Source organism: Magnolia sinica, chromosome 3 (genome assembly GCF_029962835.1).
Source record: "Magnolia sinica isolate HGM2019 chromosome 3, MsV1, whole genome shotgun sequence".
Lineage (NCBI taxonomy): Eukaryota > Viridiplantae > Streptophyta > Magnoliopsida > Magnoliales > Magnoliaceae > Magnolia > Magnolia sinica.
In genome coordinates, this window is record NC_080575.1 from 97,830,493 (window position 1) to 97,974,671 (window position 144,179).

Genomic DNA, 144,179 nt, shown 5'->3' on the forward strand with positions numbered 1-144,179 from the left:
TGACGTCACTAAGTTTTGTGGGTTCCATCATGATGAGCTATGAATTATATCCAAACCGTTCGTCCACTCTGTGAGCTTGTCCTATGACTTGAACTGAAAAATAAAACAGATCATCAAATGGACTACACTGTAAAAAGCGGTGGAGGATTGAACGGCTGCCAATGAAACCATTTTAGGGTTCACAGAAATTTTGAATCAATATCATATTGGTTTTTTCTTTTCTTTTCTTTTTTCCTTTCATATAGGTCCGTGTGACCTTATGAACAGATTTAATGGAAAGTAAACGTTGTAGTGGGCCTACGAATCACTGTTATTTGTCGTGTGGTCCACCTAAGACTTAGAAATTACTCATTTTTGGGATGAAGATCTAAAATGATCTCTCCAAATAGATGAACCGGGTAGATATGATTAATACATCATTGTGGGGCAATGTAACTTTGATCTCCTTTGTACCGTTGGCGCTCGTCTTGGCACGACAGGTACCCACGTTAGCTAGGTTGCTGATGTGTGGTACACCAGCCAATCCGCTTCCGATTTTAAGGGGGAGTTTTAAAAGTGCCAGCTATCCAGCTATCAAAATGCAAATCTAGCCAGGTTGTGTGAAGATCTCTACTCCATTTTAGCAATGAAGAGTTTTTGATCCACCAGCTGTATATGGCACTGGATACTCCCCCGCAAAAAACTGGGACATAAATGAACTCTAATTAAATCAATTAAATCGTGGACTTCACAAATTCTTAAGTCAAAATCCCAAAATCGGATTCATTAGACATTTCCACCCTATAATTCGTGGACACTTATTTGTTGAAATAGGATCATCATATATTTTTCATTTTAAGTGTCCAATAAATGTCACCCAATCCCATAGTTATATAATCAAATAAATGTAATTTTTTAATCATCATACATCTAAATTTAGGCCTATAATTTAGACTGGTTTATTTGAATTATTTGCATTCCAAGTATACAATTTGTAAGTATTTCTAAGCGGCTGAGTATCATCCATCACACTCTGCTACAGTATCAAAGCTTTTCTTATAAACAAATAAAAAATAATAATAACATTAATGAAGATTATGCTTTTAATATTAATGAAGGCTCCTTCATACATAAATATCAGTAACATTAAGGACGGTCAGGTGCCTCCATTAATTGGGACGTGGATCCCCGGATCCACTAAGGTCGGTGGATCCCTGACTGTGGGGCCCACTGTGATGAATTTTTCTTATATCCACATGATGTCCGTCCGTTTCGCCAGCTTATTTTAGGGTCCGTTTCGCCAGAAAATGGTGGTGATTGAACGCCCACTATTAAAAAACTTCGTGGGGCCACAAAAGTTTTTGGATCAATCTGATATTTGTGTCATGCCTTCGTTCAGGTATTTGTGACCTTATTAACAGGATGGATGGCAAATAAACATTCAGTGGCCCCCAAGAAATTTTTAATAGTGGGCGTTCAATAACCACCATTTTCTGTGGTGTGGCCCAACTGAGTATTAGCTCTGCTGCGTTTTTTGGGATGCCCTAAAATGATCTCGGAAAGCGAATGAACCGTGAGGATATAAGAAAAATTCATCACGGTGGGCTCCACAGTCAGGGATCCACCAAAGCCGCGTCCCATTAATTGCTCTAGTCATCAATAAACAAAGGGAGAAGACGAAAGAGAAAAACTTTGATACTCTGACTGAGTGTGATGGATGATACGCAGGCACTTCTATATGTGGCATATAGGTAAGTTAAACGAATCTGCAAATTGTGGTCTCAGTTTAGATATATCATGGTAAAAAGAAAAAAGACAAAAAAAAAAAAAAAAAAAAGTTTTTTTTTGGAACATCTGAGCAGCTGATTGGTGAACATTTACTGGAAGGGTAAAAATCAAAATACCCAATGGTCTATTTCAGCTAGTGTCCAGGAATCAAGGGTTAGGATTGTTCAATTTTGGTTTAAGTTGAGTTAACGTATGTCTCATGTACAGTATCTAAGTGCTTGCGTATCAAGCATGATACTCAGCCAGAGTATCAAATAACTCCCCAATGTGAAAACCACACTACCACAGTACACGGACTCGGCTTCGGTAGTGACCCCTCCAGTACCAAGTTCGGTACTGGTCGGTGCTTAAAAGCTCTGTGGGGCCCGCCATGATGTATGTATATTATCCACGCCGTCCATCCATTTTTCCAGCTCAGTTTAGGGTATAATCTCAAAAACGAGGCAGATCCAAATCTCATGTGGACCACACCACAGGAAAAAGTGGTGATTGAATGCCTACCATTAAAAATATTAGGGCCCACTGTAATGTTTATTTTCCATCCAACCTGTTGACCAGGTCACACAGACCTGGATGAAGAGAAAACATGGATATCAGCTTGATCCAAACCCTTTGTGTCCTCAATAAGTTTTTAATGGTGGTTGTTCAATCACCACACAATCTTATGGTGTGGTCCACCTGAGGTTTGGATCTGCCTCATTTTTGGACTAGCACCCTAAAATGATCTTGAAAATTGGACCGACAGCATGGATAAAAAAAACATACATCATGGTGGGGCCCACAACTTTTTCCAGCACCAATCTGTACCTGTACTGTAGGGGTCACTACCGAATCCGAGTCCACGGTACACACAGGCATAGCTGCGCTCCGATCCAGACCGTCCTAAATGCGGGCCCTTGATGTGAACGGAGAGTCACCCGAAAATCAAGTAGTTGAGCAATATCAACCATCCAATTGGTGTGACCATCAAAGGATGGATAGAAGGAAATCGTCAGAAGGTCATGGTGATACATGGGCACCCCAAAATTGTACATGTTAGAGATTTTAACTCAAATTACTTTCGGACCCAAATGATTATAAATGGGCCTATTGGCCTTGCCCTGCTGGTCCAAGCCCGGCCATTGACAGTCCTGTGTAAACCAGGGTTCACCAAATCAACAGTCCTGATCCTGTCGATATCTTCCCATGTGACAAAACATGAGTTTAGAGGGTGAAGATGGGGACCCAGGGCCAATGATATATGGCCTGACGCGGGCCGTTGGCTCGTTTGGGGTTTGGTCAGACCGTGCTTGGGCTCAAGTCACATATTTCCATGTGTTATATCCTATGAATGGAGAGTCACCTCATGAAACCATAAAGCTCAAAAATTAGCCTTCTCTAACAATCTGATGGGCCATGGTAAAGTAAGAGGAAATTCTCACTTTTAATTTTCACAAGGAGCCACCAGAGTTACAAAATAATTTGGTTTTTTTGCTGAATCCTTTTTTTTTAAAAGTTAGATGAAGGACGTGTGGGATAGATTGAATATACCAACGAGCTCTTAAAAATGTACTCACGAATTCCCATGAGATCCGGTTTTTGTGCATTAGGCTTAGACTGACCATCTTCTGACCCATAACTAGGCCTATTGTGCTCCTCACTTCCTTGTTGTGTGGGGTACGGCCATCAATACTAGGGCAATCAACCACCATACATATGGCATATATAAACATATATAAACATCAATTCCAACCGTCGAAATCTGCCGCTATTTATGTCCTTAATCTTGAATATTAGATTGGTTGGACATATAGGGCTCCAATTCGGACTTGCAACCATACATGTAGCGAATGGCTTGACTTTAGTTGTGTGCGCGCAAATAAGTTTATGCTGGGCATTCTAGAGTTGTATTTGACTCGAATTGAACTAAACATCATGTGATCTTTAGGTGCTGAAATAGCTTAATATGAACCAGATTTGTAAATATTGGCTTAACTATTCGGCCACCAATTGACAAGAAATCAATCAACTCGTGAAGCAGAGAGTCATTTATACGAGTTCTTTTAATTACCTTAGGACAAACTTTTTATCACAACGATAAAGACTTTTTACTACAAAGATGATAGTTTAGTCATGTTTGTTAGCAAAATAAAAAATTAAAAAGAAAATAAGAAATATAAGACTAGGTACCATTTTTTTTTATTCGAACATAGATACAATATAATTGGAAAAAAAAAAGAAGTATATGAAATTATCAAGGACGATTTGAGTGGGTGAAACAGCTGTGGACGATCGACAATCTTTTGAATTTGGACAACTGTGAGATAGTCGTTAAACTTGAACAGTTATGATTTGGCTAGTAAATGAAAGAATCATTAAAAGTAAGAACTTAGAGATTTGAAAATTCCTATGATAAGGTCATAGATGAAATTAAACTAAATTTGATTTCTTGCAGTGATGTGCTACACAAAAGTGAAGAAGCTAAACTAAGCTACGTTAGTCAATCTAAACTTGCTGTAACATGATGCCGAATAGAAGTGGAGAAGCTAAATTAAGCTAAGCTAAGATAAGATATGCATATATATGGGATAAAATATTCGATAGGCAACATTAAGCTGAAAAGAGAATTATTGTGTTTGGATTGGTAATTACCCAAAGCTCTTCATTGTTGCTTTTATAAACTTGAGTTATGCAATGGCCTTGCATATGATTCTTTAGCTTTCAAGGTTGACGTTTAGATTGTTTAGTAGCCTTGAGTTGATATGCTTCTATTTCCAGGAGCCAACAAACCATTATGTTCTCATGTATGGTTTTGTTTCTTTTTTAGACGACTTTCTTATTTTAGTTTGCTACTTGAAGTTTATAATCAAGTGTAGCCAATTACATCTGGCCATGTGTCAGCAGATGTCACTGCTCTAGTATGGTGTTGAGTTATGCGTGCTCTTTATTTTGTGTATGTGAAATATGTGTATTCCTATCACAACTCATCTGAGGAATGCGTGTCTAGAGTTTCGATCTTGCGTATGTTTTTTGGGTGCTATGGTATTCTCATGTGTCACATGTTTTTTGCTTAAGTCAGATTTGAATTCTCACGATTTCTCTTCTTACGTTGTATCTATTTATTTCGACTTATGCAAGATTGTGTTGACATGTAATGGTATTCTAATTAACTGGATTTAGCCAAGAAAAGTGGGGTGTAAATAGGACGATCCTGACCTCTAATTTACTGACACCCCTTCATTGGGCATGCAGTTCCACTGATTGATTATGACGGTCCATATGGCTGGCGATTTGACAATTAGAATCTTCCACATGGTGTCATATTCAGCTATGGTCCATCTAAGTGGGCCCAACAATTTCGACCGTTCAGATTGGAGTAGATCAATGCCGTGCATACAGTGGCTGTGTTTCACTGATCTTGGTACTCAGACAACCATGGTATTTTTTATTTTTTTTTAAATCCTTTTTAAATTAGCCAATGGCTTCTCCCTGGAGTTATTGGTCAGTGTATACGGTTTTTCAATTCTCAAAAGTGTAGCCAATCCTTCGACAATACAAACCATTGATCTGTAGTGAATGGCCATATCGGAAGATCCTTGCCACAAATATCTGGATGACATTTCCAGTTGAATGTGGACCATTTCTACATTTCCCCTTCCAACTGTCAGTTTGTAGGCCACAATAGAAAGGTTATGACTGCCCCAAGGAGATTTTTATGCAATGATCCATCATCAGTTGGGCACGATACTCCAACACTACTCAGAATTCAAAACCAAGTGTCAGGGAGTTCTCTGATACTCTGGCAGCGTATGACATTTGATACGCAGACACTCAAATAATGCACATGGCCACATTAGCTCAAATTAGAGTTTAAAATGACTGATTGTGAAAATCACTTCCTCTAAGTGGGTTAAACAAATCTAACCCCTGATTCGTGGACACTTGCTCGTTGAAACAGGACCATTGAGTTTTTTTCATTTTTAACCATGTCGACTAATCTGATAGTCAGATAATGATTAGTATTATTAGTTTTAGTTCAACGAAACATCTAAAATGGTAGCCATAATTTGAACGATTTGATTTGAATTACTTATATTATCATCCGTCACTCTCCCGAGTATCAAAGCTATTCTTAAAAAATAAAAAAGAAAAAAAAAGATAAAAAGGTTTCCGGTTAGTAGTGCGGCACGAACACGCGCAATCATTGTTTGCTCACAAACGCGTGCAAAGATAATTGCATTTTGCCCGAGTATACTCCCTAGCTGTAGTCACCTCACACATGGAAAAGAGGCACGGACGTGCCAGATCAGAGCTGCTCATCTGGCAATCCTCGTTGTTTCCATTCTATCTCTTAAAAATCAAACCATAATGATATTTTTATGGGCCAAAGATGCAGATAAAATTTGGAGCGTTGGTAGGATTTTAACTGTTTAATAAATTTGCACACATGTAAACTAGGGGTAAACATCGAACCGGTAGAACTGTGGAACCGGACCGAAACCGATCTAACGGTCCGGTTCTGGATTGCACCGGTTCTAGTTCTGATTCTAAATTTCTAAGAACCATTGGATAAAGTTCGATTTTGGTTTAGGGCCATGTGGAATCGAAGTGAACCATTGATCCAAACTATGGCCCGAACCGTGGATCCGAATCGTTGATCCAAACTTAGGTTTTTTTTTTTTTTTTTATAAAAAAACTAATCTCTCTCGCCCCTACCCCTGCCCTCACTCTCGCCCCTACCCCTGCCCTCTCTCTCTCTCTCTCTCTCTCTCTCTGAATGCTGCTGCCGGCTGCCCGGTACCGTAGAACCGATCCAGAACCAAACCGTTTTTCATGATCCGGTTCCGGTTCGATTTTAGGGTGCTAATGGTCCGGTTCCGGTTCTGAAAATCGTAGAACCGTTAGAAATGGTTCGGTTCTGGTTTCACCCTAGAACCGGACTGAACAGACCTGTGTGTACCCCTAATGTGAACCACATGATAACCGTTCTTGGAGACCTGATTTTCAACACATGGGATCTGTACGGTGAGGATGGAAGGATGAATACTCGGATGAGAGAATCACATGGCATTACCGAAAACCGAATACCCCATCATAAATAAAACTTGCGCATGCATACACCAACTCATTCGCACACACAAGCGCATAAGAGCTCGTGCGTGCACACACACTTATAAGAAGCCACACGTGTGCACAACCACAAAGGAAGAAAAAATCTTCCATATAAAAAATGGAGTAGACTGTGGTGGATGTTTGTCCATGTGTGTCTATCGGTGATGATTCCTCCGACAAGGGGTTCATGTACATTAATCCAAACGGTCCAAATAATGGGTCCCATGTCAGTTTCGAAAATAACTCTCCTCAAACGATCATAACTAGTCAAGCGCTGAACAACAAATAAATGGATACGAAAAATGGTTAATGGTACTTCATGGACGGTTATTCATATTATAATCAGATATTCACCGTGGAAGATGACATCTCCGTAATAGTGTTTTGGTGTTCAGGAGTGACTAGAATCTATTATTGGGTCACGATGCCTTTCGAATCAATCAGTAGAGGCGTTATCTATGAAAGGGTGACGAAGGTTATCTTTCATAATATAATTGATAAAATCATTTAAGTGTACATAGATGATATTAGGGTAATGCTAGTCGATCTGGGAGACCACTTTACTAGTTTGAAAAGATCTCATCTCTTCAAACGCATGAGGGGACATAAATTAAAGATGAATCTCTTAAAGTGCATTTGGAGTTTCTGCTTAAGATTTCTTAGAGTTTTTTTTTTTTTTTTTGTCTATCAATGATATATAAAAGTTAACCAGAATAAGATACAAGTAATCTTGAAGGTAACACCTCCTAAAAACAAGAAAAAATTGCAGAGGTTCATTAGCCAAATAAATTTTCAGCGTCACTTCATCTCAAATTTGGCGGGAAAAATCAGCCCATTTTTTATGTTAATTAAACTAAAGGCCAGCCAAGAATTTATCTGGAAACTAGAAAATCAGGCTACTTTATCTCATGAAGTCTCCTGTATTGATTCCCCTGAGAAAGATAGGTTGTTTTGTTTGTATATATCAACCATGAAAGAATCGGTTGGAGCTTTGCTCGTGCATGAAAATGATGGCAAGAAAAAACAAGCCATTTACTACTTTTTCAGGACGACGCATGATGCTAAATGGAAATATTTGGCCATAGAAAAGCTCCATCTAGTTTTTTACTTTATTGCTACCAAGTTCTGTCATTAGCTGATGATTGATACAGTCTATGTCATTTCATCAACGGATTTGATTAAATACATGGTCACCCAATCGATTTTGCCACGTAGAATCAGAAAGTGAATCCTTGCTTTGTCAAAGTTCTCATTCCAATATGTCTCTAAAGAGGTAGTAAAAGGTCAGGTCTTAGCAGATTTCTTGGTTGACCACCCTAAGCAGGTGGATGATCAGATCACAATATAATAATTAGAGATCTATGCCATCCACTTTGTTCTATGGAGGCTTATATTCGATGGATCACGGACAAAGCGTTCTTCTAGTGCAGGAATAATCATATTTTTCCCTACAGAGAAGAGGAAAGATTATAAAATTCAGCCGGATTTTGATTGTACAAACAATCAGGCCAAATACGAAGCACTGATAATCTGCCTGGAAATCCTATTAGGATTGGGGGCTAGACATATTGAGGTCATTGGTGATTATATGTTGGTCCTGAATCAGCTTGCAAGAAAGTACAAGTGCACAAGTTGGGCATTATTGCCTTACTACGGGACAACCGTGCAGTTGTTGGAGGACTTTGACAATGTTGTGTTAAAGTGTGTTCCTCGAAAGTTCAACGAAGATGTTACTGAGATGGCATATATCGCAGCATATTGCAGAAGGTTTGAAGCTCTTAGAAGGATTCACCAAGAGGTTTCTTAGAGTTTAGAAACACTTATTGCCCGTGACATAACAAAGATCTTTGCTTGTTGAGGTAGCATTGTTGGAGCTCTTAGTAAATGATTAGCGGTTCCCGATTATTCGATATTTGATGAGGTTAAGCACAAGAACAAATATTTTTGTGATGAATCTTCATGCATTATTTAATCATAGACAACAACTTGTATAGGAACATGACTAATGGTCTTTTTCTTAAATGTCTAAGACAAAATTAAGCCATGGCGGTCATGGGCGAGGTGCATGAAGGCATCTGTGGAGCCCACCAGGTAGGTCAGAAGATACGGTGACTAAGTGGAAGGCATAGTTACAACTAACTGATTATCTAGAAAGATTGCATGAAGTAGCAAAGAGATGCCAAGCATGTTAGAGGCATTGGTCTGTTGCAGGATCTCCTGACATCAGAGTTTCACCCGATTGTGATGCCTTAGCCTTTTAGAGGATGGATTATTGACATCATAGGACAGATATATCTGTCCTCCTCGAAGCAGCAAAACTTTATCATCATTGCAATTGATTACTTTACCAAATAGGTGGAAGTGCAACCAACAAAATGGACTGGGTGGGTAAAGATTATGAACTTCATCAAAGAGCATATCATCCACTGGTTTGGCATTTCTGAGACGATTACAATATATAGGGGAGCAACCTTCTCATGGGCAAAAATGCAAGCATTTGTGGTAGCGTATAAGTTCAAGTTTGGATACTCTATATCGTACTATATGCTCAAGCCAACGGTTAGGCCTAATCAACTAATAAGATATTGAAAAAAAATCATTAAACAGATGGTAGAAGATAATACACGATTGTGACACACAATGCTATTTAAAGTACTATGGGCCTACAGAACGTCACAAAGGATGAGTACTGGGATGACACAATTCGCACTAACGTATAGACACAATGTAGTATTACCCATGGAGGTCAATATTTCCTCCTTAAGGGTCTCATATCAATACAAGCTAACTCTATAAGAATTCAATGAGTCCATGCTTATGAAACTGGAAGAGTTGGATAATGTATGATTGTAGGTGTTGGACAATCGCAAAGTGCATAATAAACTCAAGGTAGTTAGAACTTGCAATAAAAAGGTGAAGGAAAAAAAAAAAGCTTTGTCGAAGGAGAGATAGTGTGGAAGATTAAACTTTCGATTGATGCAAAGGATGAAGTGTATGAGAAGTGGTTAGCAACATGGGAAGGACCATTAAAATTCAGGAGAATCCTATGCGGAGGAGCTTATCTGCTGGAAGATATGAACATCGGGAAAGAAAAAAAATCATGTAAGAAGTACTACCAAACATTGTGGGTGTCCATGCAAACTGTAGAAAGGATGGTCGTTGAACAAGCCGACTAGATCCAAGAATGAAGCAGTAAAGGAAATGGTACAAGATTGTCCATTAAAGAAACCTAGCATGAAATTCATGTCATGCCCTGAAATTTGGCACCCAAGTATGGAGACTCTGATCCCGAGTTCTTGGGTGTGAATATAACAAAAACGTATGTGGGCGAGTTCCCACATGCTAGTACAGTTCGGTTAACATTAACCCATGATCAATAATCATACTAGTTCTAAATCAGCGGCATCAAAGTTAAGTAGGAATAACTAAACTCAAAAATGTATGTATAATATTCAAAATGTATAATTTCAAAAGTGGTGTCCACCCAGATGATGACTGCACATCACAATACACATTCAACAAAACCAAACTACATATTCCACCTAGCTAGCGACTCCAATATATATGTCCAAAATGAATAAAATGTAAAGTTTTCTGCTTTCGTCCAATACTCCTAAAACATCATCGCGATGGTGCAAGCTGGTTTAAGCCTGCCCATCTGAGATCTCGGTGGAACCTGCATCAACAATATCATTTAGTTTGTGTTTTAAAACATCATCCCAAGTGAGAGTGAGTAGATAACTCAATGGAATCATTTTTCTAAGTTACACATGTTATCAAAATAATCAAGTGCAAGTAATGATAGTATAACAAAACAACAATTTCCTAATCTAGTTATCAAATTCATGAATGTCATAAAATGCGGATGCATGTTTTGCACAATTCTAACACTCCCTCATTAAAGCGACTTCAACGTCTTTTCACACTAATGCCAACACTCCTTCATCACGTGACTCTAACGCATTTTGCAAAAACGCATATCCTATTATAACATGTCTCATCACTAGCATTACCACAAGTGTCATGATGTGTATGATTAGACAAATGTTTATTAGTCCTTATTCAAATAACATATTAGTGAAGTTAGAGTACCACAAATTTATCACGAGTCTAACTAGACCACGAGACTCGTTACAACTGTAGCGGCTCATCACCCGTGTCCCTTGATTCATTTTAGGGTTTGTCACCCAATAGTCCAACTTTACACAATCAAAAAACGGTAAGGGCTCATCGCTTAAGGACGATAACAAATAATGTAAGTGTCGTTACTCCAATATAAATGTGGTGAAGGCCTGTCACCAAAATCTATCAACGATGCGTTAGGCCTCTATTAGTTCTCAATGTATACAACATGGAAACTCGTCAACTAATATTTTATTGACATGGTGGGTTCGACACCCGCTATTTTACCAATGTTGTAGGCATGTCACCCCAGCATAGGCCGACAACTTAGACACAATATCTCATACCACAATGCCTGGCTCATGAGTCTTTATACGATCGTAATACACTAACGGTTATGAATGAGCTTAAATCAATGGTAACAGTGGTATCTCAGATTATATTGGATATTATATAATCACCAAGCATAAAATGATCAGCTTTGCATTAGACTGATCCAATCGACTATGGAGAACCCTGAGCAAATTCGGCATTGGATGTAAGCATCCTGCATAGTTTCAATTACTGTGAGTCGTCTGCGTTTAACACCGATCAATCGAATAAACCTAGGGTGGTCGAACCAATGCGGGCCACCCTTTAACTTAGACGTTTTACGGAGCTGACTTCGCGACCATATCAATTCTAATCATAAGGTTGTATTTAATATTTTATATAATAACATGGTAAACCAATCATAATTACTTACCAACCAAAGCAATCTAAGTAATCATTAAACAACTTATTAATGCAACATACAAGCCCTAAAATTAAGAATTTTAGTCATTCAAGCATTTCATCAAGTATATTGACCATTAAAAGTAAGTAACATCAAGATTTAAAATAACAAAGTATAGCAATGATAGCACACAAAATCCTAATTACAACATAGATTCATTAACTAAGACCCTCAAGAGTTGATAAAAGGAAACCTAGAAAGAATGGTTCGCACCTTCGAATAAGGTTATGCAATCTTATCGCACTAGGGTTATGATTTTTGGGGAAAAGTACCAATTCCTAATGCAAAATAAAGAAATACCATCAATAATGAAGAAAAACTATGATTAGGTTGTAGAATCGAAGGATTGGATGCAAATCTTTCATCCAATTGCATGTAGGGATGGATTCGACGGCGGATTAGGAAGCTTTAGGGTTGGATTGAAGAAATTTCGATAAGGACAACCACCAAGATCAACCTCTCTCTTTCTCTCTATCTCTCTCTCTCTCTCTCCCTCATCTCTTTCTCTCATCCTTTCTTCCTTTCTTTCTCTTTCTCTCCTTTGCTAAGAAAAAATCATATAGAATGGATGGGCTACCCATGTATGGGTTTTTATAATGTCAGATGTGGTTTGGTTGGCCCCAAAGACTAGGTATTCGATATTATAACCTTATGTGAGATTGTTTATAGCTATTGGGGGTCCAGTGAGAGGTGTATGGGTCGATATACACTATAGGATAGTTGTCCCTAGTGGTGATTTATGTATGCTTTAATCGTCTCGCCATTCAGATGAATCGATCAGTGGTTATGACCAAAAGTTAGTTCGACAATCACCGATCATCGATTGGAGTTGCAATGAATAGGTGTAAGGTACTAACTTAGATTGATGCCCTAAATTTAGTCACGATTTAACAGTCCGAAGGCTACAACTTTGGTAAAGATCGGATGAGGACAGTCAAGTTCCTGACAGTTTCTACAGGAATTTGCACATCTCATGTGATCGTCTTACGAGCCCAAGTTAAACAATTCTTTATGCAATTTGGTTTTGATGTCGGACGTCAAGCCTGTTAAGAGAACGTCTTTTTATAGTTTCAGGTTTATCGGGCCACTAACAAGCGACTTATAGCTTATTTGGTTAATCCAAGTATTTTTGAAATATATTAGGTAATGAGATTTTTCATATGAGATAGGTAGGATTTGGATTAACTAAGTTTATAATATGAACTATTTGCAATTAGCGAAAATGGTGATTCGGTCCTGATCATCCTAAATCGTTGATTTTTTGTTAAAATAATAATTAGGTCAATTTAATTTAGGTGTGTGGGATAATCAAGATCTAATCCATTAGTTGTCTTAGTTTTAGGTGAATCTTTATTAAATTGTAGTGATTCTGATTAATCAAAGGCGAGTCACCTAGATTTTGCCATCGACTAGTAGATCGTAAGGTTAGGCCTAAGATTTTTGTGATCAGAGGTATTTGTCAAATTCGTAGGATTAATTAATCAAATTTGTGTGATTCCTTACTGATAACAACCGCGTATTGGCTAGGATTGAGTATTAAAGATCACTAAATGATAAAATAAAATAATTCTATTGATTTTTTTAAAGAATTTTTGAAATCCAGGTCAGAGAAAATCTGGGACATTACAATTTGGTCGATCAACTTTGTAAGCATCATCCTCACTTTTAAAATAGTAGCCAAGCTGTCAAGCTTAGGTCATCACCCATTGAGAACACCATTTTAGCGTTTCATTTAAAAATTGAAAATCATGTCAAGTGAGTTCTGACACTCGCATTAATTCTCATGATGCTCAAGCGTGGAACCCATGCTATCATACATCACATGTTGGAACTGCTGCCAAAATCCAAACATCAAACGTCCCATCATATCTCCTGATATGAGGGGACGTGGGGAACATTGTTTACACCCATTTTCAACACCCTGACATGGACAAATAAAAGGTCGCCCCATGTGGACACCAATGAGTTAGTGCTTGAAAAAATTATACTCACATCTGGGAGTATCCTCAGTTGATCTTCTTTTGGCATTATGTATTCCGTTATTAATGTGAAAGCATAAACCCATGCACATTTCTTTAGGAAGACCAATCGAAAGATGCCACATAGCCAATTTATCGTGCTAATTAATGAGGTAGCGTGCTTAGCACACCGTTAAGAGACCTCCCGCCCTGAGAGAACAGATCCTATCACATATCCAGCTATGATTTCTCTCCTTTGCACTGAATGAAGCCACATCTCGTAGTCCTTCCAAAATGGAAGATCTTCCCAAAGAACGGATCCAATCACATATCTAACATTCGTGAAGTTTCTAAATATCTAAAGATTTGACTGATATCGAAGCCAACCCAGTTATGGATTGGTTTTAAGTTAGGAGAAATAGACACATCAGCTAGATGATCTGGTCCCAAGCCATGGTTTAATTGGGATCAAGAGAATGGGAGAACCATATCTGATTTGGTTTGATAACAGATTAATATTAGGTGTTAAATCCATTTAGCACTTCAGACCTTCAAGGAGCAATGTTAAATGTGGGAGGTGGTTCGATCTAGACCATCCAACACCTCGACTGGAAGTGGAGGAGTTAGGTTATCATATGAGCGGCCATGATTGATTTGAGATTTAAGATTGGCTTATGATTTCCTTGACGAGTCCCTGATCTTGGCATTGTTGTCTTCATCAGAGGAATCTTGACGTTCCCAGGTTTAATGACCAAATCTGATTAGTGGGCCATGAACATCTCTCATCGAAAGGATCAGCTACGAGAAAAAGATTCGAGAAGCCAACAGTTTTGGATCTAGCTGGAGTTATTCTTTTCCATTACAAGCCAAATACACAAAGGATCTAGGACCAACTAAGAAACCTAATGAGAATTTTGCCACCTCGACGAGCTATAAAAGGAGCAATCAAAGAAGAGTTCGATGCCCTATGCCGAACACATCTATCTACTTTTCAATTTATCTTAGCATATCTCAGTTTACTTCTAACATAAATTGTTATTGACTAGTGGCTTCCGCTATAGTATTTTAGAAGTAGATTAAATATCTGTAATCTTAAGTTGTATATTCATGATGAACTAAGTTTCAATTTAGCTTATCATACCCATTCAGTCGCATCCTGTTGACCACCCACTCCTATCCTCTGTTCCAATAGATGAATAAGGTATTTGCTTCTTTTTTTTTTTTTCTCATTTATTTCTTTGGTTGTTTAATACTTTGTTGATTTTAATGGACCATGTATTTAATTATTAATAAAATCGATATTATTTAGCCTTCTTTTGAAAGATATTGAGCTGAAAGTATTGGTGAAATGATTAATCCTTAAGTTCATATACTCATGTTTATTGTCACCAGATAAAAAGAATCCATTTGAAAGGGCTAACCCCTATCTTTCATAAATGGCATGAATACTAAGTAGAGCTAGTAGAAAAAATCTATTCTTTCATAAATGGCATGAATACTAAGTAGAGCTAGTAGAAAAAATCTGTTCTAAAGGGGTAATCCCTATCCTTCATAAATCGCCAAAACACTGAGTAGAGCTGGTAATTGAGAGGATAATTGAATCATGTGTCCCATCTCCAATTTATCCATCGAAACTTCAGTGTAAGAACCCCTAAATTAAACCGTGATTCCAGTAAAATATGGTACGCTTTCGCATCATACCAACACACGAAAGGCCCTCTTCCACAAGTATGACCTTGTTTAATTAAATGGGCAACAACATAAATTTTATAACAGACGGGTTAGGTGAGGCCCATATCACCAACCGTAGCAGAGATGTGGCGAAATTTTATTGGTGGGCTGTATGCAGTCTCAGATGGTACACATTCGAAAACCAAAAAATAAAAATAAAAAATGAGAGGGGATTAAGTGCAGCCCTGGCCTCACCAAACACAATAGGCCCTGATGTGGGGCCACCTTGATGTATTTATTATATATCCATGCCCTCCATCTACTTGGACAGCTCATTTTATAGCACGATCCCAAAATTAAAGTAAATCCAACATCAGGTGGACCACATTATAAGAAACAGTCGTGACTGACCATTAAAACCTTCTCATGGGCCACTGAAGTTTTCAATCAAGCTAATAATCTCAGGGTGGGCATTAAGGTGGACCCTCAGAAGTTTTAACGGTGGACATTCAATCACTGCTGTTTCTCATAAGGTCCACCTGAGATTTGGATCTGCTTCAGTTTTTAGGTCCTGCTATAAAATGAGCTAGAGAAACAGATGGACGGGGTAGATATACAATACATACATCAAGGTGGACCCCAAGGTCAAGCCTCACCGTGGCAGGTGAGGCCGGGTAAGCACGTAATCCGCTCTTAAAAAAAAAACAAAATTAAAAAGTCCCCATCTCTGACAATATACGGCCCCACCTATCAAACCTGGCCACATCACCACACGGCCACCGAGTGTGGTCCGTGTCCTTCATGGGCTACCGTGTGATCTGATTGAATCCATCTGTCAGTCGGGCTTCTTTTTTTTATAACCGTCCATTTTTCAAGTAACGGCGGCCATGGTTAGGATTGTCATGTTAAAGTGATTCATTGGAATATATGCAATCCATGATGGGTCCCAACAAATAGACAGCTTAGATTACCGATTAGACCTATTTTCTGTAAAATATCTAAACCGTACATTTTATACTATTTATCAGATGGTTAGAACCATCCAAATAACGTGATTTTTGCATGGTAGCTCATGAAACCAGTGATGAACCTAATGGACAGCCTAGATCGATAGATCCGGGCGTCCATGTGTCCCATTGAAACTAGGATATCATTTCTCAGTAAAAAAGAAAAAAGCTAATTGGACTCTTGAGGTTTTGCTGATTATACGCGTGTGGAGCCTTGCCCATTACACGCAGTCGCGCATGCTAATATAAAGAATTTTTACAAGATCTGAGCTTTCCATCTGGTTGGAAATAATGTCCAGTTATTCTCCTAAAAAATCAGATAGTTTGAATGGTAATCTGGCCCACAATGTAATGCTGGTTTAAAAAAAACCTATCTCAGATATATATTTGTTTTGTTATTCTGTGGCCCACCTGAGGTTTGAAATCACTTGATTTTTACGTTAGAATATATAAACAAGGAATTATAATTAATGGAAAGCTCAGATCTCACATACGTGTCAGAATTGTTTCACGTGCCTGCGTGTGGCTGTGGAAGCAAACGTCTAGAACCCCGTAAGAGTAAAAATCTAGCCGAAGAGGATTTTCAGGGTACAGGTTGCTTTCGTGTCTCTCACAGCACAGCATCCCAACAGCTTTCTCGGAGCCGATTAGATGCGACCCCGGCCTCACCCAAGACGGTCCGGCCCTTAATGTAGGCCCATCTTGATGTATATATTATATATCCAAGCCGTCCATCAGATTTTTGAGATTATTTTATGATATGGATACGCAAATGAATTAGATCCAAACCTCATGTGGATCATACTATAAGAAAAAAGCATTGATTGAATGCTTCACCATTAAAAAATTTCAAAGCCCACCGTAATGTTTATTTTCCATCCAACCTATTGATAAGATTTTCAAAAATACTATTAAAGGAAGAAGAAAATATCAGCTCGATCCAATGCTTTTGTGATACACAAGAAGTTTTTAATTGTCAATCAACACTATTTCCTAATGGATGGTACACCTGAGATTTCGATCTTCTTATTTTCTGGGTTTCTCACCTAAAATTATCTTAAAAAGCAGAGGAACGGAATGGATATACAATAAATAGATCAAGGTAGGTCCCACAATAAGGTCCGCACCTTCTTTGGTAAGGCCAGGGCCACACCTAATCCGCTCCCCCGCTTTATACTCTTCTTTCCTTTGGACCCGGACCCACCCCAACCAAAGAACTAACCCTTATTATTAATAAAATTATAATTACAGTGGAGAATGAGAAAAATATTTAATACTCTGGCAGACTATTACCATCCATACACTGCACCATGGCAATATACTCGCAGGGGCCCACTTCAAATGGTCACTTCCCCAAACTAAAATTCATCTAAAAAATTCATCTAAAATTACTAACACCCAGTAGATAGACATTTGGTTGAAGAGTTTATTCCAATGGGCTTGCTTTCATCTTGACCATTGATTCGTTGGCCACCAACTAAATGGTTAGTAACATTTGTTTGATACGATTTTTGGCCTATAAACAATCAACAATGGCCACTAGATTTGATGGTATGGATTTTTTTGATTTGGACTACTTGTATAGAAAATGTGCGCATGTGCATGGGTCATTGTACTCCGCCAACTATCAAATAACAATAAATCTCTCTCTGTTTCGCTCTCTCTCTCTCTCTCTCTCTCTCTCTCTCTCTCTGTTTCTTCTTCCTCTTCCTCATGCATGGGAAGCTGAAGAAAACAGTCGAGCTCTCTTCATATCAAAGAAGATAAGAAAATTAATTTTTAAAAAAAAAGAAAAAGAAAAAGAAAAAGGATGGCATGCATGAACCTGGGCTCCAAAGCAGAAGCATTCTCACGTGAGGGCCAGACCTGGTATACGCATACGTATCCCGTACATTCATACGCTTCGTTGGGTATTCTCTTTCGTATTTAGCCACATTCTCGAATAGCATTTTTCTTTTCTCTTTCTTTCCGTACTTCTTTTTGTTGGTCTATGGAAAATTGATAATTTTCTTTATTTCTTTCTCTTTTTTGTGATATGAATTTCAAAATACAAGTGGGTATGTATATTTATGTAATGTACTTTGTTACTGAAATGGGTAGAATCACTCCATATGTATGCATGCATGCATGCATGCCCTGTAATGCAAGGAACAAACTGGTATCTTGGTTATGGATGTTTTTATTAATGAATGGAATCTTTTGTATGTATCAATGTGCATGTGAACATGTGGGCTTATATGTATGCAATGACTCAATCCCAGTTATTATTATTAGTATTATTATAAATCTACAAGAGATGTATGCATGCCTGTTTGTTTACATGAATGTATGCATTTGGTATATATACGTCTGCGACTGTGTATACTGCAAAGAAAAACCCAATGGCTTATTGATGTGTGTATTTTATGTAGATGGTGTATATGTATTTGTTAGCTTGTCTGGAATTGAATGCTAGAGGCCTTAACTTCTTGCAAGGTTTCCCTTTCTGGAAAATGTGCAATTTTTAGGTTTGTGCAGTGTTGAGGATGTAAGTGGCGTTTAGCAAACATGTATGGGTGGGCTGTCAGTTATTCCATCCAGCCAAACCCCAAAATGTAGGGAGAAAGGGTATTTGAGTTGGAGGTCTGGATTGGGTGGGACCAGGTTGGCATGTGAGTGGTGTCAAAGTGAGGCTTTGGAATGCCTGGCTCCAAGAACCCAAGTCATGGAAGAAGGTTGATGTCAGCTTTTGCCAATCTACCGTTTAAAAGCCAACCCCAAAATGCCGGAAACAGTGTTTTTGAGTTAAGATGTCAGTACTGGGTGGAACCAAGCTGGCATTTGAATGGTATCAATGTGAGCCTTTGTGGCATTTCCAGTTCTAAGAACCCAAGTCATGGAGGAAGGTTAATGTTTGGTGGCTTCCAATGATAAATGCTTTTGTCAATCCACCATTTAAAAGCCAACCCCAAAATGCTGGGAGGAATGGTACTTGAGTTAGAGGTCAGTATTGGGTGCGACCATGCCGGCATGTGAGTGGTGTCAATGTTGCCTATGGAATGTCCAATTCGAAGAGCCTAAGTCATGGAGGAAGGTTGATTTTTGGTGGCCTTTGATGGTAAAAACTTTTGTCAGTCTACCATTTAAAACCCAACCCCAAAATGGTGGGAGAAAGGGTTTGACGATGATGACGAGATAATGAATATGTTTGTAGGGGCACTATTCCAGATGACTAAAAACTTAAAGTGTATATTTATATGTGCATATACAAATGTATATATGTATTGATATATTTGTACACTGCAATTGAAAAACTACATTCCAATGTTACATGTCTTAGTGTGGGTATACTTCATCAACCAACTAACCCTTGTGTTTGCTTGGCGATGTATGTATAATGTATTGTATGTTACTTTTATGTATTTGTGTGTGTAGCAAACCTATCATTTATGCACACATACTCATATCGAATTTTTCATTTGTTAGATCTACATGTTTTTAACTTTGCTCGATGAGGATTGAAAAGCTAATATCGGGTGTGTTTTTCACTTTTCGTTGTTAGCACTTGATTGAGTTTCAACAGCATTCGAATGTGTTTTCGATTGTCCCATTGAGTTCTCCAGGCATTGGATTGGATTTTTCCCAGCACTTTTGAGTCTTCTCGTGTTCTATAGAAACAGAGTTGCCCCTTGGCTGAATCTGTCTCTGTATATGGATTGGAATGTACTGGGTAGACTTGCCTTTTTGTTTTTCTTTTTTTAGTAATTCTCATTGTCAAACAGATATAAGAAGCCCCACTAATCTTCTTATTGTCTGCTTCCTGCTAAACAGAGCACGTGAATGTATCCCTCTGAAATCCAAGATGAAAATTGCTTCTTATAATATAATTACATCTAAATGAAGATTTACAAACATCAAGGGTGCATTTGGATGACACTTGAGTTGAATTGTAGTTATTAGTCTAATGAAGTGGAAACAACCAAATTGTAATCTCCTTCTTTGGTTTTCATACTTGGAACTAGGCTAAAAATTGCATTTGTGTCCGTTCAGGTTGGACTTGAAAGAAATCTAACTGCAATTTGGGGGTCACTTTCTCATCATTATTATTCCATTAATTTCCATAATTTCCTCTTAATTCAAGTGAATGCTCGCAATTCAATTCACCACGCATCCATACAACTTAAAATCTAGTTAGTTTCATTGATGACCAAGCCCCAATCAACTTGATTTTGGCCACTTCTTTTTCCAGTTCAAAAAGCTTATGCATAGTCAGGTTTCTTCTTTTATTTTTTATTTTTATTTTTCCAGTACTTGATTGTAAGAGTACCTAAGCAACCATTTTGAGTGTTTGATTGAGTTCTTTTGGATTATAGATAGGCAGAGCTGTCTTCGTCGAGTGTTTCTAGAACAACTGAGTTCTCCAAAAAAGATGTAAAAATTGATGTGTTGTGTTTCTAGAACAATTGAGTTCTTGAAAGAAAGATATAAAATCAACATGTTTGTCACTATGATCTATCCATGGCACATCTTGATCGAGGTTCAAAATATTGAGACCAATGCCTACTGGATTCATTTTCTAAAGAAAAATGACACCTACACTTATTCTTTTCTACTTCTTCTTTGTGTCAGTTTTGGGACAGCTGATACATGCTACAATACTGATATTTGGAACCTTTGTCTTGATTCCTTGTCAGCCCAGAACTAGTTCAACAGACCTTATATGTGATAATTGGTTACTCCATGTTTTAATGAGCATTTACAATTGAAATTATGTTAAGTTTTTTCCCCATATGCAAAAGATTCTCTCTTTTTTCAGGGTTTGTACGACTGGACTTCCGAGTGATGTTGTCATTGAAGTCGGTGAAATGTCCTTCCATCTACACAAGGTGATTTTCGCTCTATCAAGTTTGAACCTTCTTCTTTCAATTTGCTTGGATTTCTTTTTAGCCGTTCATGTGTGTATGTGAGACCTACCAAAGAAATGTATTGTGTGATTGTACAACAGATGAACACATGGGGAAAAAAGAAAGAAGGAATAGAAGTTCATTTTTCCTAAGGTTTTCAATACAATTTCCGTTTCAAGATGAGCTTTTAAAGTTGAAGGACTTGATCAAGTAAACTGAGTTTCAAGTCCATTTGGGCTCCACCCATGTTGTGTCCTAGTTGAGTTTGGATTTTTGACTGTATGTACATATATGTTTGCATGTGTGTATGTACTGGTATTCGTGATTCACTCACACTTCCCAACATGCGCTACGCTGGCCAGGTGATGGTTGGGCGCGGCTTCGGTGGATCCACCAAGGAGGGTGGGACCCCTGACTGTGGGGGCTTACAGTGATGTATGTGCCTTGAATCCACACCGTCCAACCATTTTGAAAGCTCATGTTAGGGCGTGACTCCAAAAATGAAGCTGACCCAAATATTAGATGGACAACACCACAGGAAACAGTCATGATTGAATCCCCAACATTAACAATTTCATGGATTCTACCGGAATGTTTATTTGTCATCCAACCTGTTGATAAGGTCACAAAGATCTAAATGAAGATACCGCACAAATATGATCTTGATCCAAAGCTTTTGTGGGCCAAATAAGTTTTTAATGGTCAATTACCACTGTTTCCTGTACTATGGTCCATCTGAGATTTGGATCTGCTTCATTTTTTGGATCATGCCCTAAAATGAGCTTTCAATACCAATGGACAGAGTGGATGTAGTCACATACATCAAAGTGGTTCCTACAGTCAGGGTTCCCACCCACCTCAGTGGATCCAGGGATCCACCGAAGCCGCGCCCATGATGGTTGTGAGTTGTGTACTTCTATTGTTTCATGCTTGAATCTAACTGGGATTTGTGGTGATGGAGCAACTGGATTGGAAAACAAGCAGGGTTCTAGTTGTAAGATATCTAATGAAACCGTAGCTTGAATTGAGATCTCATTCAGAAAGAAAGATATCCGATATCTAGAGTTTCTTTTGTATACTATACAGATGATCTGATACATAGTATTATATCCTGATAGTTACTGGCATGTTCTTGCAGTTTCCATTGCTTTCAAGGAGTGGGATGCTTGAGAAAATTATTGCAGATGACTCTGGCGTGCAGGGAACGACTTGCATTTTGCAGCTCCATGACATCCCTGGTGGCGCCAAAGCTTTTGAGCTGGTAGCTAAATTCTGTTATGGTATTAAACTAGAACTCACTGCTCTGAATGTGGTCTGCCTCCGATGTGCTGCCGAGCACCTTCGCATGACAGAAGACTATGGAGAAGGAAATCTCATCATGCAGACGGAAGTTTTCCTAAATGAAGTTTTCAGCAGCTGGAGAGACTCAATCAAGGCACTTGAGACATGTGAGGATGTCCTCCCGCAGGCAGAAGAGCTCCACATTGTCTCAAGATGCATCAATTCCTTGGCGATGAAAGCTTGTACGGACCCTGCCTTGTTTGGGTGGCCCATACCAGGGCACACTTCTATTCAAAGCCCTAGTGGCATCGCCTTATGGAACGGGATTGGCGCAGGGTCTAAGCCAAGAACCATGAGTGAAGATTGGTGGTATGAGGATGTTTCTTATCTCAGTTTAAATCTGTATAAACGGCTCATTTTGGATGTGGAAGCGAGAGGCATGAAACCGGAGATCATCTCAGGGTCTCTCATGTTCTACTCGAAGCAGTATCTGCCAGGGTTGAGTCGGCATTCGAGCTTCCGTGACAATACCATCCGTGTCATGCCCGGCGCTTCTATTTCAGCACCATCCGAGAGCGACCAGAGAGCTCTGCTTGAAGAGATTGTGGGATTGCTTCCCATGAAGAAGGGCGTCACATCGACTAAGTTCTTGCTTGGTCTGCTTCGGACTGCGATGATTTTGCATGCAAGCTCGTTGTGTAGAGAGAATTTGGAGAAGAGGGTCGGGACCCAGCTGGACCAAGCTGCATTAGAAGATCTTCTTATACCGAACTTGGGCTACTCGGTGGAGACCCTTTATGATATCGACTGTGTCCAACGGGTCCTTGATCACTTCATGTCAGTGGACCACGCTATGGCCGGGTCTTCTCCATGCATTGTCGATGAGGGGCAGCTGATTGGATCCCCCTCATTGACGCCAATGACCATGGTGGCCAAGCTAGTGGATGGTTATCTTGCAGAAGTCGCACCAGATGTTAATTTGAAGTTCCCCAAATTTCAGTCACTAGCGGCTGTCATCCCTGATTATGCCAGGCCGCTTGATGATGGCATCTACCGTGCAATTGACATATACTTGAAGGTGATGAAATTTTCTGTGCACATTCGAATCTCACAGCTTCTTCTACTTAGAACATTGCATTCATGACTAGAACAGTGAACTAGAATTTATCAACAGAACTTGTGATTTAACAGCAGTGACTCCGAATCATGCATATAACACAATTTCCACATTCAAGTTTCATCCTAATACATTTGTACATGAGAACTGATCACCAACAGGCACTTGCAGTGCTCCTCGTGCAACATGGCTTTTTAGCCATTGGATATTTTCATTATTGAGTGCATCCAATGGCTAAAAATGCTATGTATCACAAGTAGTGGAGGTGTTTGTTGGTGATCAGCTCTCTTTGCACATACATGTATAGAATGAGATCTCTACACTCCTTTGAATCCCATCTCTCTCTCTCTCTCTCTCTCTCTCTCTCTCATTGGTAAATCTGTAATTTCTCCCTGTAGGAAATCACATTCATGAACTTGTTTTTGTGCACACATACACAAAAAATACATTCATATGTAATTATACATGTACATACATATAGAACAAGGTACATGATTATGTTGTATAATACGTTTACATGGATATACGCATTACAGACATACATGTGACATGCATTACTGCATGATTCCTGTTTCTTTCTTGTAAAATACTGTAGAGATGGTCATTTGGAACAACATGCAACTGCATGTATACACATAAGAAGATTTCTCCATTTGTACATATGCACCTTTCCTACTTCAAATCCAAAATCTGTTTCTAAGGACAAAAAAAGGAGGAAATCTGTCAATGCGTTCGACTTCCATAGCTTCTCCCACTTGGGAGTTCGAATGTTGTTCGCATATGTTCATACATGAATACAAACATATATTGTTGCATGACATGGTTCATGGTTTTGGCATCCATTTATCTACAGGAGTACCCACATCACATCGAATTTCATACATGGGAACATTTGATTTTGGATCCTTAATGCAGTTTCTCAATTTCAGGCACACCCATGGCTCACAGACTCGGAACGAGAACAACTCTGCAGGCTCATGAATTGCCAGAAGCTCTCACTAGAGGCGTGCACCCATGCAGCCCAGAACGAGAGGCTACCTCTCAGAGTTGTTGTCCAAGTCCTCTTCTTTGAACAGCTGCGCCTGCGGACATCAATCGCTGGCTGGTTCTTCGTCTCTGACAACCTCGAGAACAGGCAGGGCCCGCATGGGGACCTCACGCTCCCGAAGAATGACGAATCTGCCCAAGTGGAACCCGGGTGCGACCCAAAGGAATTCCAGGCCATCAGCATGGACGACATGAAATTGCGTGTTTCAGAGCTCGAGAAGGAGTGCTCAAGCATGAGGAAAGAGATTGAGAAGCTGGGAAAGACAAAGGGTGGTTGGAACATCTTCGCTAGAAGGTTTGGATTTAAGCAAAAAACACAGAGTTGCCAAGGCAAAGGAGCGTCTGTGGCTGGCCAGAATCACAGAAACAGTGATGTGGCTGATTAAGTCCAATATCTTGGCTGACAGAAATTCCTTCCATACATACATGCTTGCACATGCTTGTCTGTTTTTATGTGTATGATGCTGTGTCCATTTTCCCCCCTCACTTGAGAACTGATTAGTCTTGTTAAGCTTCATTAGTGATTAGCATATCATTTTTATTCATTGTAATTATGATTAGAAGGTAGCTTGTAATTCAATGTTACTTCATCACAAATTGCTATAATCTTCATTGTTTTTGTTTACTTAGCAATTCAGATCGACTCATTCAGTTCTGAGTCGACCTGCAACTCACCCACTTCACGGGGTGACTTGTCCGAGTCGGTACTATTTGCACTACTAATTGACTTGCGGTGTCAAATCAGATCAGATTCAAAGTCTGAGTTGAATCCAACGAGTCATCAATACACGTTTAGTTACAAGTGGACTCATCACCAGTCAGCCATACGGCGGTGAATTCGTTCTGGGGCCTTGTACAGGGCTTATTTATTGAAGGGGGAGGGGAAGACTATAAGACGAGAATTCTATCTTCAATTCATCTTCTCTTTCCTGTCTTTAACTGTTACAACGGATTCTCCAAGTCGACCTGTCATAGTTCTCAATCAGAGTCATCTTTTCCTCTCTTTTTTTCATCTTCTTTTTTCCTTCATGCATTTTTGATAGTATTAGGCATCTCTATGATGCTCCTATATGTAAACAGGGATCATGAATGCGAATTCAAATTCTGAAACTATAGAACTCAGACAGAGATATGGTACCACATCTGAAAATTCAATAACACGTGGAAATTGGAACTTTTATTTATTTTATAAATAAAAAACCTAATATAATAGGATGTTATACTGCATTTTTCAGGTATCTGGTACTTGTGTATAAATCCAAAAGCATGACATTAGTACCCTAAATACATACTAGTACTTGCATATCATAGAAACCTGTTTTTTAACTGAAGATGGATTTGTTGCCTACAAGAATGTATTTATCTTTTGGAAGGAACCTTGAAGAAAATGCCAAGCGATTTTCTTATCTAAATGTATATTTTACGGAAGTTTTGGACAGGCAGCTCCAATCAAATTGGATAGGATAGCCCCTCTCAACGTTTCCCTTTCAACATCAACGCCCTTTGCTGACCATGATGTTTTTGGATAAACCATAAACTCTAATATTTTGGTTTTTTAACAAAAAATAAAAATAAAATAAAGAAAGATGTAAAAGACACCATCCAAAGAATCCGTCAGTGTGTTTGCATGATCACTATCAAATTGAATTGCGATTATTAGTTAGCATTTGTATTGAGCCCAATTGCATCTGTACTTGGAAGGAAAGGTAACTCAGGTTTGAAGAATATGTATGAATTTTGGGAAAGAAAAATGAGCATATCCTTTCAAAACCATTCAAAACATCGTTCCTCAGTTTAAGGATACGATGAAAGAAAACAGGCCTCCTAGAATTAAGGTAGCCCTACATGCCTTGACATGCATGCATGAACCTGGAATTTGTTGGACATCTAACCCACACATAAAGTGGACCCACTGCGATAATCTTGGGAAATATAAAGAGGGAGGTTCACTTATCTGGAGGGCCATCACTATGAAAACAATGAACAGTTTAAAATTGGAAAGAAATTGCAAAGTCTGTATTCAACTTCCATATGGCCCCACCTAATGAGTGACCCTGCCTGATCTATCCAGATCATCTTCACAGTGAGGTGCACCTATCTCAGACATCTCAAAGATGTTGTGAATCCAACACGAGCCACATGTAAAGGTGCATGTGGCCCAAATAGACCTCTCATTAGCAGCAGCAGCAACAACAACAATGATAAATCCACTTCAATAGGGTGCAAAAGAGAATGCCAACAGCAGAGATAAAGATAAAAGCTTCTCCAACCCTAGAAAAAATAACAAAAGAATAATGGAATTTTTTTATTTTTCTTCAGCCATGGTGGCAAAATATAATCTCAACAGAGTTGCAAAAGGCAAGAAGAAGACTTGAGAAAGGTCATCCCATCATTACACATTTACAACAAAAGCAACATAAGCTTTCTCAACAACCTGAAGATTCAGAAGAGAAGCAGTATGTATAGAGAGAGGGAGAGGGATTACCCAAAGAATGAAACGAACCTAAGGAATGACTAAACAGATCTGTCTACACCATTCTCCAGTAGGCTACTAGCAGTAAAAAGGGAACAGCAATGAATTGCAAGATGAAAGCCAGAAGTTAGAAAAAGAATTTTAAAAAAGAAAAGAAAAGAAAAGATAAAGAAAGAAGGGAATAAATTCCCTTATATGATAACAACATGGGGCAGATGGAATGAGCATGTTGTTTACCCCTCCAGCAAAACCAAAGGCTCGGGTATCAGGTACACCTTTTTACTTCTCCAACGAGGAATTGAGCTCATCTGTAACCCCCATATGGCTGTTGAGGCGCATAACCACCGATGCCCATCATGGGGTTGTACCCACCTTGCATGCTTGGAGCTGGGGGGATGCCTGCAGCAGGCTGCATTTGTGCTCCTTGACCCATACCCATGTTCATCCCCATGCCCATCCCCATGCCAGGGGCTCCCATGTTCATGCCCATGGGTTGATTCATTCCTCCATAACCCCCCATGCCCATGCCCATGCCGGCACCACCGCCCATACCCATCCCCATGCCGGCGCCACCCCCCATGCCCATGCCGGCACCACCGCCCATGCCCATCCCCATCCCCATGCCAGCACCACCGCCCATGCCCATCCCCATGCCCATACCCATACCAGCACCACCACCCATGCCCATCATTCCCATGCCCATGCTGGTACCCATCATAGGGTTTGGAGGGGGCAGAAGACCAGTTGCACCTGCGCGGCCAATTCCGGAACCAGATCCCATAGCTTTACCCATGGTGATGGTAGATGTTACAGGAGTTGCAGAGCTTTTCTCCTCTCTTCTTTTCTCCTTCCGGTTAATGGAGTCAAAGTCAATGCCAATATCTGCCAATGGATTGGTTTTGGCTGCAAATGCAGAAAATAAAAGCCAAGTAATTAAGAGAAATGGAAGATGTTATTTAAGGCTATATTAGCAGTTTGAAAACCAAGTAGACACAACCAATCGGTAGCAAAGATCAATAAACAAAAACATTAAGAGGGCAGACAAGGGCCCACTACACAATTCATGGTTCTCTAGAGTATAAAAGCCTAGTAAATCATTTGGAAATAAGTACCAAGAAAAATGTAAGCACAGGCATGTTTATTCACCAAGGGAAAACAAAACCGCAAGCACTTACGTCCCGATATATTAAAATCGACTAGACCTCGGCTCAATGTGTCGGCCCAGACTGTTGACTTGGGCTCAAACTTCTGCTTTGGCAGCTGACCCATAGCAGGTGGTCCAGTTGGAGATGGAAGAGATGCCTGAGAAGCAACTGGAACTGGAAGAGATTTCTGAGAAATGATTGGGGCCAGAGGAGATGCCTGAGAATCGAGTCGGGCTGGAAGAGATGCCTGAGAAGCAGGTGGGGCTGTGGATCCTGATGGAGGAAGGAGGCCACCAAGAATATCGATGCCTGGCTGTGCAGCAGTTGGCAGCTGTGGATGCAAAAACTCGGGGGCTGCATTAGGAAGTGGGACATTTTGTGCAGTTGGCTGCTGTGGGGGCGAAAACTCTGGGGTAGCAGAAGTAAGCGGAACATTGGTGACATTGGAAGAAACAGGGGTTGTGTGTCCCGATGGAGGAAAGAGTTCGTCGAGAATATCAATGACTGGCTGTGCAGCAGTTGGCAGAGCTGGAGGCAAGAACTCTGGAGTTGAAGGAGGAACATGGGCGACATCAGAAGGGGCATAAGTCATACCTTGAAATGTGTCCCCAAAATCAAAGTTAGGGACTGATTCAACACTTGGGGTGGCAGGTTGGAGAGGTAAGGTGCCTTGACTTGTTGCTGGAGTCTGGAACGAAGACATGGGTGCAAAATTCTGTGGTTGAGGCACAAAGTTGTCTTCGGAAGGCGTGGCAATAAAAGGAGAATCCCCAAATGGATTTTCATAAGGCTGCATTTGAGGTTGAGCAGAAGAGATCTTAAAGTCCAGTGCAAGAGGCAGCTACACGTAGTAGACGAGAGAGGTAAAAAAAAAAGAAAAAAAAGAAAAAAAGAGATGAAAGAACAGAATAATAAAAAAAAAAAGGTTCTTAAAATGAAAGAAGACTGAACTGGAAAGAAATCATGTGCTTATAACATACTCAAAAGAAAAGGCAGGATCATATAATGGTTAAAACGAAAAAAAAGAAGAAGAAGATCCCATGGAAAAAGAAAACAGAGATGAGTTGCCTAAAATGTAGTTTGCTCATTTCAAATTTTTTTTTTTTTCCCACCATGAAATGTAAGTTAATTACATCTTGGAAAATTCTGGAGAGTCCTAGTCATTCAAAAAATAGGGCAACATCCCCAAATCATTTGAACAACATGTGCGGCACCCAATCATCAATCGGACAGTTAATTCAATAGTACCATCGGGAGCAAGCCATGGTGCAAGAATCACACCGATCAGACGATCCTAACTCTTTGAATGGGCCCAATTTGTTACAACCGTCTGGGATTTATTGAATGTATGTGTCAGGATGATGATTGGACCTATTTTGTTTCTCTACTCAATCTTGACTCTCCATTTTCCATGCTATTGATCAGATGTTTAGGATCATCCGATTGGTTTGATTTTTTTGTCATGCCTTGCTCCAAATTGTATGAATGAATGAACGGTTCAAACCATCCTATGTTTCATTAAAAAGCTTTGGGGATGTAGCTAATGACCCCATGAAGGTGGGGACATTAGCAAAACCCAATTTATAATGGCTCTTTCTTCCTTGAGAAATAATGGATACTTTAATTTTGAACCTTTTGGTGCTCTTTTGTAAACTCAAGGAACTCAGGGAATGGTGATTTTCCTACAGTAGAAGCCTGTAAAACATACCTGGTTTAGTACAGTGGAAGCTGATGATGGAGGCACACAGTCTGGTCCTAGACTAGAATTTACAGGTGCAGTAGGTTCAGCAGCTGTGGCTGTTAATGTTGCTAGCACGGGCACCAATGCATTTGAGGGAACTGGATCGGAGAAGGCATGGAGGAGGTCCATTTCTGCAGCACTTTGAGCTGGTGTGGAAGCTTAACGGGGAGAAGACAATCCTATTATTAGTTACTACCATAGCTGTGAAATCATAGAACATAAAATACAATAACGCAACTGGATCATCCACTTAACAGTATGAAAATTGCATATTTCATATGCTCCATCCACCTCACAATCACCCTCCAAATATACCATTGACATGCAGAGCTATCCACAGTCTCAGTAATTACTGAAAATAAAAATTAGATAAAGAGGTCATCATTGTTCAGAGTATCTCTGATATTATTAAAAAAATCCCGGATATTATCTATATCTCCAGCTCGGTGATACCGATAACACTGGTAGTATTAGAAATTACTGGTATCAGAGATGCATCTCTATATTTGTGACCATGTAAATTTCAGGTGTCACTTGTATCACCAATGTATCGATATCGCCAATATTTTTTACTATGTAAATTCTAGGTGCTGCTTGTATCGCTAGTGTATCGGCAATATTTCAATAACATCACCAATGTATTGGCATTGCCAAAAATCTGTTTATTTCAATTTTTTTAAAATGGACGCATGGTTGTATGCATTGTTCAACTTGTCGATGATAATATAGCGATATTATCATTATTGCAACATGGGCGATATCCAGACCTCTTTCGTTTCCTTCTAGATGTCTATGATTTCTCTACAAAATATCGTGTGTTGTCGATATTCTGGAATATCGGTCGATGTTTGGATGGAAGGTTGGATGGGTAGATGAATAGATGGGAATGATGGGATGGTTGGACTGATTTATTAAGACAACACATGTTTTTTTTTTTTTTCTCTTTTATGGCGTAAGTGTCCCCGCCCCATTTTGAGGTGAGACTATTCCCTGCGGATGCAGACAATCACCTGCGAACCACATGCTTTTGGGCCCCCATTAAATGGAAACTTATTATGTATGCATTCTTTTTGCTTTATTTATTTAAATTTTAATTTTAAATATGCAAATGTATATTTTAGCGTCTCCTAAAGTTTCACTAAAAATTTCCAATGTTTCCCTGCATTTCTGGTTATTGGCGATGTTATCGACAATATCAATATTGTTTCTATAACCCCAGCTAGTGAAACTTGTAGTGATACTGATACTTCGAACTATGAAAATTACTGAAGGATTTTCCATGGACCCACTTGGGCTCCACGTGATGCAAGGAAGTGTGAGTTATAAAAGAAGGGTCAAAATTTAGCCTCATTTAGGACCATTATTTAAGTAAAGACATATTAGTCAATTTTTGTAGCTGTGTAAAAGCCTATGTAAAGGAGTCTTTGGGCATTTGAATGCTCATGCATATGTAAAGGAGTCTTTGGGCATCCAAATGCTCATGCCTATGTAAAGGAATCTTTGGGCATCTGAATGCTCATGCCTATGTAAAAATTGAGAATGAACTTTCTTGAGAGCTTATGCTTTGTGTTGCAGGTATTAATTGGTGAATCTTAGCATGTGTTGCTAAGAATTTATCTTTTCCATTTGTTTCTTTCCCAAAATTAATGTTTCTTGATCTTTGATCCACTTCACATCTCAGGCTATGCTAAAAGTGGTATCAAAGCAAGTTGCTCTCAAGGTCCAAGTTTTCCACTCCTTTCTTTATCTATTTGTAATTCTTTCTTTCCATTAAGTACTCCCAACCCAAAACTCACCATCCCCAAAGCCCTTTCCCCAAACTCTATCCATACCTCTTCACATCGCTAAAATTCATCCGTAAAACCCCATCCCTAAGTCCATCCCCCCCAAACCCCAAACCCATCAAACACTATCCCTCTCATTCTCATATGAGAATCCATTTCCAAAACCTTCCCAAAATATCAATTGTTGCTACGGCTATCGATGGTCAAGTTCAGATCAAGTCCTATAGTACCCATACTCAAGTTAACTGGGTTTGCATCTTTTTGTGTCCAGATCCTTTCAGGTCTAGGTCTCATTCTTGAAGAACTGGACCCGGTTTCTATCAGGTTCAAGCAGCCATTGGGTCTTTGGATCTAGGTGCGAGTTGGGTTTGGTTCAAATAAGAGTATTTACATGGTTGAGCTTGGTGTTGCTTTTAACACTGTTAAACTGAAAAACTTCAAGGTTATGGTGGAAGTAATAAGTCAATTTGGACTTGTGCTTAAGCTTCATTCATATCACGAAGTGAGGAAAACATGCTTCAAAACTATGATTGATTTTAATACAAGCTTCATTGTTGAATATAAAAAAGTATGGAAAACACATGGTTGTACTCTTATGGTCGACGGATGGAGTAGTAAATCTGGTTGGACACTAATAAACTTTCTAGTGAATTATTCAACTGGGACATGTTTTTTAAGTCCATGGATGCATCGACCCACTCCCACACAGCCAACTAGTTGTTCAAATTGTTAGAGTGTAGTTGAGAAAGTAGGAGAGGAATACGTTGTCTAAGTTATCATGGACAAAGCAACCTCATATATAGTCGTTGGTCACCTTCTTGTGGAGAGAAGAGGCATTGTTTATTTTAGACCTCTTAATCAACACATTGTCTAGATCTAATGTTAAAAGATATAGGCAGGTTGTACATTAAAGTGATTGTTAGGGCGAGAAGTAAAAGTCTTCATGTATAAACATGCCCTTCTCCATCAAATGAGAAAACATATTGGGTGTAACTTGCTTCGTCCAATTTTCACCCAATTCACAACAACCTTCTTAACACTACAAAGGTTATATACAAAGAAAGTCGAGCTTAGAAGCTTTATAGTATCGGTTGATTAGAATAATGGGTCTTGGTCAAAGAAGGCCAGAGGAAATCTAGTGCCACAAACCATTCTTTCATAATCTTTTTGGACATAAGTGTTAAAGACACTAAAATCATTAAAACACTTAGTGGATGTGTTGTGATTGGTGGACAGAGATGAAAAGCCATTAATGGGTTACATCTATGATGTGATGGAGAGGGATAAAAATAAAAACATGGATGACTAATTATAAAGAGCGTGATTACAGGCCCATCTTAGATATCATAGATAAGAGATGGAGCAATTAAATATCATCTTCATTGTATTCGACTGCTTGCATCCTTAATTTGGCCATATTCTTCAATTTGGCAATCGGACAGAAGCAGAAGTGATGCATATAGTTGGCTTTCTTAATGTCTTGAAAAGAATGGTTCCAGATAAAGAAGAATACCCGGCCTTACTGGACTTCTACACAAAGAGTGTGGGTATTTTCTCAAGAGAAATAGTCATCGGGCATAAGACTATGAATTTGCCAAGTATGAACGTCTTAGTGAGTTGATCTAAGTAACTTGAAAAAATTTCTTACAATGTAGGAAGTCTAAACTACTTAAACTGTTATTTATAGCTGATTGGTGGGCTGCATATGGAGTGGATCCGAATGAAAATGATTTAGCAGTAAAGAAGCTAGCTATGAAGATTCTTGGACTCACATGTTTTGCTAACAGTTGTGTGCACAACTGGAGTACATTTAAATCGATAAGTTTAATAATTCACTCTTTAGTGTTGATTTTAGTTTTAAATTTTAGGGAGTTAAAAGTAATGGCCATTGCTAATATACTTTCTTAATGCAAATTCAAACAAAAAAATAATCATCTTGAACAAAAGAAACTCAATGACTTGGTCTTTGTCCAATACAACTAAAAGTTGTGAGAGCGATTCCAAGGCAAGAAAAGCATGGTTTGTATGATCCTATTTGCCTAGATGATTTGGATGCAATAGTGACTTGTAGAGGCAAAAGACCCGGTCTTTGCAGGCGATGACCTAACATGGGCTCAAGTCAAATATGTTGCATTCGGATTGGCACCTAGAGAAAGTTCTTCTTCCACTCAAAAGTGGAGAAGATGGGTGTGTAGTAGCAGTCAAGGCCAAGCAGTGGAAGAGATTAAGGAGACAAAAAGAAGATGATCAAGATCAACCATTAGATGTTGATAAAGTACTAATGTGAACCAATGATGAAGAAACCGATGAAAATGAAGTATACATCGAAGAAGAAGACGACTCTAAAGACGACAATGATGATGACAAAGTGGTGATCAGATGCCACAATGGCAATTAGATCAATGTATATAGTAGACTGTGTTAGTATGTTTATTTTTAATATTTTATAAATTGTTCAAGTTATCAAGTTATCAATAAAATTTGTATGTTCAAAGTTTTTAATAATCAGTTCTCTCTTAATGCAAGTTGTTGATTGTTTTGTTAAAATTTATATAAATATAATACGTTAAATATATATCTTAATTTGTATATGGTCTAATAGTCTGAAACACTTAAACTACAATGAAATAGGTAAAAGAACCTAATCCAATCACTTGTGCTAATTAGGCATAGTTTTTCTTCTTCTTATTTTTTAGAATTTTTCAAAAAAAAAATCAAATTTTTTATTTTTTTTTCCAATTTCCTTCTTTACATAAAAAAAAAAAAAGAAGAGTGTGTCCTTTATGTTTTAATAATTAGTTCTCTCTTAATGCAAGTTGTTGATTGTTTTGTTAAAATTTATATAAATATAATACATTAAATATATATCTTAATTTGTATATGGTCTCATAGTCTGAAACACTTAAACTACAATGAAATAGGTAAAAGAACCTAATCCAATCATTTGTGCTAATTAGGCATAGTTTTTCTTATTTTCTTATTTTTTTTAGATTTTTCCAAAAAAAAAATCTTTTTTTTTTTTTTTTCAATTTCCATCTTTACATTTAAAAAAAAAAAAAAGAAGAAAAAAGAAAAGAAAAAAAGAGTGTGATCTCATATGCAATCAAGATATATAGCTGGTCACAACACGTGTTTTGACAACAGTGATCCATCGTGAGGTGGTGACTGTTTAACCAAACATTGTGGAAGCAGCGTACCAAAATGCATGAAAAGAATAGGAGTATAACAAAAACCTGATGACTGGACAATACTTTTCTAGCTAGAGAATACACAATGTGCCATCTTCTTGTGATTAGCTCTACCCCTTGACAGAATCTCAACAATCACTTGCAATCACGATCGGAGCAATCCACAATGCTATATAAACTACTAGCCCAAGAGCAGTCATGATGAAGGGGGACCTCAAAGATTATAGTTATTTTCTTACTGCAAGTGTGGAGGTAGAGGATATCTTGCAGCAATGTGCCCTACCAAGAACCTCAACTACTGTGATGAACCTCTCAAAGAAGACTGAACATTTGACAAATGAGGTCACTAAAGAAACTGAAAACAGAGGTGAAGAGATCAATGACAAAGGAGTCTATTGGTCACTCATGACTAAACACATGGTGACAATACTTGAGGTGGACAGATGAGAACTAGCTACACACCATTGTTTTTCAGACCCAAGGTACAGGTGAAGGAAAGTCCATCGAAGTCATCATTGACAATACATCAACCTTAACATTATTTAGCAAAAAGCAGTTAATCAGTTGTGATTCCAAGTGGATTAGTGCCACACAGGTTCACAGAATAAGTGATGAGAGAATATGGACAACCCATCAATATTTGGTATTTTATTAATTTGGGTAGGTAGCATACACTGAGTCATTATTGTGGGATGTCATCCCAGTGAGAGTTTGTCACATTTTAATTGGCTAATGTGACCATCCCGTAAAGTATTGTGGTTTAACAAAACCTACAACCTTGTGCATGACAGTAAAGAGATCACTATCCACCCAATGAAGGAAGATCTTCCACAAAAGGATGCCTGTCATTATCACAATAACCAGGGATTTCACAGACCTTGGCATGATGACACAAAACCAGAGAGCAGAAAGTGTGATAGACAAGAAGAAATCAGCTACACACCACAAACAAGAACGTCCAATAGAAAGGAGAGTACTACTGTTTGAAAGAAGATATGGAACTATCAAGAGGCAAATCATGTCCAGGAATGCAAATGGAATCATATACAGGCTTCAGATTTATGAGTTATCTGCCAAGTAAGAAGTACCCACCGACAATGGCCAATGATAAGGAGCCCTATGAGAATGCAACGTATTGGAAACTCTCCACTAAGACTACAACTCAAGGTCGAGATCTTTCAAAGATGGGGGAAATCGATGCAAGCAACTCCGTGGCTCATAAGTGGATCAGCTTGATAACGCATGTGGGGCCCACATGCCCACACTGTGGTGTCAACATGGGGTCCGTGTATTTTAGGAAGAAATGTTACTTTGTTTTATGTTAGTTTGATGCAAGATAGATGGTCTAGCCTAAGATTAAGCAATAAAATCAAATAACGGATTAATTAGAGAAATCAAAGCACGAAATAAAACTAATCCATTACAAATTTAAAGAATTCAAGTATTAAATACGCTTAAGATCGAACCACAATGAGAACTTAGAAGATATGAATCAATTAGGACCTATGGAAGGTAGAACTTCCATCTAGCATAGGGATTAATCTTAATTGAAGGGAATCACTTGACTTTGTTAGGGTTTTGGTAGGTTAGAATTAATTTTAGGAACTAGGAAATTGGGGAATTGGATTAGGGTTTTAGGATTAGGGAAGCTAGGATTTGGGAATCTAGATTCTAAGGTTAGGGTTAAGTCTTATGCATAGGGTTATAGGATTTAGGGGGAAGGATCAATGATCAAAAGAGGGAAAGAAATGGGGGATGGGCTGGGGGTCCATACGATTGTACAACATGGGTACGGTCTAGGTTTAGATGGTTTTGAGATGATGGTGATGGGATTTGGGTGGAAACAAAAGGAAAATGAAGAAAGAGAGAGAGAGAGAGAGAGAGAGAGAGAGAGAGAGAGAGAGAGAGAGAGAGGAGGAGGAGGAGGAGGAGGAGGAGGAGGAGGAGAAGAAGATAATACCTTGAAGGAAGAGAATAAGAGAGAGAGAAGTTGGAATTACTCCATGGCTTCACACGCACCAACTCCAATCACAGGAGGTTTTTCTTTGTTCAAAGTAAAAAGAGAGAATTTTATTTCAATGCATCACAACCCCTAGGGCTTCACATGCCCACAAGAAGAAGAAGAAGAAGAAGAAGATAATACCTTGAAGGAAGAGAATAAGTGAGAGAGAAGTTGGAATCACTCCATGGCTTCACACGCACCAACTCCAATCACAGGAGGTTTTTCTTTGTTCAAAGTAAAAAAAAAAAAAGAGAATTTTATTTCAATGCATCACAACCCCTAGGGCTTCACATGCACACCCTTAATAGTCTCTTGGGGTTTTTTTTTTTACAAAAATACCCCTTTTTTCAATTAAAACATAAAATAACTCAAAAGAAACAAAATAAACTAAAAAGAAAAGCTATAAAGTAGAAAGAAAAGCTATCCACTAGTGTCCAACATCCAAAACAATCAACATGTCCACAATGTATACATCATCCCATGGTCCAAAGTGATCCAATGGTCCGATAAGTGTATCAAATGAATCCAACGGTCTACGTGTGTCCAATAAGCTCCTATATGCAGCGTACATGCATCTTCCTAGTGTGGGGCCTTCAAAGATGCATAAACATGCATGTGGGGTCATCCAACACGACTATGTACTCGATCCGGGCCCAGTATAATGATCATCCAATCATAGAGATGCTGGAACTGAGGCCAAAGATCTCCTCCTCTGGCATACTCTGAACGGTGCTCGGATGTCCTCATCATAGTTGCTTTGGAAGTGTCAAAATTACGTTCATCTAGAACCATTAGGTGTAGTGATTAAGTAGGCATATTAGACATTAACATCACTATATAGGTTTTTTTTTTTTTTTTTTGTAGAAGCCTATATGAAGGCCTGTTTGGACGTGTGAATGCTCATGGTTGAATTTTAAGAAGTCAAAAATTAGCTTTGTTGAGAGCTTGTGTTTTGTGTGACATGTTGGTTGGTGAATCTTATGGTATGTGTCACTAAGAATTTCTCTTTCCCTTTTCTCCTTTCCCTATGCGTTGGTAAACCACCTGTATTTCTTTGGGATAAGATATTAGAGAGAATTCAGAAAAGATTATAAGGTTGGAAAGGTAAATCAATGTCCCTTGGCGGCAGATTAACCCTCCTTAAAGCTTGCCTATCTAATCTTCCTATTTATTTTGTCTCTTTTCAAATGTCTGAATTCAGTGTTGGAAAAGATAGATAGAATGCACAGAGATTTCCTTTGGCAGGGTGGATTGGACTCTAGGAAATTTCATCTTTTAAATTGGAAAGATGTTTGTTCTCTGACATCCCATGGAGGAGCAGGCATTAAGAGGCTTGATTTGGTTAACACTTCGCTTTTGGGCAAATGGGTCTGGCGTTTCTCCTATGAAGATGGGGGGGTCATGGAAAGCTATTTTGCCAGCCAAATATGGGACATCTCCTATGAGTTGGTGGATTAAGCAATCCTTGACGTATCGAATGTCCAATGTTTGTAGAAACATAAATAGTATAGCTCCCCTTGTTTTTTACAGATCTAAATTCTCTGTTGGTGAATGATGCGGGACAATTAGCCACTTGCTGTAAAAGCTCGAATTGATAGAGCTTCACGAATTAATCCCTTTATCTCATAGCCCAGGCTCCACATTGCATGGGTTATGACTTCGGCCGAACCCCCCACGTGGGCCCCACATCACATGGGTACCACCTCACATGAGCCACCCGCCTCACATGGGCTGCCCACCCCGAGTGTGTCCCCGTATCCCACAAGCTACCCCACTCGAGCCCGGTGTGAAAATGCCCCTGCATTAATCACCCCGGGTGAGGAGTCTCGAAAACGAGACCTCCCGCTCTGATATGACTTTGAGGCAGAACAATTAGCCACTTAATCTAAAAGCTCGAACTGATAAAGCATGGTGAATTAATCCCTTTATCTCATAGCCCAGGCCCCACATTGCATGGGTTAAGACCTCAACTGAAACCCCCTCGTGGGCCCCACATCACATGGGTACTGCCTCACATGGGTGGGGCCCACCTCACACGGGCTGCCCACCCTGAGTGTGTCCCCGCATCCCACAGGCTATCCCACTTGAGTTCGGTGTGAAAATGCCCCTGCATTAGTAAAGGTAATCGAATCAGATTCTAGTCAGATCCTTGGGTTTCCAATCAACCGCTGAGTTGTTAGTATTCGGAGCTTGCGGCTCTTTCTCTGGATAAGGATATTTTAGTTGCTTCTTGTTTTTCTTGGAATGTAGATGAAAGGATTTGGTCTCCCCCAATGAGAAGAAATTTGAGAGATAACGAAATTGAATCTCTTACTTCCCTCCTTTCACTTTTGTAGGAACTTAAGATTCCAAGGGAGACTTAAGATTCAATTGTTTGGAAGTTGGCAACATCCGGATCCTTTTTAGTTCGATCTTTCTATACAGATCTCATGTAGGTTGGAGATTCAGAAACTCAGCGTTCAACAGCGAAAGTGTGGAAGTATGGAGCCCCTCCCAAAGTAGTTGTCTTCGCTTGGTTAGCTAGAAGGATTAGAACTCTAACCGTTGACAATTTGCAAAAATGAGGTCTAATTCTCCAGAACGTCTGCCTCCTATGTTACAAGCAAGCTGAGTTCGTTGATCGTTTATTCCTCCACTGCACTCTCTTCGGGCGTGTGGAACAGGATTCTAGCTCTTGCTTTGGTCTTGTGGGTTATGCCGCATTCTATCGACAACTTCCTTTTGGTTTGGCATGCTTCGAATGGGGGAAATTTGGGGAAGAAAAGATGGTGCATAGCCTTACTAGCAGTCGTCTGGGCTATATGGGATGAAAGGAACGATCGATGCTTCCGTAACAAGAGAAGAGCAGAGGCAGGGGTCTTGTTGAGGGTTCTTCAATTTATGTGGGACTAGGCCCGTAATGTTCTTCCGAGGATTGTCCCAGCTTTGGAGCTGGTTGTTGTTGTATCTTTAGTCCTCAGGATTTCTCTAGCTTTTTCTAGGATTCTTTCTATTTTTTCTTGGTGTCTCTTTTTTGTTTTTTGCAGTTGCTTTTAGGTCTGTGTTTCCTTGTTCTTCCTTTGCCTTTTGCTTAATAAAATTTTACCTTTCAAAAAACAAAAACAATTATTTCTTCTTCATCTTTGATCCATTTCGCATCTCAAGCAGTGCAAATACGGTACTAGTACCAATACTCTAGGATACTTGCAAGAAACATTTTAACTGAATCATATTGAATTGGATTCATGATTTCCAAAATTTTGACAATTCTCTTGCATTCTTGTCATAATACATGTGCATACATGTACTACAGGCATTAATTTTTTATTATTAATTTTATCATGTTAGAAAGATTGATAAAAGTTACATTGTTTAATAAAATTAAAAGTTTCTCCCTCCCCCTCCTCTCTCTTCAAGGCAAAAGAAAGGAAAAACAAATAATTATCCAATGATCTACATGAGAACTATTGAAACAAGGATTCCAATTTTGAGTTCGTGTTTGAGTAGCAAGTGGAAATCTGATATTCCTCTTACAATAGTCACCTAGTTTCTTGTTTCAAGACTCGAAATGATGGGAAAGTGTAATGATTACTTGGTGGAATCCACTGTTTTCTTTGCTATCAAACAACACAAATCATCACATCAAAGGGAGACCCTTTTCCTTTTCTGCTGTTTGGCATGGAATCCATGGTTTCCAAACATGGCATATGTTCAACAAGGGAGATGAATTCAGCAGCAGTAGGTTCTGAACAAGCAGACAATTTAATTTCTTTGCAGCATAGAAATAAACTGCATCACCACTAAGGCACTAACCACAGCACTCTCCAAGAAATCCATCCGACATATCAACTTTTGCCTCATGTTTCCAACTCCTTGGGTTTCAGTTTGCAGCCCCCAACTTCAATAATAAAGTATGCTTTTTTTATCATCCAACGCAGAGCTTCCCACTTAGAAATAAACTGAACATTCGGTAAACTTTCATTAGGATGACCTTTTTGCTTTTGGTATCACCAAATACTCTCCTATTTCCATAATTCCAGATATGCCATACGGCATCTAAAGGAAATTTCCTCACCATCAAAGATCCACCTCTCTCAAATAACTGAGAAATCATCTCAATTTACTCAATTACCTCATAGGTGCAATTATTCACTGATCTAATCCCAATATATGCTTCTGAACACATTGAATTTCTGCACGTGATGCAAAAAGAAAACAAACAGGTGTCTTGTCTGAGAACACCAAATTATCTTATGCAGACCGATACGAATCCTCTCTGATTCCAATATTTTAATATCCTTTGCGCACCACTTCTATTACTATGATAGAATGAACAACTCTGGTATGCAACATGTTAATTCAACAAGGAGCAATGAGACAGCATAGAACCTGCAGTACCTGATAAAGAAGCACGCGGATCAAATTCCCCAAATGCACCAACCTCCTTGTTGGGGGAAGAAGCAGCTACATCAGCTACAGTTGTGTCCTGATCTTGACTTGTACTTCCAGGTGGAGAGGATGCTTTGGGTGGTGGTGATGTGGTTACAGGATCCCCATCCCTTCCATTGAACAATGTGTCAGCTACAACTATACAAGATCCTAAAAGTACAATGCACATGCATGGACAGAAACATGTACCTCTCATCCTCAGCAGAGCTATGAGCTTGGCCTACTGCTTCTTCATAACTGGGAGGTGGATCATTATTCTGTTCAGAAAGGTTGTGCTCAAACCGCCTGATGAAAAAAAAAAAGAGTCACTGTCAGCGCATCTAAGGCTTCTAAAAAAAATTATGGAACAAAGAATTGGAAAAATGATTTCCACAAAAAACAAAGTGTTGTGCAAAATAGTGAGAATCCTTATTTCTTGAGAGTTCACCCTTCATCTGGAGACTGATCATCAGCTCTTCCACAGCCACTTCTGCAGCAAAAAAGTTATAAATAACCAACTTCAAGACCAAGAAACTAGCAAGTAGCAAGAGCTTTATTTCCTATGGTGCTTTAACTGAACCCACAAAATTAGCAATCTCATACAGTAATGTCATTAAGAAACCAAGCAGAAAAGAGAAATTGGCACATCAAGAAATGCAATTAAAAGCGCCAAAGGTATTTATGTATTTGCAAATGTATAATGCAAAGAAGGCTGATGAAGAGACCACATCATAATTAAAAGTTGAGAGGTATTAACATCACAGTAAGCAATGTTGTAGGAAGAGTGAAGCTATACCGATCATCATCATAAGAGCTCCTACTTCTTGAATCATCATCTCTGTAACTGTCTCTGCTATAGCGGTCATCAGAATCCCTACCATAACGATCTCCACCCCGACCATGTGGGTCCCCACCTCTACTGTATCGATCATGATCCCTATTTCTGCGGTCTCTCTCTCTCCCATAGCGATTACGGTCATCATTTTTGTTTCCATGACGGCCTTCATAACAATCATCATTGTGTCTGTCACCATATCCTCCTGTACTTGAATGGGAACTGGATCTGGATGCTGATGATGCATGGTGACCCCTAAAATTTACATAAAGATAATATTAGACATGCACAAAGAATCACTTGTCTTGCTTTATAAATGGGGCCCAGACTCACTTGTCCCTGTTGGTAAGAGCTTTCTGTCTGACTTCTTGTATTCTTTCTTTATCGTTTACGAGTAAAACAAGACTCTGAGATTTCTTTCGGATATTGCTCCCTTGGTCCCTCCCATTAGAGTCAATATATTGAAAATCGGATAGAGTCTGCCACATTGGACATATTCGTATGATGACGACCTTGAAAATTTAAATAATTCACGATATATATTAGAGAAATGCTCGAGTTCACTCAGAGCACTATTAGTGCTCCTAGTTGCATCATCTCAGTCCAATCTATCGTTCTAAACTGCCAATTAAGTTTAGAAAACAATCCATTGACACCATGCCAAAATCACACTGATTGAATGATCCAATCCATTCTTGATTTGGCCTTATTTTCTAGAGGAAACCTTTTTCAAGCCACAGATGGACTGGCTAGATTGCCTGACAAAAGTGGTTCTTTAGAATCATAAGCAATCCATAATGATCCTTAACAAATAGATTGATCAAATTGTTGCTTAGACTCATTTTTGTGTAAATGATCTTGATCGTCCAACTTTAATGCCATTGATCAAATGGTTAATACTTGTCATATTGGTGTGATCTTTTCAAGGTAGCCCATAAAATGTGCCTTGGACCTAATGAACACTCTAGAGCAATGGATTGGACTAAGTGTCCCAATGTAACTAGAAGCACTATAACTTATAGTGCTTTGAGACCATTGGAGCATTTCTCCATATATTATGTAACATAGTATTGCATGAAGACAATGGACATTACCGATATTTGGTAAGCATGTTCCCTTATCTCATCTATGACACGCTCTGACCCATGTGCCACCAGGTATTCTAGAACAGCCAATGCCTAGACCAAATAGAATGAATCATTAGAACAAAAGGAAGTATACAATACAATGATTCTCATTGACTTGCCCCTCTTGGCTTTACACATATCACCACCACTAGCAAACCTCACATGTGATGCACTTGGAGTCTTCTTTTTTTTTTTTTGAAAGATTGCACTTGGAGTCTTAAACTGATAAAAGCCTAATCATAACCCTAATATAGTCAGTTTGATGGAAGGTTAACTTCTAATTAGTAGCTAAGCATTGAGTTAGAAACACTTTATTATTTATTTATTTATTATGAGATAGGATCCAGTGCTATCGATATAATATTAGGTACTTATCAAGCATTAGGATGGATGGAGGTAGAAAGAAAAGACCTGATGACCTATGGTCTCACTGAAGGTTTGGCCCTTACTAGAGTGGAATGGTGGAAAAGGATTCATGAAGCTGACCCCGATTAATTGGGCTAAGGCTTAGATGATGATGATGATGATGATGATGATGAGTTATCAAGCACTAAATATGGGCACAAGTGATACACATGTATGAGATCTAGACCTTTCACCATGTTTGTACATGCATGCCATGTGCATGAATTTGGACTGAGATAGTGAAACTCTATGTCCTTGACAGACTATCTACACCCTAATTTACATATGAGGTATCATACAATGCTCTAGCCAAGAGTATAGTACCTTTCGGGTCTTCATTTTGTAAAAGTTGGGCCCATTTGTAAGAGAACCAAACCGTCAATATGATGAGACCTACTATGGAAGGTGCAGGCACAAAAAATCTCCCAAATGAAAAAATCCTAAAGCTTCCAATATGGGCAAAGAAAGAACAAAAAAACCAATCATACTGGCTGAGCAATGACTAATACTCATTTATGTAGATACACGGCCTCTGCATGTTTTAGAAACCTAACCAACGTCAACTAGGTTCTGATGATCCGCTCAACCAGCACGCACCTCCACACACAGCCACACATGCTAATTTGGACAGTTTGTGAGACATCCAAGCCATGCATCCTGTGGGTCCCACTTCTAGATAACCTTTCCAAAAGAAAAGGCCTACAAAATCAACTTTGGGCTGGAAATGTATGAAATATTTCTACGGGTCATTTTTTCATGCAAATTACGAAAGAAATACTAGATTTAAGGAAATAGAAAAGTATGATAAATTAGTATCCCTCTTTATCATTAGTATAGATAAACCATACATATGATCTCATGTCAAACATGGAAACAAAAAATTTCAAAGAACTAGTGAAGACCTTCATTAACTTTAATCCAGCAACAAGGAAACAGTGCCGATTACAATATTGAATACAATTCAACAGGACAAGGACCATGAATAATACCTTGTACACATGCCGCCAATTTTTGCCAGTATCATTGACTCTCTTCCAGAGCACCGCCATTATCATTTGGTATTCATTACTGTATAGATAAATGAATAAATAAACTTGGAGTAAAATAAGAAAGGCAGGGTCCAAACAAAGAGAGAGAGTCTCACTAGTTTCTAGTGGCCTGCGCAATATCTACTAAATGTGATCCATGAGGACCCCATGGCTCATTGCTGGTTGTATCAAGAACCTGAAAAGCAGAGGAAAAGGAAAACATACTGGCTTGAATTTATGATTAAACAATAGTTTCCAATCCAGTAAAACTCATCATCTTCAATTCGGAATCATCATCATCATCATAGCCTCATCCCAACTATTTGAGGTTGGCTTCCAATCCAGTAGACTAAATAAAAGAAAATAAGAAATACTTAGGCACCGTTTAACCAAAGATTCAAATCCCAAAAGCTGATAAAGAGACAGAAAACCTATATAGCACGTGTTTGTGAATATTATCAAACCCAAAGAAGAACTGAACAAACACTTCAAAAGAAAAATTTACCTTCTGCTCTAATCCAGGCACTTTCAGAACTTTCTTGTTCATCTCTCTCTTACTGCAGAACAACAAGGGGCAAAATCTCATTGAAGTTAAAATGTAATTCCCAGGACATTTGAGAATATAACATAATTTCAAAAATGGAACTTGTAGTTGTAGCATGAACATGCACCAGATCAACATTTTCTTTGAGAGGTAATGCAAGTTCTGTTAAAAAGAAAACAAAGCACAGGAGAACACTTTCCACAACAGCTTTTATCAATTCTGATTTGGAAGAAAAATAGTAGCTCAATCAAAGTATCTGCCAAGGTTGTCTTGCTAGAATCAAGTTTTTTTTTTTAAAAATAAAATAAAATTAAAATTAAAAAAAAAAACCAGCAAATGAACATGGGGCAACAAATGAGGTGCAGTTCTTACAGGTCCCTAACAGTTTGACCGAAGGCTTTCTTCATGGTCACTGAAGTTGAAACAAATAGTCCTCTGCAAGTGCAAGTCCCTTCAGTATCTTTTCACATGTAGTTTAGTGAAGAACCCTCACAGATTATCACCTAAATGGATCACACTTATAAATAGAAGAAGAAGAAGAAAACAAATGTGAATAAAAACAATTAGAACTCAACAAAAGGCATGTGCCTCAAGAATCAAACAAACATGAAACTTTGAAAGGATAAGTGTAAGAATAAAAGCAACAATTTTCTTCTTAAGAATCAAGAGACTCCTCTATAGCATATGCACATGCATACACACAATCAACACTCAGAAAAAAATTAATACTGTCTAACACATGAAAAAAGTCTCCATAAGAAGATGGTATATGAGGAATTAGGCTCAGAAACAAACTTAAAAGATAATTAGTTTGATTGGAAGCATCTATATGATGATTGCTGAGGCGAGGTTCTGGCCTCCCGAATGAGGAAGGTCATGCCTAGGATAACATCAGGGTCTCAATCGGCATTCCAGGAAGGAAGATCGGTAATGGATGGCCCATTCATCGCTAATGAGTTGGTCAATGAGTATTCAAAGAAAGGAGGCAAAGGTTTTCCCCTCGAAATCAATATTGAGAAGGCCTACGACAGCATTCACTGGGCTTTACTATTCGATCTGTTGAGATGGATGAGTTTTGGGTTGAATTTGATCAAATGGATGTGTGCCTGTATCTCATCACCGAGGTTCTTAGCTCTGTTCTTTCCTCATGGCTTCTTCAAGCTGGAGTGGGATGAGGCAAGCAGATCCCATCTCGACATTCCTCTTCATAATACAGGGAGGGTTTATTGCGTTTGATACAGGGAGCCGTGAACATGGGGCTTACCGAAGGCCTGAACGTGGGCAGTTCAGATCTTAAGGTCATTCATGTTCCATATATGGATGATACCATGCTGTTCGGGGAGGGTTCAAGGGAGGAGGCCATTATTTACACAGATATCCTGACTTGCTTTGGTATCCAGTCTAAAGGCTAAGTTATTCAAAAGTTCTCTCAAGTATAAATATGCAATCGAACGAGTTGGAGAGCATTGCTAGATTGATTGGATGCAAGGTAGAAGGCAATATAATGAGGCAACTGCGCATGCCAATTGTGCTTGAAGGTAGAACGGCTGCTGGTTGGAGGTAGTGAAAGAAAAAATTCAAAGAAAACTTGTGGCTTGGAAAGGGATGTTTCTCTCATTGGGTGGGAGGATTACTCTAGTGAAAGCAATTATAGCTACTATTCCTCTGTATTAGTTATCTCTGTTTAAATCCCAGCTAAGATTTTGCACAAGCTGGAATCCATTAAGATAAGTTTTCTGTGGAATGACAGTGAGGTGCACCAGCACTTCCACCTGTTGGTGTGGAAGGATGTTTGCAAGCAGGAGGATCTGGGTGGTCTAGGTATCAGACCAGCAAAGCTGGCTAATATGGCTTTATTGGGGAAAGAGTGGTGGAGGTTGGGCAATGGAGATCCCTCCCTGCTCAAGAAGGTGTTAAAGTCTAAGTACGCATTGGCAAATAATGGGTGGGATATTGGAGCTGCCTCTAGAGGTAAAGGATTGCTAGTGTAGAGTAGGGATTAAGGTGCAGGAAAGAGCTGCCTATGGACGTATTTGTTGATCTATTTGATATAGAAGTTCAAAGAGATACAAAGGTGAGGGATTATTACATAGCTCAAGTGCAAAAACTATATGGGGCCCAGTTTTTTTATCAAAATATTGAGGATCAAATATCAAAGCTAATGAAGCTACTTAGGTTACTGGAGTCTATGAACATCCCAGTTAATAGTGAAGATAGAAGACTTTGGCCCAGAGAAAGTAATGAGATCTTTTCAGCTAGATCCCTGTCTCACATGTTGGAGGAAGCTTTGGTATCGCCTCAAGACATTTTCAAAAAGATCTGGAAGGTTCTGGTCCCCATGAAGGTCAGGGATTTTGTGTGGCTGATGTCCATGGAGAAAATTCTCTTGATAGATGACTTCAAGAAAAGGGGAATGATGCTGGTGAACCGCTGTGTTATGCATATGCAACAGGAAGAGTCAATCAATCACCTCTTGGTGAACTGCACTTTCACCTGGGAATCCTCAGTGAAGTGGCTCAGAAGTTTGGTTTAAGTTGGGTTCTTCCGGGCTCAGTGAAAGGGGTGATCGAAGACAGTGATGTTGAAGTGTGGGGAGAGGCAGGGAGAGTCCTATGGAAAAGTATCTTTTTCACAAAAACTTGGGCTTTATGGTTGGAGAAATAGCTGGTCTTTAGGGTAAACAATCAGACGTAGACAGGGTTGTTAGCAAAGCACGCAGAGCAGTGATTGACTGGAGTAGGGTAGTCCCAACTCCCAAGTTTGACCATCCCCTGTCCGCTCCTAGAAAGTAACTGGGGCAAGGCCATCAAGTGGTACCTAGGCATTGAGAGACTGCGTTCCTGATGGGTCCTGCCTTTAGCTGGCCGCTACAAGGAAAATTCCGATGGCTTCTTATTTGGTAACCCGGGATTCTCTGGCTTGGATGCATTTTGAATCACGAAGGTAAGAGGCTTGTAGAATTCTCTGGCCTGGTAGGTTCCAGGACCCCTATGCGGAAGGGGCTCCTCTTCTGCAGGTGATCAAGTTGGTGGTAGCAAATCGGTTGTGGCCTGCAGTGGTATAGAAGGGGATTCTAAAAACATCATTAGATGGGCGCCAAATGGCCAATGACCTGTGAAGACTTTCTGGGATGATCAGCGAAGCTATGGACCTGCCAGAGGCATTCCTATCCATTAGCAGTAGGTAAGAAGCGAAGCCAATGACGCCGCGGATGCTCTCGCTAATGAGAGAGCATCTCATATAGAGTTAAGAATCTGGGATCCTAGATGATCTAGGAGTATAGGAGATGCAGTATAGCTTGGGTTCTGGGTGTTCCTTTACAATTTTCTTTTTTGGATGGATGTGGTGTCCTGTCTTGGTCAGCTGTGTTGCATTTTGTTTTCTTATTTCATCAATAATATTTCCATTATCCTCACAAAAACACAATAAAAAAAACACATTACTGGAAAAGAAGAAAACAAAAAGCAAATACTATAGAGATCTACCAGTAACATCTTGACAACCAAATGGAAAATCAATCTCATACTAATCAAAAACTGAAAATTAGAAAAGAAATACAAATTGAATCTTTATCATTGGAATCACATTGTAATCTTTAATTAAAAAAGAAAAAAAAAAAAAAAAAGGAAAGGAAAATCACATCTAAGAGCTCCAATGAAGCTTAAAGACGGAATCAAATGAATGCCTGAACTTTTAAATTATTATGAACCTACTTAGATCTCTCTAACCCAAAATCAATCCCATCAAGTCATGAAATGCCAATTCAATTCAAACAAGATTTGGTAAAAGGACAAGTAGAAGAGAAAAAACATGTGAGATGACCAAATACTAATTGATTCTACACAAGATATTGCAATAACAAATACCTCAAGGACTCATAAAAAAAACCACATTTTTGTAATTAAAAACATAAGACCTTTCTTTTAAAAAAATAAAATAATAAGAATGATTAATTCTACAATTTCAGGCGTTTTTCATAAACAATGACAGCTTAACTTCAAAGAAATTATGCATGGAATCACCTGCGCAGCCATATAAGAAACAATTTTTTTTTTGAAAGAACAATGATTTCTATTAAAAGGAGTGTAAGGAAAAAAGAAAAAAGAAAGGGATAAAAAAAATAAAAGAAAATAAAAGAAAAAAAGAAAAGAAAAGGAAAGAGAAGTCAACAAATGGAAGCTAAGACAGTCATAACAAAAGCTCCAAATGAAGTAAATCGTATCATTTTTAGGTAACTTGCAATGACATCCAAAATACAATACTTTTGAAGAGTGCTCCTATTTATCAAAAACAAAAAACTGTAACATATATAACCACTCAAGGGAGAGAATAAGAGATGAGGAGTCAATCCATCTCTGTCCCCGAATGATGCAAGGAACCAGCTCTTATATGCTTCCTTAGGGCCTGTTTATCTGAAATCCGAAGTCTGAATCTAAAATCTGAATATGAAGTCGGAAAACTAATAGTGAATCTAGAATAACTTGTTTGTTAACTAACGTCTGAAATATTTGAAATATATTAATTTGACACATTTACCCATATGAAACAATTGTGATTGAATCCCTACCTTTAAAAACTCCATGAATTTCGCTGAAATGTTTATTTGTCATCCAACCTATTGAAAAGGTCATAAACAGCTAGATGAAGAGATGATACAAATATCACACATGATCCAAAGCTTTTTTGGCCCAAAAGAATTTTTAAATGGTCATTCACCATTGTTTCCTATACAAAGGTCCATCTAAGATTTGAAGCTAATTTATTTTTTGGATCATGCCCTAAAATAAGCTTTCAATATAGATGGACGGTATGGATGTGGACACATATATCACAGTAGGCCCCAGGTGTGAGCCAAATTTCATGGAAAAGCCTTTCCCAAGAAGTCCACCATTGGAAATCTAGGTGGGGCCCACTGTGATGTTTATGTGAAATCCACCCCGTCCATCTATTTTGTTAGATCATTTTAGGACATAGTGCTAAAAATAAGCCGTATCCAATACTCAAAGGGCCAAAAATGTGAAGATTGGACACCCATAATTAAAATATTTGTGGGGCCACAGAAGTTTTCAATCATGCTAATATTTGTGGTTTGAGCTCATCTCACTAGGAATGATGGCATGTAAACATTACTATTGACCCCGAGGAGGTTTCAACGATAGGAATTTCCTCACCCACCTTTTCCTTTAGTGCGGCCCACTTAAGACTTGTATCCTCATTTTTTGTCTCGAGTCCCAAAATGATCTCAAAACATGGATGGACAGATTAGATTTATCACAAACATAACGGTGGGCTCCACCTAAGATTCCAGTGTAGGAACTTCCTGCAAAAGGCATTTGTACATAATTCGCACCCCAAATTTGGGAGGGGATTGCGTACTACCCCACCAAGATCTACCTAAATATGGACAATTAAGGGCTTTGTGGGGCCTACCATGATATATATGTTTTATCCATACCGTCCATTCATTTTTTCAAATTATTTTAGAAATTTAAAAAAAAAAAAAAACGCAAATATAAGGCTTGAGTGGGCCACACTACAAGAAACTGTGGGGATTGGGTGCCTATCATTGAAAACTTCTTGGGGCCACATAAGGCTCTGATCAAGCTAATTTTTGTGGTTTTCCTTCATCTAGGTCTGTGTGACCTCATAAAGAGATTTGATGGCAAATAAGCTTCACGGTGGACATCAGGAAGGTTTTAACGGTAGTCATTCCTGTCCCACTACTTTATGTGGTGTGGTTGACTTGAGCTTTGGATGTGCATCTTTTTTGGGATCATGCTTTAGAATGATATAAAAAAGTTGATAGACGGTGTGGATCTAATACATAAATCATGGTGGGCTCAGAAAAGTGCCCCATATTAAAAGTTGGGATGTGTATAACGCAAGGGAGAAAATTTTTGTCACAAAGGACAATTTTGGATTAAAAAAATAATAATCACGGAGAGCATTCTTGATTCCCCATTAAGCAAGACTCCTACCACGGAAAAATTTCAGCATAAAATGGTTGAGCACTTTCCTTCTTTTGCGTTAACAAACACCACTAAACATGGAACATTTTCCAAATTCCGCGTTAAGTGCAAAAATTCAGCATTAACAAACAGGCCCTTAGATCTTCTACCTTACATCCATTGAAAATAGGAAATCCTTGTGCCTAGAATAAAATGTTTGCTTTCAGCCTTTCACACTGCAAAATACCATTTTAGCCGATTCTGATCTATTTTTGAAAATGGTTTTTTTAATTTTTTTAATTTTTTTAATTTTTTTAATTTTTATTACATTACCTCCATAATGACAAAAGCATCAATAGTATCAACAGGCACCCCAAAATGGTTCTTCTTCTTTTACCAAGGGACACCGCTCTCCAGGACATCCAACATACAATGTTTCAACAAGCAACCAGCTAACATCTAATCTCTAGAATAATATCTCAGACAATCCACCTTCAAAGCACCTCAAAAATCAAAGATAGAACAAAAAATCCAAATCAAATTCAAGCATCAAACCCTAACCAGCCGAATCATGATCAATGAAAAAACATCATACAGTTTGGATCAGTTATGAATAAAATGAAACCCTAGATGATGAAATTTAAGATTGATCAATTAATCGGATGGCAAAAGATCAGAGATGAGGAGGTTCGGACCTATAAAAGAGACAGGTATCAACAATCAAATATTAAGATCTGGTTAGGGGAGAGAAAGAGAGAGCTCGCAACCAGAAGCAAGAGCTGCTTATTTTGCATGCTTTCTCTATAGGTATGCAAGGAGACAGTTGGGAATGGTAGGGTGAAGGATGTTATACCACAACAATAGCGATGAGCCAGCTCTCATGATGTGCAGGTGGCATGCACCTCAAATCTAAACCGTCCAGATGACGGAACCAGCTGTAGATAGGTCATATAACAAAACCCAGATTGGTTAGACAAACACAAATCTTTTAATTAACATACATTTGTTTGTTGAATTTAGACCTTTACTACTTTTCACTTGAAATGTCTATTAAATGTTCACCAATCGACTAGTTAGGAGGAATGTTTTTCAGGCCACCTATTGAAGAGTTAGGATGGTCCACCAATCGACTAGTTAGGAGGAATGTTTTTCAGGCCACCTATTGAAGAGTTAGGATTGTCCTAACTCCTAGCAAAGTATTTTGTGCACTTTCAATCAGTGGGGCTGAGAAGAAGTGTCTGGATAACTGAACCAGGACTCCTTGACTCAGGCCCCTGAGAATCACGCTGTTCCATTTTGCAACCAGGAATTATATAACATGTAGCTGCATCTTTGCATAGTATATATGGGTTTCCATTTCTGACAAATGAGGCCCATTCTTCTGTTGTGTCTGACCATGGATGGATTATGCCTCAAAGATTACATGATATGACAATCTTAACCTTAGGATTTGTGGCATGCAGATGGATAGTTGAGAAGAGAAATACAACATTTCATATCAACTGAAAAAGGTCCTAAATGTTGGTCACCGGGATCCTCTAATCTGGGTGATTTTGGGCCATTCACCATTTAATGTGGGAAATTAACAGAATAATGATGGATTACCAAACCATGGGCCCCACTTTTCATAAATAAGAGTACATGTTACACATGGCATACACATCCGCAGGACACTTTGAAAGGATAAGTTTAAGAATAAATGCAATAATTTTATTCTTAAGATAAAAGAAACCTGTCATGGCATACACAAATGCATACACCCAATCAACAAGCAGAACAAAGTAATAACAGCTAAGCTAACACATAAAAATGTTTCCATCAGAAGATACTTTGCAAGGAGTCAAGCTTGAAGTCCTCTTAAATTATTAATGAACCTATTCAGATCTCTAACCCAAAATCGATCCTGTCAGGCAATCGAATGCCAATTCAATCCAAACAAGATCCAGTAAAAGGATAAATAGATGAGGGAAAAAACATGTGAGTAGACCAAATTCTAGCTGATTCTAAAAAAGAGATCACAATAATGAATACCTCAAGTTCTCAACACAAACCAAATTTTCATAATTAAAAACATAAAATCTTTATTAATCATCATCATCATCATAATCTATCCCTTATCCCAACTAATTATTGTCAGCTACACGAATCTTGTTCTGCCACTCCCCTCTATCAAGGACATCCCCAATCAAACCATAGGTCATTGAGTCTTCTTACAACCCCAAATTAAACCATAGGTCATTGAGTCTTCTTACAACCTCCACCCATGTCCTATTGGGCCTTCCCCTGGCCATTTTAGAGCCTTCAACCTAAACCAGCTGACTCCTAACTGTTGCAATACTTACTCTTAGTTGCACATGGACAAACCATCTAAGCGTACTTTCCCTCATCTTATTACCTATTGGTGCTACCTGTAGGTTCCCTCAAATTCATTCATTTCTAACTCTATCCATCTCAAGGACATAATTAAAATATAAATTTTAAAAAAAAAAAGTAAAAAAAAAAAAAGAAAGATTAATTATAGAATTTAAGATGTTTATTATGATAGCTAAAGTTATGCACAAAACACCTGCACAAACATGGACTTTTATTTATTGTTTTTTTTAAGTTTTCAATATGTGATTAGCATGAGATAGTTTTGCATTTTTGTATCAAGATGTTAGGGTTAGATCTATATTGTATTTGTCATTTGTTTTCTTCTTTTCTAATACTGTTTTTTTTTTTTCTTCTTCATTTTGTTTTAAGTTTGTTCTTTGACCTCAACCTCCTTGCATACCATCCTCTCATGGAGACTCCGCTATATGTTAGCCAGTATTAACTTTGTTCTGACTATTGGTTGTGTGCATGCATGCTATACATGCTATCGAGGGATTTATTGATTCTTAGGACCTGTATGTTTTACCAATTACAACAATAAAGGAAATGGACAATGATTGCAAACTACTTTACTTGTTTGTGACATCAACTACACTTGATCACAAAAATGGCACCAATTACGTTGTTTGGTTTATCGTGGTAAAAATGTACTGATGGCAATTTTACATTACTTCAATGTCAAATCAACACCAAAATAAACATATGTTGGTGTTGGAGTTCACATTGCAATACAATGTAAATTTGTAATGATTACAAATTTCCTTACCTGTCTCCTATTACATTTGCATTTGACGCTCGAAATATGTGTCAGAATACATGTTTAAACAAATGTTGTGAAATAGTAATTATAGCCCATTTATGTTACTTTACCACGAAAGTCGGTGAAACAAACAAGCCCTTGAGAACAAAATTATTAGATTTATTCTTGAACTTATCCTTTCGAAGTGTTTTGTTTGTGTGCTTCTTAGGGCACATGCCTTTTGGTGAATTCTAGTTTCTTGTTTTTATTCTTTTTTTATTGCAGGTGTTTGTCCATTTAGGTGATAATTTGTGGGGGTTCTTCGCTAGAATACATGTGAAAAGATACTAAAGGGACCTGCAGTTGAAGGGGACTGTGTGTTGAAGAGATCTTTGTTTAGTCGAATTGTCAGCATGGTATTCCGAATTGGTTACATAACGAAAACGATCGTAACCATTATGTGTTACAGCTTACAGGGAATGCCTGTTACAGAAAAAATGAGCTGTAACGACCCCATCATGATCCTGTAATGGTGCAAAAACAGTTTTTTAAAAAAGAAGAAGAAAAAAAAAAACAAAGATAGAGAAGGGTTGTAACGGTCATTACAGCCCGTATCGTAATGGTAATGGCGATGGCCATTACGAACACCATCACCATGATGGAGCACCTCAACTATCAAGGACTTTTACAAAGTGCTCCTCATTTCTTGACCCAAGTCTTGCTTCCTTCCAGCAAGATATCCTTGGTAGAAGATTTGATTAAGTTATAATTATATTCTTCCACACTGGAATTTGGAATTGATGAAATTGCTATGAAAATTGTTGTTATGGTGCATGTTCATGCAATAAGTTATAATCATTATCATCATCTAAGCCTTATTCGAACTTCAATTAGACCATAGGTCATCAAGTCATTTCTTACTACCTCCACCCGCATCCTTTTGGCCCTTCCCCTTGCCCTTTTAGAGCCTTCAACTTGTACGAACTTACTTTTTCCAACTGGTGCAGTTCTTGGTCTTTGTTGCACATGACCAAACCATCTATGTCTACTCTCCTTCATCTTGTAACCTATTGGTGCTACTCCTAAACTCCATCGAATGCATTCATATCTAATTATATCCCTATCTTGCCACTCATCCATCTCAACATCCTCATTTCAGTTACACTCATCCTATGGACATGTTGCTCCTTAACTGGCCAACATTCTATCCCATAAAGCATGGCTGGTCTTATTGCCATCCTATAGACTTTTCCTTTTAGTTTGAGTGGTACACGATGATCACATAAAACTCCAAAGGCACATCTCCATTTCTTCTACCTCGCTTGAATTCTATGGGCAATATCCTTCTCGATCTCTCTAGTCTCATGAATTATCGACCCAAGATATTGAAAGTGGTCATTTTGGGAAACTTCTCAATTAGCAATCCTTACAATTCCTCATTCCCACTCCTATTGTTACTAAAATTGCATTCCATACACTCTGTTTAGTCTGACTAATTTTAAATCCTTTAAATTCTAAAGCACCTCACCATAAATCTAGCTTTGTGTTTACGCCCTCCTTCATCTTGTCAATCAAAACTATGTCATCTACAAACAATCTACACCATGGTATCTCTTCTTGCCAATGCCTCATTGACTCATCCATGAATTATGTTTTATATTCTCAAATGTCTTGGGACTCATATTTAACTTGAACGATATTTTGCCCCTTGCAACAGTAAGAGAGAGATGAACAAGAAAGTTCTAAAAGTGCCCTGGGATATAGCAGAAGGTAAAATGATTTGATGTGAGCATTTGCTCAATTCTTCTTTGGGTTTAATAATATTTATAAAAATGTGCTATTGGTTTAAATCAAACAGATACCAATGTCACAAAAATCAATGTAAACTGCACCAGTTTCCATCAGATTTCAAAAACCTCAGCTCTTGGGGATCAAAAAACACCCACACATACCTCTATAGAAGCTTGAAACTACTAAACAAAGATTCGCCGGATCTGCTTGAACCTCTTAGCCTACAAGGAAGCCTCTATCTCTTCTAAGTTATACCCCTTAAATAATGGGATCCCTGAGCCCAAACTATAATGTGACTCTTTAAGTATGTGGAAAATCATGCCCATCACTCCAACTTATCTCTGAAAATTCTTCTATTTCTTTCCTTCCACATAGACCAAATCATAGCCAAAAAGGCTATCCTCCAAAGCATTGTCTATCAAATGCAATACCCTTCCATGTGGGAAGAAGTTAATCTATCTCCTTTATCATCACCACTTACTCCAAACAGCTCAATGACACACCAAATATATGCCACAATGTCAGAGGGCATCAGTAAATGATTAATCAACTCCTCCTTCCTCATACACATTATTCATATGTTTGTGATAATCATCTTTCTTTCTCATAGCTGACCAATGGTGAAAAATTCTCCTTTTGCCACAATTCATCTGAATGTGACCAGGTTTTATAGACCCAGAAAACACTCTTGAGTATCAGTCAACTGACATTTCCCGCTTCACATTCCAGCTGCCTGTAAAAGGATTTGACCCAGAACAATGTTGGTGTTAGCGCAAATTAAATTATAGATTTATAATTCTGTAAAATAATAAAGAAACCAAAATGAAGGACAGGCTGAAGCATGTGTGATCATGCCATCCTTAAAGCGTTATTCGCCCTTTCTCAAAGTAATTGAGAATGCTGACAGGTTAGCCTACCCGTCAATGGCAGCTTACCCCGCAGCATCAGCCAATTCCTTATCATTTCACCCCAGCTGGACCAGCCCCCCAACTCACCATCCAATCCTCCCTACCCTTGCCAGCCCCATCTCACATCCCTCCCAGGGGGTTATCAGTTCCTTCCATCTTACTCAGGACCTCGCCAGCCCATCCTCTCTTGTGAAGACTGCCCAGGTCCATCGAACATATCGCAGGAGAATGAAGACCAAGAATCCGGTAAATATCCAGCCTCAGGGTCCCATCCCCTTGGAAATTCCAGGGTCTCAGGAGAGCTGGAATGGAAGGTTGAGAAAACTCAGGCGCCGAGAATCTCTGTCTGTGAATGATACCAATGGATAGTTTGCTGATTTGGAACACCCGAGGAGTGGGCAATACTCCCACCATTTCAACCCTTCATCGCCTCATTTCCAAGTTCAAGCCATCCATTGTCGTCATCCTCAAGCCGATGCTCAGGGATGATAAGAGAGTACAAGTAGGCCTTCAGCTTGGTTTCCGTTCCTCAGTCTCTAACGCTGCTCAAGGGGGGCAAGATTTGGGTTTTCTACGCCCTTCCCTGACTGTTGATCTCATTGCAGTCTCCTCCCAGATGCTAAGTATCTCAGCAGCTATTCAGGGTGGCCCGGTTTCGATCTTGCTCTCTTTTGTCTATGCGAAGTGCTCCAGAAGCCTTCGGAAAAACCCGTGGGACCAGATTGCAGTGTTAGGAGCTGGCCCTGCCTTGCCTTGGGTTGTAGCAGGGGACTTCAACACTGTGCTATCTGCGTTTGAGAGGCAAGGTAGAGGCATCTTTGATAGCTCGAGCGCATCAGATTTTGCTGATGCTCTTAACAGGGCAGGCCTTCTCGACGCAGGGTTCTCGGGAAACCAGTTCCCCTGGTGCAACAACCAGAGTGGGCAGTCTAGATCTTGGGCCAGATTAGACAGAATTTGCTGCAACAGTCCCTGGCAGACAGCATTTCCAGCCTTCCAGGTGCAGCATTGTTGAGGTACAAAAAATGATGATGAAGATTGAAGAATAAATCAGAAGAAAGATTAGAGAAAAGGAAATAAGAATGAAGAAAATAGATAAAAAGGGAAGACATTGTGTTGCGTCCACCTGCGCAAAGCATATTGATTGCGTGGGTCCGCGCAACGTCAGTTTGATCAGGATGGATTAGACAGTTGAGATATTGTGAAAAGTGGGCCCTGCAGCACGGAGATCGAGGGTTCGCACGTGTGGAGGCCTATAAATACCCCACTCCCCCTCTCATTTGAACAACAACGAAGACGACAGAGAAGATCAGAGCTCCAGAGAAGAAGAAGACCTTGAAGGTATTTTAAAGGGAAGGAAGAGAAGAGAAGAAGAAATGGAATTTTTCCATTGTGCCGACCCGCGCAACACAATGTTGTTGCACGAGCCCACGCAACATCATAGTGTTGCGCGTGGATTGACATCAAAAACCCAAAGTTCTGCCAAAATTAGGGAGCAGGCCGACTTTTCTGCAAGACAGAATTATGGTCATGAGCTGAAGAAGATGTGTTTATTCAGATAACATTCCTCTCAAAGAGATAAACATATCATGAGTCGAAGTGCCGGCGGATTTGATATTAGAATTTGTTTCCATATTTGTATTCTATAAGCTTTATCTTGGAATCAAATGATAAGAGGATGTAAATGAGCTTAAAATCAATAAATGTTGTGATGATTCTTCTCTTCATTAATTCTTTGTTATTATTCAGTAAGATAATTCCCTAAATCAAATACTTCTGTTTCTTGTCGAAACAAGCACTTACCCAGGGTGAACTCAGATCATTCACCCCTCTTCCTATCCTTCCCCGCTACTCCCAGGAGCTTCCCAAAGCCTTTCAAATTCCAGCGTATGTGGGTCCATCACGAGTCTTTCCAAGAACTAATCCAACGTGCCTAGGCAACTGATGTTGTGGGAGATCCAATGGTTGTCCTCCAGAGCAAGCTTAGATATGTTCAAACAACTCTTAAGAGCTGGAACAAGGACATCTTTGGCAATATTTTCAACAATGTTGAGCTAGCTGAGGAGGATCTGTCAGCTACAGAAGACATAGTGCTTCGGGATAACAACCCAGATAATCTCCAAAAGCTGAATCAGGCCAAAGAAAAATTAACTCACTTGGAGCTTTGTGAGGAGATTTTCTGGAAACAAAAATCCAGAAACCGCTAGCTTCATGAGGGGGGACCGCAACACAAAGTTTTTCCACAGTGTGGCGTCTTGCCGGGTGAGGAGATCCAACATTTTGGAGATTCAACTGGAAGATGGGGCAGTAGTGACTGACCAAGACTTGATCAAGGAGGCTGTCATTTCCTTTTTCTCTAAGCTGCTGCAGGGAGGCCCATCTACAACCCCTGCTGACCTCCTCGATGTCATTCCCTCATTCATCTCAGCCAAGGACAACGCTGAATTTATGGCAGAGCCCTTGAGTGAGGAAATTCTGGCGGCTATGTGTGGTATCCCTGTGGATGGTGTGCCAGGGTCGGATGGCTTCACAGTGGTGTTTTTCCAAAGCTGTTGGGACATGGTGGGGGATCACCTCCTGAGGGCCTTCACCGCAACCCTCATTTGCCTTATTCCCAAGATCCCTGCTCCGAAAAATTCTCTGATTTCCGACCCATTAGCCTGTGTAACGTTATTTACAAAAAACTTACTAAATTGTTTGCCTACAGGCTTAGCGGGCTCCTCCCCAAAATAGTCTCATCCGAACAGGGGGCCTTCATCCAAGGAAGATCGATTACTGAGAGTTGTGCCCTCGCCCAGGAAGCTTTCAGAGATATCAACAAGAGAGTTCAAGGTGGAAATATCCTTATCAAATTGGACATGAAGAAGGCGTATAATAGATTGGATTGGGTTTTCCTCAAGCTAGTCCTCGGCCGGTTTGGTTTTCAGGCGAACTGGATCGCCATGATTGAGAAATGTTGGAACAACTCTTAGTTCTCAATCTTAATCAATGGTGAACCTAGTGGTTTCTTCCGCTCTTTCAAGGTTTTCATAATCTGATCACCTCTGGGCTCTGCCAGCCTTTCAGCACTAGCAGCAGGTGTCCACTCAACACCCACCTCCTCTTTGCTGATGATACGATTCTCCTCTCTAATGGGGGTTACAGTTCGCTGAAGTGCATCAAATCCTTCCTCGACCGTTTCCAAGTTGCTTTAGGCCAGAAATCAACTCCAACAAGAGCTTCTTTATCCTCTCCACCCACCAATCTGAGGCAAGAGTCAGGGCAGCCCACAGGATATTGGGTGTCAACCAGGGAGTGCGGCCTTTCACTTACCTCGGGGTTCCGATCTTCAAGGGAAGAGTGAAGAGAGCCTTCTTTCAAGGGATAATAGACAAATTCCAAGCAAGAATCTCAGGCTGGAAGACTAGGATTCTTTCCCAAGCTGGTCACTCGACGCTTATCAACCACGTGCTTAGCAGCATTCCGATCCACTCTATGGTTGCTACGGACATCCCCCTCTCCCTGCTGAAGAACCTGGATCAAGCCTGTGCTAATTTCTTTTGGGGTTGGGAGGGCGACCACAAAAGTTGCCATTGGGTCAGCTGGAAACATATTGCTCGCCCAAAAGTTAAAGGTGGCCTAGATATTAAATGCCTCCCTAATGTTATGCAGGCCCTAAGAATGAAAATGGCTTGGACTATCAAGTGCAGAGGGCAAGATAGCTGCTGGGCAGCCTTTTTTAAAAGGAAATACCCTGCAGACATCCTCTCCTCTGGTGGTTCCAGCCTCACCACTGATGCCTCGCCGTTGTGGAGGCATATTTGTAAGCACATTCCGGCTATCAACTCAGGGACTAGATGGATCTTAGGCCAGGGTGACCTGAACTTCTAGTTCTAAGACTGATCTAGGATCGGGCCTCTAGTGGACTGGAGTCTCCAGCCCCCTCCTTCAACGCCCCAACTTGTTAAGGATTTTATCGGTCCCTCAAGCTGGCTGGATCCTATTTCAATTCGCCGGCTCCTCCCTCAAGTGGTTCTTGACCATATCGAAGATGAGGGCACTTACACCTCTTCCATCAACGACAAACAAGTTTGGGCCCCTCTCTTCCTCGAGTGAGTTCTCGGTCAGATCGGCGTGGTAGATGGTCTGTTCGGCAGATGTTAAAAAATCGTGAGTTGTTTGGGTTTGGCACTCCAAGCTTCCTCCTAAACTCTCGCTCCTCTCTTGGAATATATTTCTAATGGCAGTCCTGGTTGATGCCAACATTCAGTTAAGAGGTATTTCTATGGCCTCTAAATGTGTCTGTTGTGCGCCCACGTCCCAGTCCCATATCGAAACTATCGACCACGTCTTCTCCTCTGGTGGGTTAGCTTCGGAAGTGTGGGACCACTTCCAACCCTATTCAATATCTAGCCAATTACAGTCATCTCAGCTATGGTTAGAGCAACCGGGTGGTGGTCCTCCACTGCCACTTCAGATCAGTTCAAACCCTTAAGGGGCTTAGCTCCTATTTTCATTTTCTGGGAATTATGGAAAGCGAGAAATGCAGCCCACTTCGGCAACTCCTTTCCCATTGGCACTAAGGTGGTAGCTGCGATCCACCGCTGGATCTCTTGGATAGGGCCCTCCATTCCTCCCAGAGCATTGAATCGCATGACAGTTTCTGCGCTGACTGATTTGGGCGTTGATGGGGCTTTTTTACATCAGAGGAAAATTCAAGTTATCAAGTGGTCGAGACTGAAGAGAGGGTGGATCAAGTTAAATGTAGATGGGTCGTCACTTGGAAACCCAGGACCCTCGGGCGGGGGTGGCGTCAGTAGGGACTGCAAAGGGGAGCTCATTTTTGCTTTCAATTCTGGCTACGGTTTCGAGTCCAACTCGAGAGTGGAGATTAGGGCCATCTGGGAGGGCATCTCCTTGTGTGCCAAGTAGGGCTTTCCTAAAGTAGAGGTGGCCAGCGACTCGCTTTCCGTTGTGACCTTTCTTTCAGACGTCTCGAATGCTTCGTGGTCGATGTCATATTGGCCGTCCAGGATCCAGGTGCTCAGGGGTGTTATGGATGTTACCATTTCCCCACACCCCCAAGGAGGAGAAAGCGGTTAATGATAGCCTCGCTAAGCTCGGTAGTGGCTCCCAATTGAATTTTTTTTCTCAACTCTCAGGTGGATCATCCTTGCATCCCCAAAGGCCTTCTCTTTTTAAACAAGGTGGGATTGGGTAACCTGAGAGTGAGATAGCTTTCTTTGTCTCTCCTTTTATGATAGGCGGGTCCTTGTCTCTTTTTGTTCTCAAACCCACTTAAAATCTCACTTGTAATTATATTTGATCAATGAATAGAGGTTCTTTAAAAAAAAAAAAAAAAAAGGGTTAGAGGTAAACCGCTTTTAGGATGCGATGAGCCTAAATGTGGTTCTGCGTTCAGCAAACACGAAGAACCACGAATGGAACTCTGTATACACAATTTTGGCCTGCAACTAAACAAAAGAAAAAATCCCAGATTCAGAAAGAAGATTAGAAAATTTAGACCACTGCTTTGGTCTGTTTCTTAAGGTCTTCTGGATAAGACTCATATGAACCTTGCTGACTGATCAAAGTACATAGTTGCTCTTCTTATTTGGTTGTAAGTGAGAATGGTTTGAGTGTTGGTGATGATCCAATGAACCACCTAGGCACTGCTTATACAAGCTATGGTTGCTGACCGTTTTGGTCCAAGGTCATAACTCAATATGACCGTTATATGGCTGTTGGTAAGAAACTAGCCGTTATTGGCAATTTCTAACCGTTATGCATGTGGGACAACAGTTGTTGCATGCTAGCCGTTTAGACTCACTGGCTAGCCATTTTATGACTGTTGGGCTAGCCACATGCAGCAGTTTCTGCATGGTCTGGTTTAATGTTGCATGTGCAGTTAAACCTTTCTCCAATGGCTAGTTTTCAGCCTCTATAAAAGCCACACCGGTCTCATTTAGACACTAGTGAAGTGTGATGTGCATGTGTAAAGTGTGATGCGCACATGTGAAGTGCAAAGTGCGCCACGAGCACCTCTATAGCCACACTACCTCACATGCCCACGCCCTAGCACCAAGCCCGAGCCCGTGCCCGTACACGTGCACAGGTGTTCCAATGCTTCGCACTAGACCACGCGAGTCCCGGTACTCCACGGATCAACCAAGCAAATAATAAGGCACTCCACGCCCCGCATATAAACACTATTTTTTCTTCTCTCCTTTCCAATATGGGACTATTCCCAAAACCGCAAGTTTTTCAAACAAAAAACTTGTATTACTTATATATATTTTTATTATTAAAATATTTTTAATCAATATTTTTCACAACAGTTGGTGTATTTCAAAATAGGTTGAGAGTTTTTTTGTTGCTACTTGTTAGAGGCTTTGAGCCTTTGTATTGCTTTTACGCTTTTGGGTGCAAAATGTCCCACATTGGAAAACACCAAGAACTTTTTGAAGCCTATAAATGTTCCCACTTCCTTAGAGGTGTAAAACACATTGGCACTATGCTCCAGCCCGTATACCAAAGTGAGCCCGGCCTGAGGGCAACTGGCCAGAAAACCAGTTAACCAAGCAGGTGCACCCGATACTTACACGTGGGGGGTTCGAATACCCATCCAGTTAGGCTATAAAACAATTCCTTACTTGAGGCTAAAAATTACTTGGTTTTGCCAATTTTCTTATTCAATTTATTATTTTAGTAAATGTTATTATTGAACTGTTGAGGTCATTTGTTCTTCAGTGTGCTTCACGCCTCCTCATAACGAGCACATGTTTTGTTCTTATCCATTAATAATCGTATGGTTACACATCTTTTAAAGAGGTTTTTTGCAATGGTTTTTGGACGCAACAAAAAATTCTCTATTCTTCTCTGTCTCTCTATTCTCCATCTTTGGCAACATAAAAAAAGGATTGCTCTTCTCATGGTGTTTTCATCGTCTCAGTGTGCTACCGAGATCAGACCGTCAGTCTTCCATCGGGCTGTTGTATACTAGAAGCGAACGCGATGGTACTTGTTATAGTCGAAGAACTCATCCGAACAGGCATGATTCGTTTAAAGAGAACGACCTAGTCTATGCCTCAACCCAGCGGATTTGGAAAGCGGTCCACTCTCTACAATAAGAATTCAGGGTCTGTTAGATTCTGCATATATAGGTGCTATCCATCTAAATTGTTTGAGCAACAACAAACACACCATTCATCTCGTAATTCCAATACCATGAATCATTCCTTTCCAGGTGTATAGTATTTGCATCTTATCCCCATAGATGAGTGAATTCTTCTCTCTCCTCTTCCGCAATATTCTGATGAAATCTAATGATCCAAATCCATCCCACTTCTTCTCTATTGAAACATGATGATATGTTTTTACCTTTATCAGTTGAAATGCTATAAATGCTATTGTAAATTTTGCAAAGAGGGTCCTTCCAACCACAGATCTTCCCAAAACTTTATATGTGCCCAATCACGGACTTCAAAGCACTCCTTTTTTAAATTCCTGCCATTCTCCCACCACCATTTTCTGACTCCGGATACTCTGTATGAAGAGGATTCTTTGACAGCCCATGCACCCTTCTAGACACCATATTTGCTAACAATTACTTGTTTCCAAAGAGGGGCTCCTTCATACTGAACCTCTATAGCCATTTCCCAATTAATGCACGGTTCGTCATATTCTATCTCTAATAGCAAGCCCACCTTCGTCCTCTTTCCTAAGAAAAGCTCGTACTTAATACACCGTTAATTTCCTAATCTATTTCAAATCAATAGCATACATTTCATAGGAGGATAGGGAGATGTATCTTTTCTTCTTTCCTTTTCAACCAAAACCATCATCAGGAAATAAAATAAAAAGAATAAAAATTCAAGTCTTTGCAACTGCCCTTTGAAGGTGCGAATCTCACACATGGAAAGGAAATTTTGGGAATGGTTTTCTTTCAGCAAAAAGCATATTGAAAAAAAAAAAATCTAAACTAAATTGCTAACTCTCAAAGAATATATATATATATATATATATATATATATATATATATATATATATATATATATATATATATATAATGAAATCCCTGAAGATAGCAATAGCTGCTGTTATGAAAAACAAACGATTTGAGGCAACAACCCAACAAAAACCCAATAGCAAATAAAATTAAAAATAAATAAAAAAACAAAATCAAATAAAGATTGCTGCTTCTCTGCAATAAAAGAAAACAACAATCAAGCCATGGACAGTAGGGCAGGCCAAATGAACAGTCTGGATATCCCGTGGAGTTCTGATCCATCGACATTAGGGCACGCCAAATGAAGAGTATGGATCTCACTACATTAAATAGTCTGGTCAACTCGGGTAACTGATCCAGTCCGTTGATCTGATGGGCCTCACCACGGATTGGGAAAGCCCCAAGAAAAAATCTCCCACGGAGGAAGATCCGCCACCTGATCAACGCCAACAACAACAACAACAACAAATCAAAGCATATAGATAGAGACAGAGCTAAAATCATCTACCTTGGTGAGGACGCTGCCTGACTGCATTGGAGAGCTTCAAACATGGAAAGGGAAGGAAGAGAGTTTTGGAGGAAGACGATAATGGGAGAGACGGAGAGCGTTGCCCGGGTCTCAAGGACCCGCCCTACGGCCTACAAACCCGGAGAGCCTGTCCGAAATCCGATTCCCTCTGGGCGGAAGCGGATTGCGTGGTGTGCCACACACCACCAACCTCGGTGGTGTGTTGACGTCACCTAGTTCTGTGGGTCCCACAAGGATGTATGTAATACATTCTCACCGTCCATACATTTTTTAATATTATTTTAGAGCAAGGTACTAAAACTAGGAGGATCCACAGCTCAAGCAGACCACAAAAGAGAAAGCAGTGGGGATTGAGCGCCTACCATTGAAATCATCCAAGGGCCCACAAAGGTTTTGGATCAAGCTGATATTTGTGTTTTCCCTTCAGATGAACAGGTTGGATGGAAAATAAACATCATGGGGGGCCCTGGGAAGATTTCAACCGTAGCATCATTGTCTCTACTGCTTTCCGGATGGACGGTGTGGACATAATACATATATCATGGTGGGGCCCACAAAACTTGTCGACGTCAACACACCTCCGAAGTCGGTGGCATGTGGCGCACGCTTCCTGGGACAACGTCGTCGAAGATGGAAACGGATTGGCCACTCCCCCTGCCACCAGCCCCGTGGCTGATGTTTGGTTATCTGTGGGCCCCACCATGATGTATGTATTTCATCCATGCGGTTCATCAATTTTTAAAGATCATTTTAAGTCTTGATTCAAAATATTAGAAGGATAGAAATCTCAGGTGGACCACACCACAGGAAAACAATAATGATTGGATATGCTCCATTAAAATCCTCCTAAGGCCCATTATACTGTTTATTCAACATCCAATCTGTTGATTAGGTCATACAGACCCAGATGAAGGGAAAAGACAAAGATCAGTTTGATCCAAAACTTTTATGACCCCCAAAAAGTTTTTAATGGTCAAAGTTCATTCAACACTGATTCATATAATGTGATCCACTATAGATTGGGATATACCTCATTTTTTGTCTCATACCATAAAATGATCTAGAAAAAATAGATGGACGGCATGGATGAAACACATACATCATGATAGGGCCCACACAGCACCGACCACCAGCCATTGGCTGGTGGCAGGGGGAGTAGCCGATCCGATTCCGTCGAAGATACGGTATTTTACATGGCCGCAACCATGGTAGGATGGCCCACCATTTGTAAAGCTACAGTCATTGATGAAGTCATCATTATTATTGGATCCAGCAAGGAAAAAAATGATGGACGGTTATGATCATCAGATGGGAGTATCATCCACCACAGGGCCGGATCATCAGAATGCTGGCTCCACATGCTCAGTTTATTTGGATGTGATCAATGGTCCACATTAATGGGCAGGAGATCGTACGGTTAGAGTATGAAGAGTCTTACTATGGTAGAGCCATCTCTCCACAGGACACGTCGCAGGGTGATGTATTGATCGGGCCCGCGGATAGCTCCCCTTTTCAAAATGCATGAGACAATCCTATCCGTTATTTTTTCTACCGTTCATCCCCACCGCATATTTCACGGTTAGCTGTTTTTGTTTTCCACCGTCAATTTAATGGTCAAATATCAAATGGATAGAATTGTCTACTAGGTGTGATTTTGAGAAATAAACCATCCACGTTAAGGCCCCAGATATGAACGGACCTGATTTTCGCATCGCCTATGACACGTGTCCTGTGGAGAGATGGCTATATCCTATCCTCACATCCAAATCAGGGATGCGGGCGCAGCTATTACTCTTGAGGAGGAATTACCGGATCCGGAATAGAAAATATGAACAGTGTATTCTGATTGTGGGTCCAAACAAGTGGGCCTTATAAGTGATCCGAACCGTTGATCTGATGAGAACCATCTTGGATGGGCCATATTTAAAAAATTCTTCTATATTGGAAGATTCTAATCACCAGCCTTGGTAATTTTCTCATATTAACGTTGTCGTGGACCATTGTTGAATCTATCTTCTGAGCCGAGTATTTGCAGACAACAGTTGAAAGTTTGGGATTGCGTTAACACTGTGGAACGGTCCATCCACAGAGGAACCTACAGATCAACGGTCTAGATCACTGAGCCTTGGGTCCATCTCTACAAACTAAAAGCCCCAGGATAACAAGCTTATCCTTGGGTTGAGGATCATATAATTGCAGGATTGACGTCACATCGGTTCTGGCGGAAGGTCTCCCGAACATAACCGTCTTCTTTTTTGTTTTTAGTGATGGATCAACTGCTCAGGCCTATGTTTCAGGCTTTCAGTTTTTACAAGTAAGGCCCACCTTTTATTGATCCAAGCCGTTGATATGAATGGAATCACTATGGATGGCCATGGAAATAAAAATCCCCAAGATTTAAAAAAATCTAGGCATTGAATATTTGGACTTTTAATTGGTTTTAGTTATCCTGTTTCTTCGTTGGCCACCTACTTAAGGGTTTTAGGTCATTTTCATCTGGGAGATCATTGGTGGATCGATAGCATAATCTCAAAGGTTTGGATCGCTAATCAATGGGCCCCGTTTATACAAACTGATACCTGAACGCTACCGTACAATCTCTCCCGCTAGTATTTTGTAACGCAGAATTTCTGACCTTATTCAAGACGTGATTGCATTCACCACGCACCTTTTGTTGCATCCAGATTCATCCAATCATCAGATAACGACGCGGATTGCGTCCTATCCCGGCCAGTCTCCAGCTGAGAACGGGCAGGAACTTTGAGTGGCCACCGTGATGTATGGTTCTTATCCACACCGTCCATCCATTTGTTTGCATCATTTTAGGGCATAAGCCCCACAATGAGGTAGATCCGAGGTTCAAGCGGACCACACCAGAGATGACTCTTGCATTTAACGCAACCCAAGCTCACTATTTGGTGTGGTCCAATTGAGCGTTGGATCTGCTTCAATTTTTGGATTCGTACCTTATAATGATCTGAGAAAATGGATAGACGGCGTGGATAAACAGATACATCACGGTGGACCCCACAGGAGCTCTGGTTGGATGGCTTATCGTCCGACCAGGGTTCGGACGCAATCCGCTTCCCTTAAATATAGGTTACCTTTTCATTTCGTTGATAATAAATGAAAATCGGATTGCGTACTGAGTTACGCTCTTATCGTACTGAGTAAACTCAGTTGGGCCCACCGTGAATGTATTTGTCTTATCTACTCCGTCCATCCGTTTCTTCAGATCATTTTAGTAGTTGATCCCAAAATTGAGGTATATCTAAAGCTCAAGTGGATCATACCACATGAAACCGTGGGAATAATGGTTTCCAACGTTGAAACCTTTCTATGGCCCACAGTGATGTTTATTTGTCATCTAAACTGTTCATAATATCACAAAGACATGGATGAAGTGAAATCACAAATATCAGATTCATCTAAAACTTCTATGGCCCCCATGAAATTTTCAATGGTAAATGTTCAATTCACACTGTTTTCGGTGGTGTGGTCCATTTTATCTTTGGATATGCTTCATTTTTTTCGCTAAAGACCTAAACTTATCTGCTAAAATGTACGGACGGAGTGGATAAAATGCATGAATGACTATGGGACCCACAGAGTTTACTCAGTACGCTAAGCGTACTGAGTTACTCAGTACGCAATCCACTTCCTAATAAATTGTGCTAAACTATCAATAGAGTCGAGGTTGATAATAAATGGTGTTAAACTATCCATGGAGTCCAAGGTTGAAATTCAACTTGTTATCATGGTGTGATTTTCTAGCATTCGCCGTGTATAATGGAGTCCAGATAATGTGCCTAACAGATGAGTAGTCAACATTCCAAGAATGGCTGGCATTACTACTGTTGAAAAAAAAAAAGTTCGAGTGCCATGACAATTCAGGTGGAAGATTGAAGAGGCGATTTGCTGTGCAAATAATCTAGGTCACTCATCAAGTGGGTCCCACATGAGAATTCCCTAAACCAAATAATAAAGCCAATCCCCTCAACCAGGCAGGGCTTGTGTATGATGAGAATGGACCGTTAGGAAATGATAATATGACCAATACACATGGAGTAGCATCTGAGCCAAAAATAAAATCTCTTTGCGAGAAAGAAAAGATTAATACAACAGTAAATAAAAACCGTCCTCCCGGTACTATATGATAATGCAATTGTTTGAAACGTGAAGATATATAAGTTGTAAACTGCACTGAAATGGACTAGTGTGACAATAGTTAGTGATCTAAACCACTCATCTGTCAACAGTTGGTGCTGCTACACTAAGCATGGTTTCTTAAATGGCCCAAGAGAAGTAACAATTTTTTAACAGGCTCTTCCGCTGTTTTAGCCCAAAAAAAAAAAAAAAAAAGAAGAAAGAAAAGAGCATTGACTTCTGTTGTTTTTAAATTTCCTCAAAACTCCAATGAATGCTGTTTTCTTCCAGCATGCTAAGCTAACCAACCATGTCTCACTCCCGGAAATTTTACAGGTGGCATACATGTAACTCAAACTAAACCTTTCAAATCATGGGGCTCATCTTAGGTGGGACACAGACCAAAATTTACTATCTGGCTGGCCAATTGGAGGATATCAAATTGGCAGTTACAGTGCAAAAATAGTTAACAGTCTTAAACACAACAAACATCCATCAATCAGGGGTTCGCATTGCGTAATCTGTCTGATTTTGGTTTTACAACGTTATCTACAATATGTCCTGTGATTAGGACAGCTCAATTTCAGTTAAACACCCTGCATAGTGTATAAATCATCACTATGCCAGAACATTAAATAACTCTAATTACAACCCAAGTTTCTTGGGCGGCTTAAGATAAGTTGAGGACCCTTGTCGCAGGCCTGGCATTGAGACCCGCTGCTGCTGCTTTGCTTTCTTCCGCCTCTCTGTCACTTGGTTCTCTCTCTCCACTTCTGCCTGCGCCTTTCTCAAGTTCTCCATTTCCTCTTCCATTGCGATCTTCTCTTCTTTCTGCTTCTTCTTGTGTTCCAACATTGATGTATCCGAATCCTTCACTGAGAAAAACATCGGCCCCAACTCAGCCAGCCACTGCGGCTCAACTGCAGTGGCACACTGCATGTATTCTTTTGTTGTCAATATCAGCTCGTGGTATACAACATAGTCTGGTGTATACCCAAGGCCATAAAGGGCGCTGCTTGGATGCAAATGACAAGGCATCCCATTACGGCAATTCACATACTCCCCAACACCTTTCAATCTTGCAGCGTTGTGGAAATACGCAGAACAAATCGCCTTTCTAACAACATCCCAATTGGGACCACATGACGTCAATGGAATCTTCAATGTCTTGAGTATGTCTAGCAGCTGAGACCTAACCTCCCTTGCCTTCCGCAGCCCCTTCACATGCAAGAAGTGGTCATTGCACCAGTCTCCCCTGTACTGGTTCGCCTTCCACTGCTGATAGACATTGAGCAATGTCAAATGATCAGATTCGGGAACAAAGAACTTCTCCCTCGCGGCGTCGCTCTCCTCTGCCCTGTCCTTGGGCCGGAAGAAAACAGATGGAACTGAAAGCATTGACACAATCGTCAGCACCTCGTTCAGGCACTCCAGCTGCTCCCCCATCAGCAACATCTTAGCAAGTGGTGGATCCAATGGAAACTCAACCATTTTCCATCCCAGCTCCGTCAGGCTCCCAACATTATTTAATGCACCCAAGACCCATAACTGGTACATGGAATTGAGGATGTTGTCCTGTGGTGGAGGATCCATGAAATCAAAATCCAACAAATTTTCAATCTTCAGAGACTTAAGTAACAGCACCACATTGCCAAGATTTGTTCTCTGGATCTCTGGCACAGGGTTCGGTAGCATCTCATTCTGGTAGGCAGTCTCTGTGTACAGCCGGTAACATGTGCCGGGTCCAGTTCTCCCCGCACGGCCAGCTCGCTGGTCAGCAGCAGCCCGGCTAACAGGAAACACTTGGAGAGCATCCATACCCATCCTGGGGTTGTACACTTTCATCTTACCATAGCCTGTGTCGATGACATAAAAGATCCCATCCACCGTCAGTGACGTCTCCGCAATATTGGTGGCTACAATGCATTTTCGGGCCCCATCTTCAGCTTTCTGGAAGATCTTGGCTTGAAGATCGGCTGGCAACTGGGAGTAGATTGGGAGTATGGAAAGCTTAGGCACCCCCTTCTTGGTTGTGGAAACGAGCTGTTCCATGCGCTCTGCAAGCGCATAGCAGGTTGCTTCAATCTCATCTTGGCCAGTCATGAAGATGAGGATGTCGCCGGGCGAGCTTGTAATGTGGATGGTCATGGCTTGCTTCACTGCACCTTCAACATAGTCTTCGCAAGGCGTCTTGCTGTATAAGATATTCACAGGGAATGTCCTCCCAGGGATGTGGAATATTGGCACACTGCAGTAAATATCAGCAATTAGAAAAAATGAAATATGGCAAAAATGTAGATAACAAATTAGTTTATTAAAGCTTGCATCAATGTTAGAGCTAAAATAGGCCATTCACACAGGTTGAGAACTTGAATAAAGATGTTTGAAAGCAAAGTGGCTACAGGCAAGCACAGTCAGAAACCTAGAAGCAAATAAAAATAAAATGGAAAAAAAAAAAGAAAAAAAAAGGCTACAACAAGGATGGAAACAGTGAAGCTTGGAGAACCCCACCAGGCTCAGGAGACTGGTCTAAATGCCAAGATATCTTTTAAGTAAGCAAAATAGCCAATTCTCCCAATAGTCACCAAAGTTATACTGGTACTTTGGTTGGGACATGTATGCCAAATGACATGGATATGGGATCTTGACTACTCATAATTCCTATGGGTATTTTTTTTTCTGTTTTTTTTAATATATATATATATATATATTTCCTTCACTAATACACATGTTCTCCACAGCTGTATGATGTGCAGATTGATCTCATATTTAGCAAGGAAACCCTTGGTTTGTTGAAGCTTCTCACATTCTAGTAGATCCTTTAGCATATACTAGGGGTGTGTGTGTGGCACATGCAATGCACGTGGACTCGTGGAGAGAGATTAGAGTTTGGGGAGAGAGTCAGCTGCACACCAGGCCTTTTATGGGTAAAATATAAGCTATTCCTGGGATTTTTCAGGTGAAATCTGAGCTGTCGGATGGACACCAACCACATTTTCAAGTTCCTAAAATACCCTTGAACTTTACTATAAATGTCTTGACGTGTCCTCAAAATATACAAGGTTCTCCATCTGGGAAAACAAATTGCCGGGGCAAAAATCTCCAAGACCTAGTGTTATATATAGTAGAGATATCCACAAACTATACTTCATGTTCATACTTGAATTCTCGAAAGTTGGGCCCTATTGCAGGATGAGTGGATACATATGTAGAAAAAAAATGAGGCAACCCGATGCCACTTTTGGCGACTGACTTAAACAGCATCTTCATCATTCAGATTTTCAACAATGTTAACTTTAAGAAAAGAAAAACTGCATCCCCCACCATGTGGAAGGATCAAAGTATCTAACGGCCGATACAGGGGCGTACCAACTGTTACGGCCATCATAACGGTTGATTTTTTTATTTTTTTTTTTAAAAATTGCCTGAAAATTTCAGGAAAAAATATTTAGAAAATCTAAAATAATGTAAATATTCCAAAAATGTATTCAGTTTTTGTTTTGAACATGTTTATGGTAGCATAACGGTCCATTCTTTGGTGAGAGTTCCATGCTTCAGAAAAGAGACAAATATTGAGCTGGGTTTATGGTCAGTATTCAATGTTTGAGCAGGAACTAAAGTGGAAACACTGATCACTAGAGACTGAGAGAACAGATTCTTAAATACACAAAGGCTAGTTAGCTATTGCAACAAAGTGAGAGGGGAGCAGGAGAGGATTTGGGTGCAGGAGCAAAGAAGCATCTGTTTCAAAATATTAGCAGCAGTAAAATACTCATGGAAGTGTAAATTCAAAGCAGGAGCAGTACCTTGGTACAAAGTTCATGCAAGTAAGTTTCAAATCTATGAAATAATGAGTATATTTAGCAGTGGCACCAAATTCCCAACAATTCCCAAAAGCCATGATTAAAAAAAAAAGGGTGTTGCAAGAGAAAGTTAATGTTATTAGTACATAATAAGTGAATCATTCTCAAAACGGACATGTAACAATCACCAACAAAAGCAAAACACCGACAATACAAATACACTATTAATAAAACATCTGCGCCTTACCCTTTCCAAAAACAAGGGAAAAATGAATGATATAACTGCAGATAAAGCATTTGGAAAACAATGAGCATAAAAGATATAGCTGGTGCGGTGTGTCCTCACCATATTACAGAGTGAACCATCAGTATGTGATAGGTGTACACTTTTCTACGATTTAGACGGGTGGAAGGGAGTGGCCCACCTTGGATGGCAGATGGTCCACAATCTTCTTCGATCAGACAATCCTAGGTGTCCAATCAAGAGCTTGCAAATAAATAGTAAAAATACAATGTTTTACATTCAGTGGTCAACAATCAATTGATTGTATGATTAGGATTGTCCCATCACCATGACTTCTGAGTTCTGAGCCATGGACAAGGTAGATACTACCTATCCATTACATGTGGTCTGCACCATAATATGCACAGGTTGCAGAGTTGAAGAGGAAATAATGACAAGCATATATGGGTGTGCCTAATACAGATAGTATGTCAAGGGAGGAAGCTGTAACAAGCCACTGGGGCATGCACCAGAAGAATCAGGATCACCCTGAAGACAAGAGTCATAGCCATTGATTTTGGCAATCCACTCACGTACATATCAGAGGTGATGATGTGTATATCACTATACAAATTTTAAGAGTACAAAGGAATCATACCGGTATTTATCAAGATCAGAATCCTTCAATGTTTCACGAAGAAGCACTCCATCCGTCATATACTGCAAAAAGGATTCAGCATATAGAACTACAGACAGGGAGTCAGGGACACTAAGAACAATAAGAAGGATTTTCAGAAGGATAATGAAAACAAACGTCTTCTAGTTATGCAGTCAATGACAAAAATGAACTAAAGAAGAACCAAATGACTGATGGAAACCAAAGATGAAATTTAAAATACATTAACCAAGCATTGTAGCAAATCAAGGTTTTTGCCATCTCATGCAAACAAAAAAAGTATAAGTAACTAATGTGAAGCAATTATGAGAAATAAAATAGAACTTGAAGATGCCAATGCAAAGAAGTAACTTGAAACATACATTTTGGAGATCTGCCTTCAATAATCAGATCAAAAGATAATACTGATTACTGAGATGTGACGAATTGAGAAGTGACGTCAGAGATTCAGAATGCAAAACATGCTTAGTAGAGAAGAAAGAAAGCTTAACTACATGATAAGGTGATTAAGGTATTTAACATAGTAATGAAGATCCACAAAACTATTTCTACTTTCACACCACAGAGGAAAAGGCCATTAAATGTGCAGGCACTAGAGGAAAAGGAAAAACAAAAACAAAATCCCAAGAATTTACTACCTTGATTAGGGTGTTCGGCCCAGTGACATCCTCGAACCGAATCGCATAACCAACTTTGTCGCCCAGTTCAGTTTCCATCTCTTCACTAACTCGCTTTGCTACGCTCATAGCTGCCACACGCCTTGGTTGGGTACAGCCAAGAACACCAGTTGTCGTGTATCCATCTTCATGCAGATACTATACCAGAATTTTATCAATTAGAAGTAGGCCAATTAAACAGTCTACTAGCGAAACGTAATTGATTCGATTGATTATATAATTCAATCATAATATGGACAAACCTGTGTAAGCTGAGTTGTTTTCCCTGAACCAGTTTCTCCAACTACAACGATAACCTGATTTTCACGAACTACCTGATCCATGGTTAATTGAAGAAACTTCGAAATTAGCTCATACTTCATAGGGCATGATTCAGACATCACATTAGAATGCAGAAAAGGTCCCTTCATCTATATCTAAGCCATGTTAATTCAACGAACACAGCATTTCAACTGCTTGGGAAGGATTTTTATTTTTTTTATTTTTTTTGAAAGGCAGAACTGGCATTTTGATGAAATCAATTTTCCCTGAAAATGTGTCCATTTCCTTAAGGACCTCTCACGCCTCACCAACTGACCTACCCATTTGTATTTCCATGTGGGGCCCATCACCTTGTCTATTTCCATCAATGTTTGTGAACACTGGGTAATCGGCGCCCACGCTGATTTTGTTGCTTGATATCTCTTGGTGATGGGGATGATTAGGCTGATTTAGATTGATGATGCAATAGATTTGGAGTCGCCACTAGCCACTTAACTCAAAATCCCGCAGTTGGCTAGAACCTTCAAAATACGTCAAGCTAGAGAATCCGAAGACTCTCTTGCTTTAAATTGACTCCTGATCTACAATTTGAGATTCTGAATAAGGGACCTCGGTTACAAAGAGGGAAGGTGTTAGGCACCCTCTCTGCCCGTACGGATATACGGTCTCTACTTTGTGTGGTAAAATAGTCTTAAGGGATGGAATGATAAGGTTAGATGAGACTAGTCAAACTCAGATTTCTGATGTGGCGAGGTCCGAAAATTCAGCACACCACAGAGCATATGTCCAGAGAATGTCTAGAGGAGTTTTTAATAAGATGATGATGATGGAATATGGACTAGGCTACTGTGAGTTTCTGATGTGACAGGATCCAGAGTTCTGGGAAGTCACAGAGCATACGTTCAATGATAGTCTAGAGGAACAGGGAGGTTGAGAGAGGAAGTAATGATGCGATAAGAAATGTGAATACTAATGATGATTGTATGATCTTTGGCTTGCACGGGCTTTAGATGTTTTGGTGTACTATGGTTGAGAGGTTTAACTCCGAGGTAAGTGGGTAAGCTAAGGGATAGCCGAGGAGGCTAGAAGGATAGAGGCTTGAAAGCTCAAACACTCCCCATTCTCACTTGCTCACTCTCTTTCTTTCTCCCTCTCCTTCTCTTGATTCTTGATTGATTGTTGTGGTTGTTGATGAGAAATGAAGAGAAGTGAAGGCTATTTATAGCTTCTTGGGATGACATTTTGGTAATTCTAAGGGTTTTGGAGGGTGAATGATTATGTGGCCACTTGAGATTGGTTGAGGGGAGGGTATTGCCACATGGCACTCTCTTATTAGTCCTTGAGCTTTGGTAGGATGGTAAATAAGATGAGTTATGGGGGTAATTCTATGGAAGAGTTGACTTTGGGAGGGAAGAATAGTTGTGGTTTAGAGGGGCACATTTGTCGAGGCAGGGCGGTAATCGGATTACTGCCGGCGGTAGTCCGACTACCGCCCGACCACCGTTGACTCCGAACTCCGGCTTTTGGGCCTTATTTTGGGCACTAGATGCGGGCTTTTGGACTTTTTGGGCTTTATGGGCTTTTGGGCTTTTTTGGGGCTTTTGGGCTTTTGGATTTAAAGATGTTTTAGTTTGGGTTCCGGATTGGTTCGGTAGTGGTTCGGAAATGGGTAATAGGATGACCTAGGCTTGGTTTGGTTGGGGTTTGGGGTAGGACGTGGGGTTCAGGTTTAGTTGCTAAGGATCATACATGCCTTATCAAGCTACTAGCCTAGGTGGGGTGTCTACAATGTTTTAAATAGATTACACTATGTAACATGTAGCTTACACTACATACCCTAGCTTAGCCTTAACGCTATGTAGCCCATGAAAATAAGTTGCATGCTAATTTGTATTCCCAGGCAATGAATGCAAGGTGATTCCTCTTATCAAGGCCATTTGAGACCCACCTAAAAGGAACCTCCCTGCTGCGCGCCTCTCGAATTATTCGGTCATGCAATACTTATGGAATACAAAGTACAAAATGCATTTCGACCCGTCGTAGTTCTCAATCATTTCACGATACTATGCTACACGCTACATAGCCTACGATACACGCTACATAAATTACAGTCCAAGTTGTTTTCTACTAAAACAAAAGTAATTAATGTTTTCAGTGATTTGTTACATTTCTCTATTTTTCAATAAAAAGTAGTTAATTTTTTAAGTGATTTTAGTAAAATAATAAAAGTAACAGTATTAAACCAGTTCTAATGCTCTTTCTACATCTTTATAGTTAATCTTTGCCCTATTTTAGGTTATGTTTGTTTGCACCAGATATCATGATATTTCATTATTAGACAGTCTAAATTGGTGCAAAATATCATGAAATTTCATTATATTTGGTGCAACCAAGCACAACCCTAATTAAAAATCTAAAAGTACAATGTAGCTTATGCCTCACGCTTCAGAGTGAACAGTGTGCACTACACACTATTTGCTATTTAAAACACTGACTTCAATATGGGGCCTACTGTTAGATGATCCTAACCATGGGCATTTCCAGGTTGGACCCATCATTAGTTGATCCTATGCATGTGTATTTCCATGTGGGACCCATCGTTAGCTGATCATAACTAGGGCTGTCAATGGGCCGGGCATGGCCTGGGGTAGGTCTCGGCCCAGATTTTAAATTGTTTCAGGCTAGGCTGTCGGACCGGCCCTAATCAAAATTCTGATTTTTCAGGCCCGAGCATGGCCCACTGATGCCCCTGATCCTAACCAATGTTTTAAATATCATTATTGCGTAATGTATCGCACCCTTGGGATATGGATACATATCGGTTATCGCATGGGATATATCAATTGTATCGCGTAATGTATCGTTGATGTTGGGAGATATAGGAACATTGGGAAATTGGTCGAATTTTTCAATGAAACTTCAGGGATAGTTAAAAAGACATTAATACACACTTAGAAATCAAAACATTACAAAAAAAAAAAGAAGAAAAAGAGTGCACATAATAGGGGTTTCCTTTATATGGGGTCCTAATATATGCGCTTTCCAACAAAACTGACGCAAGTATATTCAAAGTCTATTCATATAATTTATAAATGTAAGAAGACATGTATGGAAACCCAAACAATACGTTCAAAAGCAAAAGAAGAATAACTAGATCAAGTTACAATTACATACATGCTTAATATTGTATGCGGATACAAAGATTGCATCTGATTTGCGAGAAATTGAGAAATTTAGATTTTTATCAATTTTCTATAACTTGACACATCTCCCCCAAATCTCGAAATCGAAGTTCCAATGATTTTTTTTTTTTTTTGAAAACATGAAGAATCATATATTTATAACCATTTGACACTGGTTTAACGTGATTTACAGCAAAAACATGGATAAAAATTTGAAAATGCTCACTGGATCGACTATGTGGGATATATCGACACTACTTGTGCATTTCGTATTACACAAGTGGGATACAAGATATATCGGCTGATATCGTTGATATTTAAAACATTGATCCTAACCATTTGTATTTCCATGTGAGGCCCACTGTGAATGATCTTTAATCATGTGGGGATCATCATTAGATGAGCTTAACCATGTGGAGCCCTTTAGCCAATCCTAACCTTGTTTATTTCCATGTGGGCACATCATCAGTCAATCCTAACCATGTGAATTTCCACGCGAGGCCCATCATCACATGGTCCTACCAATGGTAATCCAGGTGGGACGCATCGCTAGTCAATCCTAAGCATGGGAGGACCCATCATTAGGTGATCCTAACCACTTAAATTTTCATTAGGGGCCCCTTGTTAGTCAATCCTAACTATGTGGGTTTACACATGGGGCCCATCATTAGACGATCCTAACCATGGGTATTTGCAGGTGGGACCCAACAATAGCCGATCCTGTGTCTATTTTTTGTTACATGTTAGAAATTTTTTACATGTTATCTTTCTCAAAATTGAAAATACAGATGTTTAAACTGTATTTAGCAGAATGTATACAGTAAGCACTGAAGTTCATACAAAAACCATACTCAAAAATGTGAAAATCGGTGAACTTCTACAGGGAAAATTACCAACCTGTAACAATTCCTCGCGGACAGAATAAATTGGGAGAAATTGTCGTTGCTGTGATAAGGATTTTGACTTTGTAAAATCACTCACAGCTTCACCTTTCTCTTTCATGTGTTGTGCAAATTTTGCATCCTCCTTAAAAGTCAACTTCACCCTCTTCCCCTAATACAGCTGTATCTGCATCAATCTGCATCCAATCATAATGAGAACTCCAAACGGTCATAGTATTAGATTGCTGAAAGGTAATCATAATTTCAGCCATTCCAAGTATTACCTGCTCTGCTGTCTTCTCAACACCCAGTATATCACCAAGCTTTGATCCTGCAAGCTCCCAAAACCTTTGGCGTGATTTGTTCTGACTCTGTTTTTCATGAATTTCCCTAACAAGAGCAGATCCTTTGCGTGATATTATAGCCATATCAGATGTGGGATCTTTCAACGGCATTGTAGGCTCTGCCTGCTTTGTAAAAACAACCCTGCCATGCAGGAAAGGAGGCTTTGTATCTGTGGCAGAAAAGATAGTAAAAATGTTTCGGTAGAAGGCCAAATGAAACAAGTCTATTCAAATTTTTATCAAAGGCATTTAATGTGTCAAGAATCATAGACAAACAAGATATGTGCCCAACTACAAAACAGAATGTGAAATATGCATGTGTTACACAGTTACACAAACGGAAGCCTCGCACCATCAATTGAAGCTCATGCAACTCATTTCGCATGAGTTTTGGAAGCCGTACTTGAGTTTTAACAAGGGAACCACAACATTGAAAAAGTTTTCTGACCTCCAAAATTGTAACTTGAAAAACTTAGTTTAGACTATACACTCTATTGACAGTCAAATGAGTTTAAACAGAATCTAAGGGTCAGAACTTGATAAACTCTTGCTCATGAGATTCCCCATGTTTTTATCATATTGGAACAATTGAAGACAGTTGATTTCTAAATTCATTTATTCTAGAACATGCTAGAAGTAGAGGTGGTTTAAACACATATCACGAAGAGATTAGTGAGATCATGTAAAATAAAATCCATGGAAAATACTATCCAACTGAATCAGGACCAGGTGGTTTCAAGTTTCAAACAGCAGAGAGATGTCTGGCAATAATCTTACTAGCTAACATCAAATGGAAGCAAGAGCAGAGTAGAAAAATATGGCAATCTGGGCACCGAAACAGAAAGACGACCATAGAAAGGAAACTATTGCGCAAAATAAGTGACCATGCAAGCATGCAACAAACTCAGGACTGAAGCATAATATTGACTGTATCAGTGATTGAACAAGTCAACATGTCAGTGACAAGAAAATGCATTGTATCAGGTCTGTTTCGGAAAAGAGATGCATATCAGCTGATATTTTGAACCATGGTTCTCCTTTATCGTTATGTGGGGAAGCAGGAAGAATTCCCCTCACGAAGAGCCAAATGCCTCATACCATCTCTCGCTAAAGAATCAGCTAGCCTTTTCACTTCTCTCCCCATGTGACAAACAAAATGCTTATCCAAGTGGAAATTTTTAACAACACAGCATAAACTAGGAGATTAGCTTTTATCTTTGATGAGACTAGAACAATTGCTTTAGGATTAAACCTCTCATTTTCATTCACCCCCACAGAAGCTAACGTTTTAGCATGGGGCCTGTTGGTTCTCTCTTTATATTGCAGACTCTGTTTCTTGATACATCTTTAGATTCTCTCCTTAATACAATTCTCCTTACCCATAAAATAAGAAATAACCATTGCCCATAAAATAAAAAAGATAACGGTTACCTATGCTTCTGTTGTCCACTAACCAACGATTTTTTTTATTTTTTTATTTGTAATGAATATATCAAGATTCATTATAACCATCGAGTAGCACCTCAAATTATCAAGCAAGGGCATTCTACTCCATCTTCACAATCACCTCAAAGAATCCAACTTATGGCAAAAAAAAAAAGCACATGTAATCTCATACATAGGTTACTACGTTCGTCATTTATCAATAAAGCAAAGGCTCCTGCCATTTACTTGAAAAAGGGAAAATAATAAGGATATTTGCATACCATGAACAAGAAGTATAACTTTGCGTTCATCCTCATCTTCGAATTCGGTCTGCACCTCCGTCCCTCTAACAGCTCCAGATCTCAGTAGTTGCCGATCTTCCCACTGAGCGTTATCAGCAGTAAGCTGTGATAACTTCTTGCTTTGAGAAAGTGTCATCCTTGTTCCATCCTTGCGTACCTGCAGTACACTTGCACACAATCTACGTGAGTGAGAAACAAAGTGCAATATGACCATCTGCTTTGTTTCCTGGGCCAACAACAACACAGAAAATTGGCGGACATTAAGTAACAGAGTGTTTCAGTCTTTTCCAAGGTAAAAAATCAATTCAGGTGCAATTAACAAATGTTGCTGACTTTCAAAAGATTTCTTTTTAATGTAATAATGCTTTCCCCAAAGTTCAACACATGCAGCACAAATAGGAGGTTCTATTCGTGATTCCCAGATTGCATTCAGTTTATGTAGTTAGCCAATGCAGATACTGCTATGGAGAGGCTGTGGCTACAGGAGGTAGATCTTGTCTTTAATGAGTTACACCACCCTTTGTCAATTTCAGCAGTCTTTAAAAGTGAAACAATGAACAGAATCACAGACGCCCCAACTGTCCCACTTCACCCAAAGAAATCCAGCCGTGAGCCACCAATACCTAGAAACAAAAGTCATGCACACTTGCAGATATTTTTCCTATATTCTCATGAAAGATAACTGCCTCAATTAGGTCCACTTTTCTCCACTCATCCCAAAGAAAAATGTTGTTCCAAAAATCATGGATTTGTATCATTGATGCCTTGAGATGCTTCCTATGGATATGAAGCTTAAATTATCCTCCAGTTTTGCAGTTCATTTGAGTCAAGTTTTTCGGTGTGATGTGTGATTTCTTGTCTTCAAGATTGTATGGAAAAAAAAAAAAAAAGGATATGGGATAAATGCATTCTGAATATCCAAGGATATGGATTCTGCATAATTCAAACAGTCAATATGTATTTTGTAGTTCGATCAACTGGAAACAAGAAATAGAACCGCATATAAGAATTTACATTAAACATAAGATCCAGCCAGCTGTAATGACTCGAAGTTACCATGTTCTTCAATTTTTAATTAGGATCAGCCTTATTTGCTGGTGATAGTGGGTACAGAATGCAATTTGACAAACAGCCAAATTTTCACTGGGGAGGCACCACTGAAACATAGCAGCATCATCAAGTGGCCTCCTCACTACTAAAAGGTATTAGCGGTGTCATTCTCATACCTAATGATGCATCAGAGAGAGAATCACAGGAGCAGGAAAAAGGAGATAGCCATGAAAATTAAACTTTGAAGGTTCTTCCACTGGCAGCCTGGGACCCCCAGATGGGAGGGATCATTAGATGATACAGGGAGGTTAGATTGACAAATCCCAGAGCTGAATAGGATATTTAAATGAAGAGGAAGGCTCTAAAAGAAGTTGATGGATCTTCAACAAGATTATCAACCTTTGTTCTAGACTTTATCATTTTGTCTGCCTAACAATTTAGCCAACTCCATAACTAAAGGTTGGTGTTAGAGGGGTGTCTGCTTGTATTGCAAATTTAGCCAACTCCCTGTTGTTGTTGTTGTTGTTGTTATTGTTGTTGTTGTTGTTATTGTTGTTGTTGTTGTTGTTAACAAAGTTTCGAAAAAAGAAAGAGATAAATAAAGAGAAAACAGAATCAAAGGGATAATTAATATTTTAATTCATAGCAGAGTACAGAAACATCACTAGATTTCATTACACAATCTGCTATATATTACTACGGGAATGCAGATCATGCAGTTGAATCAGCAGGAACTAGCAAAGCTATTTCTTACCCAGCAGATCATTCCTAATAGGCAAATGATCCTTGAATAAAAACTGACAGAAAGAAATTCATACTGGAAAGTCTATACGAACCAGTCTCTTGGCCAATTCTGCTTCCTTCTTCTGGAAGGAAGTATCATCCCCGAGAAACAGTGATGAGCTATCAGCATCAAACATTGTGTTACCTTCATCTCTATCATACCTACAGTATAATCACCAAAAGAATAAGAAACACAAAAAATTAAAAATTAAAAAATTAAAAAATAATAAATAAATCAGACGGCAAGAGCAAGTCAGGTAACCACAATTAACAATATAAGGTGCAGTTCACATGAAAACCATAACAGCGTGACCATAATATTCATTACCAAAATTGTACTAAAACCATAATTAGTCAAGGGATACCAGAAGTAGAACAGCAAATCAATGCTTTTCTAGAAGCCACTGGGATGCTAAGGTTTAAATAATGCAGTAGTCAAAAGTTGATGAGGAAGTTGACTTTAAATGATTTCATTGGCAATGGGAAAATAACATTGTTTTGTTGTAGTCAGCCATTTCTAGCTTCCTATAATGTTTTGCTACAAATCACCAGCACTGAAATCATTATCTGAACACAACAGTGGTTTCAGGGTAACATGATACCACCTCATCCTTTGATCTACACTGACTACTAAAAATGAACGATCTTCAAAATGGTTGATGCGGGACAATTGACCACTGACTTTGAAAGCTCAAATTGATAGAGCATGACGAATCACTAGCATTAAAATCATTATCTAAGAACAGTGGTTTCAGGGTAACATGATACCACCTCATCCTTTGATCTACACAGCTGCAAAAAATGGACCATCTTCAAAATGGCTGATGCAGGATAATTGACCACTTGCTCTAAAAGCTCGAACTAATAGCGCGAATCAATCCCTTTATCTCATAGCCTAGGCCTGACATCCCATGGGTTAGGACCTCGGCTGAACCCCCCTCGTGGGCCCCACTTCACATGGGTTCTGCTTCACATAGGTGGGGCCCGCCTCACACGGGCCGCCCACCCCGAGTGTGCCCCTACATCCCAGGGGCCACCGCACTCAAGCCCAATGTGAAAATGCCCTTGCATTAATGATGCAAGACAATTAAACACTTTCTCTAAAAGCTTAAATTGATAAAGCATGGCGAATTAATCCCTTTATCTCATAGCTTAGGCCCCAAGTCCATGAGTTAGGTCCTCGGCCGAACCCTCCTCGTGAGCCCCAAATCCATGGGTTCTGCCCTGATGCAGGACATGAAAATTAAATATGATATGCGAGATTTCAGGCTTAAGATCACGTTAGTTCAGAAACAATTACACAAATTCCATATCCCACATGAAAGTCCATACATTCAATTAAGGAGAATCTATGCGGGTCCAAGCCTACACATGATAGGGCTGGATCAATAAAAATTATGAACCAAACGATACTCAAAGATGAGAAATAATCATCCACGCATGCATAGTAATCAGTCCCTAATCCAAGGGATTCAGAAATTCCAATTCGGGGAACCCTAGGGTAAGAAAATTGGCAAATAACTTAGAGAAAACGTAATCTAGGACTAGGATTCATGAAAAACGGCTATGAGGGGATAAAAGAGGATAAAAACCTGAGCCAAAAGACGATCCCGCGTGTGGACAGCAACAATGTCCCAAACAGACGTACGTGTGATCCCGGCCGCACGTGTGTGGGGTCCACTACGCAGAAAAATGCCACCTTGGCCCTGGTCAACCAGGGATGGACTCCAAAACCCCCAAATCTCAGCTCGATCCGATGTACGGTTTGTGCGTGGTGCCCTGCCGAAGTTTCAGCTCGCCTACGGGCCGAAATATGGAAACCTACTGTAATGAAGAAATCTGATGCAACAAAAGGACAAATTCGAAGTACGGATGGTGGGGGAAGATGGAAAAAAAAGATGATGGAGGATGGGGGTGAATCGGGATCGATGTGGCCTCGCACCACGATAGTTAGCCCTTCGAAAAGGGAGGGCTTCACACCCACTTTTAAATTCTTCCACAACTCACGAAGAGAGTAGAAAAATAAAGCAGGAATTTTTTTATTAACTTCAATGAATCAAAAGAACTACAAGGGATGCCTATTTATAGGGAAAATCCTATACCCCAAAACTCGCACCATGTGCGCAACCTATTACTTGGCGATGAAGTAAACTAAAATAAAAACCAAACAGAGAAATCTAAAGTGTTCACAATGTTCTAAATAATAACAATAAACAAAACCTAAAATATGAAATTATCCGACGAGTGGGCCACGATCATGAGATCCCATGATGGGCTTTTCTTGATTATCGGGCCCAATCTTTTGAACCAAACTTCCTCTTCTAGGTAGGAGGCCTTCCCTGGACGTCGTCATCGAGACAGATCGATGGTAGGGCCCTCCTACTCCGTACGTACGTGGGTAGGTGAGGTGGCGTGCGTGCGCGTATGCGAGAGATGTCCCTATCACGCCCCCTCGTGGGCCCCAAATCCATGGGCTCCGCCTCACACGTGCCCCAAATCCATGGGTTATGCGGGCCACCCACCCCGAGTGTGCCCAAGCATCTCACAGGCCACCCCACTCAAACCCAGTGTGAAAATGCCCTCGCATTAATCACCGCCGGCGAGGAGTCTCAAACACAAGACCTCCCGCTCTGATACCAATTTAATGCAGGACAATTAACCACTTTCTCTAAAAGCTCGAACTGATAAAGCATGACGAATTAATCCCTTTATCTCATAGCCCAGGCCCCAAATCCATGGGTTAGGTCCTCGGCCAAATCCTCCTCGTGAGCCCCAAATCCATGGGTTCCACCCCCTCATGGGCCCCAAATCCATGGGCTCCACCTCACACGAGTCACTTGCCTCACACGAGCCCCAAATCCATCGGTTATGCGGGCCACCCACCCCGAGTGTGCCCTTCCATCCCACAGGCCACCCCACTTGAACCCGGTGTGAAAATGCCCCCGCATTAATTAATCACCCCCGGTGAGGAGTTTCGAACACGAGACCTCCTTCTCTGATACCACTTTGACGCAGGACAATTAACCACTTGCTCTAAAAGCTCAAACTGATAGAGCGTGGCAAATCAATCCCTTTATCTCATAGCACAAGCCCCACATCCTATGGGTTAGGACCTCCGCTAAACCGCCCTCATGGACCCTACTTCACATGAGTTCCCCTTCACAAGAGCCACCCGCTTCACACGGGTGGGGCCCGCCTCACACAGGCAACCCACCCTGAGCGTGCCCCTACATCCCACAGGCCACCCCACTCAAGCTCTGTGTGAAAATGGCCCTGCATTAATGGCACATCAAACATGTCCCATGTTTCTTAAAAATATTTTTTCATCCCTAATATCCTTATATCAAGCTCATGAATAATTTGGAAGGTCACATACCATGCACGGTCAGCATTGTAATCCATCTCTAAACGCGTTTGTTCCGTTAGCTCATGATTGTCTTCTTTACTCGAAGAATTATCATCAGCTTCATTTTCCTGAAAATTAGGAGAAAGTAAAATTATTAAGATAAGATGCAAGTTCAAAAAATGGTTCTATTAACCAAAGGAAACAAGTCCTAAACAAACACAATACATGGCTTGCAAGCAACATACCTCAGAAACCAATCTTGAATTCTCAGCAGAACTAGCGAGATGATGAGACCTTCCACTATAGCGAGAGTTCGAAGCTCTTCCAGAAGCACGCACTGGGACTGGAGAAGGAGAGATGTGATCCCAGGGAGAAGCAGCAGGTCCTGCAACAAACGTAATCGAGTTATTACATGTTCAATGATAACAACTAACATATCAAGTTCACATAGCTTTTCAATTCCATGCTCACAGTACTCTACCTGCAGAATGAGGAGTATGACCACCCAACCACGGGGACACCAGTCGAGCATCAGGTGATGCCCCAACAAACATTGGGGATGGTGAAGGCTGATGATGCCTACCAGACATAGAGTGACTGTCCCGGCGAGGTGTATCTTCCCATTCCCATCTCCCATCATCCCAATCAGATCGGGCTGCAATTTTTTATGAAACAAAATATGTGATACTGCAAATAGACTTTTGAAAATTCATACAGATCAGTCATAAACTTTACAAAAACATTTTTAAAATAGGGAAAAATTGCAAGACAAGGAACATACAAGATGTTCGCCTAGAAGCAGATCCATGTCTGCTTCTCTTTCTTTCGGATTCTCCTGCATACTTATCTTCATGTCCACGCCGATATCCGTCTCTTCTTTGTGAATATTCATCATGATAACCATCATCATCATGCCTTCCCCTCCTACTCTCACTCCTTGCTTCATTCCGATCCCTTCTATCACTGGTTCGGCTTTCTCTCTCATACCTACTTGGACTTCGAGACCTGACACTTCGAGAACTTCCACTATGTGGAGTTGTAACCTTTAGAAAATAAAGACAAAAAGGTGATAAGAGATCTGTTCAAGAAGAAACAAGAGGTCCATTATACGGTTGAAATTGAAATGATACCATACACCCTTGGATCTTTCCAGATGTTTGCATAGTTATACACACAAAGAAATACTCATATGCACATGATAATCCTCTTTGGTAATTTCTTGTGCACCAAAAGGTAAATAAAAAATATTGTAGCTTGCCAAAAGAAGAAAACAAACAAAAATAATATTCCTCTCTGACATCAAATAAAATAAATCATGTAGGGATCTATTTCATGAGATCCAAAGCACTAGGTCAAAAGAGAGTGGCATTGGACCTCTTCCATATATGATAATTGTACGACTTCCGATTCCAGCAGGATAAAAGTGAATTTGGGATATCCTGGTCAGTTTGATAAGAGGAATAAAAAATAAATAACAGAAGGCAGCAATATCTTACTTCGGAACGCTGATATACATTTGACGGATGAGAACTCCGTGTATTGCCATCCTGTCTTCCATCAGAAATGGTAGAGAATACATCTGTGCCAAAGCATCAAGAAACTCATGTGTTACTAGAGAGAACAAGGACACATTTTTAAGAAGTCACAAGACAATATTCATCCTTGCTTTTGCAAGGAAATCTTTGCAGGATCACAAACAATTTATGTGTCGCTTGAAGAGAAACCATATGATCCATGACCTGAGGCTGTGCATTGCACACTTGGGTATTCAATTTTAACGAGTGGGGCCCTGGTTTAAAGATCCAAACCAGAACTAAATTGCATCGCACGGTGGATGATCCTTATGCACCATATATTTCCTTGACAAGACAAATCCTAACCTTGCAACTTCTAGTCTAAAACAGATGTTTAACAAGAGAAATACAGCAATAGTCCACATTCAACTGAAAAGAAGCCTAATATTAGTAGCTAACATATCATATCTGAAGATTTTTGGGGCATACTTCATCCATGGTGAGATGCAACAGGCCAATGGCCTTAATTCCCAAAATGTGGGCTTGCTTTGCCAGAAATAGAAACCCAAGTATTTGTGAAAAGCCTCAAGTGAACAATACCACGACTGCTTTATCTTCAATGCTATGAGAAGGTAGGCACCTATCCACATTGCATTATCTGTCCATTATGTGCATAACTAAACCATAAAAGATCGCCAGATAAATTTTATTCTGGCCCTATATGCAAATCCAACTTTTGCTCACAACTCGAGGGTTCTAGCCTTTTTTAGGGATTGGGCTCCTTAGATAGCTCGGTCAGGCGTTTGGGTCATTCATGAGACTGATATTTGTATTTTTTTTTTTTCTCTTTTCTTGTTCTTGTTCTCTGTTCTCATAGTTTTTTTCTGTAGTTTCCTTTTCTTTCTGCTGCTCTTCCTTTTTTTCTTTTGTAGCTTTTTCTTTCTTGATTAATAAAATTCTTCTCTTTCAAAAAGAAAAAAAAAAATCTTTAGAAAGTTGTTGCCTTGTTCTGTTTTATCATGTGCATTCAATATTCATCCTTCATTCTCAGACCTCAGTGCTAAGGACCCTTTACAAGACAAGATGGGCAAAGCAAAATACGATAGCAACTGCATGAATCATGTTTGGCACAGGCCAAAAAACACAACAGGATGCGTCAAACTTTTAAACTAACTTGGTTTAAATGGCTGGATCAAGGTTACCTGGACCATAGGTCGACTTGGTATGCAGTACAAGAATGAGTGCGTGGTACACTACTTCCTCCAATACGTGGTATGCTAGGGGTAAGACCATGTGTGTCACTTTGATACATACATTGTGCATGCAATATAGTTTTATATCTGAACTAACATTGCAATTTATATATGAAGTGATGAATTTTATTATTATAGACCCTGTGTGCTGTGTTATAGTATAACTACATAAATAAATCTCCGCATTGTAAATATAAATTTGCATTTAACTTAATTAATAGTAAGAATATAGAGCCATAATTCCGGGTATGGTAGACATAGCATTCTAGATCGCAAATGACTCATAATCTAGATTGCTCGATCTGGAACGTAAAACTTGGCAGGTAGCATACGGCCGGATTCTTGGTGAGGAATTTTTACATGAATATGGTTGAAAGCTGGCTCACTTCGACATGTAACAAGCTTATAACCAGTGTTCGAAATATCGATACTATCGGCCGATATTATCGTTATCGGGCCCCAACGAGACGATACCCGGGCGATAACGCCCGGAAGATACCAAAAATGCAAAAATTCAGATATTGCACGATATATCGTGCGATATCGCCATGCGCATAGGTGGAGAATAAAAAAAATTTGAATTAGATTTTTTAAAAAAAGAGAAATCGGAGAGTACCAGCGAAGATTGGTGATCGGAGGTGGTCCATTACGATATATCTGTGGAGATTTCTCGGAGATTCCGGCGAGAAATCGGGCCAGATTGAGGAACCCCTTCCTCCGGAACGAGAATCGTCGCTGCCGCGATTGTCGGAATCTCTGCGTGCGTGAAGGAGAGGGAAAACGAAGAAGAAGGGCGCGGAAATGGGGTGAAAAGGGGTTTCGATCATGCAGTGGGTTACGGAGTACGCTCTTATCGTACTCAGTAAACTCAGTTGGGCCAACCTTTAATGTATGTAGTATATCCACGCCGTCCATCCGGTTTCCTTTCTAATTTAAGGGGTTGATATCTAAATTTAAGAATTTTAAGGGCCTACCTAAAAGGAGTCACTCTTTCCACTGTTTTCTATGGTGGGGTCCACTCGAGCTCTGGATTTGACCCATTTTTTGGCTCATGCCATAAAATGATCTCTTCAAATTTATAGACAGTGTGGATGCAAAAAATACATCTTAGTGGGACCCACGTAAGTTGGTCACGTGGCATTGGGGCCGTCAATTACGGAAACAGATTGGATACTCCCCTGACACCAGCCCGCGGATGATGGTCGGTGCTCTGTGGGCCCCACAATAATGCATGTATTTCATCCATTCCGTTCATAAATTTTTAAAGATTATTTTATGACTTTATCCAAAAAACTAGAGAGATATAAATCTCAGGTCGACCACACCAAAGGAAAACAATAGTGATTGGATATCCATCATTTAAATGTTCCTAAGGCCCACTGTATTGTTTATTCGACATCAAATCTGTTGATTAGGTCATAAAGACCCAGATGAAGGGTAAAAACAAATATCAGCTAGATCCAATACTTTTATCGACCCCAAAAAGTTTTTAATGGTCAACGTTCATTTCACACTGTTACCTGTAATGTGGCCCAGTTGATATTGGAATATATCTAATTTTTTGTTTAATATCCTAAAATGAAATATAAAAATATATGGACGGAATGGATGAAACACATACATCATGGTGGGCCCACAGAGCACTGACCATCAGCCATTGGCTGGTGGAGTAGCCAATCCATTTCCGTCAATGACGGGCGACATGGTACGCTCGTACCGAGTAAACTCTGTTGGGCCACCGTGATTGCATGTGGTTTATCCATGCCGTCCATCCGTTTTTACTGATCATTTTAGGTGTTCAGCCCAAAATTGAACCATATCCACAACTCAAGTGGACCATACCACAGGAAATAGTGGAACTGTTAATTTCTACCGTTGAAACCTTTTTAAGGCCCACAGTGATGTTTGTTTGTCATCCAACCAAATATTTATTTTTTCCCTTCATCTGGGTCTTTATGACCCAATCAACAGATTGGATGTCAAATAAACAGTACAGTGGGCCTTAGGAGGATTTTAATGGTGGATATCCAATCATTATTGTTTTCCTGTGGTGTGGTCCACATGAGATCATATCCCTATAATTTTTTGTATCAAGCACTAAAATGATCCGTAAAAATGTATGAACGAAATGGATGAAACAAATACATTATGGTGGGGCCCACGGAGCTGAGATGAACTGAAATCACAAATATTAACCTGATTCAAAACTTTTATGGGCACACGAATATTTCTACTGTGGATGTTCAATCCTTACATTTTCAGCCCATTTGAAAATTGGATCCTGTTCATTTTTGGCTCTTTGTTCTAAAATGATCTCAAAAAATGGATGAACGGAGTGGATTACTCACAAACATCACGTTGGGCCCCACTTAAGTTTTTAGCGCCGGAACTTCCTACACATGGCTTGCGTAGGAAATCCGCGTCCTTGGATTCTCAAGACGCGTAGCCAGACCGGCTACTAAAGTAACGTCACCAAGTTCTGTGGGGCCCACCATGATGTACGTATTGCATCTACGCCGTCCATCCATTTGGCCAAATCATTTTATGGCATGAGATAAAGAATGGGTCAGATCCAAATTTGGAGTGGATCCCACCATAGAAAACAGTGGAGAGAGGGACGCCCACCATTGAAACCCTGATCATGGGTCCACTGTGATGTTTATTTGAGATCCAACCTATTTATAAGTTAAGACACATGAAAAAAGGGAAAAAACAACTTTCAGCTTGATCAAAGACTTTTGTGGCCCCTAGAAATTCTTAATGGTGGGTGTCACTCTCTCCACTGTTTTCTGTGGTGGGGTCCACTCGAGCTTTGGATCTAACTCATTCTTTTTCTCATGGCCTAAAATGATATCTTCAAATGGATGGACGGTGTGGATACAACACATACATCATGGTGGGCCCTTCAGAACTTGGTGATGTCACTTCATGTCCCCATCAATCATAAGTATATTTCTCAAAATTTACTTCTTAAGTTATTCTTTGTCTTTTCAATAAATTGGTTGTGTTTTAATACATGACTACGATATATTTATAAATATCATGCATCCAATTTAAATATAGTTGCATTAGTTCAGTTAAACATCGCATAACTTAGGACCCTATACAAAGGAAACTTATTATGTGTATATTTTTTTTGAGATGTTATGATTTGAAAGTGTGTATTAAGGGGTTTTTTAACAATCCCCAAAGTTTCATTAAAAAATTCAACCATTTTCCCAATGTTTCCCCATGTTTCCCAAAAAGTGCGATAAACTATGCGATACAAACGATATATCCCATGCGATAACCGATACGTATCTGTATCTCAAGGGTGCGATACATTGTGCGATACCGATATTTCGAACACTGCTTATAACTAACAACAACTTCAGCTAACATCAATGGCTTCCTTCCCTTGTTGCCTGTATTATAGTTGTGCAAAACCTCCTATTCAACTCTTTACTATAGAGTTCCATTGGAAGCATTTCTTCAGAGGGTCATAAAAATTAAATCTACATTCTCAAAATTTTTGGGAAAAAAAAAAAAAAAAAGAACCTGGAAAACTCAACAGGATTCAGATAGCAACCAACATTCAGCTCTAAAACAAAGGGATATGTGATATGTCAACAAAAACAATGAGATGAAGGAAAAGAAAAGGAAAGAAAAGATACAAAATAACAACAAGCTTAAAGTGCGATTGACAATTAATGCTTGTACAGCTAGGAATGTCTCACCTGAATGTGATGTCTCTTCCATATGAGTTTCCCGATAGCGACGGTGATCACGAGTGTTTCTCCCTTGAAAAGAATTACTTTCAGCATCATCAAATCCAGAGAGACTAGACTTCTCATCTTCATCTAGAGAAGTCACAACTGAAATATTTCTATCTTGGGGAACTTTAAACCCAGCATCACCCTTGGATTCTCACTTTGCAATCACAAGAGCATCCAGACCTGTTCAAAAATAGTTCACAATTCAGTTATTTAGTAAGAAATTAAACATCCATTATTGAGTAGCAAGCACAAAAGAATCCGGCATAAGCAATTGAATGCCGATGCCAAACCTTAGTTGCACATAGCAAGAGCAAATTCAGGTGGAAGTAGCATTGCTAAAAGTTTGGGGAAATTGAGAAGCCATATTAAGATTTTGATGTAACAACTAGTCACAACTCACAATCCACCCTTAATGGGTTGACAAACAAGTACACAAACAAGTATGGAACGAGTTGTCATGACAGCATCTCCATGGATAGCCTATTGATGCAAACCCGAAAGGAAAAGCAAATAAATCAATAAGAATAGAAAGAGATTGTGGGAAACGACCCAACAATCCTTTAGCTGAATGCTAGAGATCACAAATGCAAGACTGTTAGCAAGCTCAACAGTCCTCTAGTCTAGAACTAGAGACCACTCTCAGCCACTGTAGAGAAAATAAGAGAATTTCATAAAGAGAATATTAATCAGCTCGTCTTATTCCATAGGCAATAGGCCCTATTTATAATCAAACCTTACAATCTGTAATAAAAGTTATAGAATCTAAAAAACTACGAAAATAAGAAAGCACCTAAATAACAAAATATTCTAATTAAGAAAATACCTAAAATAAGAAGATACTTAGATAACAAAAATATCTAAAATTATTCTCCTGCCTAATGTAAAGATATGAAAGAAAGGGAAATTTATAAAGATATGAAAGAAAGAGTAAATTTCCTAATATAGAGATTTGAAAGAAAAGATGAGCTAAAAAAGGAAAGTGGACATTTTCTTGTGCACATGTGCAAAGTGTGCCCGCGTGAGATGCAGGCCTTTTCTTCAATATCTTGATCAACTGGCATGTGTGGCCATTTGGTTACATCACATATCACCACGCAACTTGGCCGGAATCCAAACAGCCCCCAATAGAAGATTGATAACAATAATTGGGTGCATGGAAGAAAGCAAGAAGGTTTGGAGTTGAGGGGAGTATCGAGACATTGCAGCACATTGGGTGAAAGAGTATTGATACTGAGAACAAAATGCTTAAAAGGAAAATAATAATAAATAAATAAATAATTGTTATGGATGTACATAAACATACCCAGAACAGATTTCCTCTCAGGGGGTCGGAATACCACCCTGTCCTTGCCAGGGATATGCAACCCTCCTTCACTGATCTTATCCGGTTCCAATAGGACTGTTATTTTGTCAATGTCAATTACTCCTTCACCTCCCTATACAGGAAAATATCAACATGAAGATGAAAAGAATAAGGAAACAAAAAGGAAAAGAATATCAACCTAAATTCTTATGGAAAAACACGACACTAACCTCCATATTAATAAATAAATAAATCTTAATCGAACGAACAGTGCTACACAATCAATCTGCAAGATGTGAGATGAAAATCAACAAGTATTCTGAGATTTTATCAAATTTCAACAGAAAAGCAAATTATTCCAAGAGCTTTAATAAATGGGGAAAAAAAATAAAAAAGAAGAAGAAGAAAGAAGAAGAAGAAGAAGAAGAAGGAATAAAGACTTGAAGAAAACCTTGAAGTTTCAAACTCTCTCTCATTGGCCATGGCCTGCCACAAGGTCGAATAGCTCTGAATCGAGGCGATTAAGTACCCACCACTGTTGTGTCCGAAGAAGTAACAATCAAGAAAATCGCGAGAAGAAGGATAAAAATTGACGAGTTGATATGCAGGGTGGACCACATTATGTAGGGGGCGCAGATTCAATCACATCGGGAACTAACCGACTTCCGTCCGGTCTTTTCAGTGGAGCCACTTGTTGTATATCCACGCCGTCCATCCGTTTTGGAAGATCATTTTACAACATGAACCCAAAATGAAGCAGATTCAAATATCTGGTGGACCACACCATAGAAAACGCTGATGATTGGTCATTAAAAACCTTTTTGTTGGACTCGGAAGTTTTGGATCATGATATTTATGTTTTTTCTTCATCCAGGTCTCCGTGGCATTACCGACACGTTGGATGCAAAATAAATATTATGGGAAACCTAAGAAGTTGTTAATGGTGAGCGTTCAATAATCACTGTTTCTTGTGGTGTGGTCTACTTGATAATCAGATCGAATTCATTTTTTGAACCATGCCATAAAATAATCTGGAAAAAATGATGAACAGTGTGGATATAGAAAATAAAACGATGTTGCCCCACAAAAGAGATCGGAACTCGTTTAGGTAGCCACCTGACTAAATCCGCGCCCATCATGTTGCTACGTGGTGTCAGGACTGTGTGGGCCACTCGTGATGTATGTGTTTTATCCATGCCGTCCATCCATTTTGCCAGCTCATTTTAGTACATGAGCCAAATGGAAGCATATATAAAGTTCAAGTGGACCACACCAAAAGAAAAAAGTAGTAAATAATGACGTCTACTATTAAAACTATCCTAGGGTACAATGATGTTTATTTTTCCTCTAACCTATCTACAAAGTAACTCATACCTTGTTGAAAGGAAAACACAAATACCGGCTTGATCCAAAACTAAACTTCTGTAGGCCCCAAGAAGTTTTCAACTCTAAGTGTTCAATCCCAACTCTTTCTTGTGGTGTGATCAGCTTGAGCTTTGGATATGCTTCGATTTTGGGCTCATGACATAAGAATGAGCTGGAAAACAGATGTACAGTGTGGATAAAATGCATACATCACAATGGGCCCCACAAAGTCCTGACATCATGTAGCTTGGTGCTAGGTCACCAGGCAATCCACGTCCATTGAATTGGCAGAAACTACTAACCTGCATGAAATCCATACCATCCATCAGTTATCCCACTCGGTGTTTGGCCTTCATACCGAAAATAAGGATGATTACAGCACTCAGTTGGGCCACCCCAAAAAAATTATACCTTAAACCTCTAAATTAACAGGCTATGGCCCACATAAGTTTCCAAATATTGTAATTTTTGGGTACTTCATTCTTCCCTATGAGGCATATTAGATGAATGGTTTGGATGGCATGCAAACACCACTGTGGGCTCTACACAACTAATAGTAAGCATTCAATCCCATATGTTTTTAATGTTGTGGTCTGAGTGAATCATAGGTCAGCCTATTTTTTTGGCCTAACATTGTGGGAGAATATATTATGCTCTTGAACCATGTCAAATAACCACGTATTCTAAAAGCTCAAGCCATTAGAGGATGTTGTGTGTGTGTGTGTGAAGGGACTTTGACGCCAAAGATTGCTTAGAGTCAAAGCTCAATGGTTAATTAGGACATGACCATTTAAACCTTTTTGGGCCTACAAAAGTTTTAGCTGACACTTTAATTTATGCTCTCTCCTAGTGGAAATCAACTTCTGAATAGGTTGGATGGTGTATAAACATCAATGTAAACCCGAAAAGGTTAGTGGGCAATTCCATTCCTGCCCACATGTGTTTTGGATCTGCTTCCATGCTTACATTCTAACATGAGCTGATGAAACTAATGAACAAAGGAAATACATTTCTTTTTCTTTTTTGAATAATTACTTGTTTCAATTGGACTTGTATTGATGATCCAGTGGGGATAAACAATTCAGATCGTCCATATTCAAGCTCAAAGAATAAAATTATCAAAGGGCCCATTTGGCTCTACCAGGTTTTAGGTATAAGTCTTTTGGGATGGCTAACTAGCTGGGTTTTAACTATTATATATGGGTCCGAACGATCCTAGTAGAAGGTAGCAGCCATGGGAAAATCTTTGCAGCATCAGAGATAGATGGTATCTTCTGTGGTGTCTTGGAGGAGATTTGAGTACTTGTCAGATACCTCATGAAAAGCTTAATGGGGGCCATTCTACATCATGGGGGCAATTCCATATGAAGCATGCGGGAGTTATCTACCTTGATAGAAGATCATCAATTTATTATTTTTCCCCCTCATTGGTGCCAAGTTCACGTGGTCAAATCTTCAAGAGAGGCTGGCTATGCCAAGGCTTGATCACTTTCTCGTGCCTCCCGATCGGGAGGAATGCTTCCCAGGGATTGTGCAATGTGGTGTGGCCCGTGCATTTTCTAATCACAGCCCTATCGTATTTTGGAATCTTGTGAGGAATCTTGGGGCTCCAAACCTTGACATTTGAACTAGCCTGCTTGACGATGAGGAAGTTTGAACAAAATTGAGAGAATGGTGGGAGAGCCTTCATCTTGTGGGTTGGGCAGGCCACAAATTATGTCAAAGCTGAAGCTCTTAAAAGGTTAGATCAAGAACCGGGCAAAATCCAAGAGATGGTTGGTATAGGAGGAGAAAGTTAGAATGCTTGAAGCTATTCAATGCATGGATAGCAAGGAGGAAGAGGGTCCTCTTAAAGAGGAAGAAGAATTGGAAAGACACATCTTGAAGGTTGAGTAAGAAATGACTCTTCTGCAAGAAGAGATAAAATGGATACAAACATCTGGAGTGGTATGACTGAAAGAAGACTATAGGAAGTAGGAACACCAAGTTCTTCCATGGTATACTAATGCAAGAAGAAGCGTTAAACATATTTATAGTTTAGTAGTAAATTTTGAGAGGGTAGAAAAGGAAGAGATTTGTGATGCGATCGTTGAGGATGAGGGTGGCCACAGCTCAATAATCTTCTTTCAATCAGATTAGATAGAATAAGGCAGCTTGGCTGGAGCAGGATTTTGATGAGGAAGAGATCTAGAAGCCATCCAGAATCTTGCAAAGGATAAAGCTCTACAGTTAGATGGGTTCCCTATTGCCTTCATCCAAGTTTTCTAGGAAGTTGTTGAAAGGGATGCCATGGCTTTCATCTCAGAATTCCACGATAGGGGAAGATTATCGAAGAATATTGATGCCTCATTTATTGCTCTAATTCCGAAGAGAAGGTGCTGAAAGCTTCAAGGATTTCCACCCCATTAGCCTAATTGGTGGCCCTTACAAAATTCTGGCAAAAGCTTCTTGTGTTCAAGCATCGGAAAGTGCCAGGGGGTTATCATTTCAGAAACTCAAGAGGCTCATCTTTGGTAGACAAATCTTGGATGGGGCTCTCATTGCTCATGAGCACATGGTAGGTATAAGCAAGGAATCAGGAATCATTTGCAAGCTAGACCTGGAAAAGCCTATGACATTGTTGATTGGAACTTCTCCAATATATGCTTAGAAGATTGGGGTTCGGTTCAATGGACTCCACATTCCGCATACACATGATGCACACCTTCAAAATGACCATGTGCCTTTTGTGTGAGTTATCCATAGGGAGAACCCTACTCCTTCCTACTAACTAAGAAAACAAAATCACCCTTGAGACAAGTATTTTGCTGCTCATGCAAATTATACTGCATGTGTGGATAATTATGTTTATGTTTTATCTCATCATCTTTGTGGTTCAATGCAATATTTTGGTTTGTTGTATTTCTATCTGAACTTTTTTTTTAATGAAGACTTTATTTTCCTAATAATTCATTTAGGGTTTCATACCAACAGCCTTCATCTCTTCATTGGAATGTTCCTCAAATACATTTGTACCTTTAGAAATGATCGTGGTATTCAATGAGAGAGACTTATAATGTCCAATGCCCTTCTCTTCTTTCTGAAGATTTCTCCTTTTCTTTTTTCTTTAATCAAGAGCATCAAGTTATGTCTGGGAGACTTGACATTAGATGCATTTGGGTTTGAGTTCTAAACCCAGTAATATGTTTAGTTGAAACACTTTGTAATGAGACATTCCCCGTTTTTTAAGAAAATGTATGATTCTCTGCAGATGAACAATCTAATTCTGCAGAATTACTTTCCTTGGAAACAGAAGATGTAGCGAAAAGACATCAAAGAAATATTCGAGATCATCCACTATTCTTCAGAATCACATTGGGGCTGTTGGCTGAGATAAAAAATTCAAGGTAAATCCACCTTTAGCTTTTAGAATTATTAGCTATTCATGCCATACAACATGAAGTTGAAGATCTTTTCAAATCATCCTTCCTTCCATATATTTTTTTGTCATAGTCAAATGAGTAAACACTGTGTAGTATAGCAATCATTGGCAGCCAGTGTGGGTGTCATTTAAGTTGGAGTTTTGAGCAGTTTGTGCAAGGATGATTAAATTAAAGATTGATTTTTTTTACTGTTATTCATGCCATTAACTGGCATACATAAAACATATGAGTAAACACTGTAGTATAGCAATCATTAGCAGCTTGCGTGGGTGTCATTTAAGTCGAAGTTTTAGCTGCTTGTGCAAGGACCATTAAAATAAAGATGGTCAATCGGCTCCACATTTTGCATGCACATCACACAAATATTGGGGATTACCATCTTCTTATTTTGAAGATAATCTATAGTGAGCACCATTTTCCTACCCGCTAACCAAGCAAAGGCTGACACGGGTGTCATAATGCCAAACTTGGGAGTGTGACGATGATGCTCCCTAGAGAAAGACCTTTGAATCAGCCTATAGAAGGACCAAACTGAGAATTGACTTGACGATTCATTTTTCCACACCAACATGTTTCTCTCACCCGAGGAAGGATGATGATGTTGAAGCTGCACTCTCACCCAACATGTCTTTCTCAAGCAAGGAAAAAATAAAATAAAAATCACCAACATGGTTTTCTAGCAGGATGTTTTTGTACCGTGCATTATCCCTTACTCAGATATCCATATTTGTGTTTTATTTTAAATGGTTGTGTTTTTGTAACAGGGTCATCATTTTCCCTTTTCATACCCTTCAGGAACAAGTCCTTGTATTGAGATGTTATCGTATTGAGATGTTGGATAACTGAGGATACAATATGAATTAGTAATTCTCATGAATAAAAGGCCAATCAACTTGGAAGTTCCCTGCCCTCCTGTGGTGAACTGGATTAAGAGAAATCCAGGTCATGCTCAACTTATCACAGGACAGTAGGGTGGGATCAATTGAGCTGCCTAGAAAAACAGAACATGAGGGGGAAAAAATATCAAAATGCATGTGGCGGGCATTTTATAATTCTTAGCTTTAGCAATAGAGTTGATAATAGGAGTTTGATATCTTTTCATCAGGAAACCAAACAAGAGATGGGAAGTAACCAGTAAACAATTAAATCAGTATTTATGTGGAATTGTGGATTGAAATAAGGATAAAGAGACAATCGACAAGGTCTGATAATGTTTGTACATACTACATACATATCCATGAGGTGATGCCGTTGTGGATGATGATATGTAGTACTAGCTACTGAGATGAATCAGGACAGACATGATAGAAAGTTAGAAAAGATAAACCAGGCCTCCAAAGGGCTATGTTGCAGAACATTTGGGACTCAATTGTGAACTCAGTCAACAAGTCTATTTCAGGCTCTGCCTGATTAAAGGAAAGTGCATGAGCTTTCTGCTAGTGAAACACTTTTGGTCATGAAATACGGGAACATTCATTGTATGTATGACGGCACTATCCATTGCTAAGTGTTGCTCTCAAAAGATTATAAGCAACCCTTGTGAATTGTGATACAACTGTAAACAGTCGATCAGAGGATGATTGGACGGTACCCATGAGCAAGTTGCGTGCTTGTACAGTTAAGCCTTGGTACAGAATTATTTACTGGCACTCTCATGCGGAAAACTTCATTCTTGTTTTGCTTTTCTGTATATGTTACTTGACTATCATAAGATAACTATATGTACAATTCTAGAGTTTGGGATTTTATGTTTGCCAGCAACAACTAGCAGTTTTGTATCATCACAAGATGTTGGTGGGTATAACTGATTATGTTGCAAGTTTCTCATACCCTTGTAAACAGGCTCTTCACTACAGTCTGGGATTCTTTAGGACTAACATATGATGTATCCTTTGAGCTAAGCCTGTTTGATAGGTTGAAACTCGGGTGGTATGTGGTCTCAGTAACTTCAACTCCTGGCAAGGTACCAATCCAATGTACATCCATGTGCTGACTTAAATTCTTGTATTCTCTAGTCTGTTTCCCTCTAATTCTTTCCTTTATCATACAGGTCTATAAAGTTGTTGATGCATGTAAGAATGTTCTGAGAGGTTTACATGACAGCAAGATTGCCCAAATGGAGCTGGATCGGGTTAGTATTTTCCCTTTGTTCACCTCACCTTATCCCAATTTTCTTGCAATACTACGACAATCTTTTGTTTAAGGGGCCACTTGGAGCCTTTTAAAATCAACTCGATTCCTTTTGAAGCATAGGTTTCCTCCAAGCATGCATCTGTGTTGTGAGTATTTCTCATTTGAAGAGTGCAAGCTTTAGCAGCTGGAACTGTCAGGCTGTAATGCAATTGTTACTCACCTTAGATTGCCATCCAACAGATAGTTATGGGCAGATACAGAAGGAATTATCATAGACTTGCTGTAATTTTAGAATATCATCCTCATTGTTGATGGCCCATACTGATAAGATGTGTGGTCCAGTGGGCCAACTTGGGTTTTCATGTGGTTTCCTTTGTTTTTTGGGCTTAAACATGTGTTGAGTTAAGGTTTAGTATGATGGGCTGACATAATACAATAACATAGTGTGGAAGGACATACTTCTAATTTTTATTTTAATGAGTGAAGTCCTAATAATAAAACAAGGAGGTCGGGGCGTGAGCTACTATCCTCTCTCTTCTTCTTCTTCATGTACAACCATCTTGATAGGTCAAAGTGGGCCCTTCTTCCTCCTCTTCTTCTTCTTCTTTTTCTTCTTCTTCTTCATGTGTGAGGAAGTTGTTTAAGGCCAAGATTGAAGATCAAGTGTACGCAGTGTTTAAGTTATCGGCGAGAAATAGATAATATCGCCGATAATTTCGGTGTCGCCACTTACTAATTTCGTTTCTCTTCCAAATTTCGACGATTTTTGCGATAAAATGGGTTGTTGGAGATAAATTCGTTGTAGATACCTTACCACGAGAATTTCGGCGACAGTGTAAATTTGTAATAAAAAATAAAAAAATAATATAAAAAAGCTTTCATTTTGAATTTTTTTTCAAGAGTAGAGAGAGTGTGTGTGATTTCCTGTACCTGTAGAAGAGGATTGGTTGATCGCAAACAGTATTTGGTAGGCCAATCGCGAATCCATCGAAAGTAGTAGGCCCGAATTCCGTAGATACGAAAAATTAAAAAAACCTCCAATTTCCCCTCTCTTTTTTCCTTCGATTTGATACTATATTTCAACCGCAATAGGGAATTCGGCCAATGTTCAGCGATTTTTTATGAACTTTTGGTCGAGATTTAAGCAGGAGTCTAGGATTTTGAAACGGTGCGTTCGGAACCTCTTTTTTCCCAAATTGCTTCCACATTCGTTTTTTATGGAACGACGCTGGCGGGGACTTGCGACTATGGAATGGCCCACCTTTAATGCTCTTTAGGCCACACTATAATATTGTGCTTTATCTGCGCCGTCCATCTATTTTGCAAGGTCATTGCCTAAAAATGAGTCGGATCCACGTTCCAGGTGGACCATACCAAAGGAATCAGAGAAAACAGTGGTGATTGAATGCTTACCATTCAAAACTTATTTAGGGCCACTGTAATGTTTATTTTCCATCCAACTTATTCACAAGGTCACGGGGACTTGGATGACGGGAAAATATAAACATGAGCTAGATCAAAAAATTTATGGCCCCCGGGAAGCTTTTAACAGTGTCCATTCAATGACCATTATTTCCTATGGTGTGGTCGATCTGAGATTTATCTAAAAATGATATGCAAAAATGAATTTATGGCATGGATATACAATGAAATGCATCTAGGTGGGCCCACTTTCAGACTCCCCCGCACCTCCCTGGTGCACAACTCTCTAGTAAAAGATGGATTGTCCACATAAGCTTTCCTGGGAACTTCTAGGCAGTGGAGCTGCCAGGCCCACCGTGATGTCTGTGTGAACCCTACCCGTCCAGCTATTTTGTTAGATGATGTGTAAAACTCAAGTGGGCCGCATGATAGGAAACAGTGAGTAGAGAAATGCTTACAATTGAAACCTCCTTGTCCACATGATGTTTATATGCAATCCATACTGTTCATAAGGTCATCCCTATCAGGGATGAACTGAAATTATAAAATTATTAACCTGATCCAAAATTCTATGGCCGTGCTATTGTTTCAATGGGGGAGGTTTAATTCTTTTTGTTTCCTGTTTGTGGCCTCGTTTTTTTTTTTTTTTTTTTTTTTTGATCTGTCTCAATTTTAAGCCTATTCACTAACATAACATGGTAAAACAGATGAAGAGAGTAGATTTCTCGCTAATATCACCCTATCCCCACCTATTTCTCAGTCATCAAGTCACTGCAAGAGGCTTTTGTAGGCAATCCACGAGAGCGCGGCTTAGGCTGCAACCGGAAACCAGCCAAGTGGATGGGACTCTGACTATAGGGCCCATCTCAATGTATGAATTGTATATCCATGCCGTCCATCATTTTGGCCAGGTTATTGTTGGACAGAGTCCCAAAAATGAAGCAAATACAAATTTTAGGCGGACCACGCCACAGGAAACAATGGACATTAGACACTCACCGTTTATAACTTTCTAAGGTCCACTCTAGTGTTTTGACCATCAAACTTACTGATAAGGTAACATAGACCTGGATGAAAGATAAAAAACAAATATCACCTTGAGCAAATACTTGTGTGGTCCAAAATAGGCTTTTAATGGTGGCCATTCAATGACCACTCTTTCGTGTGGTGTAGTCCACCTTAAATTTGTATCTGCTTCAATTTTTGCACCATGCGCTAAAATAGGCTAACAAAAAAGATAGATGCCAGGGATATACAATACATATATTTATATTGAGCTGGGCCTACCTTTAGGTTCCAACTGTGGTCGTAGTTGACCAGATTTTTTAATAGAGATAAATTCGTATGCCTGGTTGAGGATTTCTATCCCATATGCAGACATATTTTAACAATTGAGCAGTTCTTCATCTTGAAATTTGAATAGACTAGTCACAGCTTACAACTCTAAATCCAAAAATCTTAATGAATGGATGATTCTATATATTTTTTAAAATAGTTGAGTACTTGCCCTCACACATGAAATCCTTTTGTGAGATCGAGCCAGTCACCGGATTGTACCCAATATGTAGATGCCTTATGTTAAATGATAAGTCATTCTCATCATGTAAGACAATTATATGAATGCCCACCAATCAGATGTCTCAAGTGGACCACCCCACATGAAATAGTGGTCATTGAATACCCACCATTAAAAACTTCTTTGGGCCCACAAAAGTTTGGAATGGATGCATAAATTGGATGGCTAGCTGGCTGGATGGATGGATACATGGGATGGATTAGATGGTTGGACGTGATGGTTTGGATGGATGATTGGATTTTGGTTATTATTAAAGTGATTTCTTATATGTTTTTAGGTTTTCATTAAATGAAAATTTATTATGTATGCATTCTTTTTATAGATTTTTTATTTCTAAATATGCAAATATATGTATTTAGGTATCTCTTGAAGTTTTTCTAAAAGATTCCAGCGTTTTCCCATGTTTTTCTTTATTTATCAGCGATAACAATATTATATCTTTATCTCCGACCAATGAAACTTATAACAATACTGACAACTCAAACACCGCCTCTTGCAACAGAACTTTGCCTATATCCAAGCAGTCACTTAGTGAGCTTAGCAAGCTTGGTTTGGATGACAATGAAAAATCATTTCATCTCATTTTTGCCCCACAAATGCAAGACTTAGGTGAGCCAAACATGATAATCAATTTTGATATGACCGTCAAACCCCAATCCGGTAAGCATGTGCACACCACAAGCTTCCTACACACTCATACCAGGATGGGTACTCGAACCTGTGACTTCATGTTGAAACTCTTATGAGTCTACTACTGAGGCATGAGTAAGGACCCAACTCTTGTGACCTCATGCACAACACACACTTGATTTAGGATGCATTTGGTTGCACCAAAATTCATTATTAGCCAATTTAATTTGGTAAAAAAAATCACAAATTTTGGCACAACCACACATACCCTAAGAGTGTATCTATGGTTCTTCAGGTAGCAATCACGTAGGATTGATTTCTGCTAGAAAGTGCATAAAATGGATGGCTTGCTCACTTCCACTTCTGATAGATATGTGAGGAATCCTTACTTTGAGCCGATACGATGGGAAATAGATAGCCCAGCTCAACGCTGGTTTCTTGTTGTGTTTTTACCTTCAATAGAATTATCTCTACTGGATTTCTCTCAATCTAATCTTCCACCATCTGTATAACTGGGGTGGAGGGCAGAACCACCCGGGCCAGACGATTGGTTAAGAAATGGATGATCCATGTTGATTACAGCGGAAAAGATTTTAAAAGATTCAAAATGCAATTTGGCTAGTTCTGAAATTGCAAAAAATTGCAGCCCGACTGAGGTAAAGCAGATGGCAACTTAAGGCTAAGGCCTGTTTGGGTGATGGCCTCATTTCATTTAATTTGAGTCCCTAACCATTGTGTATTTTTATATGCATGAAACCCAGAAACTAATTTCCACAAAAATGAGTTTGAAGTAGCACAAGCTTTAACATGTACCAATGCACGGCATATGCGAGTGATCCAGACCATCCATTAAGTGAATCATGGTGCCAGACTGCAAGCCTTAAAAGAAATTTCATCCACTATAGGGTGGGCCAGGTGAATAAATTAATGTGATCAATCCAAGAACCTCTTGGTTGGTTACCAACAAGCACTGAATGATCTCTCATGTGGAAAAATCATTTTAAATGAAAGAGGATTGTCACACAAACAGGTCGTTACGGTATTTTGCAATTTCAAAGGGTTAATTGAAATTAATGTGAAACACAAACTAACATAAAAGGGATTATATTTCGAAGCACTTTGCTGTACTTTACAAAAAAATTCCCAGAACTCTATTGCAGCAAAAACTTTTGATTTTTTTTCCATGCCGCCCATCATGATCGCTAGTTTCCATTCATCTATTTATCTCACTTTGCAACTCCTCCATACCTATAATCTGGCATTTTGTAGAGTATCCAAGCTGTTCCATTTCCTCACTTTGAAACTCCTCCATGCCTATAATCTGGCATTTTGGAGAGTATCCAAGCTGTTCCATTTCCCAACTCAGCTTCGAAGCAACTCTTTCATGGCACGGAACATACTCCTGTAATCAAAAGACGAAGAATTTTTCCATGGTCAGTTTTACCTCTCCGACAAGAAGTATACATGATGAACATATACATTTATGTACATGTATATATGCGGTCAAATGCATAAATACAAACATATTGGTAGTGTGTTTATGCAAGAGTGACTGCGCAGGTGAAAGTGCATAGTTGAAGAATTTCAAAGATTAAGAGTCTTTCATTTGACGAGTATTTGATAACTTTAGGGTGCATTTGGTAACACCGCCAGAAGCCAAAATAGAAGCTGTTCTAAAGGGTAGAATGGCTTCTATTTTGAAAGAGAAGTTAGCAATCACACCCTTAGGTCCTGTTTGAAATGCTGTAAAATGCAGATGGGAGTGCAATATTCCACCCAGCGTGAGAATTGGATGACTGCGGATTGCATCATTGTCATTCATGTTAATATCCAGAACTCCTTCAGGACACCACTTTTTTTTTTTTTCTTTTTTCTTTTTTCTTTTCTTTTTTCTTTTTTTTTTTTCTTTTTTTTTTTTTCTTTTGAGAAGGAAAAGGAGTTTAGAGAGAATTACCCTCTAATTCTAATCTTATTAATAATAAATCAAAAACATATTATATGGTATTTAAAGGAGTAATGGGTCTACATACGCACACACTCACGCTTCAGCAATTCCATTTGAGATGCATTCTGTAGACAGAAATATTTAGTCCCCACCTGCCATATTTCGCAGGTTGCACTCCATTCCCATGGAATGTGAATGGTTTTGAAGCACATTCAAATCCATTCTTATTCTTGGGGTTTAGATAGGCCGTTAGCAAGTACAACACTTCTCAATGATAAAAGATTTTATGGTTATGATTTGTTTATCTCCCCTCAAAGTTGGCCAGCTACCGAGAAAACAGTTGAAATATCTTCAGGAAACTATAAGAGATGCAACTAAGACAAATGCAGAGATCTTTTGAGGCATTGAGGGCTGATGATCTGATTCGAAGACCTTTCCGATGAAAGGAAGCACATGACTTTGATTATATCAATAGAAATTTTACAAATTTCATGGTATGAATGGAAGCAGGTGACGTGAATTGCTTTCTCAAAGGTTTGAATATGGGAACACCATGGGTGATTTTGTTCTAGGAACAGAACAAGAAACAAATGATAATGGAATTTGTGCCATTCTTTTCAAGAAATTATCAATAGCCATATGATTTATTATTGTTTTGTTTGTGATATCATGATTTAGAACACCCAAATAGAAACGCCTCATTCAGTTTCTGTAAGTACTTAGTAATCTGAGAGTGACAGATGCTCACTGACTAGAGACATGCAAGAGTTACTTATTGTAGGATATGATATCTGACACCAGATGATCGCACCAGCATGTGTAATGTGGCATGGGTTTGCAATATCTGGGTCATACATCTGGTCTTCTGGTGTTGTCCCACTGTTTATATGCCGTGGCCTGAAAAACATGCCAGGTCAATCTGGTCATCAGGTTGGCCACATGCTCTATGGAAAAATGATGATTAAAAAAGATTGTCCAACAGCTTACATGGGCAAGTATGTTGATGCCTCCTGATTATTGGGCCACAGAACACTTATAGTGGGTCGCATCTGATGAACAGCTTGGATCTCACACAAGTGGAAACTAGGATTCGGAATTCTACTCTAATGAGTAATGATAGCTGGGCGTTGTTATGTATGTGTAGAAAATTATCTGGCAGTGACTGAAAAAACCTTTCATTAAGTTAGAATGTTTATCACTCGTAGTAGGATTGAAGTTCATTCATCTCTACAGAACCAAAAAGATAAAGAAAAAGAAAACCCTTCTTTTAAAGTTTCCAATAGAAGCTAACGAAAGATTATGGAACTGCAGATATTTCATAGCAAGCAATTCCTTCAATAACTCCATGTCAGAAGAAACAGAGAAGGATTTCAATAAAGCCATTGCAAATGTCACCGATGAATCGGAAATAGTAAGAAGTTCGGCTGAAACATTATCATTTGTTACAGTCATGAGGTTGGAGACATGATCTTTGAGAAAGTTCCATTACCCATTGTTTATAATAGCATATATGTCAACATTTTGTAAGGAATTTGGGGAACTAGCCATATACATGAGCTATCAAGCCGATGGAGATTTCAGAAATGTTACCTCTAACTTCTTCACTAACTCTTTTGGCGTTGGGGCAGATACAATGATATGGCGCGCGCTTGGGGGGCTAATGAATCCTTCCTCTACAGCTTTGTCAATGAAAGATAGCAAAGAATTGTAGTATCCATCCACATTCAACAACCCCACCTGCAATACTCAGCAAATTCACTAGATTAAGTAACTCTACAATGTGGATCCTTAGCAGGTGGATTTAACAAATTTCAAGGAGAGCTCACTGCTAAAAATAAAATTAAAAATTAAAAATTAAAAAAATTAAAAAAAATTAAAAATTAATAATAAGAAGAGGAAGCAAATGAAGGTGTTTTTGGGTACTCATTTGAATTGAATTGTAATAACTCAATTCAAATCAAGAGAAAATGACTCATGTGGAGCTAGCCCCACTCTGTTCATAAATAACAAAGGATTCACCCCACAATTCTTGTTACAGTCATTTCGAATCCAACTTGAAATTAATGGATTGCAATTATGAATTGAATGGTGCCACACCCACTTGTCATTTCCTTTGTGTTGAATCGACTCGTTGCAATTCAATTCAATTGAGCATCCAAATGCACCCAAAGGACTGCATAATATTTATTCGGCGTAGCAACCACAAATCATGGGGTGTGTATCAAGCTGCGACTAAATCAACAGCGTGGATGCAAGTCAACTGTCTGTGCGAACATCAGATTCGTGATGGTGGGCCTTACCGGTTTGTCATGTATGCCTAGTTGAGCCCAAGTTATCACTTCAAGCAGCTCTTCAAGAGTCCCATAACCACCTGTATTAAGACCATACAAGTTCTTTAGTCTATAAACTCCAACCCAATCAGTGGTGCTAAAACAGAAAAGGCTTTTCTACTAAAGATTAGCTCAAACAGCTTGTGTAAGTAATTTTTGCAGCTAATGCTGCATAAAATGACTAATTCACCCTTCAACCTCTCACCAATGAATAGTGCAGTCTACATTGGCTCATGGGTAAAATGGTAAAATGGTCACTCAACCCCACATCCAGTAATGCATTAGAACTTTTTATTTGCACCCAACAACCTTTCTTTTCTACTTTTGGTAGAGAACCGTACAAGCTTTTACTGTTTCATTGATAAAAGTAGAAAGGAATGGTTTAACTATAAAAAATGTGGGTTTAAATAGCAGCTCCCCTGTGGGAATATACATATATTTTAGCAGATGAACTTAGTTTTTCTTTATAGGGTAATTTGAGAGTACACTTCTGTCACTGTATATGGGAATTTTTTATTTTTATTTTTTTTTAAATAACAAAAAAAGGGCTGAAAACAGAGAGGCAGGCCTTCTCAAGGGCCTAAACTTCAGTGTCAGATGTTGAAGGGTTAGGAAGTATTCAAGGGTTGCTCTCTAATCATGGGTCTTGGGGTCTGTGAGAGGACCAACTTCAAATTTCAAAGTTCCAACTCACTGTGATAATTTTGGACTGGAATTTGGAACAGTTGCTTTCAGAGTCTCTGTCTGTTTTTGGCTGGAAGCTTTAGTCCATGCAATAACCATGTATGCAAGACCAAAATATCACGTTATTTTGAATTTCTCCCGATAAATTGGAAGATTTTCCAGCATCCATATGGGCTTTAAAAAAAGAAAAAAAAGAAGGGTGGAAAAATCAATTTAGACGAAAATATGTGGTTTTTTGTGCTTTTTGAATGATCCTCTTTTTCCCTGGACTTGGGGATGAGTTGGAAAAAATAAAAAGGAAATAAAAGAAAAGGATTGAAGGCTATGGTGGAGTGCTGTTCTAGCAATGCAAAGCATGATTTGAGGATATTGTTTTAAATGTTGTAAGATGATATAGTAATTTTGTAAAGAATGTAGACATCGCTTTTTCTCTCTCTTTCTTTCTCTCTCTCTTTCTATTTTTTTTTTTTTTTTACCTTTAACTGAGAATGCAACAAAAAGTACTCTTATTTTCTTTCTTCCTTCCTTCCTTTCTTCCTTTCTTGATTTGGGTTAAAGGTGGTCTGGTTTTTTATCAAGTCAAAAAGGAAAAAAAAATCCAATGAAGAGCTTCCATTCCTTTGTTTTGAAGAATCAAGACATGGGTTCTTTCATTTTGACCAACTTACTTTAAAAAAGAAAAGATAAAGAAAAGAAAGCATGTTTTTACAAGGATTCTGTCTCTCTTTCTCTGAACTTATAAGGGTGCTTGTATCAGCAATCAAAAAAATAGGACTTGGGTCTTCTTTATTATTATCTTTTTAATGCATTAGAGGTGGGGCAGTGCAATATTGTTGGGTGAGGATTTGCAGTAAGATTACACAAACCAGGCAAGGCAATAAAGGCATCAGACTGTCTAGCCATCTCTGCCTTTCTTTGGTGCATATCTGCTACTGCTTTCACTTCCCCCACTGTCTCCCCAGTTATCTGTAATCACAAAATAGAAATTATAAAACAGAAAAAGATAGAGAGAGAGAGAAGTCAGGTTGGTCAACGGTCATTAGTCATTGGTCAGAGAGAGTTCTTCTGAATTTGTAGTCCGCAGACTACAGAAGTAATCCGTAGACAGCAAGTTGGGTCCACAGACGATCATGGCCGTTGATCTATGGACATTGGACAGATAAGTTCATTATAGTCATGTCGAGTTTGGAGAGTGTTGAGTCCTTTGTTTTTTCCACAGACAGGGGGACTATTCATGGCCTGTCCATTATGTGGGGCCCACCCATGAGGTGGTTGTTCTTGTTCAACTCATTCCCACGTACCAGCTGGCGGTCCAGGATTTCATCTCAGTGGCTCGAGGACAACCCGCCTTTTTACACTGCTTTTCTTGTGGGGAGGCAACGTGGCAGTGCAGGACTGCAGGAAGCAATGATGAGTGCTGCAGTGGCTGTGAACTCAATCCATTTGTTCAAAATCGGCAATTCCTCGGCGACTAATTATAATTACTTTTCTATCCATCGCATTACTCCTGTGTTTGTTTTGCACAACTTGGAAAAGTATGGTGACCCTTCAACCGTACATCTGGCATAGTCTTATCCATTCCAGTCTGTCCAAATCGCTGACCGAACTGTGGATAGAGTATTATCTTAAAATTTCACATGTCATTTTCCTGAGAATTTGGACCACTCATTATTGTGCTTCTAACCATCCATCTGGTAGACATTAATTGGATGGCCGTTAGGATTTTATTATGAGTGTGATTTTATAGATAAGATCCATGTACTACGGGACCCACAATTTGGATGGTCTGGATAACCGTATATCAGTTCCAAATGTGAGAAGCACGAGTCACCAACCCTTTTTTAATTATGTAAAACTAACATTGCAGTTTGTCCACATCAGGAAAGTGGGTAATGCCTTACCCAATTATTTATAAAAAAAATTTAAAAAAAATAAAAAAAGGAGGAATGTCATCCCAGGGAATCATTTAGTACTCTGGTAGTGTATGGAACTTGATACGCATGAGCTGAGAATTTATAAGAATAACTCGTGATAAACCGGCTAAATTGTGCAACTCACTTAACACTAAGTAAAACACCAAAAATTAGATTGGTTGAATAATCCTAATCTCCGATCTTGTTTCTTGAAATAGGGCCATTAGATATTTCTCATTTTAACCGTCCAATAAAAGTTACAGTGGGATAATCAAATAGACTGAACTGTTGGTCCATGCTGCATCCAAAGTCGAACCCAGAATTTGAATTACTTGTACGCCACGTTTGAATTACCAAATAATTTCTAGATCCTGCATATCATCCATCACACTACACCAGAGTATCATACACCCTTGTAGAGTATTGGCATGCTTTATCAGTATTCCATTATGAGATTCGACAAACCACACATTTGTACTATTTCCATTTTCAGATGTGAAGATGGTGTCAACACTCAAAATTGAAAATTGGTGTACAAAACCAACCAGGTGGGTGTACGTATCAACTTTCTAATAAAATATAAAAACTAAAAAATGAAGAACAACCCAAATAACAAAGTGGGGGAAATGTAGCTATCTGAAAAAATAGACAGAAAGAACGAATATGATAGTTTTCTATTTTTTTTCATTTGAAAATGATTTTTAATAAAAATAGCTTTACTGAAATCAGAAAACAAAGTGACAAGCATCAAAACCAATTCAAAGTGGGACCCAAATGAGAATAGTAGATATCCAAACAAAATGTGCAGATACCCAAACACCAACCGTAGAAAATTGGATTAGAAAAATAAAGGCAGCAGCAAAAACAAGTTTTTTCTTTTTATTTTAAAATGATTTTACATGAAAAGCTTTAAGACTTTTAGTTATAGCAGACATACCTCTCGAGGCATGAGCGTCTTGGGAATGACTCTGCAGACAGACAGGAACATGACAAAAATCAGTTCATGAAGGAAAAAAAAAAACCCAAATCCCACCAACCTTTCTCTCTCTCTCTACTCACCCAATAACATGGCGACCACCATGAAAAACAGCTTGTGAAACTAAGCCCATCAGACCAATACTGCCTCCTCCATATACCAAATCAATGTTCCTTGACACCTGCAACAAACCAAACATCTCAGCTGAAGAGAGAACCAGAAAATGACATTTACATCCTCTCTATTCATTCCAATCCAATGATTGAAATGCTCTTTATCCGAACAGAAAAGGCGTGTACGTAGAAAAAGGGGGTGTACATATCAGCTCCACCAAAAAAAAAAAAAAAACATGATAGACTTTAGGGAAACATACCTTCAAAGTAAATTCATTTCACAGAGAAAACAGTGCCCATCAAAATACAGTTACAGTCAAAAGGGGGTGAAATAAACAACTCCAAGATGTACTCTACCATACCCATTTCTTGTATGTATCTGTGCAGAATAGATTCCAGTTCTGAAGAAGAGTACACCTTAGAAGTGCATTTAAAGAGTGTCATTGGAAGAGAATGGGAAGGATTGGATGGTCTGGATTACATGAAGATGTGGAATATTTGATGGTCCAGATCTTTAGAAACTTGTTGTAATAATGGTTAAGATGATGAAGAACTGAAGAGAGAATTTGGTAATACAAGTCTAGAAACTGGGTATTGATATGTATATCTTTTCAAAAGAGAGAGACCATGAAAAATCAACAAACAAAAACCCATTTGTAATAAGGAATTTTGAAGTGAAACCCATGAGAGAAAATCAGAAACTAATAAGAGATTAAAAAGAAAAAGAAAACAAACCCAACATGGAAGATCAACTTCTACCAAGAACTCAAGAGAAAATCCAATAAAAGATTAAATAATAATGAAACAATTCGTAAGAACCCAAGATTAAAAAATTTAGAAAAACCCATGAAATCATTCTCCTTTGAGAGAGAGAAAGAGAGAGAGCATGGTACCAGCTCCTTGCCAAGCTCTATAGCAGCATCTTGGTAGCTGCTCTTCTTTCCTTGGCTACTCCCACAGAATACACAAATCCTCTTGAATTTCGACTCCTTCATTTCCTTCTCCCTCTCCATCTCTCTCTCTCTCTCTCTCTCTCTCTTTGCACCACGATACAAATATCACACCTGGCTCACTAGTGCCTACGCGTGCGTATTTAACAAAAACTACGCACGTGCGCATGTTCGCACGCTCAGCCGCCCACATGGTTGGGTTCTCGTACATGCTTGCGCGTGCCAAACTCTCCCTCCCATAATTCTTTTTTCAGAAAAAAAATTCAGATTTTCTACTCTATTTTCTCCCTTCCCACCGATGGAAATCCTCTCCAACACACGTTCTATTCATGAACCGTACCAGCTTCGTGTGGCACACGTTTGTAGTGTGTAAAATCCGCTCCGTCTATTAAGAGGGTCTTCTCATGTTCACTGTCTATGAAAAAAATTAGCCCAATCCAAAACTCAAGTGGGCCACTTCTCAGAAACAATGTAAGTCACACCTAAAACATTTAAGTTTGACCGTGTGTGTGGCCTTCCTGACCTTTGGATCATGCTGATTTTATAAGTATCTATTAATATTAGTGAGGCTCGTCTTATGAACGGTTTAGATTAACATATAAACACCACGGAATCATGTCCCCTCCGCAATCCTGCTTGGCAGCCTCTCTATTTTACTTTTTCCTATTTTCTTATTTTACTTTTTAATCTCACGCATGTGGATTCCATTAATTGAGTAACCCCTCCACTACAGTCGAAATGCTTGATGCGCCTACCATGATGCATGTGCTTTATCCACACCGTACATCTATTTTATATTATTATTTAAGGGCATAATTCCAAAAATGAGTCATATGCAAATTTCAAGTGGACCGTACCATAAGAAAACAGTGGTGATTGGACGCTCACCATTAAAAGCTTCCTATGACCCATTGTAATATTTATTTATATTACAACCGGTTGATTAGGTCACACAGACATAAATGAAGCTAAAACACTAATATCATTTTATCCAAAATTTGAGTGGCTCCGTGTTTTTATTTTTTTACTATGGCGGTTGAATCAACATTATTTCCTGCGGTTTAGTGGTCCACTAAATATTTGCATCTGCTTAATTTTCAAGACAATACACTAAAATCATATGCTTCACTGTGGGGCCCATAACACCCCGTATGACACATGAGTAGGTGGGATCACTTTGTTATGCGTGATACATCCACTCCGTCCATTGTTTGCAATGAGGCCAAATATCTGCTTCAAAATAAATAAATGCATACGAGGCTTCGCCAGGGATACTGTAAACTCACATATAAAACCGAAACGTGGTCTCTTAAGTTCGTCGAGCTGATTTTATTTAGACCAATCCTCTGTCATCTGATGTGGACCCTGATGTATGTATTTTTTCTGCTCTGATCATCCATTTTACCCGGTAATTTTATAGCTTGAGCCTTAAAATTAAATATATCTAAAACCCAAGTGGATCACGCCACAAGAAATATCATGGGGCCACAAAAGTTTTGGATCAAAATGATATTTGTGTCTTCCCTTTATTCATTATAAGAAGGTTAGATGACAAATACATAACATTGTGCACCCTAGGAGATTTTGAACTCAACTAGTAAATTGATGTCAAAAAAAATGGACGGAGGGCATGGATAAACCACATGCCTACAAGGTGGGCCCAATTCATAAAGAAAAGGAAATTTCAAAACATGAGAAATAAAATTAATATTATACATGGACGCGTGTTGCTTCAGATTTACACGTCTGTTAAAAAAAAAAATAAACTCTAAATTTTAATTTGACACAAAATAAGTTAACTTTTACAAAATGGTAAAAGGGAGTATAATCTTACCAAAACTTCTAAAAAAATCATTAGACAAATAAAATAATTTTTTTAAAAAAATCAGAACACTCTTAAAAAAATAAAAATAGATGAATAAAATTGATAAACTTTAACTTAAAATCTTAACTAGACTCTTAAAATGATTTGACTTTTGCTAAGCAATTTACAAGCCTACAAACATTGGATAATTAGCCAGGGCCGAAAGTTCATCAGTGATGTTCTAACAGTATATATCATGTATGAAAATGGTTAACCAATTACAACGTTATAGCCATTACAATATACCATGCCTGTTTAAGCCATTCTCACTCAACTCAATCCATCCAACCTGAATTCAAGTAATCTTGACCTCTTGTTTTGTAAGAATCTTATAAGGTGGGCTTTATTGATCAACAGTTTGAATTATTCTAAATGTTGGATAGTGTGATTTGGCCCCACTTAGCTGTGATGCTTTAAAATCATGTAAAGGGAGGTGTGGTAGAATTGTGACCGTTAACATATTTGGCTTATCCTTCACCTATCCATCATGGTCCCACATCTCACAATTACAATGCAGCTAAAATCAGTTACTATAATTACCAATGACTCTCATAATACCATCATCTGCATCTAATATAAATAAAAGAAAATCATAAGCCTCCTCTCTCTCTCTCTCTATCTCAACTTCACTTTTCTCTCCACATATGTCATTCTCTGTACTCTAAAGAAAATATCTCTACTCGATAATTTTAATAATTTTCGGTGGCTGAAAATGCAAGCAGTGCGTGGGCGATCAGGTCTCTGTTTTGGAACAATTTCTAAGGAACACATGCTAATTTCCAATGGAGATATTTATTTAGACCGATAGGGATATGGGAACCTTTTTCTCTCCAGCGATCCCCACCGTTGGTGGGGTCCCATTAGTTGCAGGCGTATGCACCAAGCAAGCTCCGAGAAGCTAGCGTCCACGTAAGTTCCTGTAGTTGGAAGCTGTGTGGGGCGCACATAGATGTCCGTAGAAAATCCACTCCGTCCATCAGTTTTGCAAGACGAAAATAGTATAGAAATAAAAAAATCAGACAAATCCAATATTCGGGTAGGCCACACCATTGGAAATTTTGTGAGGGCCAGAGGTTTCAACGTTGAACGTTTCCGATCCCACGTAGTGTGGTCCCCTTGAGTTTTTAATCTATCTGATTTATTTATTTCTGTTCTATTGTGGTATAACTGATGTACGGAGTGGATTTATGATACAGGCAATCCACGTCCCAAGCTAGCACTACAGTTGCCACGTGGCATACACATCCGGGCGTTCCAAAAATCACGGGATTCAATGTCGATAAAGTATAACGGAAAATCTTATAATGATCAGCGGCCACATGCAAAGGGACGAAATCTGACGGTTAATATCATCCCATCAGTAATTTTTTGGAGCTATCTTCCATCCCTATGGGGCCCACTATTTGGACGGTCGCAATCACGAATGGCATGATGACGCCACGCGTACGGTCAATGAGGTGCACAGCATGCGCGTGCTATCCACCGGCGGCGACCATGGACAGGACTGGACCCGGCGCGCGTAATAAAGTCATTTTATAATAATGCAATACAAGACAATTGATATGGGCACCCATTTTAATTGATAGATACGCCCTTGTTCTTCTATTTTTGGTAATATGACGGTACAACTGTTTACCAAAAGTAGAATGAAAAGGTGTGTCAAATCAACTAGGATGAGCGTAACAGTAAGCGGCGGCTACTATGCTTAGGGTAGTAAGTGTACTCGATTTTCAAATTTGTACGTTCGTGGATCATCGATCCGGACCGTTGATATTGTGGTCCCTACGGGGAATGGTCTATGCAGAAAAAAGGGTGGCTAGTGAGGGGAAGACACTGACAATTCAATCGGTGACCAGAAAATATAGCAACGGTTTTGATTGAAAGTATTAGATGGTCAGGATCTTCAATCTAGAGGATGTTTCGTTCATGGATCTTCCACGGTGAGGCCCATCATTCCAATGGTTCAGATCACCCTAACATGGGTCCCCAAATGAAAAAACTCCGGTGTACTGCCAAAGCATTCCATACACGTTGGTTCGAGGAGTAACGGTGATGAAGCATTGCATGGTGCTCTTTGTAATCTGAGCCGTTGTTTTGGTGGACTATTTGGCCGTTCCCTAATATCGTTCTTGTAATATGATTATTACACGATCCTAACCGTCCAATTAGTATCCAACCGATGGAAGGTTGAAACGAAAAGGGTAGATGTGCAAATCCAAAGACCGATGTCAGATGGTTAAGATCAACCGATTTGGTTTGATATCCGTTCTATGCTCCCTCTACAACAGGTCTCTTCGTTCTTAAGAAGGCGTAGGCCCCACCTTCTCTCATTGTTTTTATAGAAGCCGTGGAGGGACGCGGATTGCACACTGACACTGCCAGTAGCCAGTCGCTTTTGGACGGTGGTCTGTGGGGCCCACTACGACTTATGTGTTTTTATAAAAGCTGTATATCCAATTTTTCATAATAATTTAAGGGCATGAGTTTACTCCTGTATATCCAATATTTATAAAAGCTGTATATACAAAAAAATAATAATAATAATGACGCAAATCCAAATTTCAGGTGGACCACATCACTGGAAAAAGTAGTGCGCGAACGACTGTCATTAAAGACTTTGTGGGAGACATTAAAGGTTTGTATTAAGCTGATAATTTTGTTTTCCATTCATTTGTATGTGTGACCTAATCAACAGGTTGGATGACAAATAAAAATTAGCGGGCCTTGGAAGTTTTTAATTGTTGGCTTTCAATCACTGCTATTTTCCTATTGTGTGGCCCACCTGAGATTGTAATCTATCTCAATTTTTGAGATCATGACCTAAAATAATGATCTAAAAACGGATGAACGACGTAGATAAAACACTTACATCATTGTGGGGCCCAAGGAGCACACGGTCCAGTAGCGACCTAAGTGTAAGTAATGCAATCCACGTCCGCCTTGAATAGGCTAAGATAGACCACAGAAACATGTAGTTTTTGCATGGGGCTCACACCTGGTGTTTGTGACCACTCATCTGGTGAGTGCCGTCCTTGTGCGGCTGAAATACAAGAACTGCATCGATTGCCTTGATCCAATCCGTCCATTAAAGGACCTTTGGATGGAGAATGTTGATCTTTGTGGTTTTAACTGTTCACTTGCAGTTTGTAGACCACAACGGTTCCAACAAATCATCCAATCAGTGTAAATTCGAACCATGGTCCACCCATGGTAGGCTCCGATCATGGAGGCTAGGTCCCACGCATGTTGGAGTAACACCCGAGCACTAATGTCCGAAATACCAATGACACACTTACAAATTGCACCCAACTCACACGTGGGAACAATTCACAAGTGTATAAAATCAGACCATGGGCGGCCCTCACCGAGTTGATTCCATGCATCATGTAAGGCGCGCTGATGTACAGCGGGTCGCGGACAATTTCATGGCCAAGATGGATCAAAGGTGGAAGTGATCAGGATGGTTAGAACATTAATGCAGGTGTATCTCGTAATATGAAATGAGTTATTCGCTGTAGTGTATGATTTTGGGCTGAGAGAAGCTACTTTAGCCACCTAAGCCCACTACGTACGCCGGGTTACCTACGACAAATTTGCTAGATTCCATTGGATCGATAGTTTAAAATTTATTTTAATTTCATTTTTATTAATTATAATAAGTTTTAGTTCAATCATATATAACTCTAATCATAACTCTTGATCTTTTGAACTCCAGTAGTTGCGTCCATCATAAAATAGGGCTTAGAAAATAAAATAAAAAACAACGTGGTTATGTTAAACCGTACACTTATTATTTTTACCGTAACCAATTAATCTAGTAGAAATTATGAAAGTGCCGTGATTTTTAAAGAGTTTGAGTTGGAGTTTTATTTCAAAACTTTTTACTAAGTTTGATATCACTATTTGAACGGGTTATAATTAGAGTTGGGCATCGAGTCGAGTCGAACTGAGTTAGGGCTGACTCAACTCGATCCGGTTTTGAAATAGGCTTGATCCGAACTCGATCCAACTCGATACCGAGTCCAGCATGCCTGGCTCGATTCGAGTTCAATCTAGCCTAGACCGATCCGGACCAAGTCTGATCTGGTTAGAAGTACCGAGTCGGGTCGAATTGGCACCAACTCGGATTGAGAAATAAAGGAGGGAGAGAGAGAAAGAGGAGGGTGATGGTGGTGGGTGGTTGTCGGACTTGGAAGAGGAAGAGGAGGATGAGGGATGGATGGAGGGAGGGAGTGGAGGGGAGAGAGAGGAGGGTGATGGTAGTGGGTGGTTGCTGGTCTTGGAAGAGGAGGAGGATGAGGGAAGGAGAGAGAGAGAAGCTGAGATCGAGTTGGGGTACGGTTAGAGAGTCAGGTCGAGTCGAGTTTCGGATCGAGTCGAGTGTAACCAATCAAGATTCGGGTCAAGTTACTAGGTAACTCGAACTCAACTTGATTTAAGTTCAGATTGGGCGAAGCTTACTCGGTTCAGACTAGCTCACCCATTTAGTTCGGGTCGAGTCAGATTGGACCGAGTCGAGTTAGCTGGATCGGGTCATCCTGTGCCCACCTCTAGTTATAATTTCATTTTTCAAGGACTCTCTCTAATGAGTTCATAAAGGAGTAACTATTCCTGAGGAAGACGTGTTTGACCTCATCACATCCATTCCTGCGTCACTTGCAAATATGATTACCATGTGTGAAGCACACCCACACAGAACACCAACCGATCGATGAGCAACTTCTCTCAGCCGCTGATTTGTTTTTGTACAGTTGTGGCCCACCTGTCATTGTCTCATGTGGGTGTCCACTACATTGAGAGAGAGAGAGAGAGAGAGAGAGTACGAGAGAGAGAGAGAGAGTACGTCCACCTGATCATACACTGCAATACACTGCATGGATATTCGAATAAAAAACATGTATGTTGGTTCATCTCCTCTTCCTATCTGATTGTAGGGGTGGCCACTCTCTCTCTCTCTCCACCATTGTTTCATACATTGGAAACATGGTATTTTTATTATAACAGGCCCCATATTCCCACCTTCACCAGACCAAGCATGCTGTCTCTTCCCACGCCATCCCTTCTACTAATTGCTTTGCCTCTTCCCCACCTATCATCTTATATCTCTCCTACTATACATGTAGCCAAAAATATAATAATAAGAAATAAAACCCATGTCTCCCTTTTTATATTATCCTATGTGCATTTTTTTAATTTCATTTTCTTGTATGTATATGCTCATACTCTAATCTAATTTCCATTGCCTAGATTGGTGGAACTGAACCATGCTATTCTCTTTTTCATGTCTTTTTATTCCTATTTTTGGGATCCCCATCGCCTTTATGGGTCTCCTTCCCTTCCTCCCCTCTCTCTCTCAAACACACGCGCATGTGTGCACATATAAAATAAGGTAGGTGATATTTAAATCTGTCATTTTTCACTGCACATTCACCAATCTTCCATTTTTTAACTTTTTGAATGCATAAAATTAAATGTAATTAGAGTAAATTATTATAATCTTAGGTAGGATAGTACATTGCCTTGGAATATATGCATACAGCTATTTATAGAACTGTGCATAGGCATCCTATGTCTATAAATACAATTCTTATCCGAAATATGTAATAAGATTACAATAATCTACTTTACCATTAAGGGTGAAAAACATGGGTATTTAGATATTATTTTCTACAAGCACACATGCACACATAGACATATATACATACATAATGGGGGAGTTGATTGTGTGCTGTGCTTCAGTGGTGTGTTGATGTCACAAAGTTTTGTGGGCCCCTCCATGATGTATGTGTTATATCCACATTGTCCATCCATTTTGTGAAATCCTTTTACTGCATGGGCCTAAAAATGAGGCAAATCTAAAGCTCAAGTGAACCAAACCACAAAAAGCGGTGGGGATTGAATGCCTACCATTTCAAGGTCTATGTGACCTTATGATTTGGGTTGTATGGCAAATAAACATCATGGTCGGCATTGGGAAGGCTTCAACGATGGAATTCATTGTCAAAACTGCTTTCTATGGTCTGATCTACTTGAGCTTTGGATCAGCTTCATTTTTGGGCCCATGCCCTATAATAATCTCACGAAATGGATTGATGGTGTGGATATAACATGTATATCATGACAGGGCCCACCTTCATAAACGTGTTGTATATCACGCTGTCCATCCATTTTCCACCTCATTTTAGGAGATGATCCCAAAACTTAAGCATATCCAAATCTTGGGTGGACCACACCACTGGAAATAGTAGTGAACGACTATTAAAAACTTTTTGTGGGCCACAAAAGTTTTGGATCAATCTGACCATTTTAATTTCCCTTCATCCAGGTCTTCTTGACCTAATCAACAGGTTGGATGGAAAATAAAAACTACATAAACATTACAGCGGGCCCCAGGAAGTTTTTAATGGCAAGGCATTAAATAAACACTATTTCCTGGGGTGTGATCCATCTCAGACTTATATTTGCTTTATTTTTTGGGACCACGTCCTAAAATAAGCTTAAAAGCGGATGGACGGCGTGGATATATAAAACATCATCAAGGCAGGCCCCATGGTTAGGGTAACACCCGGGTAACACTTAATCCGCTCTTGTGGGGCCCACGTGATGCATGCCTAAAGTCCAGATTGCACGTTATCGGCGTTAGCAAATGTTACCCACCTGACTATTAAATCAGGCTATTAAATGAATTGTAATGGCCCACACCACAGGGAACAAGTTAGGAGTGAATATCCACCTTTCATTTGCATTGAGGGCCTACCTAGTTGTGTTTATGAAATAAAGTCTATTTAGACACTTCATTTGGTCATGGAGGTTAAGGTAGTGGATTCCATTGCAAATCAAGGGTGGGCATCCACTCTCACATGCTTCATGTGTTGTGGCCCACTTGAAGGTTGGATAATGCTGATTTTGTCACCTGGGGTTAATATGAGGACACCCATCTGATAGATAGTTGAATGACCTCCATACATGACGTGGGCCACTTCTTCGTTGCACTACCGTAAGCTTGCAGTGATGCAAACACATGCATGGGCGAGCCGTACACATTCACATACATTTGCAAGTGTGACAAGGCTACATCAAATCAAAACAAATGAATGAGACTAGAAAAATAATCTCATCCGTCAATTTATATGGGTTCTATATTTACACGTGTGCCCACGTGTTGTGCTTATGCGTGTTGAATTAGCAAACCTCCTCTTAACAACTTGCAAAATCTAAATAGGAGGAATAATATCATACAGGGCCCCCAAGTTGGAATTCTAATTAATGCCTCCAAAGGACATCACAACCATCAAATATATGGCATGGACATGGGACGGTTAGGATGAAAATTCCTGCCATCAGATAGTCAATGTCATCTGGTTGGTATATAAAGAGTGGCCCCACAGAATATTGGACAATCTGGATCCATGATTGGAATTTCCACTTTTTAAGAACAACTAATTGGATTATATTCTCTACTGCGCGCAGCTAGTTAATTCGATTTCAAGAAGAACTGAAATTTATAAAACCATACCATACCATTCATAAAAACATTGTATTTCAGGGTTGTACGTACAAAGTGTTATAACTCTCTCTCTCTCTCTCTCTCTCTCTCTCTCTCTCTCTCAACCTCTGGATGCAATGCATCGATGAAACAAGGATAAAGGGAAAGAAGATGAGAATTCCTTCTCAAGCTCTCAAATTCACTTTACAATCTTACAAAAAAGGAATTAAAATTAGTGAGTTTTATATTTACAAAACAGCAACAGCTCTCTTAATCACCTAACTAAATCCATGCTTAGGTATTAGCAATTGATCAACCAACAAATATCTAACAAACAAAGAACAATATTATAGAATTACATTTTAAGAAGTAAAACAAAAAAAAAAAAAAAAAAACGACAATATACACTTCTTCAGACCGCCCATCACGTGGCCCACCTGGTCTACATCTCTCTCTCTCTCTCTCTCTCTCTCTCTCTCTCTCTCTGATACAGAAAATATCATTTCCTTGGTACTGTTGTGATAGCAAAGATCTGTTTGTCTTTTGTTTTTGCATGTCGTTTTCGTCCCGATTCATATTCCAATCCAGGAGATGCTTTCAGTCCTCCCAACGCCCGACCTTGCCCTTTATTACCCCTCCTTTTTCCAATGCTCCCTCCGTTTCCTTCCCATCTCTCTCTCTCTCTCTCTCTCTCTCTCTCTCCCCTAATCATTTTCTACCGTAACATCCGTATACGTACGTTTGTACTTGGATGTACTTGAATGACACAAGAATCAGCCTTCAATATAAAGCCGCACGTGGCATTTGTGTGGAGATCTGGACCGTTCATCCAATGGTTGCCACCTTGGATTGGTCACATTTCGTAGCTTGCATCCATTCCGTGAACGGTGGTCCGCATGGATGAAAATGGGCTTTCGACTGGACGGTTGGGATCTGGTGAAATGCTAAGGACGATTCCTGTGATGAGCGATTGATCAGATCGACAGATTGCAGCACAAGTGGTGATGTGGTACATTGGTATGAGATATGGTCCGTATATCGGGTGTGGCCCACCATTAACATATTCTTGCCCAAGATTAGGCCAGATCACTCACTAATTGTACCGTACACGTCTGAGACACATGGATGGTGAGGTCTGTATTGAAGTGAAAAGGCAGAAGTTTCGGGTCAGGGAAAGCTCATGTTAAGACCCGAATGATAAACGGCTAGGATCTTATACACGTGTGCCATTTCTCTGGTTTTAGCGTGCGGAGCACTAACTTTTGGTGCATCCCAAGAACACCGAGAACTTCCCTATTGCAACAGCCAACAGGTGGACCATAGTTAAAGAAGACCATGATCAGATGTCTCTCGAACTTATCACAAAGAGTCAAACCCCAAACTCACCAACCATCTCTACGTCCCCATTACCCTACAGGAATGCTCACGTGCCGATGCAAGCACGTGTGTGATATCAAGGCCATTCATCATGTACAAAGCACTGTTCGCATTCGCTTATCCACTCATACGCCGGGCCACATGATCAGTCGACACGGTTCATGTTCTGGAAATGGCATGCCAATGCCAGACCGTACCTGATGAACGGGCCAGATCTAACACACACATTCCACATCGGCACATAAACCGTGAAGTCCCTACGTGTATATCATGCATGCAGAGCACGTAGAGTTTTATGATCATAACCCCACCAACGTGATTGGCTTGAGTTTGGACCCACGAGCTCCAACCTGGGACGTGAGGATTTAACCCATTTCCATAATTCTTAGCTCTTAAATAGCTATTTCTATTGCTAATAAATCTCATCATTAGTTGATGCATGCACATGATCTCCAACCCGTGTCCATATCGTATGTGACATGGTCTTGTAATTTTTTACACTGATTTTCAGAAGTGGATGGGGTGGACAACCCAACATCTTGTTGGGAAATAATAGCTAAGAGACTGCCAAACCATTAATACGGTCCATCTTCTGAGAGCCACCTAGGATATTGATAGAATGCAGGGCCTGGCTTCCACCGTCCATGGAACACATGTCAGAGATATGGGACATTCATCTGTACTCAAATGTGCTGGACCAATGAAAAAAAGGGAGAGCGATTGTCGGTTTGAAGAGTTTAATGTCCACACGCCTCAAGAAGTTCCAAGTTTTTAAAATCTAAATCATGAAATGCCTCTGGATTCCCGCTAATGATGTTTAAATAGTGATATGCACAGTATGCTGGGGATTTAAACTTTTGGGGTCCATCCAACCGTAGATATCAGCCATCAATCTTACGTCTTTTTTTCTCACCGGAATTTGGACTTTGCAATATTTATCTCATTAACCATAAGGCATGGTGCTAATCAAAAGGTTAGACTGTCCACTGCATCAATGGTCTAGATATCGGGTCGTAAGGAAGTGACCAAACTGAGATCAGATTGGGTCCACCATCTTCGTCTCAATTAAAATGAGATCAGGTCAGATCCGTGTGAATTAATCAATCTATTCAGAAAGCCTCGCCTGATGGGTACCCGACGGATGTATCACCCCGATCAGCTCACCTGGATCTAGGACGTGGATTGGACACTATCACGACGGTGGTCTGTGGGCCCAGCATGATATGTGTTTTATCCCATACTTCATTTACTTTTTTAACTTATTGTACGTGCATGAGCTCAAAAATAACATATATTGAAAATCTCAGGTAGATTGCATCCCAAGAAACAGTGGCGTATGAAAGCTCACTGTTAGGAATTTAACGAGGCCTCGAAAGTCTTGTATGACATGTGTGTATTCCATTCACTTAGGTCCGTATGACCCAATCAACAACTTGGCTGGCAATTTAGATGCCGATTGTGTCTTACTAATTCGTCCCGTGAGGGTATGTGGGTCCCATTGTAATGTAAGTATTTTATCCATGCTGTTTATCGCTTTTTACAGATCATTTTAAGATGTGATCATAAAAATGAAGTAGGTCTATACCTCCAGTGGACCACACCAAAGAAAACTACAGTGATAAAGACACCCACCATTGAAACCTTTCTAAGGGCCACGTGATGTTTTCTTACCATCTAGAGTACTATTCATAAGGTCATGTATACGTGGATGAAGTGAAAAAACAAATATCAGCTTGATCTTAAGATTCTCCAACTTCCAAGAAGTTTTTAATGGTGGAACTTCAATCCCCACTTTGTGGTCCACTGGAGATGTGGACCTGCCTCATTTTTTGGTTCATAACTTAAAATAATATGTGAAAAGAGATGAACGGCCTGGATAAAACACTTACATTACGGTGGGCCCCACAGGCGGGGGTAGGACGCAATCCCCGTCTGGCAATTGACAATATGGTAGCTGCAGGAAGTTTTGAACGGTGGTGTTTAATCACCGCTGTTTTCCCATGGTGTAGTCGGAAGCGGATTGGCTGGTATACCACACACCAGCTATATAGCTGCTGTAGGCACGTGTCGTGCGAAGACGAGCACTGACGCTCCTCGACCTCCGAGTTGCACGAACGGTTCAAAGGAGATCAAAGTTACACGGCCGCACAGTGATGTATTTATTATATCTACACTATTCATCTATTTTTAGAGATCATTTTAGAACATTATTCAAAAAATGAATCGTATCCGAAGATCATATGGACCACACAACAAATAGTAGCAAAGATAATAATTTTCACCGTTAACAATTCATAGGGCCCCACCATTATATTTCTTTTCCATCCAATCTGTTCATAAAGTCACAAAGACCTGAATTAAGAGGACAAACAAATTTCATATTAATCCAAAACTTCTTTTACCTCAAAAAGGGTTTCAATGATAGACATTCAATCCCCCACTTCTTTTTCAGTGTGGTCCACTTCATAGTTAGATCTGTCTTATTTTTAGTGTGAAGCCTCAAGACGAGCTCACCAAATGGATGGCCAGTTTGGATATAACACATACCTCGTGATCGGACACACCAAACTTGCTAACATTAATAGAGCAGCCATATAGTTGGCTAGCCAATCCCCGGTGTAGTCCACCTTGTACTTGGATCCGCCTTACTTAGGGCCCGTTTGGCCGGGTGGATTGGAAGGGATTGAATGGTACTAGGGTGGATGGCATGGATTTCTAGGTAATGATGGTGTTGTCAGTGGATTGTCTTGGGATCCATGGGATTGCTCTATCCCTGGACTGCTATATCTAGTCTGTTTGGCACGCCCGGCCAATCCCGAGATTAAACCTTCCCAGTCCTTCCAATCCCTCGAACCAAACACGTCTCAGGCAAATTTGAACGGTTTAGGGTGGATTGGATGGGACTTAAAGGTAATGATGGTGTAGTCAGTGGATTGTCTTAAGATCCATGGGATTGGAATCAGACCACTGAGGGCCCATTTGGCCGGGTGGATTGGAAGGGATTGAATGGTATTGGGGTGGATGGCATGGATTTCTAGGTAATAATGATGTTGTCAGTGGATTGTCTTGAGATCCATGCGATTGCTGTATCCCTGGACTGCTATATCTAGTCCGTTTGGCACGCCCAGCCAATCCCGGGATTAAACCTTCCCATCCCTTCCAATCCCTCTAACCAAACACGTCCCTGGCAAATTTGAAAGTATTAGGGTGGATTGGATGGGATTTAAAGGTAATGATGGTGTTATTAGTGGATTGTCTTAAGATCCATGGGATTGGGATCAGATCACCGGCTCTGTTTGGCACGCCAGGCCAACCCCGGGATTTAACTTCCAATCCCCGTCCGGTGTAGTCCACCTCGTACTTGGATCCGCCTTACTTAAGGTGATCTTATGCTCGACACAAGTAGATCAATATTTCTGGTTGTAATCTCATTAGGCCACATCATTCTCACATCGTATTTAATGTAGCAGTGCTGACAACCTCAATTATAAAGTTGACCAATCACAATGCAAGAAAAACGCGACTTTGTTTTTATTATCATGATAGGCACAATATTTGAATCCTACTTAAGCCTCTGCCCTAAAATAAAGATTCAAAATGGATGAATGGAATGGATATAACACATACATCCCAGTAGCAACCTGGTGACACACTATAAGCATACAATCCTAGTTTGATCTATAGGACGAGATCCAAGAACTCTCAGGCATGTGTCATGTATGAGATGTGCACACGTGTACGGCTCCCATACGCGCATGGACATAGGAAATCTCCGATAATAGTAGGCATCCCATGAGATACAAAATGACAAATATTGTTACTTCAAAATTACATATATGCCCTTAGGAAGAAAAGGTTTGACATGAGAAGAGTTCTTTTATACTCTGGCAGATATAATAAACAATACGCAGGCACCTGTAATTGTACACACGGCATTCATGTAATTCAAAATAACAACTGTAATATGAGTTATACAAGCCTGTTTGGAGAATTTAATGGGGTGATTATTTTTCTTTTAGTCAACTAATTGACGAGTTAGGGCATGACTTTATTATAATTATTGTTTTATAAATTCCTAATGTGGGGCTCGTGCTCTGGACGGTTTGATTTTAACCTACACAGATGGCATGTATGCAATTCGTAAGTACCCGTGTATCATCCATCACTCTCTGCGGGAGCACCAAAGTTATTTTCTTTGCTCCTTGGGACTCGGATTCGGTAGTGACCTCTCGGTATGGGTCAAAGCTCCGTGGGCCCACCATGATGTATAAGTTTATTCATTTTAAAATCATATTTTAAGATATCATCCCAAAATCCAGATACATCCAAATCTCAAGTGGAACACACCACGAGAAACAGTTAGGATAGTGATATCCATCATTGAAATCTTCCTAGGGCCCAATGTAATATTTATTTGCCATCCAACCAGTTGATAATGTCAAAAGGAGCTGGATGAAGGGAAAATAAAAATATTAAGTTGATTCAAATTTTTTGTGGCTCACAATAAGTTTTTAATGGATAATCCCAGTGTTTCCTATGGTGTGGATCCACGTGAGATTTAGATCTGCCTCAAGCTCATGCTCTAAAATGAGCTGATAAAATAGATAGACGGTGTAGATATATAAAACATGTTTGAAGGAGATCTAGTTCTTAAGTGGACCACACCATAGGAAACAATACTGATTAAACACCCAACCATTAAAACTTCTCATGACACACCTTAATGTTTCCTTAGTTTTTATTTGCCATCCAATCTATTGGTAAGGCCACATAAGCCTAGATGAAGGTAAAAGCTTAACTATTAGTTTGATCCAAAACTTTTATGGTCCATTAATGGTCAATCAAACACTGTTATCTATGATATGGTCTAGTTATCAGTTTTATACGTCATGGTCCACCCAATAGGGCTGCAAGTTGGGCGGGTTCAACCTGACCGACTCGACATTAGCTCGGGTTAAGGTCTTGGGTTGCCTGACCCAATCCGAACCTGATGAATATATAAGTTTCTTATAAATTAATTATAATCGAATACGAATCGTTTGTGTTGAAGGCACAGAAAATTCCAATGTTGTCGGGGTTCATCTGCCCACGTCATTTCTAATGACTTAAGCTAACAAGATATACCAGATTTCTCTCTCAAACAGATTTGTTGATACACAGTATAACTTTTAAAGGAGTAGCCGTCTTATATTTTAGCTTGTTTGTGTAGAAAAAATAAACTTCTTTATGATAAATAACTACATATATAATTAATAAAATTATAAGTACAAAAAATAAGACGTGCATTGAAAATATAACATACTAATGTAATAATAAAAATATTAGCATATATCTACCTGACCAACACGGCCAACCCAACCGAGCTCTTTTGGGTTGGGCTTGGGTTGAGAATTTCCAACCCGAGGTTGGGTTGGGTTGGGTTGGGTTGGGTATAGGAACCTTGGGTTAAGCTAGGGTTGAGCACCAACCCGTGCCCAATCTGCCCGACTTTCAGCCCTACCACCCAATAACTGAATCTCCTTCATTTTTGGGATAGTGCTATGCCAGTGATGAATTCCATATTTATATAATGGGGTGTGGGTGTGATGATGAACCTTGCATGGCATGTTTAAAGGTAATTTGGTTAGGTATGTACCTGGGAGGGACCATCTCTAACAATAGACTGTGGTTCAATCTAGTTAGGTATGTACCTGGGAGAGACCATCTCTAATAATAGACTGTCGTTCAATCACATCTCATGGCATTTAGCTTAATGGATGTTGGTAGAGATAGGTGCAGTACCATTGATATTTTTAGGTAGGGCAGCACTCAACTAAACTCATTGGTGGGGTGTGATTGGATTGCAGCCACTGTAAGAAAACAAGGTATATCTGAACGTTATTCAGTTAGGTATAGACCCTGTAATATTCATTTCTAATAATAGACTGCCGTCCAATCATGTCCCACTAAGTTCAGCTTGAATGATGTTGGTATGAATAAGGTAATTATAACCATTTGAAAGTTGGGGAAGGAATCGGATTGCGTAGTGAGTAACTCAGCCAATGGCTGGTGGTCTACCACGTCCCCACCATGATGTATGTGTTTCATCTACCACGTCCATCTATATTTCCAGATCATTTTATGTTATTAGACTAAAAATGAGATATATCCCAATCTCAACTGGACCACATTACAGGAAACAGTGTTGAATGAGCTTCGACCATTAAAAACCTTCCGGGGGCCATAAAAGTTTTGGATCAAGTTGATTTTTGTTTTTTGCTTCTTTTTTTTTTTTTTCCTTTCCCTTCATCATCTGGGCCTCTTTGACCTAATCAATAGATTAGATGTCAAATAAACAGTATATTGGGGCTTACAAGGATTTTAATGGTGGATATCCAATCAGTATTGTTTTCCTGTGGTGTGGTCCACCTGAGATTTATATCCCTCTCATTTTTGGGTTCAAGCCCTAAAATGATATGCAAAAATGGATGAAACACGTAGATCATAGTGGGGTTCATGGAGCACCGACCACCAGCCACCGGGCGGGTGGCAGGGGAGTAGCCAATCGGTTTCCAAACTTACCCGGTACATCTCGGAATCGGGTTGTCTGGTGTACCTCACACCAGCTGTATAGCTGTTGTACGACCCTCAGCAAGTTTTATGGGTCTGATCATGATATATGTGTTATATCCAAACCATCTATCCATTTGGCGAGCTCGTCTTAAAGCTTGAGATAAAAAAATAAGATAGATCTAACTATCAAGTGGACCACACTGCAAAAAGCAGTGAAGAATTAAACGTCTACCATTGAAACCCTTTTTGGGGTCACAGAAGTTTTTCCTCTCCATTCAGGTCTTTGTGACCTCATGAACAGATTGGATGGAGAGTAAACGTTATGGTGGGTCCTGTGAATTTTTTAACAGCTGCTATTTGTGATGTGGTCCAAATGATCTTTGGATATTATTCATTTTTTTGAATAATGCTCTAAAATGATCTCGAAAGATAAATGAAGGATATAGATATAATAAATACATCACTGTTAGGCCCATGTGACTTTGATGTCCTTTGAACCGTTCGTACAACTCGGAGCTCGTGGAGCGTCAGTGATCGTCTTCCAGCGACATGTACCCACAGCAGCTATATAGCTGCTGTGTGGTACACCAGCCAATCCGCTTCCATTCATTTCTGACAACAGCAGCAGTAGCACATCTGCGTTTGACTGTTCCTTGCCAGTTCCTGACAATTGGCAGGAGATTTGGTGGATCTAGACCGTCCATTTTAGGAGTCCTATCTACGCAAATAGACTATCCAACCCCTATAAATGGCAGCTCCAAGTGGATGTGAAAAAGATACTAGTTAATGGTCCATATTCAATAATAACACTACGCACTTGGATAGTTGATGACCAATTTCGACTATGGGCCATCAACAGACATAACCCACCAAATGAATGGTTTGATAAACCACTCCCATTTGCCATTTGTTACATAACAAGCCTACTTGAATTCCATGGTGATCCCCCGGTGTATATGTTTTATCCACCACGTTGTTGCTGCTGTTGTTGCTTTTCTTCTTCCTTCTCTTCCACATTACAAGAAATAAGATGATTGAATGGCCACCATTAAAAACTTCCTAAGACTTCTGTGAAATTTATTTGCCAATCAACTTGGTGATTGGTTACATAAACCTTGAGGAAGGAAAACACATATATCATTTTGATTCAAAGCTTTTGAGCCCTAAGAAGCTTTTAACGGTGAATGTTCCTCATTTATTAGCCCACGCATTAGAATAAGCTAGTAGATGAATGCACAGAATGGATACAACACAAACATCATGATGTGGCTACCGAACTTTTATAGCACTTAAGTCCGCTTCGGAGGGTCACTGCCAAAACTGAGTCCCTGCGAAGCAACAAAGCTCAACATTCCTATCCACACCAGTGCCAACCATAGCCTTGCTATCATATGGATGATATGCTCATCCAGGTCAGAAAATCACCATGTTGAATCGACTCAGGAAACCGTTTGAGTGAACTCAGTTTATCCACAATAATAATAAAAAAGTCAAATTCCAATAAACCAGCTTATTCTAATTATCTAGATGCAATGGCACCGCAACTTGGCTTACCAAAACCTATCTCGAAAACCAGTACCACGAAAACCATGAGTCCTACGAAGAAGATCACCCCCTTAAAAAGTTAGGGATTGTTTGGAGGCTAATAAATTTTTTTCGTTATAATCCAATTACATGTAATCAAATTACATGTATAGATGTTTACAGCCTTCCTGTTCGAATTTAAGTTATAATCGAATCACAGGTTAGCAATTATTTCTATTTGGATAACCCGTAAATTATTTAAATCTATAATTGAGAACTCACACATGAAAGAGCTTGGAGTGATAAATTCTTTAAAAATCATTACAAAGGCTTTGTATCATAAGTTTCTTATTCCTCAAATAGCTTCTCTTACTTTTACTTACTAGGTAGATAAGTTTATTAAGTAAATAAGTATGCTTGGAAAACAACATACTTATCAATTTCTTTGATCTTTCTCCTCTCATGATGTCTCTTTTGAACAACTGATGAAAAGTACAAAAGTTAAAAAAATTATCTAAATTGATCAAGTAATTTTAAGTAAAAAAGTTATTCAAAACTAGTCATAAACTAAACTTACTTATCTACCGCTATAAGTAGAAAATTAACTAATTTGGTGCTACCCAAATGAGCCCTAAATGACATACAAAGTCCTCATTTAGGATATTTTATTGGGCTAAGCCCAACTTAATAAAGCTCATAGTTGATCCTTATGCTAAACCAATTATTTGATATACTATTAAAAATGGATCAACTAATTCATATTTCCTTTTGTAATGAAAAGCTATTGAATATAAACAATTAACTATTACTTTACATATAATATACACTATATCTATAGTACTTCCACATACGTTGGCCACATATACAACGGATCATACATGATTATAAAGAGAGATAGATGATACAAGGAGCGGTATAAAAATGGATTAAAAGTGGGCCATACATGATGAATGTTATGTGTACAACGAGACATAGATGGATGACCCCACATATACAGTGGGTACCGTATACAATGGGCTATAAATACATGATGATCCATATTACTAAATCATGGGTTTGGCAGAACGAGAGGGCGAGAATGCCAAAGCCTCACCACAATTCTTCCTACATGGAAAACTTTCAAAAATAAATTCAATTCCTACGATTTATTTACCTGTATTATAAAACATACCATTTTATCAATATTTTAGATTACAACATGTAATTTTATCACAGACAAATATACTCATCCAGACAACCCATGTAATCTAATTACCTATATTTGGATTACTACTTCAAGACTTTACGGTCATCCACTCTCAAGTGGGCCACATGGCCCACACTTGTGTGTTGATTTAGACCATCGGTTGTCCATTTATGGGACATCCAACCGTGTGTCATAACTAGTGAACCAACTAATCTGAATTTTTGTTTCAGGTGATAGTCACAGTAGGGTCTACCTTTGTCACGGTGCTGATGTCCTTGAGAAGTGGCATGTTGGCTGATCAGCTCTCTACACATAAAGATAGAAAAAATAAAATAAAATAAAAAATCCCACCATCCCTCTACAGATGTGGAAATCCTAGTCAGAGGTGTATGATCCACTTCTACTCCACTATGCACGCTTACTATGTTGTAGGAGTTTGATAAAACAGCAACTACATTCCACTTCCAAAAACATATGGTAGCTCTAATCACGTTTTGTCCCCCCACGTGCCCATATGGCCCATTTTGCCAGATACGGCATTGTGCCTTCTTTGTTTATGTTGTGTATATATGGCACACGTGTGGGGATGCTATTTGTACATATTTTATCTACTCGCGGGAAATGAAATTGGACCACACGTGCCTATGTGGTACGTGTAAGCAATATCGGGGCTGTTCATTGGAAGAGCCCCATGCTAAGTGTTCTTCTGCCTAAATATCCGGCCAGTTTACACATCATTTGGGCCACACGTGTACAGGGAAGTGAACGGTGAGGAAAAGTATAATGTAAGGTATAGAATCAATGTGCGGGAGTAGTCGATCTGGATGAGTTTACCTACCTGATTCTTTGGCTAGGATTTATTCATCGAGGGGCGCATCTGATGAACGTCTCAGATCTTCCACCCATGTGTCCTATGGATCCAACTCTTCACTAGGTGGGCCTACTGTATTTTGAGCGAGATCCTCCGTTGTCCATTGACTACAATGGAGCGGCTTACATGATATGTGGCCGAACGGCCTAATTTTTGTTCCAGGTGATCTTCATGTATGGGCCCATCGTTTCAACGGTACAGATTTCCTTCAAATGAGCAATACTACTGGAAAGATTATATAGTGGTCCCACAAGTACTTGTGATACCTTGCGTATCTGATCACTTCTCTTCGTTGATCCGATTTCATTACGAGAAATTTACGACTGTGGGCCCCACCTTTTATCCAGCGGTTTTTGTCCAACAATACAAACGTAGAATACGCACCTGGACCTCTTTGTACGGAGTCAGAATTTCAGGACGAAAATACCCCTGCCTTCCTTTCGAAGACGAGCGCTGACGCTCCTCCAACCGAGAGCTGTACGAACGGCTCAAAAGAGATCAGTGTTACATGGCCCCACAGTTATGTATTTATTATATCCACAACGTTCATCCATATTTCGAGATCATTTCGGAGCATCATCCCAAAAAAACAAAAAAATCATATCCAAAGATCAACTGGACTACACCACAAAGAGCATTCTGGAAAATTGATTTTCACCGTTACGAGAAATTTACGACTTAGGACCCACCATAACATTCATTTTTCATCCAATCTATTCATAAGGTGTAACGGACCTGTATGAAAGGAAGAAAAATTTCATAATGATCCAAAACTTTTGTAACCCCTAAAATGGTTTCAATGGTAGAAGTTCAATTCCCAACTGCCTTTTACAGTGTGGTCCACTTGATAGTTAGATCTATCTTATTTTTCCTCTCAAGGTTTAATATGAGCTCACCAAATAGATGGACGGTTTGGATATCACACAGACCTTATGATGGGACCCACAAAAGTAACATCACAAAAAAAAATAAAAAATATCAACAGAGTGCTGCGGCACTGCCGCCGGTTCGGCGACAGGTTCGGCGGCAATGCCGCGGAACCGGGGGTAGTGCCGCGACCGTCCATTTTTTTTTATTTTTTTATTTTTTTACATGGAGAACTTTTTCTCCCTTACATTTTTCTCTAATACATAATTAAGTAAAAATGTATATATAAGTATATAAAAATATAAAAATATTTTTCTATCTCTCAGTTCATTTTTTTGTTAATTGATTTAACAAGCATATCTATTAAACTAGAATGATTTACTTAGCGTACCACATATGATTTTAGGGTAGGAGAAACTAATTTAGCCAACCAACCTACTTATTTTCCAAGATTCCATCGGGTCGATGGTCGAAAATCCATTTCATTCGGTTCGTGGTCAATTTCAATCACTTCGCGGTCAAATTGGAAATTCAGCGGGGCAAACATAAAATTGAGCGAGGCAAACATGAAATTGAGTGGGGAAAACTAGAAATTTAGCCGATAAAACATGAAATTGAGCAGGACAAAGATGAAATTAGGGCTGAAAGTCGGGCCGGTTGGTTCGGGTTGGTGCTCAACCCTAACCCAACCCAAGGTTCCTATACCTAAACCTTGACGCAACCCAACCCAATCTTGGGTTGAGAATTCTCAACCCAAGCCCAACCCAAGAGGGCTCGACGGGTTGATTGGGTTGGTCAGGTGTATACGTACTAATATTTTCATTATTACATTAGTTTATTATATTATAATATAGGACTTATTTTTTGTATCTATGATTTTATTAATTATATACGTGATTATTCATCGTAAAGAACTTCATTTTTTTTCTTTAAAAAACCAAGTTAAAATATAGGACTACTTTAAAAAATCATGTAGCATAACACGCAATCTATTTGGGAGAGAGAAATCCGACAAATCTTGTTAGCTTGAGTCCTTGGAAATGACGTGGACAAATGAGACCCGACATCACTAGTGTACCTTCTACACAAACAATCCACACTCAATTATAATTTATAAGTAACTAATAGATTGATTGGGTTCGGGTTGGGTCAGGCAACCTAAGCCTAACATAAGTTTTATCGGGTTGGTGTTTGTATAGCCCAAGCTTGAGATCAGACTTAATATATCCTGCCCAAGCTTAACACAATGTTGGGTCAGTCACGAGTTGGTTGGGTTGAACCCGCCCAACTTTCAGTCGTACATGAAATTGAGCGGGACAAACTAGAAATTCAGAGGGGCAAACATGAAATTGAGCGGGGGAAACTAGAACATCAGCGGGGCAAACTATAAAATCGTTGAGGCAAATTAAAAAAATCAGCGAGGCAAACTAGAAAATTAGCGGGGCAAACATGAAAATCAGCGGGGCAAACTAGAAAATCAGCGAGGTAAACTATGAAATCAACGAGGTAAACTAGAAAATCAGCGGAGGAAACATGAAAATCAATGGGGCAAACATGAAATTGAGCAGGGGAAACTAAAAAATCAGCGGGGCAAACATGAAACTGAGCGGAGGAAACTAGAAAATTAGCGGGGCAAACTAGAAAATCAGCGAAGCAAATTAGAAAATCAGCGGGGCAAACTAAAAAATCAGCGGGGCAAACTAGAAAATCAGCGGGGCAAACTGAAATCAGCAGGGCAAACTAGAAAATCAGCGGGGAAAATTACAAAATCAGCGGGACAAACTAGAAAATCAATGGCGCAAATAGAAAATCGAGGCAAACTAGAAAATCAAGAGGCAAACTAGAAAATCAGGAAAGCAAACAGTGATTTTGATAGGGACATGTAAACATGAAATTGAGCAGGGCAAACATGAAATTCAACGGGGCAAACTAAACAATCAGCGGGGTGAACTTAACAGATATTTTCATGGCTTGAGCAGATAAATCTTAACTTATCCAATGTTCAAATGGACCACACCAAATGAAATTTTGAATTGAACTTCTATTGTTGATCATTTCTTAGGGGCTACAGAAGTTTTGGATCAAGCTTATAATTATTTTTTCTATTAATCCATGTCTGTATGATCTTATGAATATGTTTAATAACAAACAAACATCACTGTTAGGCCCACTATGGTTTCAACGGTGGAAATCATTATGCCCATTGTTTCCCGTGGTGTGATCCACTTGATCTTTTGATATGCTTTAATTTGGGGCTAAACCACTAAAATTAGATGGAAAAACAGATGGACGGCGTGGATATACTACATACATTCAATGTGATTTTCATGTTTCCTCTGCTGATTTTCTAGTTTGCCCCGCTGATTTTCTAGTTTGTCCTCCTGATTTTCTAGTTTCCCCTGCTCAATTTCATGATTCTCTGCTTCAGTTTATCTTCTCTACTTCTTCTAGTGGATGTTGCCTATGTGTTGTTGTGGTGGGTCTTCCCTTAGAGGTGTTGTCGCTAAGGTTGGTTTAGGGTCTTAGATGTGAGATCATAGCAGCAGACTATGGTCTATGGTCAGAAGTTGGGAGGGCTAGATGAGAAGGTGTGGTAGCTGGTTGGTTTGTATAAGTAGAATATTGTAAGTAGGGAGAATGGTTGCTTCGGCCCGTGGGATTTTAAGAAGGTTGAAGAGTGGAGGAGTCGGATTTGCCTCCGTGTTATTGGTGAGTGAGGTGGTATCTTCCTGGTAGTGTTTATGCCCCTTGAGGGGCAGCTTATCACATTTTTTCTCATTTCTCTTTCTCTGAATAGCAGATATGATAGGTGAGGCCCGATGTTTTTTATGAAGTCCACCTAAAAATGTTTCTTGTACATCGTCTGTTCATTTATCAAAAGTTTTAGGGGCATCGCCCTCCTTTTAGAAAAAAAGCAGGGGAAACATGAAAATGAGCGGGGAAAACTAGAAAATCAGCAGGGAAAATATAAAAATGAGCGAGGCAAACTAGAAAATCAGTGAGGAAAACATGAAAATGAGTGGGGCAAGCATGAAAAATGAGTGGGGCAATCATGAAAATGAGCGGGGCAGGCACGAAAATGAGCGGGGCAAACTAGAAAATGAGCGGGGCAGACATGAAAATGAGCGGGGCAAACTGAAATATGAGCACGGCAAACTGAAATATGAGCAGGGCAAACTAGAAAATCAACGGGGCAAACTAGAAAATGAGAGAAAATTCACCCCAGAGAGAGAGAGAGAGGAGGGTTTCATCAACTGAAAATCGAATATAGCGAAGAAAAATCCCTCAATTTCAAGAGAAAATGAAAACAAATCAAAGCTCATTTAAAGAAAATACCTGGAAAATGCCAACAGAGAGAGAGAGAGAAGAGGGTTTGGGGTTTCGGGGCTTTGAGGCGCAGCGAGAGGGAGAACAGGAGTTGAGGGTTTAGGGCGAGAGAACAGTTTGGGATTTGAGGTCGACCACGGATTATGAGAGACCTTTGGAGGAAGTTGGGATATTAGGTGGGGCCCACTGTGATGTTTATGAGGAATCCACATCGTCCATCCATGATTTGGACTGGTCTGTTCAGTCTCATTTCGGAAAGAGTAGAATAAAAAATTTCAATATGATAATCTTAATGTTCTAATGTTTGGTCTCATGTCCTAAAATGATCCCTCAAAATGGATGGAACTGTTACAAACCATTCTAAATATAGAAAAAGGGACGCTGATTTTCTAGTTTGCCCCGCTGCTTTTCATGTTTCCCCCGCTAATTTTCTAGTTTGCCCCGCTGCTTTTCATGTTTCCCCCGCTGATTTTCTAATTTGCCCCGTTACTTTTCATGTTTCCCCCGCTGATTTTCTAGTTTGCCTCGCTGCTTTTCATGTTTCCCTCGCTAATTTTCTAGTTTGCCCCGTTGATATTTCAATTTGCCCCCCTGCTTTTCATGTTTCCCCTGCTGATTTTCATGTTTTTCCCGCTGATTTTCTAGTTTGCCCCGCTCATATTTCAATTTGCCCCACTGTTTTTCTAGTTTGCCTCACTGCTTTTCATGTTTCTCCCGCTGATTTTCTAGTTTACCCCACTTTTTTTTATGTTTGCCCCGCTCTTTTTCATGCTTGCCTCTCTCATTTTCTTGTTTGCCCCGCTAATTTTCATGCTTGCCCTCTCATTTTCATGTTTGCCCCGCTCATTTTCATGCTTACATGAAAATCATATATGGTACGTTAAGCAAATCATTCTAGTTTGGATCCTTACTCTTGCTTGGCTGGTAGACTCTTAGGAGTTTCAACACTTGGTCAAGCGTTCGAGTATCCATAGGTGGTGAAATTCCACTAGTGTGAGTGTGTGGGGGTGTGTGTGCGTGTGTAAAAAAAAAAACAAATCATTCTAATTTAGGAGATATGCTTGTTGAATACATGGACAAAGAAATGAATTAAAAGATAAAAAAATATTTTTATATACTTATATATACATATTTATATAATTATGTATTAGAGAAAAATGTAAGGGAGAAAAAGTTCTCCTCGTAAAAAAAAAATCTGCCAGACTACCGCGGCACTGCCGCCCAACCGATGGTAGTGCCGCGGCAGTCTGTGTTATTTTTTTTCTTTTTTTTTTATGTGTTGCTTTTGTGGGTCCCATCATGAGGTCTGTGTTATATCCAAACTGTCCATCTATTAGGCGATTTTCTAGTTTCCCCCGCTTAACTTCATGTTTGCCTCGCTGATTTTCTAGTTTGTCCCTCTCAATTTCATGTTTGCCCTGCTGATTACCTAGTTTGCCCCGCTGATTTTCTAGTTTCCCCCGCTCAATTTCATGTTTGCCCCGCTGATTTTCTAGTTTGCCCCGCTGATTTTCTAGTTTGCCCCACTGATTTTCTAGTTTCTCCCACTCATTTTTATGTTTCCCCAGCTGATTTTCTAGTTTCCCCCGCTCAATTCATGTTTTCTCCGCTGTTTTTCTAGTTTGCCCCGCTCATATTTCAGTTTACCCCGCTGTTTTTCTAGTTTGCCCCGCTCATATTTCAATTTGCCCCGCTGATTTTCTAGTTTGCCCTGCACATTTTCATGCTTGCCCCACTAATTTTCATGCTTGCCTCACTCATTTACATGCTTACCCCACTAATTTTCATGCTTCCCCCGCTAGTTTAGAATTCTTACTCTTACTCAGGTGGTAGACTCTTAGGAGTTTTAACACTCGGTCAAGTGTTCGAGTATCCATACGTGGTGAAATTCCACTAGTGTGAGTGTATGGGGGTGTGTGCATGTGTAAAAAAAAAAAAAAGAGAAAAAAACATTCTAATTTAAGAGATATGCTTGTTTAATAAATAGACAAAGAAATGAATTAAAAGATAGAAAAATATTTTTATATACTTATATATATATATTTTCATAATTATGTATTACAGAAAAATGTAGGAGAGAAAAAGTTCTCTTGTTAAAAAAAATAAAAAATCCTACTAGTGCCGCCGTTGTCTGTGCTTTTTTTTTTTTTTTTTTTGCTAGGTTGCTTTCATGGGTCCCATCATGATGTCTATGTTCTATCCAAACCGTCCATCTATCTGGTGAGCTCATATTAAGGCTTGAGAAAAAAAAGAAAGATAGATCTAACTATCAAGTGGATCACACTGTAAAAAGGCAGTGGGGAATTGAACGTCTACCATTGAAACCCTTTCAGGGGTTAATGAAGTTTTGGATCATTATGAAATTTGTTTTTCCTCTTCATCTAGGTCTTTGTGACCCTATGAATGAACTTAGACGGGGAGGATTTCTCACAAACATCACAGTGGGCCCCAACTTAGACGTTCCAATGGTTGACGCTCATTCAACACTGTTTCTGTAATGTGGTACACTTAAGATTTGGATATACCTCATTTTTTGTCTCATACCATAAAATGATCCGGAAAAATATATGGACGGCATGGATGAACAGCATAAATTATGGTGGGGCCCACAGACCACGGCGATCCGCCATTGGCGGTTGGCAGGCGGAGCAGCCAATCCGTTTCCGTGAAAAGGAGGGGTATTTTCGTCCTGGAATTTGTCGTCCGTACGAGGAGGTCTAAGTGAGTACGTTAAGTTTGTATTGTTTCAAGAGTATCCAATGGATAAAAGGTGGGGTCCACAGTCGTAGATTTCTCATTTCATTACAGTGGAAGAAAAAAACACCAAAGGTTGTGGAATGATAGAGTCCGAATACTTCACTCACATGAGAAGAGATGCATGTAGGGTCCATTGTCATATCATCCCAGTCGTCAATCTGATGGGCCCCTCTTGATAGGTGGTGGATGCTTTAAAAATTTTCCAGATTGGAAAATTTTAATCTTTCAATGTGTGGATCCCTTAAATGTGGACCACTGACTTTATTTTTTACACGTGAAAAAGGACGGTGTCATTTGAGAACAGGTGCATTGGGGTGTACCGGCACCATGCAAGCTTACAGTGGTACTAGGCAAATGTGGGGCCATGTGATCTATATATCACATCTCACCCGTCCGTCAGATGTGTAACCTCAACAAACCTTCAGGGCCTCAAAATCAACTTGATATGTAGGCCAGAGCATAGGGAATAATGTGGGATGGGACACCTACACTTAGTTTTCAATAGGGCTATCCTTAGTTTCAAAACCACCTGATTTTTTTGTTTGACCCTTTATCTAGGTCCGATGAAGGGTCCAACGGCCTGGATTCTATGTACATAACAAGGTGGATCCTCCGTGTAAATAAAGGGCGGGTGTCCTTTCTTAGCTTGTTCCATGTGTTGTGGCCCACATAGGTTTTGGATTAGGATGGATTTTGGGCCCTTGAGATATTTTGGGATGACTCATCTGATGGACGGGTTAAATGTTCTGAACACATCACGTGGGCCCTACACCTGCTTGGTACAATGGTAGCTTATGGTGGAAGAGGTACCACTAGAGCGCCCCCCATTTGATATAACATACAATACAAGGGTGTTTTTTGTTTTATTGTTTTAAGCCAAAAAAAAAGAAAAAAGAAAAAAGAAGAAAAAAGTAGGGTGCTATATGCCAAAATCTCTTTGGCTTTTTTATGAGAAGAAAAAGAAGAACATGAAGCCGTCTTCCTTTTTAAGTGTCCATTTTGTGGGCAATCAAAGGAAGAGTTAAGATCTTTCAATCGGATCCCATTTCATTCGGGTGTTGAAATTTTGAGATTTTTTTTTTTTTTTTGAAGTTTTTTGAAAAGAAGTTTTTTGTTTAGTTCCATATTATTTTAGGATGAAAAACTTTTTGAGGTTTTTAAAATTTCTTATGAATGATTTACTTGAAAAAGAAGATGAGAGAGAGAAAGAGAGTCGAACTATTCTAGTGCTTGTGAGGGCATAGGCACTGTGGCGGTAGAGGGACACTTCACATGTACGCATCGTGTCGCGAATGGTCGCTCCATCACAATTGCGGTATGGGAAGTGCAAAAAGAAGAAATGATCAGCTTATATAAGTTTCTGGAAATGGTCTGATCCATCTGTTATTGTTGAGAACAATTAGAAATTGAAGCTGGTTGATGCCAATGGTCTAAAAACGTCTAGTCAAATAGTCAGATATTTACTCCAATGGTTTGAAACATCTGGATTAATGAACCAACAGTTAAAAACATTTTTTACAACAATATGGTCCTTAATGGCCTAAGGTGCAATGGTCTACTCAATCCATCTGTATAAATTGGACCATCTAAGTCCAAAATCATAAACAATCCAAAACGTGGTATTCTCTACAAGAAAAACAAGAACAAGAAAACACAAAATCTCACTGTCCTCTTTGTTAAGCTTTTAACTCACATATATAGTTCTTGAAATCACTGAGCTACTGAATTTGAGAGCTCACAGAGTTCGCCGAAGACTGATTGCATTAGTCGAGTTCCTAGACTGGCCCATTCGTGATTGTTGCATGCAAGACCAAAGAAGACTTGTTGTATTCTAAAACCAATTTGTCAACAACCCAAAATCTAATATGAGAGGAAATAAGGCAAATCACTCTTTAAAGACAACGTATCCTATACTTGTTTCAGCTTAATTCACGTTATAATACTTTTTATTCAAAAAAATGAGCCCCATGTGCATAGTTGGTTGAACTCTCAAATTGTGAAGTGTCACGGGTCCAAATCTACCATTCTATCTTGTGAAAGGGATAATGATTCATTGACATGTCTCTTTCTGGGATGGAGTAGCTTTGGCCACAAGTGCTTGGAATCTTCAACGCCCAAGGGATGCCTGTTTTGGTGGAAGAAGACAAATCCAATGGTTGAAAATGTCACTCATCTCTTGAAAGGGGTTTATCAAATGGCCCACCATCTACTCACAAATAGTCAACTCGGAAGAAATCAGTTTCTCAAAATACGCAAGTCACATTTTCACTTTAAATCCATATTAATGCCTGTTTGGGTGGCAGATCCTGCAA

General features: G+C 39.5%; 5 protein-coding genes and 1 long non-coding RNA gene across 8 annotated transcripts; 3 read left to right on the forward strand and 3 right to left on the reverse strand.

The window, feature by feature from the left end:
* The first annotated feature begins 18,112 nt into the window (after positions 1-18,112).
* Positions 18,113-25,316, forward strand: LOC131240357 (BTB/POZ domain-containing protein At5g03250-like). The gene is made up of 4 exons (XM_058238528.1): positions 18,113-18,260; positions 21,187-21,256; positions 22,413-23,633; positions 24,602-25,316. Exons 1-4 carry the CDS (start codon positions 18,202-18,204, stop codon positions 25,103-25,105), a joined length of 1,854 nt encoding a protein of 617 aa, XP_058094511.1. The 5' UTR covers positions 18,113-18,201; the 3' UTR covers positions 25,106-25,316.
* A 1,684-nt stretch (positions 25,317-27,000) lies between these two features.
* LOC131240356 (clathrin interactor EPSIN 2-like) lies at positions 27,001-65,806 on the reverse strand. Of its 3 annotated transcripts, none has more exons than XM_058238527.1 (14): positions 65,653-65,806; positions 45,771-45,901; positions 45,360-45,411; positions 44,971-45,050; positions 44,816-44,894; positions 43,389-43,472; positions 42,628-42,773; positions 42,256-42,549; positions 41,908-41,949; positions 41,670-41,765; positions 41,430-41,590; positions 30,046-30,236; positions 28,368-29,127; positions 27,001-28,095 (listed from the first exon to the last, which is right to left on the reverse strand). In XM_058238527.1, exons 2-14 carry the CDS (start codon positions 45,803-45,805, stop codon positions 27,497-27,499), a joined length of 2,619 nt encoding a protein of 872 aa, XP_058094510.1. In that variant the 5' UTR covers positions 45,806-45,901; positions 65,653-65,806; the 3' UTR covers positions 27,001-27,496. The 3 variants fall into 3 exon arrangements, with proteins under 3 accessions (XP_058094510.1, XP_058094508.1, XP_058094509.1); XM_058238525.1 differs by having other exon boundaries at positions 28,368-29,178; XM_058238526.1 differs by lacking the exon at positions 41,908-41,949 and having other exon boundaries at positions 28,368-29,178.
* On the forward strand, positions 57,519-59,364 carry LOC131238990 (uncharacterized). The gene is made up of 2 exons (XM_058236560.1): positions 57,519-58,157; positions 59,134-59,364. The coding sequence occupies exons 1-2, from the start codon at positions 57,519-57,521 to the stop codon at positions 59,362-59,364; spliced, it is 870 nt and encodes a 289-aa protein (XP_058092543.1).
* Positions 65,807-70,310: 4,504 nt separating the features above from the next.
* Positions 70,311-95,197, reverse strand: LOC131240358 (pre-mRNA-splicing factor ATP-dependent RNA helicase DEAH7). Its single transcript, XM_058238529.1, is given in 18 exon segments — positions 70,311-72,067; positions 74,504-74,565; positions 75,160-75,336; positions 75,441-75,512; positions 79,539-79,673; positions 79,675-79,719; positions 79,807-80,036; positions 81,573-81,750; positions 83,480-83,588; positions 86,803-86,900; positions 87,018-87,157; positions 87,254-87,427; positions 87,554-87,815; positions 88,269-88,302; positions 93,204-93,474; positions 94,598-94,730; positions 94,828-94,883; positions 95,049-95,197. Coding segments are annotated over 17 exon segments (3,729 nt in total). The 5' UTR covers positions 94,834-94,883; positions 95,049-95,197; the 3' UTR covers positions 70,311-70,464.
* Positions 95,198-99,195: 3,998 nt separating this feature from the next.
* Positions 99,196-101,593, forward strand: LOC131240359 (uncharacterized). The gene is made up of 3 exons (XR_009168719.1): positions 99,196-99,348; positions 101,227-101,347; positions 101,435-101,593. It is a non-coding gene; the product is annotated as an uncharacterized LOC131240359 (long non-coding RNA).
* A 4,640-nt stretch (positions 101,594-106,233) lies between these two features.
* Positions 106,234-114,177, reverse strand: LOC131240360 (cytokinin riboside 5'-monophosphate phosphoribohydrolase LOG1-like). The gene is made up of 7 exons (XM_058238530.1): positions 114,000-114,177; positions 113,077-113,174; positions 112,955-112,985; positions 110,971-111,070; positions 109,391-109,461; positions 108,681-108,827; positions 106,234-106,547 (listed from the first exon to the last, which is right to left on the reverse strand). The coding sequence occupies exons 1-7, from the start codon at positions 114,117-114,119 to the stop codon at positions 106,359-106,361; spliced, it is 756 nt and encodes a 251-aa protein (XP_058094513.1). The 5' UTR covers positions 114,120-114,177; the 3' UTR covers positions 106,234-106,358.
* Positions 114,178-144,179: the final 30,002 nt, after the last annotated feature.

Excerpts from the sequence above, each read along its gene's own strand:
- LOC131238990 (XM_058236560.1), top strand. The coding sequence starts at position 57,519 with ATGGATAGTTTGCTGATTTGGAACACCCGAGGAGTGGGCAATACTCCC. Across the intron at positions 58,158-59,133 it reads CAGCATTTCCAGCCTTCCAG|AGCAAGCTTAGATATGTTCA; the intron begins GTGCAGCATTGT and ends GTTGTCCTCCAG.
- LOC131240357 (XM_058238528.1), top strand. The coding sequence starts at position 18,202 with ATGGCATGCATGAACCTGGGCTCCAAAGCAGAAGCATTCTCACGTGAG. Across the intron at positions 21,257-22,412 it reads TGTCCTTCCATCTACACAAG|TTTCCATTGCTTTCAAGGAG; the intron begins GTGATTTTCGCT and ends ATGTTCTTGCAG. Across the intron at positions 23,634-24,601 it reads CAATTGACATATACTTGAAG|GCACACCCATGGCTCACAGA; the intron begins GTGATGAAATTT and ends TCTCAATTTCAG.
- LOC131240360 (XM_058238530.1), bottom strand. The coding sequence starts at position 114,119 with ATGGAGAGGGAGAAGGAAATGAAGGAGTCGAAATTCAAGAGGATTTGT. Across the intron at positions 113,175-113,999 it reads TAGAGCTTGGCAAGGAGCTG|GTGTCAAGGAACATTGATTT; the intron begins GTACCATGCTCT and ends GGTTTGTTGCAG. Across the intron at positions 111,071-112,954 it reads AGACGCTCATGCCTCGAGAG|ATAACTGGGGAGACAGTGGG; the intron begins GTATGTCTGCTA and ends TTGTGATTACAG.
- LOC131240356 (XM_058238525.1), bottom strand. The coding sequence starts at position 45,805 with ATGAAGAAAGCCTTCGGTCAAACTGTTAGGGACCT. Across the intron at positions 45,412-45,770 it reads GGTCAAACTGTTAGGGACCT|TAAGAGAGAGATGAACAAGA; the intron begins GTAAGAACTGCA and ends GTTGTTCTGCAG. Across the intron at positions 28,096-28,367 it reads CGATTTTAATATATCGGGAC|CCAAAACCAATCCATTGGCA; the intron begins GTAAGTGCTTGC and ends CTGCATTTGCAG.